Consider the following 144179-nt stretch of genomic DNA (forward strand, 5'->3'; position numbering starts at 1 on the left):
GCTGGATATCTTTTTGACTATATCCAGCAGGTTTTGAAGAATAAAAGACTTCATACTAAATAGTGATTGTTGTAAAGCAATTTAAATGCCCAAAATTAATTATTTTTATCTTGTTTAACATATATTTTTAAATATGACATTAATACATTGAATTTCACTTTTGTCCACTACTTTACCTGCCCAAGACACATTTTTTAGCCAAAGATGATAAACAGTCACCAAATCTGGCAACACTAATGGTGATATCTGAAGATTCATGACAGCAGGGGGAGCTGGAGAGCATTTATGGCTTAATTGACAGAGCACATAATTTGCATGTTCTCTGTCCCTGACTCTGGCCTTTTCTGATTGGTTAAATGGATAAGGCTCATTCCAAAACTTTTAGAAGGGAATATTTCTGCACTGCTGACTGACTGTTTAATAAGACTTGAGCATGAATTCTTTAACATTTCTCCTACATTGTAACATGAATTTTTTTTGTGTGATATTTTAGATACTTAAAAAATTATTAATTAACATTTTTAAAAAAGTTGCCTATTGTATCTTTAAACTACACACTTTGAATGATTTGCAAGTATTTCAGATTCACATTTACAAAAATAAAATGTTCAAATAATTATTAAGAGTGTTTGTTTCTTTTTGTTTAGTGTAAAAAGTATACTGTACATAACCTGGTCTTATTTTTATGATAGTGATTGATAAGGAGGTTCATATTCAGTAACCTTATTATACATAACTTAAATATTTTTATTTTATTTTATGGTTGCTCAAGGTCACACTCAAGGTGGTGTACTGGATATCAGCTGTGATTCGGTCATACAGTAGGCACAAGGGTGGAGTACTGAAAAGTACCATGCTAAAATTCAGTGCAACAAAACGACTTTATGTGTGATATTGCTTTTATGCAACAGTTATTTCCACTTATTCCGCTTTAGAAAATTTGTTTCGTTAACTTTTGGAGTTCCAGGGTTAAATCCCAATGAGGGTTAAATAGGAAGCTAGTGCGTTATGTACACACCACCACACCAAGTTGTGCCTTTGATTAGGGCTTAAAGAAGGATTTGTGCTTCAGACTTGTGTTAGACCTTTTTCAGATTTTGGTTATAAAAATCAGTCTAGCCTTCTGGGCTATTTCAAGAAAAAAAATCAAGTTCGATACTCGAATAAATACTAACCCAGAATAAAGAGTTCACAAAACGGCCCAATTTACTTCTTCACTGTCAATTCGGCGACTGTGGGTTTGTTTAATAAATCACATTATTGCATCTCAGTGAAGGTAAATTGCTGGCTCAACTTTATTTTTTTTGTTTATTCAGTCTGTGTCTCCCAACATTTTCAAGGACACAATATTTACCTGTTGTCTCAACAAATACCATTGTAAGAAATTGGGCCAACAATACATTATTAATTAATTTAACATTGGGCTAGTTGGAGGTTTTACAGTGTACAGTAGGTCTTGCTAAATATATATAGTTGTGTTTAAAATAATAGCAGTGTGTTGAAAAAAGTGAGTAACGCTCCATATGCATATAATAAATTTTAATTTAAGTCACACAAATGCATTGGACACCCTGCACGTTCTATTCTCATACAAGATCATATTATGGACAAAGGCTTGGATTTTATGTGCATAATGGAAACATGCCATCAGCCAGAGGTGTTTTTAGCACTAAATGAAGCTTGCCCCCGGTTATAGCTACCTGGAGAAAGCCCGCAGTACTGGACATGGTGGTGGCTTAGCTGTATTAATGTATACCGACAGCAACTGGATCTGTCTCCCCTCACTGTGCCTACACTGTCTTCATTTAAATGCCTTGCATTTAAGTGTAAAACCCCTTTTCCCATGACGATGCTGCTTATTTATCGACCCCCTAAACCAAACTCAGTGTTTATCTCTGAGATGCATGATTTTCTTACATCCCTTTGTACCACTTCTGCCAACAATACCAGAAGCAACTTTTCTCTTCTATTAATCACCTATTGAAACCACAATTTTAATTTCACTTAAAACACCATCCGCTCATCCCTATCAAGTTCCTCTGCACTATCTGTCCTGATGGATGACCCACAGCAAGGGAATCTGCAACCTTTCAGCTGTTTCTCTGATTTTACGCAGCAAGAGGTTGAGGTCATTGTTTAGAAAGATAAAACCATCAAATTGTGCTTTGGACCCTTTTCTTACAGTTTTGGTTAAATCCAACCTTTGTGCTTTAAGTTCCCTGATTACCAGGATAATAAATCACTCTCTCCAGACTGGATACATTCCCGCTACATTGAAATCTGCTGTCATTAGACCACTTTTTTTTTTAAATCCACCTTTGATCCAGAAGTACTTGCAAACTACAGGCCCATTTCTTACATCCCATTTCTTTCAAAAGTGCTGGAAAAAGTAATTGCTTCACAGCTTCATTCTCATCTAAAACAAAATAATTTGTTTAAGAAATTCCAGTCTGGTTTCCGCCCCTGCCACAGCATGGAAACAGCTCTGGTTAGAGTCACGAATGACCTGCTGATGTCAGCTGATGCTGGTTTTCCATCAATTTTTATTCTGTTGGACTTGTCTTCGGCCTTTGATACTGTTGATCAAAACATTCTTCTTCACAGATTACATCACACTGTTGGACTCTCTGACTCTGTTTACAACTGGTTCTCATCTTACAGTATCTTACTGAAAGAACGGAGCATGTTGCCCTGGGAGAGGCTAAATCCGCTACACACAATGTCACCTGTGGTGTTCGTCAGGGCTCTGTACTCTGTCCCATTTTGTTTATTTTGTATTTGCTTCCCCTGGGTTGTATCATCAGCCCGCACGGTATTCTATTTCATTGCTATGCTGACGATACATAGCTCTACCTCAAGATAAATTCAACCCCCTTGTCTACTCTGCCATCATCCACTTTGACCATCTGTTTGGAGGAGATAAAGTCATGGATGAAGCAAACCGTCCTGCAGCTGAACAGTTATTTTAGTAGGCACCCCTCACCAGGTTAGGACATCTAATATTACCAGTATTACCTTTTCTGGTCAGGACATACCATTGTCAACAACTGTTATTAACCATGGGATTAAAATGGACTCTCATTTGACGTATGAGGCTCACATCAAACATCTGTGTAAGATGTCTAATTTCCACTTCAGAAATATTTCTGAACTGCGTCCAGCACTCACTTTTGCAGATGCAGAAAAGTTAGTCTATGCGTTTGTCTTCTCCAGGCTGGACTTCTGCAATGCACTTCTCATTGGGACTACTGGAAAAATCCTTCAAAAGCTGCAGTATATTCAGAAGAGTGCTGCTAGGATCCTGATGAAAGGGCATAAATACGACCATATTACGCCCATTCTTAAATCTCTTCACTGGCTTCCTGTTTCATTCAGAATTGATTACAAGGTTGCCCTTCTTACCCACCAGTGTATTTATGGGGATGCCCCTCCCTACCTCAAAGAACTTATTACCTCACATACGTCCACACGCAACCTTCGCTCTGCATCAGTACATCTTTTGAGACCTCCTAAGACCAAACTTCATACTATGAGATCGAGCTTTTTGTTCAGCTGCACCTAGACTGTGGAATGCTCTCCCTGAGTATCTGAGGACGCCACTGACTGTTGATGCTTTTAAATCTGGTCTTAAAATGTATTTTGTTATTAGCTTTTGGGTTGAATTAATTTGTAGCACTTTGAAATTCGCTTCAAATATAAAGCACATTATAAATAAAATGTATTATTATTATAATTATTATTCTGAATCACAACATGAAGAAAAATGTGCTAAATGGATTATTAGTTTACAAAAAGTGAAGAAAAACAAATATTAGTCTGTTCAAAAAAATAGCAGTGTCATCATTCATCTTTACAAAATAATGAATTTACCATTTAAACAAAAGTTTAATCGTTCTTGTGCATCTCTGAACTAATAATCAGTTGTATAACCATGCTTTCTGAGAACTGCTTCACATCTGTGACAATTGTACTACACGCCACAGTTCCTCTGCATTTCTTGGTTTTGCCTCAGAAACAGCATTTTTATTGTCAGGCCACTACTTTTTTATTGGATTAGGGTCTGGGGTTTGGGCTGGACACTCCATAACGTCAATCTTGTGAACCAAGATGCTGCTCGCTTACTGGTGTGTTTGGGGTCGTTGTCTTGTTGAAACACCCATTTCAAGAACATTTCCTCTTCAGCATAAGGCAACATGACCTCTTTAAGTATTCTGATCTCAAATTGTTCCAAGATCCCTGAAATGTGATAAAAAGGCCCAACACCATAGTACAAGAAGCATCCCCGTATCATGATGCTTGTGCCTTCATGCTTCACTGTCTTCACAACGTACTGTGGCTTGAATTCAGTGTTTGTGAGTCGCCTGACAAACTGTCTGCGGCCTCTAGACCCAAAAAGGACAATCTTGCCCTTATCAGTCCACAAAATATTGCACCATTTCTCTTTTTTGGCGAACTGTAACCTCTTCAGCACGTGTATTTTTTTTTAACAATGGGACTTCTTGCTGCTAGCTTGGCTTCACATAACCGTCTTCTAATAGTAACAGCACTCACAGGTAACTTTAGGTGTTCTTTGACCATGCTGGAACTGATCATTAGCTGAGTCTTTGCCAATTTTATTATTCTTCGATCCATTCAAATGGTAGTTTTCCGTTTTCTTCCACATCTTTCTGGTTTTGATCTTAATTTTAAAGTATTTGAGATCATTTTAGCAGAGCAGCCTATCATTTTCTGCACTTCTTTGTATGTTTCTTTCCATCTTTAATCAACTTTTGAATCAAAGTACGCTGTTGTTTTGAACAATGTCTTAAACGACCCGTCTTACTCTGATTTTTGGAGAGAAATGCACAGGACAACGTTTTCTGCATTTATCCTTAAAAAAGGGGAACTTGCTTGACACCTGTTTTTCACAGAATAATTTACCTCTAATTGAACTCCACACTGTAATTATTTTGAACACGCCCCATTTAATTAATGATTAAATTACATAGAATCAGGTGCATCCATGACTGTTGGGTCTGTTGGTTTTCTATTACTCCACTACACCTACAAGTAAAATATTTACTATGAAGAAATATAATTTCGCCCAAAAACAATCACTGATCTGGTTACTGAGGTTGGACTGCTATCATTATTTTATTTTAGTCTTAGGCACATATTATATGCTGTACCAATTTTGTTACTGTATATATGTTAGTCATATCTGCATAATCATGTATAAGTATGTTCTGGTAATTTTGTCACACTCGCTCCTGTTTATTTTTATGCAAATCCCATAATTATGTCTAAAGAGAAACGTGGAAGTAAGGTTCGCAAAACTGCATCGTTTCAGCAGAAACATCCCATACCCAGTGTCAAGCACGGCAGTGGAGTGGTGATGATTTGGGCTTGTTTTGCAGCCACAGGACCCAGGCAGCTTGCAGTCATTCAGTCGACCATGAACCCCCCTGTATTCCAGGGTATTTTAGAGAAAATATAATCTGTCTGACAGTTAAAGCTTGCGTGAAGTTTGGTCATGCAACAGGACAATATTTCGAAGCACACTAGTAAATCTTTAGATCCAGGGAGGAGGAAAAAACCTGATTAAAGTAATAATAAGCAAAGAATAATTCTCACTTCGTGTTTTTAAATTATTTATTTTTTTGTTTTTCTTAAAACAAGAAAAAAAAATGTGGCAACTTTCCAGTTTCCATAAACAAGTCTGTGACATACTGCACCATCTAATGTGGTAATATTTTTTCTTTTTTTTTATTACAATAATAAAATAAAATATTCTCGCAACCTTACTAGTCAACGTCTGTTAAATATAAAATTACTTTAACATTCATTTGAACAACTTGGCCAGGTCTCCCTTGCAAAAGTGTGTTTTTTGTTTGTTTCCCTGGGAGCCACCTGGTTATTAAAGAAAAAAATTAAGCACAGAAGAAAATGCTAAACAAAACAAAAAAGCTTGATAAGGTGGAGCATCTGAGAGCTGAGCTTCAGATTCACATGCACTAATTAATAACTCTTACACTGATCATTTTATAATCATTTTTTTTATATATAACATGCTCAAATGTTTGAGGGAGTCCTAATACTTTTGGCATGCCTGATCTTGAGAAATGAGGCAAGAAATAAAAGTCTGAGTCAAAAACTATAAAGTTTACTAAACCACAGTGCCTCCCAGTGGAAACAAATCAACATGGCAGCCTCTAAAGTTGGAGAGAAAGAAGAGAAAGGTCATTGGATTGAAAAGTATTTTTAAGGGGCTTTTACCATATTTTCCAGATGATAAGTTTTATTCTACTAAAATCTGCCTGGAGAAGAAAAAACAAACAAAAAAAAAAAAACTAACAAGTTCAGCATAAATGTTTGGATTTGGCCAAAAGTTGGTAAAATGTGTGATTTCAGTTTCTGAAACAGAAAAACAGCAGACAGCCTAATGCACAAATGATAGCACATACTGTAGCAACTACAAGGTAAAAACACCACGTCATGTAGTCTGGAAAATATGGTATATATCGTTTTCTGTTGGGAAATGGGTTTTATTTTTTCCAGGCCACACTGCTTGCTGATCTGCAACAAATACAGAAGTACAACGACAATCACATCTTAATCTTCATCGCAGTCACTCTTACTGTAAAGCATGCACTGGAGATTTTTTTTTCTCTTAATTGACTTAAATAAAAACCATTAAAAATGGCCGACCGGGCTCTTGTTTTTATCTTCTTCTTTTTTCTTTTTTTTTTTAGTAGCAGCCTTGAACAAAATAATTTTTTTTATCATTTGCATCCATGCAAAAATAATAATAAATAAAACTAAGAAAAAACAAAGCAACTTCTCATGACTTTAATACAGTACATCTCTGAAAACTGATTCAACCAGAGCTCGAGAGAGTTCTCCTTTAAGGTTTTTTTTCCAATCTTGTCGTTTATCAAAATTGTTGATCAAATAGTTAATCATTCTTTTAATCAGGTTTGAGTGAGGAAGTGCAGTAGGGCTTTGGAGATGTCATTCTCACTTTCTTTGCCCTTTTCCCCTCCTCTTGTTTGCCTGCTCATGGCTTTTTTGTGTGTGTCATGTTTTTTTTTTTTTTTCCCAAACTCTGGGTGGAGAAAACTGAGGTCTTTTTGCATATAAAACAAAACATCCAAATAAATGTCACTGCCACCATCATTCTCTTTAAATCAATTGAAATTGGCTTTATGTCCTTGGATTTGTCAATTTTAATGAATCTTATTCTTCCTATTATACTATTACAGTTGGTCCACATGGCTTTTTGTGCAATTTTTATTTATTTTTTTAATAAATCAACACTGAAATGAAACAGACCAGTTTTGTTTGTCGTCTTTCCTTCAAAAAAGGGCTTTTGTTTCTTTTTCTGGGTACGTTATCCTACTGTAACTGAGCTTCATTTGACTTCAGCATGCCTGTCAGACACCTCAGCACACGCTTGTTGAGAAGGTTTGGATAAGGATCCTCGTTTTCTCAGACCACCCTTGGTTGGTCCCCATGGCTTTTTGCAGGTGTCGTCTTTCTTGTTCTTCTTCAGACATCTTACTGTAAGCTCTGGATAAGTCACTGTTGTCCACTGGAAAAGGAAACAAATCAGCCAAAGGTTGGTGTCTTTCCATCCCGAAAAAGATGAAGCTCGACATTGTGTTATGTGTTATTTGTCTTGTTCTTTCCCACAACGAGTCAAGCTTCGGACCTCTGAGCTATCAGTCTGTCTCGAACCCAAACGCTCCGTTCCTGCGTCTCCCCATTTCCTCGTATTTCTCTTTTGGCAGCAGGAAGACGACGGTGCGTTCTGGCCTTCGGCTTTCCCACGGGACGCAGCGTGAAGCATGCAGGACATCTCGGCGCCATTATGAGCGGACATTTGATTTTTCCGTCGCTCCTCCATGAGCTTTACTGCTTAATGGAGCTAACGTGGGATCCACCAATGAGGTGGGGGGAAAGAGTTTGTACCAGCCGATCACCATGTTGGTGAGCTCTAAATCGTCCAACAGGATCTGAGCGGCGCCCATGAACGACTTGTGGTCCATGCGGCCGTAATCTCCCCACACGATGATCTGAAAAATACAGTACGCGGTTTAACTTTAACACAAAGATGTACAGTATGAACACTATGCACAGTGTGACTCAGAGTGCTAAGAAATGATCAGATAACTGCTGAGTAAAATGATGTCTTTACTGTGCTTTGATTGATGCAACAGAAGATTATCAGGATCCCACTGATATATAGACATACTGTACTTGTAGGTATTTCCACATGGTTTGGTTGATTTTACAAGGAGGATGCGTTTCTCCTTAGACGGCATTGGAGATGGGATTAAAGTACTATTTGCACGGGATTAGGATTATCTGGGAACCTCATGTGATTTAGAAATTATGTATAGTGCATTTTCATACAAATAAAGACCTATTTATGATTTTTTCTTTAATGCAGCCTCCACTATTTGCAGGAAGATGGATAAAAAGGCGCACAGGAAACTCCACCAAATCCTGGCCAAATCACAGACATGATGAATCACACAGGACTAATATCTATTATCACAGGAGCGAAATGTTTGGCGAAATATGGTAATTATTTGTGGAGAAATTTTTACTTTCCAAATTACAAACATGGCCGATTCGCACAGGATTAAGATCACAGACAACCTCCGCAAGTATTACAAATCACACGAGGTCCCCAGGTAATACTGATCCTGTGCAAATAGGACACAAATTAGAATCAGAAATACAACAGTAAAGAAACTACACTCAGCTATACACATTTTAATGTAAAATCTTTTGGGAGATTTCACTTCCTGAAAGTGATATACTGTATTAATCATAAAACGTCATCGTAAATCATTCTACAGCCAAAACAAAGCTAATGTTAGGCAAAGACTATTGGTAACAAAGTAATACAGTGGTGTGAAAAACTATTTGCCCCCTTCCTGATTTCTTATTCTTTTGCATGTTTGTCACACTTAAATGTTTCTGCTCATCAAAAACCGTTAACTATTAGTCAAAGATAACATAATTGAACACAAAATGCAGTTTTTAAATGAAGATTATGTTATTAAGGGAGAAAAAAAACTCCAAATCTACATGGCCCTGTGTGAAAAAGTAATTGCCCCCCCTTGTTAAAAAATAACTTAACTGTGGTTTATCACAGTTAAAAGTTCAATTTCTGTAGTCACCCCCAGGCCTGATTACTGCCACACCTGTTTCAATCAAAAAATCACTTAAATAGGAGCTACCTGACACAGAGAAGTAGACCAAAAGCACCTCAAAAGCTAGACATTATGCCAAGATCCAAAGAAATTCAGAAAAAAATGAGAACAAAAGTAATCGAGATCTATCAGGCTGGTAAAGGTTATAAAGCCATTTCCAAAGCCTTGGGACTCCAGCGAACCACAGTGAGAGCCATCATCCACAAATGGCAAAAACATGGAACAGTGGTGAACCTTCCCAGGAGTGGCCAGCCGACCAAAATTACCCCAAGAGCGCAGAGACAACTCATCCGAGAGGCCACAAAAGACCCCAGGACAACAACTAAAGAACTGCAGGCCTCACTTGCCTCAATTAAGGTCAGTGTTCATGACTCCACCAAAAGAAAGACACTGGGCAAAAACGGCCTGCATGGCAGATTTCCAAGGCGCAAACCACTTAAGCAAAAAGAACATCAAGGCTCATCTCAATTTTGCTAAAAAAACATCTCAATGATTGCCAAGACTTTTGGAAAAGTACTTTGTGGACCGACGAGACAAAAGTTGAACTTTTTGGAAGGTGCGTGTCCCGGTACATCTGGCGTAAAAGTAACACAGCATTTCAGAAAAAGAACACCATACCAACAGTAAAATATGGGGGTGGTAGTGTGATGGTCTGGGGTTGTTTTGCTGCTTCAGGACCTGGAAGGCTTGCTGTGATAGATGGAACCATGAATTCTACTGTCTACCAAAAAATCCTGAAGGAGAATGTCCGGCCATCTGTTCGTCATTGCAAGTTATCGCAAACACTTGATTGCAGTTATTGCTGCTAAGGGTGGCTCAACCAGTTATTAGGTTCAGGGGGCAATTACTTTTTCACACAGGGCCATGTAAGTTTGGATTTTTTTTCTCCCTAAATAATAAAAACCATCATTTAAAAAACTGCATTTTGTGTTTACTTGTGTTATCTTTGACTAATAGTTAAATGTGTTTGATGATCAGAAACATTTAAGTGTGACAAACATGCAAAAGAATAAGAAATCAGGAAGGGGCAAATAGTTTTTCACACCACTGTAATTCATTGGTACGTTTTAGCTGAACAGACTAAACTTGCCAAACTGGCTTTGTAACATTTAAAGCCTTTTTTTAAGGAAGAAGAAGCCATCAGTTTTGAGCAAATTGAAAAATAAGTAAAAAAAAAAAAAAAAAGTACACACATGGTTATCACAGTCAGTGGTCCACCTTTACCAAATGTGGGGTGTGTCTTCACAATATATTTCTAATGAACTACATCAAGTTTTATGAAAAACTACCAGCCAAAAGCATATTCTAGCATATCAGCTTTCTTTAAATCTTTCATATTAATATAAAATCACTGATATAGTGATAATAAACCACAACCATCCACCTTCTCTTTTTTGTGACACATGCTGTGTGTGACACTTGTTTACCTGTAACACCTTTCCCTCTGGACTCTCCTCAAACTGCAGCTGCTGCTGATACAGAGGGTCCAGCGTTTTCCTCGCCAGACGTGTCTTCTTCTTGTTTATACACTTCCCGTTGTCCAGTAAATAGACTTTGACGTAGGGGGCTACAAAAATGAAATATTAGAAACGATGATGTGAATACACTTACTGTATAAATCCAGTGCAAAATGAGGCAAATTGATGATGACAAATCATAGGATAAAAGCTGCATTGGCACCTGGTGTCTGTTTGTTACCCGGTTTGCCGACCAGACCTCGAGCACGAATCACCTCGACATCGAGACGTTCTTTCCTGTGCACCATGCCGATCTGAATATCGCCTGAATGGGGAAAAAACATCACAAATACTAATTTTATCTGTATACAGGGTCGCTGAGATCTGGAGCCTATCCCAGGAGACTTAGGGCACGAGGCAGTGTGCACCCTGGACAAGGTGCCAGTCCATCACAGGGCACACACACATACACACTATAGGCAATTTAAATATGCCAATTAGCCTAAACTGCATGACTTTGGACTTTGGGAGGAAACCGGAGTACCTGGAACATGCAAGTACATGCAAACTCCACACACAGATCGAACCCTCCACCCTCAAAATATATAAACTTTTGCACGTTGTTTTTCAAACACCAGGCTTTATAAAAGTACGCCAATAGAACTATAATATATATTGCTTTAATTACAGATTTAAAACAAGTTGTTTATGTCCACGCCAAACTTACCAAAAAAATAAGCAAGAAGTTAAATTAGCTAAGAGCCAGCTATTATGCCAGTTTGGTGTTTTTAGTCTTACCAAGAGTTTATTAGGGATGGGGAGTAAATCGATTCAGTTATTTATTGCAATTTTTTTGTGTGTATATACAGTATGTAATACAAATATCACCACACTGACTCCAAAAATTGAATCGATTAATCAAGTAATCAGATAAAATGAACTTTTGATTAATTTAAAAGCAATGTAAAATTTATAAGAGAAACAAAGATTAATTGATTTTCTTTTTAGAAAAATCAACTTTTATTTTGTTAAATGCATACAGCATTCTATGAAAAAAAAAAACATTGTCATTATTTACAATACAAGGAATAGCTTAAAGTTGACTGAGATGAATTAAGTGTATTACAGTGTCATACATTCTTATTATAAAGCCTTTTCTCAGATGCAAAAACTAAAAAAGGTATTTCAAATGACTTTAAGTATCAAAAAAACAAGGCACACATTAAAATAAATAATTATACAAAAACACAAAGAACTAAAAGTTCTCTTCTTTGGCTTACTGATAATTTTATCTCTTCCTTTCATTTTGCATCCCGCAACAGAACACTCCCTCAAATCAATACACAGCTAACTGTTTGCGTCTTCTTCCGCTTTGTGGGTGACGTACCGTAAGTGCTTTTTCTTCGTCTGTGTTTACTGGCGCCAAACAAATACTTGCGCAAAAACATAACGAATTAATTCAAAGAAGCTTCGAGGCGGAAGATTTTGCCTCGATAATTTTTTGTAATCGAATTACTTGAGGAATCGTTTCAGCCCTATTTAAATTATTTATTAATTTATATAAGTTTTTTTTTTGGCAGCATGTTGGTGTAGTGGTCAGCTCTATCCTCTTGCACCTCCTGATCCAGGGATTGATTCCCGCCTCAGTGTCTTTGTACTGTACGTGGAGTTTGCATGTCCTCCCCGTGCTCAATGGGTTTCCTCCGGGTTCTCCAGTTTCCTCCAACAGTGCAAAGACATGAAGTTTAGGCTAACTGGCGTTCCAAAATTGCCCATAGTGTGTGAATTTTGACCATTCTGAGGTCCACCACGGTTGTGCAAAGATGGGAATAAATACAGCGGTCACCATAGTTGAAATACAGAGGTTCCTAGATGAATGGGATGGGGTACTGTATGTTTGCATTTGAGGTGGTAAAATGTTAGCGCTCCTCTAAAATTATTCACTATTCACACATTGGGAGACCTGAGTGGTAGGAGCAAAATGTTTTTCAAAGTTTGTTCAGAATTTCAATGTTATATATGTTATATATATGTAATGTATATAATATATAACATTGAATAAACACACAAGCAGAAAGCCATTACTTACCCATTGGGGGCGTGGCCAGTGTCTGTCTCCCAGCGAGTTGGGCCGGGCCGAGACCATCTAAGAACTCTGTGAACTGGCTGTCTGTTGAAATTTTTACGCCGGGGAAAATCAGACTGCGGAGAAATCGGAGGGACAAACCACTGTTAGTGTAATAGTGCAGTAAGTGTAAGGAGGGAGTGTGTATACTTTAAGACAGTCCATTAATACACATTCTGTGTTAAGATATATTAATGACGTACAGTACTTTAAATAAAACTAGTTGGTTTTAAACTAAAGATGATCAATAATGATGAATATGATAAAGTGATGTAAGTACACCTTCTCCATTCATCCTGTATTCAAAATGTACAGTTTCTCCCTAACAGCTGTGTAAGGAAATGATTTTTTGCGTACTTTCCCTGTTTGGGTTTGTCGCCTTCCTCAGCTGTCTCTCTGCTTGGCTGCCGTGTCATCCTGCTCTTCATCTCGACGGCCAGACCCGTCTCTACACTCCTCTGAATGGCCAAACGCACAGGCTTCTTCTTCTTTCCATCCTCTGTGTGTGAGAGACATAAAGAAAGAGAGAGAAAGAGAGAGAGACATTGTTCAGTATTTCCTTCCAGGGTGTGGTAGTGTATCTCTGGTGGTGGGTCATGGTAGTTTCAAAACATTTTTTAAATAAATATAAAAATATTCTTAGTCTTAATTAGTGCATCCTCAACCATCAGTAAGAGAAAAGGCCAAAAAAAAAACTTGCCAGGTGTCAGCTGTCGATTGATATTTGTGTTAACACTAGCCCTACCTAGATTAAATGATGAAACATTTAAATGTTTGGAAAAGTTTGTTTAATGAAATCAAAGTAAAGTAAAAAGCAAATTAAACTAGTTTTAGCCAGCAGAGGGCACTGCTGCAGACTGTTTGTGTGAGTATATCATCCCCTGAAAGGGAACAGCCGAAAGACAAAGAAGAAGAAGAAGATCATCATCATCATCATTATTCCACAAATTCTAATCAAGAATTTAATATATATATATATTAATATAAGTACATCATCAACTAAAACAAAACAAAGAGTTAAAAATTACAAAATTGGTTTTCAAAAATTTAGACTTGTTTGTAGTGTTAATTCTTCATGCAACTTTACTTTTCAGCTCTTATGTGTAAACAACTATTTACTTCAATGAAGAAAAAAAAATTATAATATAAATTATTATATAATTATATATATATATATTTTTTTTTTCCCTTTTTGTGTGTATGTAGCCTGATCTATACTCCCACCTCCACACTTTGGAAGTGAGACACTAAAATAAGCAGGGCTTTTTAAAATAATTCTCACATGTCACGTTATATCACAGTATTTTATTATTCCTTATAATATTTCTTATTAAGTGTTTGTAGTTGTTAGCTCCTTACATATTCTCATTCCTACTTGTTGCATTTTAATTTTGCACTACTTAGTTCTACAGTACTTTGAGATACTAAGGTTTCAGTAAGCTACTAAAAGGTTTATTATTTAAGTATTTAATGCATGATTAAATACGATTTAATGTTTTAAAAAATCACATAGCTATTATTTTGAGACATTTTGCGATTGTGATTTAAACTGCGATTTGTGACCATTAAATGTACTGTTTTCTATTGAAACAATTATCAAGGCTAACAGCAAATAATTCAACAAAGGATCTCATAGAGAGGATGTTCACGAATATTTATTAAATCGAAATGATTAAAAATAAAGAAATATGTTTACACACTGTACATAAATTTCTGGATTTTTCTATATAACCTGTAATAAATTTCAGCCTTTGCAATTAAATAATTGCACAGGTCTGTATTGTGACCCAGTTTGTTTATGTGATAAATCATGCAGCACTATTAGCAGCAGGAGTTATAGATATATTGCGCATGCATTTAATAAACAGGTCGTGGTGACAGACAGTAAACACTTTCCTACCTGTGTTGTTCCCATTAAACAAGCTCAGGCAGGTGAAATACACTGCAAGAGCCTCGAATGAAGTCGAGAGACTAATATTTCTCTGTGAATGCTGCACGCTGTCCTGCCCCAGCCTGCCCATCCTGATACACCACTAACACACTTACAACACTGTTGACAACCTATCGTAGAGCTGAGAATGTCTGGGAGTATTAAGTGTGTGTGTGTGTGTGTATCAGTTCTTTTGTATACTACAGAAAGGAAAGTAGGAGGAGATCAAATTAATTAGCCAATCAGAAGCGAAGAGGAAAAATAAAAAAAAAGTACACATACACAATATGCCTTTTTTCTTTTCTTTCTTTTTTTTTTTTTACAGAAGATCTAATATCTACATGCACATTTATTCTGACAGTTCTTCACTTCAGCTCATTATTATTATTATTTTTATTTGGTCCTGGAAATATGATTTTCTAACAAGTGTAGTTATATTTCCCAAAATATAAACACACTAGTAGCCTAATTTAAACCAGCTAAATCCTGACAAGGCAGTTACTGTACTAAAAAAAGGACCAATAGACACTGTAAATGCACCACAAAGTGCAAAATAATAATAATCAAAGGATTTATTTAACTGAGACTAAGACGGTTAAACCCTTTCTTTGATCTGTTGCTGTTTGTCAACAACTTCATAAAGGATACATTTCATGGTCTTTCCTGATTTTTAATTTTTTTCTACACTGTAAAAGGCGTTTATCCAAAATATACTCAGCAAAAAAAAAAACGTCCCTTTTTTCAGGACTGTGTATTTTAACAATAATGTTGTAAAAATCCAAATAACTTTACAGATCTTCATTGTAAAGGGTTTAAACAATGTTTTCCATGCATGTTCAATTAACCATAATCAATTAATTAACATGCACCTGTGGAATGGTCGTTAAGACCTTAACAGCTTACAGAAAGTAGGCATTTAAGGTCACAGTTCTAAAAACGCAGGACACTAAAGAGACTTGTCTACCGACTGTGAAAAACACCCAAAGAAAGATGCCCAGGGTCCCTGCTCATCTGCGTGAACGTGCATTAGGCATGCTGCAGGGAGGCATGAGGACTGCTGATGTGGCTGGGGCGATAAATCGCCATGTCCGCATTGTGAGACGTCTAAGACAGCGCTACAGGGAGACAGGAAGGACAGCTGATCATCCTCGCAGTGGAAGACCACGTGTAACAACACCTGCACAGGATCGGTACATCCGAATATCACACCTGCGTAACAGGTACAGGAACACACAATGCCTCCATCAGTGCTCAGACTGTCCGCAATAGGCAGTCCATGAGGAGGAGATGCACTGCAGTATTTCAAGCAGCTGGTGGCCACACCAGATACTGACTGGTACTTTTCATTTTGAGCCTCCCTTCATTTAGGGACACATTGTGAAACATTTCTAGTTTATGTCTTATTGTGTTGACTCTTTTAGTGTTCATACAAATATTTACACATTAAGTTTACTGAAAGTAAAAACAGTTGAAAGTCAGAGGACTATACTGTATACTGTATATAAATATATATACTGTAGGAGTATACTGTATATAATAATCTCCTTTGAACAGTTGATATTAAGATGTACAGTATCTGCTACGTTTGCTCTAGAAATCCTTTATAATGGCTCTAATCTGAGGTGCTGGTTGTTAATTGGTGATTTCTGAGGCTGGTAACCTAAATCAACTTCTCCTCTGCTTGCTTTCCTGGTAAGGTCTTCATGAGTTACAACATGGCACTTAATAGATTTTGCAAATGCACTTAACACAATACTGTTCTTGCAAGAACTATTCCAGAACAGCTGACCTTGGTGTCTTGAAAACAGAAGAAAATGTTGTTGATGTTACTTAATTACATAATGTCATATGGTATTTCATAATAAAAAAAAAATCTAGTATTGTTATAGAATGTAGAAAATTACTAAACAAAAAAAAGGCATTGTGTGGTTTATATAATATCTCTAAACTAAGCACAAAAACATTTCGCTAAAAATGTCTTAATATGCCCTATGTATGGGGACTTTGGGGACATTCAAACAAAGTAGTTTTACTGGCTTTAAACCCATGACTTAATTACGTCAACACTGAGATCCTCTCAAACCAAACTGGATATGTGTTTATCTCTTACACGCTTTATAGAGCTATTTAAAGCCTGACTCATCCATATATTGTACCAGAGGACAAAACTTGTGTTTAGATAAGGGCAGGGTTAATCTGAAGGCTTTTTGTTTAGTTACTGGAAAGAGGTAGATAAAACATCATTGTATCCTTTGTATAAACTTATTTGGTCTTCCTCAGTCTGGCTGCTGTGCAACAGTGTGTGTATGTTGAGTAAAATAGAATGGACCCAACTTTTTCTCTTACACCTGGATCGATATATATAGATAGACAGATAGATAGATAGACAGATAGATAGATAGATAGATAGATAGATAGATAGATAGATAGATAGATAGATAGATAGATAGATAAATACATAGATAGATAGATAGATAGATAGATAGATAGATACAGTGTTGTGAAAAACTTTTTGCCCCCTTCCTGATTTCTTATTCTTTTGCATGTTTGTCACACTTAAATGTTTCTGCTCATCAAAAACTGTTAAATATTAGTCAAAGATAACAGAATTGAACACAAAATGCAGTTTTTAAAAGGTTTATGTTATTAAGGGAGAAAAAAAACTCCAAATCTACATGGCCCTGTGTAAAAAAGTGATTGCCCCCCTTGTTAAAAAATAACTTAGCTGTGGTTTAGCACACCTGAGTTCAATTTCTGTAGTCACCCCCAGGCCTGATTACTGCCACACCTGTTTCAATCAAGAAATCACTTAAATAGGAGCTACCTGACACAGAGAAGTAGACCAAAAGCACCTCAAAAGCTAGACATCATGCCAAAATCCAAAGAAATTCAGGAACAAATGAGAACTAAAGTAATTGAGATCTATCAGTCTGGTAAAGGTTATAAAGCCATTTCTAAAGCTTTGGGACTCCAGCGAACCACAGTGAGAGCCATTATCCACAAATGGCAAAAACATGGAACAGTGGTGAACCTTCCCAGGAGTGGCCGGCCGACTAAAATTACCCCAAGAGCGCAGAGACAACTCATCCGAGAGGCCACAAAAGACCCCAGGACAACATCTAAAGAACTGCAGGCCTCACTTGCCTCAATTAAGGTCAGTATTCACGACTCCACCATAAGAAAGAAACTGGGCAAAAACGGCCTGCATGGCAGATTTCCAAGGCGCAAACCACTTTTAAGCAAAAAGAACATTAAGGCTTGTCTCAATTTTGCTAAAAAACATCTCAATGATTGCCAAGACTTTTGGAAAAATACCTTGAGGACCGACGAAACAAAAGTTGAACTTTTTGGAAGGTGCGTGTCCCTTTACATCTGGCGTAAAAGTAACACAGCATTTCAGAAAAAGAACATCATACCAACAGTAAAATATGGTGGTGGTAGTGTGATGGTCTGGGGTTGTTTTGCTGCTTCAGGACCTGGAAGGCTTGCTGTGATAGATGGAACCATAAATTCTACTGTCTACCAAAAAATCCTGAAGGAGAATGTCCGGCTATCTGTTCGTCAACTCAAGCTGAAGTGATCTTGGGTGCTGCAGCAGGACAATGACCCAAAACACACCAGCAAATCCACCTCTGAATGGCTGAAGAAAAACAAAATGAAGACTTTGGAGTGGCCCAGTCAAAGTCCTGACCTGAATCCTATTAAGATGTTGTGGCATGACCTTAAAAAGGCGGTTCATGCTAGAAAACCCTCAAATAAAGCTAAATTACAACAATTCTGCAAAGATGAGTGGGCCAAAATTCCTCCAGAGCGCTGTAAAAGACTCGTTGCAAGTTATCGCAAACGCTTGATTGCAGTTATTGCTGCTAAGGGTGGCCCAACCAGTTATAAGGTTCAGGGGGCAATTACTTTTTCACACAGGGCCATGTAGGTTTGGATTTTTTTAGGCGGCGTCAGCTGTGGCCAAGATGGCAACAGCAGAGCTCTCACAGCTGAACTTAAAAACGCTCTTTGGGTACTCTTTGGGTAATGTCACCAAGGGTTTTCCGGTTCTTTTTATACACTCTATGAAATAAACGAGAGCGACGTCAGGTTTGCAGGTCAGGTTGGGTTACTGGCAACACCAAAATACTTTTAACCTTGTTCCACTTTTCTCTGGAATTCAATTCAATTCAATTTTACTTATATAGCACTTTTAACAATGGTCATTGTCTCAAAGCGGCTTTACAAAAATGAAAAGAAAATTTGAAAAGAAAATGTATGGAAGTGTGTATGTGTAAGAAAAATGTGTTTAGATAATAATGAGATTGTCCCTGATGAGCAAGCCAAGGGTGACGGCGACAGTGGCAAGGAAAAACTCCCTGAGATGGCAATACGAAGAAACCTTAAGAGGAACCAGACTCAACAGGGAACCCATCCTCCTCATTTGGGTGATAATGGGTAAAAAATATATAACATCCATTCCGCTGGAGCTAGTCCTTCTCTGGATGCCTCAGGATCCTTGCAGGGTTGGCCTTTGTCTACTGAAGCTGGCACAATCTCCAGATGCCTCGGGATGGGCTGTGTAGCCTCTGGATTTTGCAAATATTTGAAGAATCTTATATTCACACATGAATATCACAAAACAGTTTGCTCATTGTTCTAGCCAACATCCATGCTAAATGTATTAGGTTTGGCCAGGTTTAAGACCTTGCCCCCCTGATGCACAGCATACTGTACCAAATCCTTTTGTGAGCTGCACATTAATATTTATTTACTAGCATTAGTACTCGTTGTTGACAGGAAAAGAGTTTGTAGAAATAGTTAAAAAGTTTAAGCTAAATTAAGCTAATTTGCTTTAATGTAATCATTCTTAAAACTGTGGGAGGAAACCAGAGTACCCAGAGGAAACCCACCAAGCACAGGGAGAACATGAAAACTCATAAAGATACTGTATCATTAAAAGAGCGAGTGCTGACCGATGTTGCTCTAGGTTCTTCGCTTCTTATTACATTCTAAACTTTATTTACTTTATTTAATCCTAAACCAACAGAAACAACACACACACATGCACAAAGCTCTAGACCTACATTCTGGTTTCTTCACAAATACATGGCTGGACGTTTCAGTGTTTCACATACGACACAAACACATACACACACCACAGCCAGTGAACCCCGAGCTTACTTACCAGTACCAAAAAACAGCCCCCCAAAAAAACAGATCATTAACCCAGCACAGGTGTTATAAATTGCTATAATTATTAGAGAACCACGCTCAATGGCATCAATACGTGAGTTTCTGGGATTAGCCTCACACCATCCTGTTAGTGCCTTTTTAAATACCCCTATTTCCCCTCAGCAGGCATCAGCGGGATGTCTCAGTTTAAATGAACAAGAAGCTTTAAGCTAGATGTTTCGTAACAATTTCTCAGTAAGGCCTTTTTATTTCTCTATTTATCTCTCATTTATCTGAGCGGGACACTGACATTGAGGGAGATCTTTTTTCTTGAAAACCAGCAGAGAGCAAAAAACATGCAGGAGATCACAAAGGGAAGAAAATGAAGGTGATGTCAGATGAATATTCCTGAAAAATAATAATTTCTAAAAACCATTACCTTGTGCATGTGTTATCATTAAGAGGAAGAAGAGTGCATGCTTTCAGAACAGGTGAGTGCCCATGGTTACTGTCCCTCCTGTAGGGTCAGTGTTGCCGTTTCGTGGTTTATAGTTTGGTTCTGTCCTTTTTTTTGTCACTATAATTAGTTTCTTTGTCTTGTTAAATTGTATCGTCCATTCTCTTTAAAATTGATTATTTAAAACAACTCAAGCAATAATACCTCTAATTTACCTTTAAGACCTCTCAGAACATTAGAACTTCCACTCAAATCATTTCAGAACATTAGAACTTCCACTCAAAACCTCTCAGATCATTAGAACTACCGTTCAATCCTCTAAGAACATTAGAATTTCCATTCAAAACCTCTCGAACTTTAGAAGTAACACTCAAACCTCTCAGAACTACCACTATAAACCTCTCAGAACTTCGGAACTCAAACTCAAACCTCTAAGAACATTAGAACTACCATTCAAAACCACTCAGAACATCAAATCTAACACTCAAACCTCAAAAAAACTAGTGTACCATTTAAAACCTCTCTGAACTTCAGAACCATCACTCAAAATTCTCAGAACTACTGTACCACTCAAACCTCTCAGAATTACCACTCTAAACCACTCAGAACATCCGTACTACCACTCAAACCTCTCAGAAGATTAGAACTACTGTACCATTCAAAACCTCTCTGAACTTCAGAAACTTCGCTCTAAACCTCTCAGAACATCTAAAATACCACTCTCAAATACCCTCTAAGAACAATAGAACTGCAATTCAAAATCTTTTAGGTCTTTGGAACTACCACTCAAACCTCTCAGAACTTCAGAATTATCACTTTAAACCATAGGTCGGCAATTAGCGGCCCCCGGGCCACATGTGGCCCGCAAGCAAAAACATCTGGCCCGTAAGATAGTTTAAACTAGAGAATGAAAATAAATAAATGATTTTTTTTTTTTTATCGGACTGACAGTCTCAAAAAAGCTCTTTGTTTGGAAACCTAATTTTTCAGAACAGAAATATTTCAATCGATCTAAATTCTTATTTGTTATATCTGGATACGAGGGTGAATAAGCGCATCAGCGAGGTGCAGAGCGAACGCTCAACATGCAAAAACACATGACGTCTTGTTGTGCTTTGCGAGCACCCAGGGGTCCGTTCTTCGTCTGTCTCTAACTCAGTTAGCTGGATTTGATTGTTGTGAATTTGTCCTGATCTTGGATTGTTTCGTTCTTCGATGCGCTTCTCGCATTTGCTGTCATAGCAACATATCCGTAAGCTTGAACCTGCTCGGAAGCAGGTTTATTTCATGTAAACAGGATTTAGCCTGCGCTCCTGGTGGGTTATGATTGGTTAAAATGGCGAGGTCACATCTGATTGGTTAAAGAGCACGACTGACATGGACTGACTCACGTGGGAAAAGAAAAGGATCTTGCATATATCCTTGCATCTTGCACATTTATTTTTCAGGGGTTTGTCATGAATATGCAAATAAATAATTATATATAATAAAAATAAATATTTTATAATGATAAATTATATAAACGAAACTAATTTTATAACAAACAATATAAAAGTATACATGTATTTCAAAAATATTAATATTTCTATTTTTTCATATACAACATATTTTTTTTCATATTGCTTATTTTATTTTATTGTCTCATGTAATTTGTAAAGCATTAACCTCTAAATTTATGTTCTAATATAATATTTAATATTATGTGGGGGGGCAATCCATGGCAGGGGGGCATTTCTGCGCATAACACGTGTTACAAAAAAAAATAGAGCCGCTCTTTTTCCATTTCGTCAACCAATCGCAGGGCTTGTGATCAGTGAGTAGACAACTCAATCCAGCCATACTAATCATCAACAACAGGTGTGCTCGAAGAACCAACCTAGCCGGATCGTAATTAGCACAATGATCTCATCTTAGATGTGTCAGTTTATCTCGGATCTCGGTTCTGTCATTTTACGAGCGCCTACCATTCATCCTCCCCTATTAATTCAATAAATTAGCCAATGTTTTGGTTGTGGCCCGCCATGTAATGGCTTGGAAAAAATCTGGCCCGAGGCCAAACTTAATTGCCGACCCCTGCTTTAAAACTTGCATACCACATAAAACAACTCAAACCTTTCTAGCTACCACTTAAAACCGCTTAAAACCTTGGAACTTCCAAATCAAAACATCTTAGAATGTCAGACTTATGACTCAAGACTTCTCAGAACATAAGAACTTCAACCCGTGACCTCTCTGAACTTCAGAACTTTCACTTCAAACCTCTCCGAACAAAAAGCAAAAAGAGGAAAAAAATGTTTGACTTTACCTTCTGGACCCAGCTGCGACGTGCTCTGGCTCTTCTTCCCCAGACCCACCATAGCGGCCATTTTTGCCCCAAAACTCGAGCGCCTCTTTTTGTCATCCTCATCATCGTCAGTCCTGCCAAGGGAGCACATTTCTCCTCCTACGCTGGAGCTCTTGGTAATGTTGGAGCCGGGAGTCGCTGTCTGAGCCCTGTTTTTCATTTTGGATGTAAACCCACTGTCAGCAACGCAGGAGTACGAACAATGGGGGAGGAATAAAAGGATAAAGAATAGAGGGAGGACAGGACAGAGAGAGAGAAAGAAAAAGGAAAGGACAGGGTTCAGCTACAGGATCAGGACAAGGTCAGAGGTGAAGGGTCAGTGCTGAAGAGGAGAGGCGTGCTTAGAATCATTTTATTTCATCAGATATCACACAGCATAGCTTGGCTAACTCTTGTTTTATGATCTTAAATACAATTGATTTTTTTTCAGAATAATTTTCTTGTCTGATGAAATTAAAATCATTCTTAGTAGCAAATTCAGGCAAGCTACAAAATGTAATCAATAGTTATTCATCATTTATTATTTTTAAGAAAAACCTTTACAAAATAAATCAACAACAAAAAAGCAAAAAAAAAAACGTATTTATGCAAAGATGTAGGAGATAGGGAGGAGAAGGAAAGCTAATTGAAAGCTAATAAAAGTTTCATATTCAGAGAACTAGCCGAAGGAATTTTAGAAAATATTAAATTCTAGCTAGAGCAAGTATAATCAGAGGTTACACGGTGCTTTCCATTCCAAATACACTGACTGCACTACACTGACCTTCCTCTAGTGGTAGATATGAGTGAGTAAGAAATGTGTATATGTTCTCTCTAGTGCTTATCTGGTATGGGGTGGCCTATCTTTGGACTGTGGGAAGAAACCGGAGTACTCAAACTCTCAAATCTGAGGCATGACTCGAACCCTCAGCCCTGGAGGTGCGAATCAACAGTCCTAACCACTACACCACCATGCCACTTTATATAACAAAACTGCACTACATTAATAAAAGTCAGCTGTTTGCCAAGAAAAAAGAAAAAAAAAAACATTTTATTTAGATTTGATCTTATAGAACATGAGTTTTAAAAAAGAAAAAACTCAACATAAGCACAGGGGGAACATACTATCCACACTCTACGTCCTCACTACGCCTGTTTGTGCTCTAATATATGTCTACATGCTTTTATTTATTAAGAATAACCAAGTATGATTTTTATTTGGTTGTCAAAACGTTGTAGCTACATTGAATTGGCAGCATTACTGATACAAGGCACACTGTTAGTATCAAGTTGTTTTTAAAAAGTCAGAATTACAGCACGTTGATCAAATGACTACATAATGTCGGGATAATGTTGAACGTTGAACTAAATGTTGCTCTAAAGACCACAACATTGTACATGGGTTTGCACTTCGGGGTAACATTTTTAAGAAAATGTATAGACATATGCACATGAGTACTTTGTGCACAAGTGGAATGAGATACACATGCTGTGTGTGGGAAGCTGTTACCTGATGCAACACATCCCAAACAGGTCCACTTACGCAGCGTCACCTGATCAGGATGTCTAAACTAGTGAATAGATAGTTGTCTGACTACTACAATGTACTACACTGGTGGACAATATTGTAATCTATTTGCGTAAATAGTACATTGCCGCACATAATGCAGCCTTCTGTTAGAACCGAAAGCTTTTGTATAAGCTGAACCTGACTCAGAAAATCAACATTACCCCAAGATTATAAAGGCCCTAAAACTTTTAGCACTTTCAGATAAATGACTAGACGCACACGATTCTAACCTGTCAGGCTCCTCCTCCTCCGCTACTCCATTTTCCTGTTCTGCTTCCCCTTCTTTCTTTCCTCCCTCTACAGTTCCCTCTCCCTCCATCAGACACTCCTCCCCCTGAGACTGACTCTGCAGGACAGCCTCACCACGACTATACACACACACACAACACACACACAAACACATACATGCACAGTGATGCAGGAAAACACACACAAATATACACACACACACACACATATATATATATATATATATATATATATATATATATATATATATATATATATATACAGAACACAAATACATATATAATTTATACATTGTGACGTACACAGAAACATACAGTCACAGACCAAATGGAAGCATGCAAGACAGAATATATGGAAAACTGTGAGCATGCAGAATAAACCATAATAGGGATTTTTATTAATAACAGATAAAGATGAAAGATCAGGGATGAAAGGTAAAAAAAATAAAATAAAATTCACTCCACCTAATTTTGCGAGCGGCCCGCGCTCTCTCAGACTGGACAGACATGTAGCTTGCGCTGCTAAGCCGTGACGCGCTGGACATGGCGGATACGTCGCTAACGTCGCTGTCGGAGGACTTCATAGACAGGCTGTCCATTCTCCGCTGTACAGGACACCAGAAACAGTAAAAAATTCAACATGTAAGGAATAAAATGGTTTGAGGCATGCAGTTACAATTAAATAATCATTGCTAAGGACAGAGTGACTGATTTCCATCACACCATCCACTTGTTAATTTATTTCCCATGACTGCATGTGCACTAGTGTAGCAATTGTCTTAAAACCAGAAAAATAAAATAAACGAAAAATCTCACATCATGCTTGAAAACCTGAAAACTGACTGATACTGACACTGGAGACTCCTTCCTACATATCATTACCTGAATCCTGTACATTCCACCTTAAATCATACTGTAGCAATGATTACATGTTTTACAATACCATAATATGTCATGACACTGTCATCATGCTGTACACTATGCATTCTTTTCTATTCCTGTTCAGAAATATTGTTTGGAAAACAGACTTACGTTTCTTTTGCATGCAGTTAGGCAAATAAGAAAAGAAACCACAATTATTGTGAAGCGTACAGTACATACCCTGGATGGATCCTTTAGGGAACCTGGAGGGGGAGACATTAAAATGTTTATCATGTGTGACTTTCTAGACTATACAGTAACTACAGAATAGAACTATTAGGATTTTTGCTTCGGATCTGTGGGTTCTCCTACTAACACGACAGATTTAAAGCTCATGGATAGGCGACACAGGGATAGATGATGTAGACCGCGGTCGAGCAGAACCAGGTCTGAGGTCAGAGCTGCACCAGAAGCGCGACAGTCTCAGGTTCCAGCTCCTGCGCTACAGTATATAGTGTAGAGTTGACCTTCGCATTATGCCTGCTATTATTTCAACCAAGCATTTAATAACACATTTGAAGAAGTATTACATTTCCTCAACAAACCAGACAGATATTTGTGGCCATGTCTGTGTGTTTGCGTGCGAACCGTACCCGAGTACACATGAACCACGCTCGAGACGGCCTTTTTAACCGGACCTGTTTGGGATGTGTTGCATTCCGATCTGGGCACTACAAGTCCCTACTGTTAAAGTTTCCTTGTACACAGCCAATTTTTACACAATTTGTTTTTTTAATACAGATGTACTGTATACAGTATACAAGTCATCATATAAATGTACGCAAATGTAACACAGAACTAAAACAGGCTAAGGTAAATAGATAGACAGGCAGAAAAGCAGACATACACACAGAAAACCAGACAGACAGACAGTCAGACAGACAGAACAGAAGACAAAAAAAACAGACACGCAGATAAACAAACAGAAAGGAAGACAGACAGAAAAGCAAACAAAGACACATAAAAAGGAATGCAGACAGACAGAAAGACCAACAGACAGAAAGATAGACAGAGATAAAGGCTGATAGAAAACCAGACAGGCAAAAAGCCAGACAGAAACAGAGAAGGCAGACAGACAAACAGACACATAGAACAGACAGACAAACAGACAGAAAGATAGACAGACTGACAGACAAGCTGAAAGGCAGACAGACAAACAGATCTGAATGATACGGAGAAAAACACGAGTACACACTTTCATCCAAAGTCACACTTTTATCCAGATGTTTTGCGACACCAACACGTAAGTTCTTCTAACAACCGCTGTTCTGGTAAATTTCCTAAAGCAAGCGAGCCGTAGTCAACCGTCAACCAAAAGAGCTTCAGAGTCGTGAACCCGGGTCATTTACCTGCATCTCCGTTCTCTGTGACTGTGTCGACTGACCCCAGCGTGAGGCCGATGGAGTGGATGAGATGCAAAATGGAGGCAAAATGATCACATATTTAAAACACACACACACACACACACACACACACACACACACACAGCCACAAACAGGTCATGCATGTGTTAATCACAGTAAGGCATGTGCTGGTATTTCATCGTGCTAATCATCATCTATCTTACTCAGCAGCTGTGATCTTACAGGAGAGAATAAACTGCAGATTACACGTCTAAAAGTCACCACTTTACAGCGGGAAAATAAGCTAAATAAGCTAAATTAGACACTACTGTCTTTGTGTTCCGAGATATTCTTCCACAAAAATCCTGCATGTGCTTGCTAAATAACACTAACACTATCATTAATGCTAATGCTAGGATACATGTGAGCCACATGTCCATGAACAAGCAGATAATAAGAGCTAATGATCCAGAAGTCAATACAGCATGATGTAGTGTGTAAACAATCCTCAGCACATGTCTTACTGTGACTGTGACAGAGAAAAATGCAAAATATAAGCATAACACACACACACACACACACACACACACACACACACACACAAACCTCAACCATAAGCACTACATTCTAGCTATCATTCTAGCTTTCTAAATCTAATAACCAATAAAACACACTGCTGGTGTTCACTAACGCTGCTCAGCAGAGAGTTTGTGTTTCTGCATGGTCTACTACTGTGTGTGTGTGTGTGTACTTGAACAGGAAGTGAGTGAGAGCCAGACAGAGAAATCGACAGGGAGATAAAAGATAAGGCAGAGAGACAGAGTGAGAGAGCAGATAAGCAGGGAGATAGAGAGGGAGAAAGAATGTAAAGAAGCAGTAGACAGAGATGGATGGATGGATGGATGGATGGAAGGAAGGAAGGAAGAAAAAAAGTTTAACATGAAAGGAGAACAGAGAAAGAAAGAAAAAGAAAGAAAAAAAATAAAGCACAAAGAAAATATAAAGAAAGTTTAACATAAAAGGAGAACAGAGAATGAAAGAAAGACATTTTTAATATATATATATATATATATATATATATATATATTTTTTTTTTTTTTTTTTTTTTTAAAGAATTAAAGTACTTTTAAAAGAAAGAATAAAAAAAGTAAGAAAAAAGAGAAAGATTTTTAAAAAGAAATAAAGTGTAGAGAAACAAAGAAAGTATAAAAAGAAAGAAAAAGAAAGAAGTAAAGAAAGGCATTTTTAAAAGACAAATTAAAAAATTAAACAAAAGAAAGAAAAGACACTTTAAAAAGAGTTAAAGAATTTAAAGAAAGAATTAAAGAAATAAGCAAGAAAAAAAATCAGAAAAAATAAAGAGATAGAGAGAGAGAGAGAGAGAGAGAGAGAGAACTATAAAAATATAACAAATCCGTCACAGTTATTTCTGTGTGTGTGTGTGTGTGTGTGTGTGTGTGTGTGTGCGTGCGTGATTAGATTTGATTAGATCTGCGAGTATGTCCCACAGAGCTGGCGGTCTCAGTAAAAAGCAGAAACACAGCACTACACACACTAAAGCCGGCTAATAATGACCCTTATTATTCACGCTATAGGGCCTAATGCACTTCATACCAGTTACTTTCTTCTGCTGGTCCTCCCATGTCACCTCTAAGGTCACGGCACAGAAACATGGAAGAAACACACGACTTTAGTGCTGATGGAGTGCTCCAAGGAACTAACACTGTGGCGTTATCGCTGATGAAGGCGTTTTCATTTTTTATTTATTTGTTTATTTATTCATTTATTGGACACACAGTATAATAAGGTCAGGATTTTGAGAGAGACAGCAGTTAAGATGCTGCACTACGGATTGAAGGTCATGAGTTCAAACCCCAGCTCTATCACTGTTGAGCTCCGTTCAGTTCTACAAATTACATAACCGTACTGTAAGTCTCTGCTATATTCCAGAAATAATACAGCAAAGTTACAGCATGAGCAGTTAAAGCTGTTATATGATCTTCTACAGTTCTGTACATGGATTTTTGCTAGTCTATATCGCACACACACACACACACACACACACACACACACACACACACACACACACAGTGTGCACTTGCCTTTCCGCCCGTTGACAGGTGGGGGAGCCACAGTCTTTTCCTCAATTTCTTAACATGACAAGAACACACATTACACACACACACACACACACACACACATCAGTTTTTAAAGAAATAAACGGAATAGCAAAGACACCACAGCAAACACACAACACAGAAAACACACACTTATGCATACACACACCTCTTCAACCAAATATATAAAAAACAATAAAAGTGTAAGATTACACACACACACACACACACACACACACACACACATACAGTACAGACTGATATACACACTTGTGTAAGCTCCTACAGAACTAAACAGTATGTCACTAAGACATCACAGCACACCTGCATGAGCTCCAACAATCCGTTCCATCACGTTTTATCTCGTGTCCTGTTTAAAGTTTCGATTTTCAACTGTCTTCTAAAAACAGCTGGAATAAACGAGTGGAACAAGCAGATTGAAACCACACACACATGCACTAGTAACACACCTGACACAGGGGGAGGCGGATCTGATTCAGATGAAAGTGAAATGACAGGTTCAACTGACAATGAAGGGGCGGGGTCTGGTTCAGAGGCGGAGTCTGGTGCAGTGTGAGGTGCTGGGGCTGGAAGCTCCGCCCCCATGAGTGCTTTGGTGATGAGAATGATGGAAGAATATTGAAAAACAATAACAAATTAATAAAACTAGTAAGAAAACTAAAATAACAAAATGATGGCAGATTTACTCACAAGATGAAAATGCATTAATTTACAAAATCCCTTTTTTTTATTTGGGGAGTCTCTGGGTGTTTGTTCATTTGTTTGCTTTTTTGTTAGTAAAGTCTAGTTGATGTAATAAAAGTCTAAAAAAACTATAGTAAAATGTAAAAATGTTGTTTGTTTGTAAAGACTAATTTATAAAAAATACTTATGTTAACTTGTTCAAATTTGTGAGAACTTTTCTGCTTGTTTTTGTTGTTGTTGTTGTTTTCTTGTTTTTTTCCAAAGTCCACTTGATATACTAAAGTTTCTAGTGACATACATTTCTTGTTGTTTGTTTGTTTGTTTTACTATTTATGAATACCTTCTGTAAATTCCCAGTTAAATCTAGTTTGCAATTTTTTTCATTAACATTTTTTGTAACCCCCCCCATAAAAAAAACTTGTACTGTACTTGTTTATAATAAATTAGTCACTGTTAAAGCATTAAATAGTTCATATGTAATAATTACGGATTTACAAATTAATGACTATTGTGACTTTTTTAGGCTCAAAAATCATACAAATGTATGTTGTGTTTTTTTGTAGTTTTATAGTTTAATAAGAAAAAATTATTTGTAATACAATATCACAGTTCTATAATCTACCCTGTCACATCTAATTAAACACACACTAGGCTGGAGTGTTTCCACCTGCACTACAGGATGATTACGATACTGTGCAGTAAATCTAAAGAAGTTTTTTTTTTTTTTTTAAATAATTACAATTATAATAAAAATATATTTTTTGTGAAATTACAGGACAAAGGTCGTTACCAGCTGTGGTGTGTGTGAAGGATGAAGGCACTTCACACATTAATGAGAGCACAGGATGAGGATGAAGGATGAAAAAAACAGAAAGGAAAAGAGATGGTACAGTGAGATCGGTGAAGGTGACAGGACTGAGAAAAACTATTTAAATGAATAGAAGTCATTGTCTATGCATTGGACTAGCGTGTGCTTTAGGGGGCGCTTTCTATTAGCCTATACACAAGCTTGACATACTAAGCATTATTGATTACATGCCCTATGGCCCTAAACTACACCAATGTTCAAAAATCATTAACAAACACAATAAACCAGCTGTCTACTGCAATAATTTCTGTAAAGAATTACCAGGCGTTGTTTGTGTTATTGGGGGTGAAACAGGGGGCGGAGTCACAGATACTGCTTCGCACCAACCGCAAAAAAAAAAAAAAAACAGATCAGAAAATGGGAATGTCAAAATCCGCAAAACTGCGAGCAAAACGCACACATGCAAACACATGCATGCACACACTCACTTACAATTTTTTACAGATAGAATAAAAAATAATAATAATAATCCACCACCTTTGTGATGTCACTTTCATTTCCTCTTTCTTCATTTGTTTTTTAGTCCTTATCACTGTCTGAAATTTTATTAATCATTCCCTTCTATCTTGTTTCTTTCTTTAGTTCTCCAACCTTTTCACTTTTTTTAATCATCCTTTTATCCTTCTTTCTTTGTTTCTTTCTTTTCTCTTTCCTTTTTTGTACCTTCATCCATTCTTTTTTCCCCTTATTCCTTTTTCCTTACTTTCTTCCTTTTTCTTTCCTTTTCTCTTTTCTTTCTTTTTGAACAAAAAACAAAAAAACAACATCCAGCACATAAAATCCCATCCTCCAGTAAGACAAGGGGGGAGTGACAGGGTAAGACGTACATCTTAAAATAGACTTTAAAGAAGCAAAAAGAAAGGAGTTCCACTAAAACAACAACAACAACAACAACAGCTCACACACACAGTATTGGGACGCAGCTCTAGAGGTATATAAAATCTGCAGGAGAGGACAGTGACACGCAGACGTACTGTACACACTACACACCTTCGCCAGGCTCTGCCACGCCCTCTCCACCATCTGGGAAAAGACGGGGTGAAAAACAAAAACACTGACTGCAGTAACACATCAGCTGTGTAACTCCGGATAAACAAACCATCATTACTGCGCTTGTGGGTTTTTGTACATGTGACTAATCAAATTCAAATTTCATTGATCATATACACGACCATACACAGTATGATCACGGCTTAGTGAAATCACGGCTCAGATTCACCAGACTGTCATGAGACAAGGTTCACTAATGTAGACAGAAACGTGCGCAAGATTATCTGTATTTTACTTACTTCTGTCGACGGAGCCCTTCAGAGGGACCTGCGGTAACTGACGGCCTCGCCGAGCAGACGCCGGTGTGCTCGAGGGACTCGTTTGGACCGACCCAGACCGGGGATTTGCCCTGAAGCACAAACAAGAGTTTTTATAACGTTATCGAGAAGTGTTACAGAAGAGACGAGATCAGAGTTCACGCAAATCTCAGCACAGCAGCGACGAGGCGGAGAAGAAAACTATATATAAATAAATGTAATAAGAAATCAGAGTAAAGAAGAAAAAAAGAGAGAAAATTAAGACATTTTTCAGCTCATATAGAAAAACGTGTTTACACTTTATTACAAATAGAACTTTTATATCATTACTGTTTTATAATTTTGGCACAGATTTATTTATTAAATATTATTTATTCTTTAGTAAAGATTTTGTTCATAGATTAACTTAAATTAGCACACTCGGAAAAAAATAAATAAAAAAACTTAGCAAGTTCACACACCTTAAATAGAGGCAAAGTCGTCTAATATTTCTTATTATTAGTTCAAATACAATTACTATTTTTATTATTAGCAGTAGTAGCAGTAGTATTAGTAAAACTAAAAAATTTAAAAAAATTAGGAATATCTCACTTAAAATTAACCGAACCTTTTACATATCGATCAATTACAGTAATAATAATTACTTCGAAAATAATAAGAAGAAATATTTGAGAGCTTTCTCTACATTTAAGATGTTTAACCTGCTAAGTCCTCACTTACTGCAGTGCAGATGAAGTTGAATAAGGGAAAGGTTAATTGGGAAAAGGGTTAGTTATTTGGCAAAATCATACCGTTTAATATTAAAACAACTTGTAATAAAATAAAATAAACATTAACATTGAGATAAATAGCACAATCGACTTCACAGTTCTAGACTCCGCATATTTGACCATACCGGTGCATGCAGGTTCAGCGGTAAATATGTCGCAGTCCAGTGCATTTTAGCTTTAGACCATAGGTTACGAGCTAAAAAATGCACGTTAAAGAAACAATAAATGATCTTCATAGCACCTTCTGAGCATCAGCTTGCATTTCATGTTAATTAAATAATCTTAAATTAATCAAACTAATTTATAATAATAATAATAGCAATAATGCATGGCTCTAATAAGATACATGGAGGTTTAAAACACCTCAGAAGGAGTTATGATGTCGGAAAAACAGGAGCAATATCAATAAAAAAAAAGCACCACAGCTCAGGAAATGGCTGCAAGGAGGAAAGTAAGAAGCCGTGGACATCCTTTAGCAAGGTTAGCGCAGCCGATGGGCCGTACAAACGAAAACAGGATGCTGTTCAACAACAAATGAGAATGTTAGTCCGTTCAAATTAACTTAACATAGGAGGGAAAAAAAGCAAAAGACAGGATGCCAGGGTCACACCATTATATCCCGTAAGAATATAAGTAGTGTGTCTTAAAAAACAAACAGAACAACAACAACCAAAAAAAAAACTACGTTAGTTCCAAAAAACAACCACCGTCACATCTCTACTCTACAGATCAACACAAAGCAAAGACGGCACTGGGAACAAGTAAAAACGGGGGCATGGGCGGGGCTTGGATTAGATTGGTTAGTCGCCGTGATTGGTCAGGATCACCTCGTTAAGGCAGGAGAGGGAGGGGCGGATCTCCTGGAGGGTAAAGACGGCATGGACCTCATGTAGGACGGTTCAGGACGCTCGGACGAGCGCGAGCGAGTGTAGAACTGTCTCTCCATCATCGGGCGCTGGTCAGCCGACCTCGACCTGTAATGTCTGTCCACCGTGGCATGCGCGTACCTGCGGAAACGTTAATCAAACAGCGCTGCTTATGGCACGAAAAAAACCCAGAGGGAAATTCTGGAACTTTTCGCAACCCATGCTCCTGTGAAAATAACATCTGCAGGAAGTACATGCTGCGAAAGCTGCTTCTCTGTGATGAGAAAAAAAATTTACAGGCAAACACAGAAAAACAGAAATGAAGGAAAAGGAGTTAGCAAACCAAACGCAGAGCACCTCTACGATGGGGTGGGGGGCTTTTAACCATTTAAAGAAAATAACAAGTTACTTTTGGGGCTACTAAAGGGCTTGTTCTACTGTACTGCAATGCTAGTCCTAATGTACCTCACCACAGTATTACCTCAAATCCTCCTCAAATGGTTCGTGGCTAACTGGGAACTCTGGTATATGATCCTCTCTGGAGCAAAATATAAAAACACTCCTGTTAATGAACCTTAACTCATGTCCTCATATTCCTGCTAATCTTTACTGATTCCATTAAAGAGGTCACAGACACGGTAAGTGGAAACACATCTGGTGAAATGCTAGAAGATACGGTAGCTGATACCTTTCTGCATCTGTGGAAGGCTCGATTTCGATCTTGGGGCAGTTCCTGATGTAAAGACCAAGCTGGGTGTTAACATCTCAGAAAATGGTGGAAAGATGGATTAAAAGTGTGGAAGTGTAACAAAAAGGTACAGTACACAGGTAAAGCAGAGGTGTCAAACATTCGGCCCTGTTCGGGTTCTAACCTGGAACTTAGATACCATGTGCTGAATTATAGTTACCATATGGGTCATTAAGATTCTCCCTCACCAAAAACAAAGCAAGAAAAAAACTCCCCAAATTCTGAAATTGAAGTTTATGAAAAAAAAATACACTTTTGGCAACTAGAGGGCGGTATAAACGCAGATAACCATGACAGTTTCCAAATAATAATAATAATAATAATTTTAAACTTGAAAAAATTATAATACATGAAAATTTTAATATTATGACATTTTTAGGAAATAATTTTATGAAATAAATAAAATCAATATTAATTATATAAATACTGTATATTTACATTTAGGCATTTGGTAGATGCTCTTATCCAGAGTGACTTTGTAGTTTCCATCATTAGATAGATCCCACTGGGTTTAGCCCAAGTACTAAAGAAACACATCTGGCACAGGTTTTACACCAGATGCCTTTTCTATCACAGGCCTCGCATTTCCTAACCAGGCTTGGGACCAGCACTTCACACATGGGTGGTGGGTATGGTGTGAAGGGTTAAGGGTCTTGCCTGATGACCCAACAATGGCGACCTGGTGGTGCTGGGGATCGAACCCCTGACCCTCCACTCTGCAAGCCAGATCATCAACCACCTGAGCCAACAAATAGGTTAATCTCCCGTTTTATTTTAATCATAAAATAGAAAATGCAAGATCAATTAGACTATATTTAAACATATATTTACTTATTGGGTTGGCTGTTTTGCAGTAATTGTTTCAATATAACTTAATTTATTTTTATGATGTAAATCCAAATTAAGTATTAGGCGGCACTCTATTAAATACTAAAAAATTAGATTTTTTTTAAATATACAAAATACAACTGGGTCCAAACGCCTGTAATGACAAGGCGAGGTTTACAATTTTTAAATATTAATAACTATGCGTTAAATATATGTTAAATATGTTCCCGCCTCACTGTTTAAATGTCAGATATAAACTGTTAAGGTACAAAATACAGAAGTTTCCTCATGTCTAATCTCTTTTACTGTGTGCAGTCAGACAACACTCTAATCTAAACTAACACAGTGGGTATGATTTAAAATTAAATGCAAACACAAGCTTGAGGAGTCCATACCAACCTGTCATTAGGTTTGTAAAAAAGTAAACTTTTTACTGTAAAAACATTAATGTTCATGCAAATATTTTTCATTCATTCATTTTCTATACCACTTATCCTAAACAGAGTTGTGGGGTACACTCTGGGTGGGGTGACAATCCATCACAGGGCACACACACAACACACATACCTGGCAATTTGGGAACGACAATTAATCTAATCTGCATGTTTTTAGATTGTGGAAGGAAACCGGAGTACACGGAGGAAACCCACCAAGCATAAGAAGAACATGCAAACTTTACGCACTAGGTGCCGCCTGTAAACATTTTAAAATATTCTATTTTCACTAATATAATTTTCATTAATATAATTTGTAAGAAATTTATTTTATCTGAAAAAAAAAGCAAATTGAAGTACTTTTGAACTCGTGTGCATGTGTATAAACCCAGAATCCATTAACCATTAAGGGTTGAAGTGTGTGGAGGTGATATGAGTATTTTTTATTTGTGTACTATCAAAATATATTCAATTTAATTCAGAGGTATTTGTATAGTGCTTTTAACAAAAGGTATTGTGACAAAGCAGCTTTATAAAAATTTTAATTCCGGGTATGAATAAAAAAAAAAATAAATAAAATTATAGATTTATACATGTATAGCTTTATCAGTGTGTCCCTGATGAGTGAGTTCGGGGCAACAGGTCTCAAAAGGAAATGCATTCTCATTCGATAATGCAAATTTTTAAAAAATCCCTTTCATACTGTATTCTTAGATCTTTTAGATAAAAGACACGACATATTTTAAAAATGAGTTTGACACCTCTGGCGTAAAGTGACAGAACTGATGGTTTAGGAGGAGGCAATAAAAAAGATTGGCGGTGCAGATTACAGTACATTTCTCTGCACTCTTACCTGTAATCATCAGAGGAGCCATTCATGTCGTGATTGGGCCATGGTGAGGGAATATGATTGGGACCGTTGTAATGTCTTTACGTGGAGAAGGAAGAGAGCAGAATGAGATGAAAGTTGGAAATGAAGATGTCGATGACTAGACTACAGATTATTCATGTTTCCCCTCATCATACACATGTTTAATAACCAAATACAGTACATAATCTATTATTCTTATTGTGGACATAATTTTGAAAAAGAAGCTGATGAGCTACCTATTAATGGGGAAGTGCCATAAATGGTAGAAAGAAAAAAAGCAACACTACATTTTTCTTTAGGGAGTTCTACTCTTTTACCTCTCAGGAGGTTCATACGAGTCGCTGTAGACTGAGAGCCGCCTATCCCTCCTCATCCTCCTGACCATAAAACAACACACACAGTGAGACAAACCTACAACTACAACTATGACTGCTGCTACTACTACTGTAGACCAAAGTGACACCGTATAACTGCATGTTAATGAGCTTTAACCTTTTTAAGGCAAGTTTTCCATTAACCATCAGTACACGACAAATACACTGGACACACAGCTGAACCATAACACTGGATGAGCGTTGTAATATATTTGTAAAGATGTTGAGAGTCCGTCTGTTTTTGAAGGTTAGAATGACATGTTTTGAGGTTGCGAACACAACCTCAAAACAACAAAATTGTAACCCTCATTTGTGACGACTAGCATCCATTCACACAACATCCGAGCACTGGTCCCTTTAGTTGAGGAACCGGTCCCTTTAGTTTAAGGGTTTAAAATTCCTATCAGAGATTTGCACAGACCCAACAGCTTCCCACACACAGTGTGTGTATCTCATGTCACGCATGACTGTTGTAACGTTACCTCTTTTCGTTCAGAAATTTTACAGTGAGCTAAGTCTTGGCTCACAAATGACTCTCCTGTAATGTGGTGTTTGCACAGCGTCCAAACTGGGCATAGAACAGATCTTAAAGAGTTAAGTGGGATTCTATTTTTTACCCTCTTGGCTGCTTTCAAATTTTATATTTTGGAAAATTGCTGTTGTTGTAACTGCGCTAGTTGTTATACAGTATATGGTCATTTAGTATAATCAACAGCATGCCCCCTGGTGGTCCAGTAATAAGCACACAGTGATCACGCCGCAGTGACCAGGGTTCGAGTCCTGTTCAGGTCATCTGGTTTAATACTGTTTTGAAGTTGTTTTTGCATCATTGTGTTAGAGGCATTCGTTCAATGTTATGCTTCGTCATGTAGTCAACATTGTTCTGACACCATTTCTGACAACAAATCATAACAATTTTCAGAAACTACCCAATGCCAAATTGTCACCACAATGCTTGGACAACAACTATTCCTGTTGGCCGTTAGCAGGAAATCTCAGCAAATACAAAGTTTTATTTCTCAAAGTGAAAGCAACACAAAACCCGGAGTAATTTAAAACCAACACTGTGAGGCTGAAGGCACTAAGGGTGGCACTAAACAGATCGTCTAATCTAACCAACTCTGGTGCAGGAGTCAGCAGTCAGGAGGATTAAGTGCAGGTTTGAGACAGGGACAACAACCACAAAACAACAACAGTTACAACTCAATTAGTGTTACTGAGTGAAGAAATAAAGCCATGGTCAATTGTATATGTTTAAAAGATCAGTCAGAGAGTGTTGATCAGTGTTATTAACTGATATTGTTTTGACTGTGATGATCTTTGATGACACAAATTTGCTGTTGCTGGAGTTGAGGCTTTTGGTTTATCCAACAGTGCTGTTTGAATTTGAGGTTTTGATTAATTGTCTGTAACAGCAGCTCTGACAGTAGTGCAGGTTTATGTGAATGCATGTGCGTTTTAATACAGTATGTTATTGTTTCTATCGTAACAGCTTTTACTATGTAAGTTTACATACATATATGTATACTGTATGTATATGTATGGAAGGAGTCTCCAGTGTCAGAGGTTAGTAACAGGAGGAAATTAAGACAAGCTGTGATTTTTGAAATACAGTATGTAACTACAAAATGCTGCTGTAATGAGTGTTTAAAGCTGCTGTTTTGTTAATTATTTATTAGACATAGGCAGGGGAAATCAATTCAGTTTCATTTACATAAACCTGCGCTACTGTCAGAGCTGCTGTTACTCTTTTGTGGCTGAATGCGTACTGTATGTTTTAATATCTAATTTCCAGAGTCATGTAAATCCAGCATTTTTCTAAATTTTTATTTTATATATGTTTGCATTTGAGGAGGTAAAATGTTGCTGTTTCTCAAAAACCCTCCAGATGGTGCAATCTAATATACTCTTGCATTAGCAGGCATCAGTGCATCCTCTATGGTATGAGTACATTATTTGCTATTTTTGTTTAAAACTTTGTTTAAATTGTAACAAAATCTAAAAACACAAATGAAACAGAATACAGATATTTATAAAATCATTATCCTTACAGAATCGCAATACAAAACGAATCGAACCTTGAGTATCGTGATAATATCGTATCAGATGCTCCCTGGTGATTGCCAACACTATTATTTCATATTATATATCATACAGTAGTTTACCATACAGAAGTCTAAAGTTGGAGAAACACTTAAAAAAAGCATTAAAAAAGCCTTTCACTCCTTAACTACATTGCATGTTACTTTGTTTTAAAAGGTTTAATCAGGTTGAATTAAAGAAAAAAAAAATTAAACTTGCCGGATGTTTAGGCATGGTCATTTTCCTCACCCAGTAAAACGGATAACCCCTAGTGTAAACTCTCCAAACAGACCAACAGAAGCTAGCCTAATCGCCACGACTATCCAGAAACACAAACACACGCAAATACCATGGTTTAGCTACCTCTCCAAACTACCATAAGCCCTGCGCGAGTAGCTTCTGGCCGTCTTAGCTGAGCGCAACAGCTTCAGAGCATCTTCATGATAGATAGGGTGCGTGAGACTGCAAGGGTCATGTAGACAAACACACACATACACAGAGACCAAACAGCGTTAGCTTTCTCTAATTATGCATTAATTATGTAATTTATGCAGAAGAAAGAGAAAAACCATTGGCTTAGTTGTGATCATGTGACGCTCGAAAGACAAAGCACATGCATACTACTCGTATGTCAGGACCCTGCTCGTTTATCAAGTTAAAATTTAAGAAAAAAGTTCTTGCAAACTGTCACAGACCAAGTTACTCGCAATCCAAGGTTCCACTGTATAAATGTTTGAATTTGAGGTGGTAAAATATTGCAATCCTTTTATGATCCTGCCGGTGGTGCCGTCTAAACTATTTACACATCGGCAGGCAGCACAGCGTCCCATGTGCTAGGCGCAAATTATTTGATAGATTTGCTTAGAATTGTTTATATATTGTTTATACAGAGAGAAGCCAGATGCTTGTTGTCCTATCAAATCCTAGATCTCTCCTTTCGATTCTTAACACCAGAACTTTCTTGCCCAGTAAAACCAACTCAGAGGCACTTCCACAAACTGTCAAACATCAAGAGCAAGTAGGAGAGATGGAAAAAAAATAGGGAGATGTTGCTATCCATCCTGTGAGCGTAAAAATCTCAGCTCAAATGTACCTGTGGTCCTGGAAAGGCGTATCGATGGTGTGATATCTGGTTCGCACTCGGTGAGGATGAGTGATTGAGTTTCTATGGTCACAGGGGGAAAAAAAGAGAACAGATAACCAGAGTAAAGGAAAAATTTAGGACAGAGAGTTGATGAGAAATGACAGATTAATGAATGAATGAAATGAACCAGGAAGAAAAAGATGAATCTGAGATGTTACATGACCCAGACTAAGATTCGTAAGTGTTTTAGTATAGATGAACATTTATGAGTATTGTATACTGCAGCATTATCTCTTTGTGGGTACATTTCTGTTCCCTACAAACGAAGGTAATTTATACCATCGCTGTTATAAACCATAAGGTTAAAGTAAAAGATTACCTCATTTAGAGTTCAGCTACCTAGTTATTTTATTTTTTCATATTCTTCATCTAAACTCATTCTCCCATCCTTAGCTAATGAAGGTATATTCTTTCTTTGTTTCTAATGAGAGTTTAGATTAGGGGTGGATGTTGGGATCTGTTAACCTACAGTAGATTACCTTATTAGCTTTAGGTTACTTTATTTTACCGTATTAACGTATAATCAATAAACATGTGACCTGTTACTATCACAGTGACAAAATTACTTCACTACATTCTTTTTCATTTCCTGTTTTTATAATGTAAAGAAGGTAGAAAAATAATGCAATATACACTGTCTGGGCAAAAGTAAGTGCACCTTTGACAATGACAACCCTATGTAGGTCTTTCATCACAAAATTAAAACTTACAGAATGACTCTGTGTCACAGATTTATCTTCAGCAGAAATAAGCCGTTATCCTGTCCATACTTATTGGCGTTCCAAACAAGCCAGCACCATGAAGACAGAGTGTGTGGGAGTGAAAGAACTGGAGTGCCCTGCACCGAGCCCTGACTGAACTTAACCCCGCTGAACCATCAGCCTTTGGATGAACTGGAATTGGAGCCTCTTCAACTGATCTCAATATCAGTGCCTGAGCTCATTAACACTCTTGTAGAAAGTGTGAATTAACACAAATCCCCACAGAAATGCTCGAGCATCTAAAAGGAAAGCCTTCCACATCATCTTTTAAAATGGCTTCTGGTGATATGTTGGACCTTCGTGAAGTTGAAAATTTTCCCATTCTTTGAGCAATGAAGAACGTGGGGACCCAGCCTGCATTCAGAGATCCAGAGCTTGCTTTAAAGATGTGTAAATCTACTAATTTTTCATTTTTCACTACATCCTGAGTGTACATCATATCATCAAACCAATCTGGATTAAGTTCATCAGTGCTGTATGTTTGGAGTCATTTTTATAACATGCTATGGAAACAGGATCAGTAAAGCTGGTTTGCACTGTTGGCTCTTGGCCTGGAGAATCAAACACTAGGACTAAAACATTCCACACGGTGGCGCCCAAACCATCGTGGAAAAAAAAAAAGAATAAAATAGAATTTGACTTACTCCAACCAGTCCAGGAACTAGTTTTTATTTTAATCATTTTTACCTTTGTTAAGCTCATGGCATTGTTTAAGTTTTTCAATTCTGTGTTTAACAGTTGTGCAGGACTGTGTGGGCCAGAATGAGTGGAATGTGTGAAAACGTCCCGGGTTACTGTGCTTTAACCCTGTTCCCTGAAAAGGCAAGAACGAGATGCTGCGTGAAAACGCCATGGGAAACATCTTGTCATGTTGCCGGTTGTGCATGTGTGTATCAAACACGCCAAATTTTTGGCCCTATATAACCTTGGACAGGTGACGTCATCTAAAAAAAAACGCAGCCGCACTGTGTCTGGACTCCAAGGTTGTGTAGCGTGTGCGCACAAAGCCTAGAAGGTCTCAGAACTATTTCTGGGTAGCTGCCTCGAGGACCCGTGAGCCCGGAGTAGCATGAACATCCAGACTATAAATGTAACAAATGTGTGCGGAGAGGACAACCCTCCGCGTCACACACTTGCTGCAGGGGAATACCTCTTGCTAGTGCAATAGATGAGGCGATCCCCCTGGTTGAATGAGCCCTGATTCCTAGAGGCGAAGTGAGCCCACGCGCCTCATAGGAGAGAGCAATAGCCCAGTGTAGTGGCGGCCGCCCCCCCGGTTGCGGCCACAGAACATGTAAAAGCTGCTCTGACTTATGCCACTAGCTGATGCGGTGGACATAAATCTGAAGAGCATGACTGGACACCGTAAGTGAAGTCTCTCCTGCTCCGAAGCTGTCAAGGCAGAGGACAGAAGGCCTAAAAAACAATAGGGTGCATGTTGGCAAATGTGTGCGGAGAGGACCAACCCTGGGGGTCACACACTTGCTGCAGGGGACTTCCTCTTGCTAGTGCAATAGATGAGGCGATCCCCCTGGTTGAATGAGCCCTGATTCCTAGAGGCGAAATGAGCCCACGCGCCTCATAGGAGAGGGCAATAGCATTTCTCACGCAGCTTGCGGCCCCAAAACATGTAAAAGTTGCTCTGACTTACGCCACTGGCTAATGCGGTGGACGTAAATCTGAAGAGCACATACTGGACACAGTAAGTGAAGTCTCTCCTGCTACGAAGCTGTAAAGGCGGAGGACAGAAGGCTTCAAAACAATAGGATGCATATTGGCAAATGTGTGCGGAGAGGACCAACCCTCCGCGTCACACACTTGCTGCAGGGGACTACCTCTTGCTAGTGCAATAGATGAGGCGATCACCCTGATTGAATAAGCCCTGATTCCTAGAGGCGAAGTGAGCCCACGCGCCTCATAGGAGAGGGCAACAGCATCTCTCACGCAGCTTGCAGCCACAAAACATGTAAAAGCTGCTCTGACTTACACCACTGGCTGATGCGGTGGACGTAAATCTGAAGAGCACGTACTGGACGCAGTGAGTGAAAACTTTCCGGCTCCGAATCTGTAAAGGCGGAGGACAGAAGGCTTCAAAAACAATAGGGTGCATGTTGGGAATGGAACTTTCGGAAGATAGTTCAGTGAAGATGCAAAATGGCCCTGACTAGCCCAGGGGCAAAGTCTAGGCAGGATGGGGAGACTGACAGATCTCCGATCCTCTTAGAGAGGTAACGGCCATTTAGAAAAAAACATCTTGAGGGTCAGAAACCTGAGGCCCTGACTCTGGTGGTTCAACAAGGGGGCTCAAGCCAGAGAACAACTTTTCCTGCAGAAACTCCAGCACTGAAACAATTCGGCAGTGGACTGCGTCATGCACTAACTTTCAAATACATTCCATTTGAGGGCATTAGCTCTTCTAGGGGAGGCAGCCCTAGCACTTAGAATAGTCTGAAATATGCTGGCTGGAAGACCAGCTTGACTTAGTTGGTCCCGTTCAGGGACGCCAAGGCGTCCAGACCCAGGGGCTGGAAGAGTCAGAGAGTAGTAAATGAAACATTTGCTGATCCTGTCGCCCTGAGGGACAGGAACCTGGTGCGCTAGCTATTTTTTGTTACTTTCCTAATAAACAAAGATAAGCTAGGACGACATGCTGATGTTGAAGTGCTAGCTACTGAGACTGGGCCAGCCAGTCATGTAATTCAAATACGGATGCTCTGGAGTCGTAAGAGCCAGAACTATATCCATGTATTTTGTGTACAGTATGTGCGGGTGAGAGAGCTAGACCAAATAGAAGGACCTGATACTGGTAAGCTTCGCCCCCAAAAGCGAACCTCAGGAACCTCCTGTGTTGTGGCAATATTTCTGTTGATTTATTTTTAGATAGCGGTAAAGCCCGCAAAATCTAAAAATTAGATGCAGCCCCCCGTTCCTCTTGGGAACCAAGAAATACTGACTGTAGTAGTCTGACTCTCTGTCTGGTAGGAGAACATGTTACATGGCCCCATTTCCCAGCAACTTCTGTCAGCCGATGCGCACTTTCCGGTTTCATGGAAGTGGAGACCACGCCATTGAAATGCGGAGGCTGATGTAAAAACTGAATCCTTGGCAGTAGCTTCCACGCTGCCAGTTTCTCAGAAAGGGGCAAAGTCTCGGCATCCTAAAACATGGCAGGAAAAAAACGAAGAACTAACATTTTATTGGAGACTGGTGTTGCCCGAAACACCAGTGGTGGCGGAGCAAGAACACCGATCTTCTGGGGGTGCCAGGGAGAAGACTTTATTCCTTGAAAGGAATTCTAAGTGCCTCTCCCCATTGGGGGGCCACCCCCCACAGTCCTGGGCACATGAACCTCAGGGCTTCTTTGTGAAGAAGACAATATGCCAGTCTGACCTCTTTTGATAACTTCACCTCATGAACCTAGTGGCGACCAAGTTAACGACATCGCCAAGTAGGCCGGAAGGCGAGATGGGGGCATCAAGGAGGAATGCACAATCCTTCTCCTTGATGCCCCTGAGATTTTACCACAAGTGCCTCTCCGCGGAAACCATCGCAGCCATAAAACGGCCGAAAGCACGAGCCGTCTGCTTTGTTGCACGAAGAGACAAGTCTGTGGCCCGGCGTAATTCCAATACGCCCTACCTTGAAGAGCCCACCAGTACTCAAGTCTCTCAGCAGGTCAGCCTGGTAGGCGTGCAAAACCGCCATGGTGTGCAATGGAGCACCAACCTGACCTGCTGCCTGAAAAGCTTTTCCCTCCAGAGAAAATAAAAGTCTACACAGCTTGAAAGAAAGTAATAGCTTTTCAGGAAGGATGATGTCCCAGGAAAGAGATAGCCTGGAAGCATCTCTTCTATCTGGGTGTCATCATATAACCACGCGCTTCCACCTCAACTAGGTTTAAATAAATAAATAAGTTGATGGCAGGAAACACAGGATGAATACAGCTTACTCCATGAAAGAGTTAACTCATATGTAGATTGCTAAGAAAAGGGGAGAGAGCGTCGTTGAGCAGGTGCATCTTATCAGATGACGTCACCCGACCGAGGTTATATAAGCCAAAGATTTGGCGTGTTTGATACACACATGCTTCACAACCGGCAACATGACAAGATGTTTCCCATAGCGTTTTCACGCAGCATCGAGTGTAGCCTTTGAAAGGAAACATTATCTCAAATTAAGGTCAAGAAGCAGGCGACGGCAACAAGAAGGCCAGGATTTAATTCAAAGAGTAATCCGATAAACACGGCAGGGGTCCTGGGTAATAAGACAATAAGGCAATCAGAATGAAACAATGGCTCTGACCCAACATGTTTACAAGAAATGGCAAGACTTTGCATTTAGCTTATTAACTTAAAAAAAGTTTGGCTGAGGCAGTGCTTAAACTCTCGCCCCCTGCTGACAGGGAAAGGAACAGCTCTGAGATTTCGATCCTTCCTGTTTGAGGCAGTGCTAAAACTCTCGCCCCCTGCTGACAGGGAAAGGAACAGCTCTGAGATTTCGATCCTTCCTGTTTGACCTGACTTTTAAGACTCTTTCTCTTAAATCATTAAATCATTTCCAGTTTTCACAACCAGCATAAAGTGACTCAAATCCGATCACTCTAATGTGACTCAGATATGATTTTTAGGGCTTTCTGAGCACACAAATCTGATGTTTTTCAGATCGGATCCGAGTTACTTTCGTATGTGGTCCTGGATCGGATACGGATCCAATACGTACAGTATTCATGCGTCTTAGATGCAAACCCTCAGATCAAAATTTATGTGACGTTGTGCCTTTGCGCATGCGTAGGGTTCTCTCTGATGTCATCAGTCAGCACTGGTAGTGCACGGATTTCATAACAGCTCCTAAAACAGCTAAAGCAAGCAATCTGGCTTTCTTTCTCCTTCTGGATTTAAATAAATACAACCACTTGTCTAACACATTTATGGTTTGAAATAAATAAGCAGTTGCACAAATATGACTGGTCTAAACTCAGACGGCGCAAGCAGAGACACATCGACATGCGCATGCATGCCGTTTCCGAGGACAGACGCGTCCACATTAGCATGAGATAAATGTCACTGTGAACCCTCATGACATGCAAATCCGATCTAACCAACAAAAAAATCAGAATTGAGCGACACGGCTTATAATGTAGTATATAGCAAGGGTTGATTGGATTTAATAAATTATTCTAAGAGGTTATATGTTGTTCTTTTTTTTCCACGCCTCCTTTTTTCTGTAGTGTTTCTGTAATTTTGTCCATCTTCTGTGGTGTTTCTTAGCAAACAGAAGTTCATAGGGAAATAAAACAAAATGATTTCTTAAAACTTCCTAAAAACATACCTATCAGGAGAGTATCGGTCGTCTGAGAGTCGATGTCGAGGCCCGTAATGTGCCGGTCCTCTCACGCCGTGATCTAAACTCCGACTGAAGAGGACAGAAGGACGCAGGAGGACAGAAAAGAGACAAAAGACACAAGATATAGCTGGATGCATGTGACTTTATTATTATTTTACTTTTTTGTTTTGTTTCAGGATGAGCTGTCTACCTGTGTGGAGGAGGGACGCTGGGAGAACGAGAGCGATTACGCATCACGTCCGATCGAGAGCGATGATTGGACGACATGACCTGCTCAGGAACGGACAGAGTGGAGCTCTGGAACTCTCTGCCATTGTGCCGGTAATCTAAAGAAGTTATTTGTGGATAAACATGGGCACGACTTAATTTAAATCAGCCAAATCCCAAAGTGAGCTCACAAGATGGAACAACTTGGAGAAACCAGGATGTAAAGGAACATGCTGTGTTTCAAATGCATGCTAAGAACAAGAATATTTAATCAATTATTAATTCATTCATCCTTCAATAAATGTCACATGACACTCGACAGCCACAGATGGCAGCAGTTTAAAGGCAAAATTAGGAAAGACAAACAGAGAGATGGAAAGATGAAAGATGAAGAGATGGGAAGAAAGTGAGAGAAAGACTTGGTACCTGATACGACGCCAACCCCGTCCTCGCAGTCGTAATCGGAAAACTCACTGTCGCTGATACGCTGTGATCCTACCAGCCAAGAGGGAGAGAGAGAGAGAAATAGATAGAAAATGAGAGTGGGGTGAAAAGTCATGCAGGGCTGAAAGAACAGATGTACTGTATGTTCAGTATCCTAAATATATCTGATCTCAATGTTACAAGCTGAATACTCTGCACGCACACACACACACACACACACTCACTCGCATACACACAAACACATTTATACATTTTTACACTATGGTGGATTCAAGAGTCAAACCTGTCTATAGTTTTCATAAAACAATACTCAAAATTTGTAAGATGGTGAAATAAATCATGCTCTGCACATGATTAGCGCCCACTAGTGGTCAAAACTGGATAACGCTAAAAAAAATTATTTTTAATAACATTTTCAATTGTTTATTTTCGAAAATGGTTATTTAAACACACACACACACACACACACACACACACACACACACACCCCTGCTACTACATTCGCATCAATTTCACCAATAGCAGTAAGTCAGCAAAATTGGTTACTGCTGGTTTATAAAATCAATAAGAAAATCCAATATAATGTATAATGTACAATTAATATATTTGTCAGGCTTTAAAAATGATCATACACAGCAAATAACATCCGCAAGCAGCATCATGGACTGTGTGCCAGGCCTGTGAAGGATTTGCCAAGAAACACACACACACACACACACACACACACACACACACACACACACACACACCTGGTTAAGCAGAGTGACATTATAAGCCTTATGAGGGAGGAGCAGCTCTACTTTACAAAGCCTGTGTTAGTATTAACACACACACACACACACACACACACACTGCAAGCCTGCAGTAAACCAGAGCAAGCTGCTGGTGAAGATGGTGGTTGACAGAGAGTGAAGAAAAGAGTGAAAGAGTGAAAGTTCAAAAGAAAGAAAAAAGAAAGAAAGAATGCTAAAAGAAGGATCACATGCGAGCTGAACTCAGTAACAGTGTTGCGTTACCTGGGCCGTGATAATATGAGCCTTTATCTGCAGTTGAGTCAGTGTGTTAATAAAGAAAGGTTTAAAGGAAATAAAACACAAAAACATGCATTAGAAAAATAAATCAACAACAACAAACACCACTGGAGAGAGCGACAAAGAAATCAGAACGGCGTTAAAACAATCGTCACATAATGCTAGATCACGTCAGTGGAGTGTGTTAAGTGTTTATATAGTGTGTGTACGTCTAGGTGAGTATGTTTATGTGTGTGTGTGTTGGGGTGGCGTGCGTGCATACTCTGGAGTCTCCGGGTCGGACTCTCTCCCTGTATAAAGCGTCTCTGCATGTACGGTGACGGGTTCGGCAGTGGCATGGAGGAAACGTCATGTGTTTGGAGTTTATACCAGTGAGGCAGATCATCCAGCAGGGCTGTCTCCAGCTCAATTAAAATCTACACACACAACAATTTAGATGTTTCAATCTCTTATCACACACTCCTTTAACACACTCCTTCATATTACAGATACCCCCTTAGATACCCTTATACAGTACACATATTGTCTAGGGTATTAACCATATTTACCTCCCCAAGGAACTCGCTCTCCTCCTCTCGCACCCGTGCCTGGTCCCAAAGCGTGATCTCCAGCATTCGCTCCCTGAACTCACGCCTATGCACGGGCGAGTACATGAATGTCTGGGTCCATTTCGGTTCTAGCGACTTCTTCACTGTCTTCGTTCTTCTCTTGCTTTTATCACTGAACAAGGAAATCAAATAACCATAAAGTTTAACATCATAATGGACAGAACATGATAGCCATGGTTTCATTTTTAAATTTCCAGTTTCAGGGATTTAAAAGCCGTATATTTGTCTTGTTTAAAATTGAGTCGTCTTGAGGTGAAGTGAAGATCTAATTGGTATTTTTGAATAAATGTTACACTTCTTATGCTACAAATTCCTGCTACAGAAAAGGTGCACCTTCTGTCAGGTAGGAAGTAAATTTTGACGTAGGGGTTCCTGGGACGACCATCCTCCCGAGCAGGCAGGTCCTTGGCACCCAAAATGGTGACGATGAGCTGGTGTCCCACTTTGTCGTACCACAGCTTAACCTTAAAAAGAACAGAGGTGAATTAGCATGTCTTCGGCTCGAGGCAGGACTTGCTCAGCTCCCAGGTAAGGCACCGCATGCATACCGTGGCTTTTAAAAAAAAGTTGCAAATCCTAAATATTAAGCTATTTTACTACAGTTTTATCGCCGTATATTTTCCTATAAATGTATTCATCCTAATACTACCTAAAGGTACTAAGACTTTTTTTACTTGAAATCTTTGAACTAAAAAAGTTCTAATGCCTAATGTCAGCAAGTTTACAGCAGATAGCAATTTAATGCCTGAACATTTCACAAGGAAATTTCTCCATTTACTCCTGCTTTCCCTAATGATGTTCCTTGAGTCACTTCAAACTGCACATTCTACTATTTTTTTCTGTTGAAATGAAAATAGATGCATTAGAACAGAAAAATACTAAAACACCCCCAAACTGAAGACTTCAGCAATTTCTTTAGCCTGTAATGAAAAAAACAAACAATAAAAATATCTGTTCAGCAGAGAAGCTTCTGTCCTTGTGGCATCCCCAGATACAGGATGAGTCATGTATTCTTCTGGTTCAGCACTGCTATAGCTTCTCATTACGTACGAAGGGATACGTATGTCATATCTCTCCTTTCCTGTTTTTATTGCACTATATTGCACCATATGCACATGTGCAGTAGTTCCAGTGGTGGCTTAAAAGGTTAAAGCTCCAAATTCCTGACCAAAACATCAGGGGTCCAAGAATCAGCGCTGCCAAGCTGCCACTCACTGTTGGGCCCTCAAGTAAGGCCGTTAACCCTCTGAGCTCCAGGGGGCCCTGTACCATGGCTGACCCTGCACTTTGGCAGCAAATTACCAACAAGTTGGGATATGTGAAGAAAAGAATTTCATTATGCTTCAACGTATATGTGATAATAAAAATTAGAGGAAAATTTTTTATTTGACTTTTAATTTTGATTTTATTTTAACAATGACTCTTGAGGTTGTAAAACTATATAATCCTGCAGTTGGTGCAATCTAAACTATTTACACATTTCCAAGGCTTCTTCTTCTTTTAGCTATTCCGCCCATAGTGGAATAACCTACATCTAAATCTAGCTCTTGCAAACGCGGATTCCTTATTCTTTTGGTACACTGAATTACAACTCTAATTTTCCCCTGTAATCTGGGTTTGGAGGCAATGCTTAAATTTTCTTTCAAGTCTTAAAGGTAACTTCAGGTCACTTCAATAATAAGCTGACATGATTCACAAAAAAAATAGTAAAGCGTGCAGTACATGGAGACTCAAGGCACATAACTTGAAATTATTGTGGTAAGCTAGCAATAAATCCCAGCGATGTACAGGTTGTCCCTTACTTACGAATGAGTTTTGTTTCATTAGCGTGTTTGTAAGTCAGATTTGTTCGTAAGTTGGACAAAGTTAGACTTTCAAAGTTTTCCCCTTTTTAACTTAGACACGGAAAATATTGTACCTAATTGTAAATATTGGAATCTGATGCACTGCAGTGTCTATTTTTTGTATAATACACATGAGCTACTTCCATGATTTGTTCGCATCTACGAATGTTAAAAGCCAACTGCGTTCCGTTCGTATCTGTGAAAATTTGTAACTCAAATGCTTGTAAGTCGGGACTCCCTGTATTTTATAAATCACCTAATATGGAGACCTGAACTCAGACTAACACCTAGAGCCACTTAGAAAGTCTGACAACAATTCAACTGAAAGGCATAAAAACAAGGCTGCTAAAATGAAAATCTCAAAATAAAGAGCAAATTTGAAAAAAAATTACAAAGTGCTTCGATAGAGTGCAGGTCAAATCTTATTTTTGGGAACTGACATTTGGAAAGAGCTTTGAAAGTCTTAATAATCAACTCATGCATCTATGCTCAATATAAGTAAACTACAGGCTTGTATCTAAAGAAAGAAATCATTTTAAAGAAAGGGCAAAAACCAGAAGACCTGTACAAGGTTTCTGAGGTTGAGCAAACATCTGTGAGGTGGTCTGATTCCTAAAAGGGTAAGACTTCGCAGAATTTGCCCATCCTTTGTAACAAATCGCTAAAGCTAAAAGAAAACACAACTCTATATAAATCTATAAAGCTCAAAACGCTGGTCTAAAAATAGTCCAGAACTAATGCATGCAGCAAAGCAAGATAATGCATTCTGTATAAACTAGAGCAATCCAGGCTGCTTCAAACATGAAAAAAGGGGAGGAAATTCAGTGCAAACAAATTGTACCATTTGATTTCTATACTGATGACCACTCAATCAAATCAAACCGAATTGTCCTTCCAGGTCAACAACTCCTGACAATAACATTGAGAAATTCACAGCCTCCACTTAATAAAATCAATGCAGTCATTTGGAGAAGCAAGCTGCCGTCGTGTGTGCATGTAGGACTCTGAAAATTGTGATTTTTAATACAATTATGATGTAAAATATGTTTCATTTCTGTTGGTACAATTTGTTTATTTTATCTTTGGGTTCTGGTGCTATAGCCAGATCTTCATTGGAAAATGCAATTTCATGTTGAAAAATGGGACTTTACAGCAATCTTCTCATTGCAACATGGAAAATGGAGTTTTCTCTATTATTAGAATAGCATGCTATTTCAGAAATTTAACATGCAATGTTTTCTGGACTATGAGTCTCACTGCAGTCAATGATAAACATTTATAATTTCATTTTTGACATGCAAGGCATCAATGCTCCACCTTAACTGTTATTGAAGTGTATGAAAGTTGGCATGAATTTTCATATTGGTGAACTATAAAATTATATAATGGGAACAAAGCAGAAAGAATTGTATGCATGCTACTTCAATTCTATTTTATTTCATAATTTATACATATTGTACATTTTACAGCTAAAGTTGTTTATATTTGTGTAATTTTTTCTTATTTTGTATTTTATTTTTATTTGAATAATATAAAAAAATATTTTCTTTTGTTAAGTTTCAGGTCACGGGCAGTCATATAAGCATTTCACTGCATATCATACTATGTATGGCTGTTTATGTGACAGACATAATTATAATTTTTATTTTAATTTTGAATTTGCAATTTTATGTCACAACAATGCCTCTTAAAAACATGATAGTATCCTATAGTGATAAAAAATAAAGTCAAAATTTATAGTTCTGAGAATGCGGAAGTAACCTGTAGTCCAGTGAGTAAGGTAGTATCTTATAGTCCAGAGAATAAGACAATAGTTTATAGTCCAGAGAATAAGGTAGTATCATATTCCAGAGAATAAGGTATAAAATATTTTATAGTCCACAGAATAAAGCAATATACAGTAGTATAGTCTTGAGGATAAGGGAGTGGCTTATAGACCTGAAAATAAAGTAATATTATATAGCCCCGAGGATAAGATGGTATTGTATATTGCCAAAAATAAAATAAATGTAGTGCGCTAAAGTAAGCTAGTATGTTACAGTCCTCATAATAAGGTACCACCATATAGTCCAGAAAATATGGCAATATTTTATATAACCAGAAAATATTGAAGTATCTTACAGACCTGCAAATGTGGTATGTTTTTCTGGTTTAAAATCAGAGCACGGGGGGAAAAAATCCTGTTTCCATTTGCAAGGAAAAGAAAAGTTTATGTCCCATGGCAATTTGTAATTAATTATACCATTTAAAGAGACTTTAAATAGATAGTAAAAAAAAAATAAACATCCTAAACAATGAACATTACAGTCAGAAAAAAAAGTCAATATTTGTCTCTTTAAACTCCTCAGTGCAGGTCAGTAAATCATGCAGACTTCTTCAGACCCTTAGCAAGATGGGGTTTAATATGTTAAACGATGATAATATTAGGTATGGAAAACCAAACAAAACAAAAAATATCTATGGGTATGAGCTAGCAGTAACAAAAATCCGGACAAAAGGCAAATGGAGATCAGAGATTTGAAATGCTGCCATTTTCCTGCTATGCATTTTCCAAATATCGTAGAGAGGAAGAGAAAGGAGTCAGAGAAAAAAAGTGTGTATCAGTCAGACCGGTGCTGTTACCTGGACCCTAGGGACAAAAGGCGTGGTTCTTCTATTAAGGCATGGACTCTGGGTAAGCAAAATTAACAAAGAAAAAGTAATAAAAATGCCATAAAACTAAATCAAATGCTTATAAATTAAAGTCACACAGCTGAGAAGAGATTAAGCCTCAATTTCAATCAATTTGAGCTTGATTCGTCCCCGAGACATCACAGGACCAACATTTTCCGCAGTGGTGGAAGATTTGTGAACATTTCAGTTGAGTTTTCCGTAACAAGGTAACTTACTTTTCTTGTTAGATACTTTAACTCTGTACTCGCAATGCTAAGCTAGCTCTGTACTTCCTGTTTAAATGGCAGAACACAAAACGACGATTAGCTAGGGTTTTTGTTTTTGATGAAAATTTTGAAAGCACTTTACTTTATAATGCTACAAATAATCCTTCATTTAAAATACTATTCTTATATTATTAATGATCATAGGATTTGTATTATGATATAAAAGTCTACTGTACAGCATAATACCTTTATTAATGATAATATTCTATTTTTCCTTTCACCCCTATTCTTTTATGTAAAATAAACTATTTTTTTAAATAAATCTCCATCATTTTAATTTAAAACAATGATTAAATAAATCCACGAGGAAGCACAGCAGAGCAGAGACACAGAAGCTCTAATCTGTAACATAAACACTAATTTCCAGGATAAATCTGCAGATATTTAGCAACAGATTAAATTTAAATCACATATTATAATCTGACAGTTTATGTATTTTTAATCTCAGCTACGTATAAAATATAATATAAAGTCTGGCTCCAGGATTTAACAATTACATGAATTTCTATAAGATTCAACATTAATAAATAGCTACATGCTTATTTTACTGATATAAAGAACAAAGTTAAATATGTTCTGGATTATTACTGTAACTACATTTCTGGTTAGCGTCTGGTTACAGTTCAGTTCGGGTCGGTTTAAACCTATTTAATATTAGTAATGTACAAAATAAAGGAATATAAAAATTCCTTTTTCATTAAGTAATAATAAAGACAAACTTAATAAATTAAAATCCTAATCATGACAAATTGCACTTACAGTTTAATTGACATTTGGTTTAATTTGGCATGATGGGAACTCACTGAAAGTTGTCCGGACAGATACTGTGGAGCATCGCGAAGGACGCCGGGACTCATGGGAGACGTGACGGAAATAGATGGACCCATCTTCTGCGATTCAAATGAGCTTGAACCTTTTTTGGGAGGGTGAAAATGTGTGACGTTAACATCAGCGCTACTACTTTACACTTCCTATCGTATTATTACAAGATTCCTGTAATGTACAGTAAACACATATACTGTATGTCACAATAATACTTACTGGATTCAAGCTGTCCATGTGTGCTCTCTGATATTCTGGGTATGTCACTGCGAAGGACAAGTATAAAAAATTGAAAATATTACACTACAGGTTTTTATAGTTACTTATTATTATTATAATACATTGGTCTGTTTATAAGTAATTGTGTATAAGTAGTTGTTAGAATAATAACTTGGGGTATTGTAATATTGCAAGAGTATATATTTATAACACACAGATATTTATTTATAATGCAAGGGCTTATCATTATATTTACAGCACTATACAGTATATTTACAGTACCAAAGTATGTTTTTATAACACAGGAGTATTGCATATGTTTAAAATACAGGCCGATATTAGTATAATACAGAAGAATATTGATAAGGATAAATACCCATATAATGTTATTGCATGACTATCTTATAACAGTGAAGTACATAAGTGTAATACAGGAGTATATTCTAAGATCCAAGATGTTTTAATATAATGCAGGAGTACTGTATATGATGACCAAGTATTTGAATGCATTAATGCAAGTACATTAATAATGAATGAGTCAGCACTCACCCGATGGGCCGCGAGACCAGAAGCTCGACCTGCGGCTCAGGTTTGGACTCTAGAATAATATTATAAACTTCCTTAAATGTGGCTCCCTGTAGAACTCTCCCGTTCCACTCAAGAACCTGATCACCTGCAGACACATTGAGAAAGAGAGAGAGAGAAAGAGAGAGAGAGAGAAAGATGGAGAGAGTGATGTGCCAGGACAAAAGTCAGTTTATTAATAGGTGAACTTCCTGTAAAGTCCTCTCACTTTAAATTTGTTCGGGGGGTACAAATTATATACCTGGTCGGAGATGGCCAACTGTATCTGCTAAGCTTCCTCTTTTTACTTTAGTAATAAAAGCACAAAGCTGACCAGATTCAGTCATTTTCCCTCCAACCACCTAAAAATAAATAAATAAATAAATACATAAGGGGTGTAAAATAATGATCAATCATATACACATCCAGCACAGAGGTGTAATATATTGATCGATTATATGCACAGAAGCACACAATGGTGATGGCACACTGGTTATATAACAGCCTGGTTGATTTAAGGTTTAAGGTGTAACACAGTTCTGTAAATTATATTACATTATTTTACAGCATAATATGTAGCTAACATGTAGCTAATCTCCTAGCAAGCTGATTCGCTACAATTAAAATAATGCAGGAATAAATCATGACCTCAGTCTACCAACGTTTTTAAAACACTGATGAGTGACTGTGATCATTGCAGGTCGTAATCACAGGTTAGGAAACGGTCGCAATATAAAAGTCTGGTGTTACCTTGAGGCCCAGCAGCGCGCCCGTGTCTCGTGGCACCGTGCCATCCTTCATCCGCTTGTTCAGTAAAATCCGCCCGATTAACCGATCTCCATCTTTGGAAGGTTGCCACGTCACGGGGTGCTGCAGAGTTCCAGCCAAAACTCAACTTGCATAGTTTTAATCTCACATACATCTTGCAGTATTTTTAAATAAAATAATTTATATTAAGGCTCTTTTTAATAATAATAGAAACTTAAAAATGTGATACTGTCATATTGAATATAAAACCAGCACATAGCTTATTGATGGACATTGACAAAAATTACACAAAATCACAAAAGAAAAAAATAAACGTGAAAAGAAAAAAAAAGGAACATGACAACGGAACTGAACTGGTACAAACATGAGAGAGAAAACAGAGAAAAAGATTGACGCTGACAGATGACGGACGATGATGTCATATGTGTCATGTAAGCTTGCATAAGCAGGCGACACAATTAAATAGCCAGTGCACATTTACAGTAATAAACATTGACTGTACAAGCCAGTTCTCCATGACACTACATTCATTAGTTATACATGAACTGTAGAATATAGCGATCACACCCTGCACTGCTTATGAGTAGCGAGAGAGATAATCAGGGCAGCATCATGGGCAAACTACTTCTACTAAACACACATTCAGCTGTAGTCTACCAACAAAATGTAATGGTATTACATAAAAAAATAATAATAATTTATTAGTAAAAATTAAATAGCCAGTGCACATCTACGATCGAATTTGCACATCGGAGTTTAAAGGGTAAAAGGGAAGTCTGGGGTCAGGGGTCGCTCCAGGGTTAAGGCATTGTTCTCCCAGCACACCTGATCTTACTAATCATCCGCCTTTTTAGAATTAACATGAGAAGGGAAGAAAAACCTCTGCTATAGGGGTGAGAACCACTACAACAGGAGGTTCCCCAGTAGAACAAACTCATGTATACCTTATATATGTCTTACTGTTAAAGCATAAAAGAGAAAAGATAGAACCGGAGAAGAAGAAATGAAAACTTGCACAGTGTTGAATAAGATTAACGACGTGACGTGAGGAGACAGATGATTGGACGTCTCACCATAGACATTGGCAAAGACTCATTATGCCATGACGCATAATCCCACCAGTGGCCGTCCATATCTCCTGCAGAAAAGAAGCACACACCGGGAAGTTAAGACACATACAGTATGATTCAGAATTTCTTTGTTTCTCAATCATCTAATGCATATTTTATTTTCATAAAAATAAAACAGTCGATCAGCCAGAAAGTCTGATGCTTACAAGTATATCTCCCAGTTTAGCATGATGCAGTTTTAACAAAACTTCTCCACATACGTACTGTATAAGTCCTGTTTTTGGTGTATTTACTGGTCAAGGAACAGCCTCGCCAAATAAAAAGCAGTCAGAGCTCCATCTGGAAGCAGAATCACTCCACACCTACTGTATATCAGACTCACCTAGAGGGCGTGGCCTAAAGTCTGAACATCGCGTTTGAACATTTGACATTATTCAATAATAATATTTAATATCTATTAATTATTGTCCTACTGTACTTTATAACTAAGCTAGAAGATTGGCAATCTCTTTTTGTTTTTTTTTGTTTTTTTCTCCCAGCACGTCTATTCTCTCTTTTTAGCGTTGCTCTTGTAATCTAATCTACTTTTAATCTAATCTGTCTATGAATTGGAGCTGTTTTATTTTTTATTTTTATGCAACGTTTTCATTTGCATTTAATTCGCTAAAAGCATCCCACTCACTTTATTTTGCGTGCAGATTCTAAAACACAGTTTTGGACTTTTAGTGTAAAGATAAATCAGTTTTTAAAACATTCTGGTTTCACGTTTCCCTGGTGTTATTGTTAGCTACGTCTTTATCTGAAGCCACTGTAGCTTGACCCACATTTCAGCTTTTACATTGCATCCTGGTTGATTTATATTATTTAGTTTGATTTCTTTTTTCACTTTATCGATGCCCCTGAGTGAGCGGTGCCCAGCTGTCTGTACTCTGTGAGCATCTTCCCTATCCAGTCAAGAACAGATGCCAGTAAACACACAATGCAGCAACACACTCAGAGAAGAGCAGTTCTGAGAGCTTAATGGTGTAACATCTCTGTGTTGAGGAAGAAAGTTGTGAAAGCTTATAACAATGGACAATGGAGTTTAGCTTTCTGTGTTTATTATACACAACCCAGGAGTATGACTCTCGTGATCATTCGTATTGGCTTTACTTAGGTTTTACCTGCCAGACTTTATGCAACTCGTCATTCAGGATTGTTCTGTTATTCTGCCCCTGTTCACCATTCCAGCTTTACTCTGTCTGTTGATTCCGTCTCTATATCTCTAATCTATAATTCCATCCTGGCCTTTAAAAATTGTCTGTTTTTTACCTTTTTCCTTTTCAGGAAGTTCCTGTCCTTAAACTTGACCTCACAGAAACTACGTGCTGTTACTGTTGTAATCAAGCACAGTTACCATCCTGAATTGATTATTTTCCTAAGCCTAAGTGGTTAAATGTTTTACTCCTTATAGACTACATCAATTTACCCATAATTACACTTCCATAATAAAAATGTTGTACAACATGTTCAAGCCAAACCGGGACTTGTGCTGAGTTAAAGCGGTCGACATTTACAGACGACTTCAAACACAGTACAGTGATGAGACCCTTATCCGCAGTAAAAGAAATTTAATTGCAAAATGTTTTAACTGTGAATAAAGACCCAGGCCAAGGTGGCTCTGAGCTCTTTGCATTTGTTCCTGTAAACGTTCAGTGAGTGGAACATCTGATCCTTGAAAATCTACAGTACGGATAACTTGTTGCCAACTTGCATAAGGGAGGCATCTGTCTGTGGAAACTGTACTGTACATATTTGGGCCATTAAAGGAGTTCCAGGGAGGCCAGCGCTTCCAATGTGAAGCGGGCAGTCTGATCATGGCTCTGGCGTACTGAGAAAACTTTCTACCTTAATGGTATTTAAGCGATATAGTAATGCTGGAATAAGTGCATTAGTGTAGCAGGAGATCATATAGAGAAATATAGGAAGATTTTACTCTTAGAACTGTGCTCTGTTATTCTGCACAATTAAAGTCCTGCTTTGATCTGAATGCCGCTCATACTTATTCATTTATAATTAATGTTTAAATTGTCTCACTTATGTTATAGCAGCAATAAACACTTAATAAACACTCGTTCCCTTACCAGATACTCACAAAACTGCAGCTTGTTACTGAAAAACAAAGAAGCGTAAACTCCTCTGTCATGATGTCACTGAATGAGCTAACGTTAAGACAACGTCACCAAATCGAACGTCACCGAATCAAATATTTGTCCATTGGTGTAACTTACATCATGATAATTATGTGACTGCAAATGGTCTGTAAGCTGGTTTACAAAAAAAAAAAATAGTTGTTATAACTTACTACAGAGACCTTTTTATTTAAAAAAAATATACATAACTTTCTGCCTAAACACCAAACATTTTATAGACAATCTTTCATCAGTAATGTCACTCCATCTGTTTCATCTGTTTAAAACGTTTCGTTCAGCACATTTAATGTAATGGTACGATTTTTGATAGAAAATACATTGTGTGATTTTTTTATACACCGTTCTATATCATTGTTAGCAAACTGCTGTGGAATAAGAGGAATAAAACACTTCAGGGTAACTTTCTTATTCTGCAATAAGAAAGTGAATAAACTGTACAAATGTGCAATAATCATTGCAATGATACACAAACACTGTGCACTACTCTCACTTTTACACCTGAAAGTAAACTTTCCAACAATTAAATGAACCACTAATGATTTAATAACACAGGAAATGCAGCCTTACGTTTCCTCTCATCACTCAGACAAGAGCCAGCTCCATTCCTCACATGTCCAATCCATCACTTTAACACTCTTTCAGTTTTTTTTTTTTTTTCGGGACCTTCTGATCCAAACAAATTGTCAGTAATCCGTCTTTGCCTTCTGTCTCCCCGGCTCTTTTCAAACCCCGGCGGAATTTCACTAAATCCGATTTGCTTCGGAGTCAAGATCAGGATACACATTACAGACACATTTTTGTTCCCACGCTCAGAATTACAAGTCCAATCTGACCCCTAACCTGATTTCTTTTTTTTTTTTTTTTTTTTATGAGGCCCTGCTGTGTTTTTAACTTTCTCTGGTTTTCTCTGCAGCTCTGTTCGTCGCTCCTCCTCCTTCGTGCATTAGAATAATGGGATTATACTTTATTCTTGGAGGCTCAAATACTCTGTTCTACATGATGCAAACGTCACTAGCCAACACACATATATATACACACAAAAACAAACAGCATTTCCACAAGATTCTGGGGCCATTCCTGGCAAAACACATCCACTTGATGCAATAATTTCATCCATCTTTTCAAATTATAAAAATAAATAATTATTTTACAAAAGTGTTAATTGCAGCTATGTGTGCATGTTTAATTATTTATTTCATAATTTTATTTATTTATTTATTTATTTATTTGTGTGACTTTAAACGAAACAACGTCTGCTAATCAATAATTGATTGTCAGTCTCTTTGGATCAGCTCATCAGAGATTTCCCACCTTCCTGTTCAGCATGACAAGGAAACAACCCGATGTTAAGTGAAAGGGGATGCAGTTACTTTGTTTAATATTTAGATTCTGGGGAAGGGCATCACTTTTTTCAGTAATGTATTTTTTTGTATTTTATATCCCACTGCTGTATTATTATTGCAAATTATTATCTTTACTAAATAATTATACTAGATATAGATGCTCCCAGTACATTACACCTCCTAACCAGCAGGGGTCCCTCTTCTAAACCAACTTTTCATTACCCATAAAAAACTAAATACAGTATAAAGCCAGTTTACCTGGCAATACAGAGCCAGTGAGTGTTTAGTTAGTGCAAGGTCTTGGCAATTTTATTACTTTTAAAATGTGATATGATCAACTATATTTTGTAATATGATCAACTATATTTTGTATCTGAATTTAGTTTGTTTGTGAACTTTAATCATTTAATGATTGCATTGCATAATTGCATTATTGTTATTATTATTTGTATTATTATTATCATTATTATTATAGTAGTAGTAATGGTGGTAGAAATTGTGAAGGTTGTGGTGTTGGTTGTGGTGACTGAGGTGGTAGTTGTGGGGTGATGGAGGAGGAGGATGTAGCCCTGCTGGATGTAATGGTCGCTGTGGTAGTGGTGTGGGGGCGGTTGTAGTGGTTTTGGTGGTGGTTGTGGTTGTGATAGTGGTGGTTGTGGTGATGCTTATGATTGTGGTGGTAATAGTGGTGGTGTTGGTTATGGTGGTTTTTGCGATTGCGGTGGTAATTGTGGTGGTAATGGTGGTGGTGAAGGTGATTGTAGTGCTGATTATGGTGGTGGTGGTAGTGCTTGTGGTGGTGCTTGTGGTTTCGCTTTTGATTGTGGTGGTGTTTTTGGTGACCATGGTGGTGATAAATTCTAATAAACACAAAATAATAAAATTTTAATAAAACCTATGTATTATGATTTTGCTCTTATCTTTTGTACATTTATAATGACATGCTCTGACCCAATACTGCATCCTGAGACAATGGGTTAGAATCACAGCACTGATCACATACACGAAGCCAGCACTCGGCGGATTCTCAAGCATGCTGCTGTAAGGCGTGTGAAGTCTCACTTTGCAAAAAAAGCGCTCAGTTACTGTCAGGATGCCGGGATGGGATCAGTGTCAGGTTTCGGCCATAATTTTAAGCAGAGCTCGTGGAAGATGATGGCATGCTGTAACGACCTGCACAGCTTTTAGAGTCCTCTCTGCGGTACTGGGCTTTAATTACAGAGCATGAAATATTTAGCAGTGATGTCATACATACTAAACACAACACACGCAACTGACGTCTACTTGGGGTCAGCGAACAGCAAGTCGTCACTTCTACACCATGTAACAGAAACCTGCATGATATTGCTGTTGCATTCTGAGTCGTGATTGGTCAAAAGTTTTTGATTGAGTAATGATGCAACAAATCACAGGTTTAGATAAATTTGCTCATTCTAATATGTTACAGTTCCTATGTTGTTCAATAAGTGTAATCATTGATACGATTAAAAGTTTACTGTCAGGAGAAGTTTATTCAACATTGATCATTCTGTCTATAAATCTAAAACACACCTATTAGGTAAAGAAGCAGAAATTTTGAGTACTGTATTTGACTAAACAATAAAATCCCACCTAACAACAGAAAGTGCATTTTTTTTTTACATATGCTCACCTTTCTCACCAAAGGATTCGCACTCAAGCTCCACATCCTCACAGCTCGTGTACTCCGGCGTGGTGTTGATCTCCTCCTCTGAACTGCTGAAGCTTCCCGCCGCCCTGAACCGCCCTGTTCTCCGGCTCCTCGCAGGCCTCATCGACTCTGACTGATCCGAACTAAGAGAGTCAGTCCTCATCACACCATCCATCATGCCAGGGTCCAGATGGTGCATTTTACTGAACGTCCTAAAAGCCGGAGAGCTTCTGTCCATCGAATACGAGCGCTTTGATGCTGGGCGTCGGCCGTCAAAACCGTTGTGAGCCTCGTCAAGCTCGGTAAAAGCCAAAGAAACGTCGCTGTGGCGCCGCTCGTGCCGTGCTCTAGAAACCTGAGCATGGATTCTCATCTGCTCCTCGTAGGGCTGCGGTTTAACAGGGTACCGGGCGAGGTTGGGGTCACTGCGGTACCGAGACCGATACTCCTCCTCGCGCTGGCGCTGGAGCTCGCGATCGTCTATGTGAATGTCCAGGTGGCGGTCCTGATAACGCCAGCGGTTTGATTCAGACGGAGACCGAGGTATGATGCCTTCCCCATGCTGAGTTCGTCCTATGACGTCCCCTTTGTGTGACCTGGTTGCTGATGGACTTCTTCTCCTGTAGATCAAAACCAAAATGAATGTTAAGTCCAAATAAATACCCAGCATTTAGCTGCGCATTCAACCACAATTACAGCTACCTGTACATGGGTCACATGTGCAATGAATACTGAGATAAAGTCTCCAATAACCAGCAAAAAAACGCTAAAAAGATACTGAAAACCCAAATGCTTTGCCATACATCAGATAACAACAAGGAACAGATTTTACAATAGTATTTTGAGTCAAATTAATTCAATTAGATATATATTTTTTCTTTTTAGCATTCGACACTTTGCTAAAAAAAAAAAAAAAAAAAAAACCTGCATGCCGACAGATAAGCTGACAAACATTTCATTATAGCATTAGCAGTGGAGATGATAAATATTCATGAATTATGTAAAATCATTTAGAAATAAAGACTCAAAATTCTGTCAGAACTGTCAGGAAACCTCACATTAGCCAGACAGCATTAATAGTCTGAATTATGAATGTTTAAAATAACAATCCTGTCAGAATGCCAGTCAGGCTAGCTCATTTTAGCAAGTTAGCTAATGTTAGCAGTGACGGCTGTTAATGTTTATGAATACGATTTTAAAATACCTTCCAACTTAGCTAAGCCTAAATTAGCTAATTATAATTAACAACAAAATGTACGGACATTAAAATAAGGTAAAAAGCTTTGATTGAAATCTTGTCCGGTTCCTTTATGTTAGAAGGCATAGTAGCATAAGATGTAAAATTAAAAATATTTATAAATATTAAATAATACCATAATATAATATACTGTAGATTATCATTTGGAATAACTCAATTTAGTCAACTAGCTAGAAATTACAATAATGTTTAGGGATTTTTACAACAATAAGACTACAAATCCTGTGAGAAATCCAGTCAGGTTACCCTGTGTTAGCCAACTAGCCGGTCTTAGTAAGGACAATTATAAACATTTATGAACATGATTTAAAATCTTTTCAGGGTAGCTTATGCTAGCTATTTGGAATTAGCAATAAAGATTATGCACATTTATTAATATGGAATTACATTTTTTCAGAAATCATGTCAACTGTTGGTTTAGTAATATAAATCCTGTCAGGTTAGTTTATGAAGACTAGCCAGTTAGCATTGGAGGTATAAATTTGTATTTATTCTTATATTTAAAAAATATATACATATTGTATTGTGTTAGCAATAAATATTTGATATTAGCATGAATTAAGTTTTATTAGCTAACTACAGTACCATTATCTGGTTCAATTTTGAACATTTCATATTTGAACAAATGCTAAAAATCTTTCCAGAAATCAGTTCATTCAGGTAATGCCCTCATTCACATACACACACTTTGAGTGGTTACTCAGCACTATCACACTAGGCTAGCTTTTTCCCCTTCCTCAGACACACACCCACACACTAATACACCCAACACACACACACACACTATTAGGTCTCATGCCAGCTCAGGACACAAATATTTGTGTATATACACGCAGCCAGAAAGCTGACCACTGCTTCTAGAAGCCGAGGATGGCCGGGAACTGCCGAGCTGCAAAGCATTGTGGGAGCTGAGCTAATGCCTTTAGCGAGTGCTGTATTTAGCTGTAGGTCAAATAAGACTTGCTAAGGAGGATTAAAGCTACTTAGCTGATTACGGGCCAAACGTAGGTCCTGTCAGACGTTTATTATTTCAACTAACTCAGCACATTTCAGTGTGTGTGTGTGTGTGTGTGTGTGTTAGTACAGAGAACTCATATTTGGTGCATGATTTAGTTTCGATCTACAAGGTCTGCCCAGGACAGTGTGTGTGTGTGTGTGTCTGCCTATCTCTGGATGGCTTGAAATGTCGCTACTGTAACTCAGAATGATGAGGTGAATTTTTTTACAATATCAAGAATTCTCCATCAGCCAAAGTTAGCATTATTTTTTATCCACAATTTAGACGCATCATAATGCCCCTTATCCACCCCAATGGCACTTCACCTCCAACACCATAACTTCACCACCACCTTTAGTTTTGTCATCTACTACTCTGGTTACAGTGGACAGGTGTGTGTGAGGGCAAAGGCGGAAAAACCTCCAACAAGCTCTTGTATTTAGTTCCTTTTTATTTAGCTTACTAGCTAAGCTATGGTCGAGTGTAGCTTGATGCATCTCCAATGCTATTAGCTGTTATGTGACAATGAGTATATATTAGACGTACTGTATAGACATTGACGATCATGTTTAAATTATGAAAAAGAGAAATAGGATTGTTAAGAATTGTACCTATTAAAATGTACTATATTAACCAACAATGTTTTGCATAACGTTTCTCTGTATCTTAAATGTCTTTGCACAGTTTGAGACATTGTATTTTTTAGCAGCATCGTTTTGTTGAACAAGGACAGATTGATGAGAGAAGTATTTTTGGCAGCATGAATTTCTGCTTTGTTCATTTAATTAATCAACTACTGATTGTTAACTTGCTCAACTGTCACAACATATTTTCAAATACTGGTAAAACGTGTGTTTTCAAAAAAAAATGTTAGCTCATTTTTATACGGGACACGTCCAGGACAAGTCTTAAAAAAAAAAAAAAATTTATTAAAAAGGGGGAAAAAGCCTAGTCAAGATGGACCAATCCGTGCTGAGCCAGAGCCAGAGCCGGCCACGCCCTGTTTTACATCCAGTACATCAAAGTGAGTATGTTTTGAGTCATCGCTGCTGTAGAGAAGGAATAATCAGCGTTGGCACTGCGGCGCTGTTTCCGTGCCGTGCGTGTATCGATCCATTTAGACTGGCATTAGGAGATTTTAAGGTACACACACACACACACACTCACACACACGCACACCCACACGCACACACACACACACGCACACACATACAGAGCCCAGACTGGTTTTAAGAAAAAAGAAAAGAAAAGCACAGCAGAAACAGAAGCAGTTACAGTAAGAGATCAGTGCTAGAGCACGAAGGACAGAAAAATGTAGAGAATAACACACACACACACACACAAACAGAGAGAGAGAAAGCAAGAGAAAGAGAGAGAGAGAGCGCTTTATAGATAATATATGCAAGACAAAAAGAAAATGTGATTCTCTGACTCAATTATTACACAGTATAATCATTTCCCTTTAGCACAAATTCAGTTTTATGCTCTCGCTTTCTCTCTCACACACACACACACATCACACACTAGCATGCTTGGAGTTTAACTAAAGAGAAGGAAAAGCACTGGGAATAAATGATCTAACGCTGATGAATTATTCACATCTAACGCTTATTTTGCATAATTACAAAACAAACCTTCAGCTGAACAGAGATTAAAGATATGGCCAGAAATAAACGGGTTGCTGAGGTTTGTTAAAGTTAATTAGAAAATTTAGCATGATATTGATATGAGATTAATTTTTAATTTATCACTGCAATACAAAGCATTACACTAAATGTTTAAAATCAGTTACGATTCCTAATTAAGTACAGCAACATGAAATGTACACTTTTAAAATATGCCACACACACAGACACACAATGAAGAACAAAAACAGGTCCCAAGAACACATTTGTCGTTGGGTATCATGTGGTAGTTCTTTGTTGTGATATAAACATATTGATTTGTGGTCTGAGTCTCAGACGAGAAACAAGCAAAAGACACAAGAAACTGATACAGCTGCTTAGCAACGCTCGGTCCCATGTGTCTTTAGGTTTGAAATCCTCAGGTTATCTTCTCTACGTACATTAAGACAATCCCAGTGTCCCAAGTTCCTTGAGCTTTAACTTGTTCAGTAATTTCAATGATTTCTGCTAGAATCTTTAAAAATTTTAAGTAAGTAGGAGGTTTTTAAAGAGTAAAATGTTATTTAGCTATCAGACACATAGAGACAGCTCAAGCAGACTCGCCACAAAAACATTAACTCTGTGCAAAAATCTCAAGGCTTCTACAAGCAAATTGTAAAACACAAACGAGAAAAGTCTCTGCCAGAACACTGACGCTACAAGCACACCAGCAAGGCACACAAAGCGTTTCACATTATACATAAACGCACGACATGAAGAAGTGATTTTAGACACATTTCTTTTTTCAGATAGGAATTTTCTTACACGAGGTATGACATTATAAAATGACAAATCCAAACCACTGAATGCTTCTTAGAGCACGTTTATTATTAGGTATGATTGCTATGTACGGTGTATGAGTACAGCTGCCCCATTCTCCACTCCGTCACTGCTCAGCTTTCACATTAGTAATGTTGCTCCATACCCGAGTACACTCATATATCATGCACACTCCTGAACAGTAGGTGGCGGTATGACCTAGCTGGTTTGTGATTCACCAATAACCACAAGTAAGGAGTACACCGTGGTACACCTGGGTCATCAAACTACATGAGTGTGGAATAGACAAAGTCATCTATAAAGTGATCAGTAGATAAAGTGATCTACTGTATTATTATTATCCCTTCACTGCCATGTTTAAAAGGTGACACTTGGCTAGTTTTAACGTCACATTCTAAAATACCGGTTCACGTACTGTACATGTTTTGGTACAGTTGCTTCACACCTGATGCAAACCGTAGCCAAGTTCATCAGTCAGTTCACTCTAATTAAAAAACTGACTTTGCGTTTAAATACTCAGAACCAAGCCCTGGTTCCTGATATGAAAGCCCTATAGCACGTGTGGTCCAATGTTTCTTCAGTTCCCTGCTCACAACTTCACCTCCCCAGGGCAATTCATTCCCACATACTGTCTGGTAGAAAAAGGTATGACTGTGGATTTATCTTATTCTGTTAGATGGCTATAGAAACATTATGAAGCTTAAAATGAAAATAAAAAGGTGGGGTCTTTGGTGACGGTACGTAATCAGTACAGTTAGCTAGTGCAAAGCCAAGGATAAACCTGATTTTTTTAGTTTGTGCTCGACTTTGCAAGCAGTTCCTACTGTCGCTCCGACGATTTCTCAGCACGATTCTTTCTTTAAAATATGGCAGGGCCACACCCACAAGCAACAAACCCCAAGAGATACGAGTGTCTTGTCACCTGACTGCTAGGGGAAAAAGAAGGAAAAATACAACCATAACAATTATGTATGCCAAAGTGTAAAGTGTACATAAAAACAGCTAAATGCAAGGCTTGGGATCACTCTGTTGCCGAGGTTGTTGGATTGCGTAAGCTTATTGAGTCTACACACGTTAGATTTCCATTTGAAAAGAAAAAGTTTTGGTTCTGGAGTCTTGTGTCTGACGCACAGAAACTATATTAACATTAGCCAAAATGTTTCTAAAAGCATTGGGATTATAAAAGGTAGCATTCGCAGCTGTGACTAGTTGCCAGTACGAGACGTTATTTATGATACATTACGCAAGCGTGACGTGTCGAAAATGTATTGGCCAAATTCCAAATACGCACATCAAAGGGTATAAAATATAGGTAAGAATAAAGATCTTCTACTTATATAGTGCACTATGGACAGTATGTCCACTACTGAGAGATTTAATATCCTCCTCATTTTCAGTTTTTAAAATATAAGAGTTTGCGGTTCCTCTACCAGATCAGTCACAGAGCCAAACACCTATGAAGACAAGTACACGTGTGTGTGTGTGTGTGTGTGTGTGTGTGTGTGTGTGTGTGTGTACGTGAGCATCACTCACCCGCCATTCGTTACCAGCTCTCCCTGCGAGACATTCCTAGGCGTGGACGCATTAAAACGGGACAAAACCGAGCTGCAAAAGTGTCGCAACGTCTCAAATTGCATTTTCATCTCATCTTCTTCCTCCTCCTCCTTCTCCTGCTCTCTCCTCTAATGTTCCTTTTCCTCAGGAGAAAGAAACCACCCACAACACGTCCATCACACTGCCTCCTCGCGCTGCATTTAAGCACCGCTGCTGCTGCTGCTGCTGCTGAGTGTATCAGATGTATCGCCGAGAGCCCAAACACTCTCTCCCTCTCCCTCTCCCTCTCTCTTTCTCTCTCTCTCTCAGATACACTCTGTACAAGACTGTTTGTCACACTCAAACACACTCTGGCTGCGTTCCAGTCTGTACTTCTGTTCCAGCCACAGAGCTTTCACTCAGGCTTAGAAATCAGATCAACATTCCAACGGTATTTATTTATTTTCAGCACCATTATCATCATCACCACATCAGTACTGTCACCACAAACACCACCACCATCACCATCATTTCTATCTTTACTGTCATCACCACCACCACCATCATCATCATCACTATCATCATCATCATCATATTAATACTGTCAACACAAACACCATCATTACTCTTATCACCATCATCAGCATATTATTATTATTATTACTGTCACCACAAACACCATCACTAATCATCATTTTCATTACTCTCACTAAAAAACCACCACCACCACCGTTATCATAATCATCATCTTTGTTGTCACCACCATCATCTTCATTACATCATCGACATGGTCACATTATCAGTTCTTAAATGGGAAGAAAAGAGAAGCAGATCTGCACTCACCTGTCACCTGGAACACCCGAGTAGCATTTCACTGCTAATCCAGATGGGTCGAGATGACCTTTGACCTCGTGTCCAAACCTTCGGCCCTCAGCACCTCCATAGAACCAGGCGCCTGACTTGGTGAGGATTTCTTGTTGTTTTCGGCACAAGTTGCACACCCACATTACCTGCAAAAGAAGGGCCAGATGGTGCATTAATTAGCGAACGTTCCTGGAGGTTTTCGAAGAAAATACCATGCATGATGGAAATAATTGCATATTTAAAAACATTATTTATATTAAACATGAAAATAAATCTATCAATGCAATCACAAAGTACATTTATCACACAGTAAGGTTGAGACCTATTGACACTATCTGTATTAGGATTTACACCTGAGGTGAGCGGTGCTAACATCTTTTTCTTCCCGGAGTTGTGAGTGTGAGTTCCGGAGAATTCCTCAACATCACTCCAGTCCATAATTAAACAAGCTACTGAACTAATTAATTTAAACCGCTGTACTCCTGACCATACAGGTACAATACAGTACTAAAGATGAATAAATAAACACTACAGATGCATCACACAATCATATTAACGTTCAAGTTAAAGTAAATAAATAAAAATTTTAGTAAAAAGTAGTTTTCCCTCCTGTAAGATTTCATTCCTAATGTTCAGCTCAAATCTAATATTGATGCCCTGTGGAAGATTTTTTTTTAAATATTCTAAGAAATAAAATGAGAAATAAAATAAAATATAAGAAATTAAACATGCCGCATCTAAATAACGTATTCATATTCGTTACATCCTTAAGTGACTCACTGTATGCTAATAATCATGGACTGTAAAAAACTCTATCACTCTGACTGTCTCGCTGGCCGTCTCTCTGCCTGTCTGTCTCCCACCAGAAACCCAAATGTTATAAGATGTTTGCATTTAGTTGTAATAATGTTGCATTAATACATAAAACCAATTTTGTTTGTGAAAGTTAGAATGATTTTAATAAAATGGTGTTGAATCAACATTCAATTAATCACCACAAAACAACACTGCAAATACATTACAGAAAATTAACCTTCATTTATACGAACATCCAAACTGCATAAGGTCGAGTACAGATCTTAGACATTAAGTGGTGCAGACGTATATACAGTATCTGGTACAAGCTCATACTGCCCATGCTATATTTCACCTTCCTGACTTTATGGTTTGTTAAAATGCAATTGGTTGGACATTTTTGACTCAGAGGAGTTCTTTTGCAGCACTTCTTGCTTGATACAGCAATAACCAGGCATTTACTAGCCCTCAGCAAGGTTACCTGGTGAAGCAGTAGTTAGCATTGAGCACCAGAGCCACCAGGGCGAAGGTCTGATCAGGAAACCGACAAAGTACTTTCACACTGCATAACTTTTGAATAAATATTCAATTATTTGTTAAATGTACCTTACAGCACAAAAAAAAGATTTTTTCCCACATATCCCAGTTAGGGAGCTGGGGTCGGAGCACAGGATCAGCCAATGCCCCTGGAGCACAGAGGGTTGAGGACCTTGCTCATGGGCTCAATAGTGGCAACTTGGCAGTACTGGGGCTTGAACCCTTGAACTTCTGATCAGTAACCCAATAACCCATAGCCTTACCCGTTTGAGTCACCACTGCCCTGCTATCCAGAATTTCCATTGGTAATATAGTTCCGTACCTGAGTACACTTTGCATGTTTACCCTCTCCGATACAGCAGGTGGCAGAACTATCCACATAGTTGTTTTGTACCGTTTTTGGTTGTTAGCCGCCTCAAGTTCAGCGTAGGCTGCGCGTATACTGAGATTTTAAATGAGACAGACATCATTAATGACCCTGAGCTCTAAACCGCACCCCAGTACGATTGACTTTTATGTTTGTTGCAAACCGTGCTTAAGTGCCCCACACCCTGCTCATATTTTGTTCTTATTATGAAATCATACTTCAGGACTGGACTTTAGGATGAAACCATTTTAAGAAGTTTTAAGAAAAAAATAATAAACACTAGCATCAGAAGTATAATCATTTGAATGATCTAGCATTTAAGTCAAGAAATATAAAAATCATGTCATATTTGCAATAATGTGTAATAGTTTTTAGTGTTATCCCAACATTGTGTTATCAACGTCGATCCAACCTTTTATCAAAGTAATTCTAAGTTTAAAAAACAACTCAATGGCAATAGTGCTTCAAGAAACAGTGTCAACTGACAACCAGACAATTCCTTCTAGTCTGTCTGTCTGCCTGTCTACTATATAACACCTGATAATGGATTATTTTAAAGGATGTAAAATTTAGAATGAAAGCCTGACATAAGATTAAATGTTTAAAAATAATAATAATGTTAATTTTGGATTATTAAAATTTTTACATGTTAAATTCTGAATCCTGACTATAAATTTCTCAACATTGATTTTGTATAATTAATAGCTTTTAGACTGATTTTTAATAGTTGAAGAACAGATTTTAGATTACTAAAAGTTTTAAAGCCTCTTAAAGATAAAAAAAAAAAAAAGGTTTTGTAAAGTTTACAGTAAAGACCGAGCAGGACAGAAGAGTCTGAACAGATGCTGTATAATTAGTGACGTGTAGCTGATAAAGAAAATACAGTATTGATGACACGATGTTACAATGTTCATACCCATGGTGTCGGCGCGAGTCATTCTGCAGGTCAGTGAATCGTTAGCGCTCGTGATTAAAGAGTAAAATCCGTCCTCGGAAAAGGATCCTCCAGTCGGGAAGCCAAACGCTAAAGTGTCAGTCTTTCTCAAGTTCATCAAAAGCAAGAGAAATCCAGGCATTTCCCACAGAAGGCAGGAGGAGAGTGTCTCCAACGAGCACAAATATGAAAAACAAGGTCACACTGCCGTCCTGCTGCTCAATGTCACTTAAAGTGAAGTGTGTAGCGCTGAGCTACTTGTTATTCCTACATTATTCATCAATCTAGACGGTGTCAAGCAGCTAAAGTTTGACTCCTGCTCATCATCGTGGCTCATCAGACACCGAGCACAACGCCGCAAAGATCTAATAAGGTAGGAACGTGAAATTATTTTTTGTATCAGTTATAGATTTAAATCAAATCAAAAACTTATTCTTTTATTTAGTTTAAAAAAATGCACTTTGTGGTTTAAATGAACTTGGTGTCTGCTCTCCTCTTTGTTTAAGCAAATACACAAATGAGTGTAAGTGTGTATAAAGGGCGCAAATGTGTGTCGTGTGAATATGTGCTAGGACCAGGCCAGGGTAAGAGCACCTTGACGTCATATAGTCTGGAATGTAAAAGAATCTGGTCACCCGGCACTTTACTGCAACCCGATCAGGTCGCTCACCTCCACACAGAACACACGACTCCGACAAGCGATTCCATCTGGGGCTGAAAATCTGTGATTTTACATCAGAATACAGGTGCGTGTGTGTGGGTGTGTATGTGTTTGTGTCTGTGTGTGTGTGTGTGTATGCGTGTGTTTGTGTCTGTGTGTGTGCGTGGGAGGTTTTGAGCTCAGCATGTTATAACATCTTAAAAACATTTTTCCACCCAAACGTCTGTATCCATTAATAAAATGGTGGGAAAACTCACCAAAGATTTGTAAGAGCGACTTACATTTTTGTCTCATTACACATCTGAGCAGTTGAGGATTAAAGGCCTTGCTCAAAGGGCCCAACAGTGGCAACTTGGTGGTTGTGGGGTTTGAACCTGGGATCTTCTGAACCTTTACTAAAAAATATGAATAAAAAAATAGACTTCTTTACTAATCCCACCCCATACTAATCAGACCCCCTAACACCACCCCTATACTAAACCCACCCCACCCTAATACCACCCCAAACTTAATACACCTCACCCTAACCCCACCAACATCTATACTATACCAACACACCCTAATGCCACCCCTATACTAACCATCAATACTAACCCCACCCAACCCTTACTCCACCATGCTAACCTCACCCTATCCTAAATCAATCCCTTTACTAACCTCACACCATCCAAACTCCACCCCTATACTTACACTTTACCCCTATACCCACCTCGCCCTTACTCCAACCCAAACTAATCCCACATCTCATCCTAATCTAATCCCACATCTCATCCTAACTTCACCCTTATAAACTTGCTCCTCGCTTTAACTCCACCCTAACCTTATCTAACCCACGCCTATACTAACCACACCCATACCCCATACCCACCATAACCCCTCCCCATAATAAGCCTGTCCTCTACCGTAACTCCACCTCTATACCAACCCCTCCTCTCAACTCTAACCCTCACTCTTACTCCACCTCATACTAACCCCCCGACCCCCCCACCCACCCCCATATTAACCCTACCCAAACCCTAACATTAACTGTCATGAGTATTTAGCATGGGCCCGGACATGTGCACATGTTGTTTGATCATGTGTACTGATGTAACTGTGTTCATCATAAACTCTCTTCTGATCTAGAATACAGAGAAAACAAAATGCTGTAAAACTGTTTATTTGCTGAACTGTAACTTTCTGTCTCTAGCACCTCAGAAAGTGTGTTAGTGGTTATTTACAGCCTTGTTGTGTGCGTGTGTGTGTGTGTGCGCGTGTGTGTGCATGTGTGAATGATGATCCACCTAACGCGAGGCATTGTGCACACACTGCAATATTCAGCAGGCTGAATAAGCAATTTATCACTGATTAACACCTGACTGAGAGGACCGTTAGCATGGAACGCTGCTAAAATTGTGTGTGTTAATGAGTGTGACTTCAGGAAGCTGTCTTTTTTGCCCTGCTGTGGATTTTTTTTGTAGATACTCTCTTGTTCAGTCTCATGATGTCACCAACATTACTGTACGTTTCACCTCGTTCATTTCTTCATCCTAATGCCTTGAATGTGATTCATCAATTAATGCTTCATCATAGAAAAATGCTTTTTAAACACAGTTACACACAGACTAGTCATTAGTCATTAAACTCAAAAGAATGTCCTTCCTATCATTTATAATTTATATACTAGACAAGCGTCTTTGGACAAATAGATACCCTCAGGGCCATAAGAAAGGTAATAGATTGTATTGTTGACACTTTCTAAACCTTTATAGAGTACTTTCAAAGATTCATCCATAACCCAATTACTCTATGTACAGTGCCTTGAAAAAGTATTCACACCCCTTGAACGTTTCACATTTTGTCACGTTGCAACCACAAACATAAATTTATTTTTAGAGGTGATTTTACTGTATGTGATAGACCAACACAAAGTGGCACATAATTGATATTATTGAAAATGATAAATAGTTTATTTTATTTTTATTTTTTTTTACTAATAACTGTTTAAAAAAGTGTGGCGTGCATTTGTCTTCAGCCTCCGATTCATTACTTTGTAGAACGACCTTTTCACTGCGACTACAGCTACAAGTCTTTTAGCGTATGTCTCTACCAGCTTTGCACATCTAGACAATTTAAAAACTTTTGCCCATTCTACTCTGCACAGATGCTCAAGCTCAGTCTGATTGGATGACGAACTGTGCATTGTGAACAGCAATATTCAAGTCTTGCCACAGATTCTCAATTAGATTTAGGTCTGAAATTTAACACATGAATATGTCTCTCTAGACTTTTGCAGACTCTAACAGGTTTTCTTTTCCTGACCAGCTTCCCTGTCCCTGCTGAAGTAAAGCATTTCAACAACATGATGCTGCCACCACCATGCTCAGTGTTGGTTTGCCGCCACACTTACTGTTTTACATTTAGGCCAAAAAGTTACATTTTGGTCTAATCTGACCAGAGCACCTTTTTCTACATGTTTGCTGTGCCCCCCACATGTCTTGTTGCAAACTGCAAACTGGACTTCTTATGACTTTCTTTCAACAATGGCTTTCTGCTTGCCACTTTTCTATAAAGGCCAGATTTATGGCGTACACGACTAATAGTTAATAATAGATTCTCTCACCTAAGTTGTTTCTATTTTCGGCTGATGGATTGAACAGTGCTCCCCAAGATGTTCAAAGCTTTTTATACCCAGCCTTGTGCCCTAAGTCTCCTAGGATAGGGCCAGGGGTAGCTCAGTGGTTAAGACATTGGACTACGGTTCGAGGGATCCCGGGTTCAAACCCCACAACCATTAAGTTTCCACTGTAGGGCCCTTAAGCAAGGCCCTCAACTGCTCAGATGTACTGTATAATGAGATAAAATGTAAGTCGCTCTGGATAAGAGTGTCTGCTGAATACAGGACAAAGTGCTATAGACAGTGCTGTGAGTGATGGATGTTTTAGGGTGGTGTTTTTTTATTTGTTCTATTTATTTGCTTTCTATTTCTATTTTTTATTTATTGTATGAGTGTACTTGTATAAATTCTCCTCTTACTGACTATTTTTCTTTATTAGAAAGATACATCACTTCGAGTTACTGCCTGAGAGAAGCCAGTAAGAAAAAGAAAGGGGAAATTCTGCCCCCTAGTGTAAAACGTGCGAAGGAACACTCTAAAGTGTTTCTCAAAACTCTAACTGATGTCCCATTCATTTCTCGATCCTATATCCTCTGGTCTGTAACACCGTAAATCGATCACAAGTCCAGAGTGTCCAAAGCATGCACAAATCATGAAATAGAGGAGGAATCAAAGAGATAGGAAAGAGGAGGGTTCTGAAGCGAGGACACACCGAGGCTTCTTATGTACAAGTCTACATCATAAACCCTGCACCTGTCCTTAAAACACATCAGAAATATATACAAATAGAAAATGAGCCTAATAATCTTTGCATGTATTTTGTAGTAATCAATTAAACGACATGTGCAAATTAAATCCTTGCCTAAAATCCAAGAAATAGATTTAAAGAGGCATTTGGCTCATATCTTACCTCAATCACAGTGTTGGGTGTAACGCGTTACAAAGTAACGTTAGTTTGTACTTTTTTGATGTAACGAGTAACCCGCCCCCCTCTCTTATTCCTGCTGTTACACCCCTATCTCATATACCCCATGCGGTTTGACTACGCATGGACCAATGCACGGAAAGATGGAAACCTAATCACAGCGGCAAAACCCGAATCATGATGAACCGCACTTACGGCCACCGCGTGAAACCACGGTGAGATAGGGGTATTAGTAGTTAACAGATTATGGGTCTAGCGCTGAGTGATGATGGTAGAATAATTATAAAGGTCTTAACTAAAACAACATGCATGAGGAATCACAAAGGAGTTTTTATTTCTTGCAATGGAAAAGTACTCGAACAAATTTGTATAATGCCAAATCCCCTATTTTTTTAATATCCATATTTTTCATGAACGTTTCAGAAAGCAACAGTCACATGACTAGGGCCATTATAATATTTAAATATTTAGTCATGTGACTGGGTCCATTATAATATTTAAATATTTAGTCATGTGACTGGGGCCTATTATAATATTTATGTACTTAGTCATGTGACCAGGGTTTATTATTATATTTAAGTACTTAGTTGTGTAATTAGAGCCTATTATAATATTTAGATACTCAGTCATGTGACTAGGGCCAATTATAATATTTAAATATTTAGTCATGTGTCTAGGACCCATTATGATATTAAAATACTTAGCCATGTGACTAGGGCCTGTTCGAATATGTCAGTAGTTAGTCATGTGACTAAGGCAGAGCTGAAAAGAAAGGGATGACCAGTAACAGATTATGCAGGTATAGAAACAAAAATATATTAAACAAAACAAAGCTCGCATAGAACAGCTTCATGAAAGATTTTTGTGATCACATAATTTTTACACACAAATTTGCATAATCTATGGCAATATTTCACACTTGCTGTAGGGATTGTGAGCAATACAGGTTGTTTCTCATATAAAGGAAGATTTATTCATTAAAAAACAAAAGCACACCACAGAGATTTAGACCAGTCACAGCACCATAATGTTTTTCTTCAGACTCCACAGAGTCTGCTATGAGCTTCAGGGTGGAGATTACTCACACAAACCCAAACCCAGTCTGCATTAACAACTATATCCATGAAGACAAACATAAAGACTGAGGTGTGTTCGTTACCTTGTTGGAGCGCAGAGACACTCGGCCCCCACAGCGAGCGCAGAACTTGGTTTGGCAATAAGAACAGACGTGGCCGCAGCCGTCGGCAAATTTGGTTTTGTGGCAAATTCCGCAGATTGGAGAGTCGCTCTTCTGCTCCGGATTCTTCTGAGCCTCGTCACCGAGCTTCTTCACTTGATCCTTATACATCTCAAACTGCTGATGCAGCCTTCTGCTCCAAGGAGAGAGGAGAGTGGCAAGCCAAACATCCCAATCAGAATCCGATCACACAATCAGAATTTACCCAGTATCAGATTAGAATCAAAATCAGAGAGTTAAAAAAAAAGCAAAAGATCTGAATCAGAATCAAATTACAGTCAGATTTAAATTGGAAGTAAAGTCACATTTCAACTAGAATCAGAATGAAATCAGAATTATATAACATTTAGAATAAAATCAGAATTTGAATCAAAATAAGAATCAAATTAGAATCAAAATTAAACCAAAAATCATATTTAAAAAATACAACCAAACTCCTAAATCAGAATCAACATCAGTTTCAGATTCAAAATTCAATTGTGAATTTCAGCTACACCTATAATCATAAGCAAAGGAAGATTTTAAATGACAGCATTATGTTTAACCGAAGACAGAAGTTACTGTATAAAATTTAATTTAATTTTTAATTTAATCAAAGTTAGATCCACACTTTTGTGTAATCAGAGACAAAATTAACATTTCAATCAGAAGATTGCATTATTTTATATATATATATATATATATATATATATATATATATATATATATATATATATATTACAGAGAGCACAGTAAAAAATAGCTCAATAGTTCAGAACTACTTTGAATTAGAATCATTCAGAATTACAATCAGAATAATATGTAACATTACAGTTACAGTAGAACTATAATAAGAACATGTTTTAGAAGCAGAATAGGTATAATTTAATTCTGGTCAGGATAATAATCCAAATTGGATGGATTACATACATTTTTTTCTGAACTGTAAAGAGACTGAGAACTGGAAGTCTGAATTATATATATATTTTTTTTATTGTGTCAATTGAAATCAAAGGCAAGATCCTAAATAAAAATAGTAATTGGAATCAGAATTACAGTGAGAGCAGAAGATGAGATTTATAATGAAATTTACAACAAAAAAAGAAAAAGAAAAAAGGAAATTCATAAAATAGATGAATTTAAATTATAATTGTGGTATATAATAAAGGTAAGAATAAGAAAAAAAATAGAATCACCGCAGATTTCCAATCTAAAAAAAGAAATAAAATGATAAGAGTGAGAATTGGAATAAGAATATGAAGAAGAATCATAATTTGCATCCTAAAGTAAATATGCATGTCATAATAAAGTTAAAAAAAAATTTGATTATAATTTAATAGTGAATCTGATTATAACTAACTTGGCTGAAGCATCTGAACACTCACCTACATAAAACCCACTTAATTCTTCATTCTGCTCACACATACAAACACATACATACAAACACACACTATGAAAAAAAAGAGGGCGTGTCTGAGCACGAAGAGTACCGAGGTTTTTGTGTACTTACTGAGAAAGCTGCAACATTGGCCCTTTGATGGGGGACATCCTAGAAAGATATTTTTATAGAGCTCAGCATGCACAAAAAAAACAACAAAATGATGGAGAAAATGAAAATGCAGAAAAATATAATAATAATAATAATAATAATAATAATAATAATAATAATAATAAATGACACAAATGATAAAAAGAAACATATAGGTCATGAGAACTTATGAAAAAACATAAAACCAGCATAAACCAGTAATCATAAATAAAATTAGATGATAAAAAAAAAACATGACTGAGCTGTTGATCTTGCTGATATTAAATGGGGAATTCAAGTCAAAGGGGGACGTTTGATTGAGCAGAATGACAGAACAGTTCTGAGAGAAAAACTTAAATTATTTCTCTATATAATACTCTGATACACTTATACACTTATCCCAGAGTTTCGTAATCAGACTGCCTACTTCACGTTTAAAACACTGGCCTTGCAAGAACTCTTTAATGGTCCAAACATGTGATCAGGACTGTATGGGGAATGTCAAAATAACTCACAGCTGAGTTCCTGTAATGTGCAAATTGTGTTGGTAAATGATTTTGTAAAACTGCTGTACAGCGATACAAATATCCGTGAGCCAAGAGGAGAACAAACCAGCAGGAGAAAATGACAAAAAATTGTCAGTAAAGGCTTACTGTATGTTATGCCTGAGCTGTAGATTTTGAAAATTTTGGTTCTGAAAGTTTAGTTGCACCCCGTAGTGTTTTTGTATAATTATTTATTTTAATGTGTGTTATGCGCTTAAAGAAAAAATAAAAGTAGATTTTTCTTAAAAGAAAACCATTTAATCTTTTTTTCTCTTATATATTTTACATTGCTGTTTCATTAAGCAAAACAAATTTTATTTGATTACTCGATTAATCTATTAAATTTTGGGTGGAATACTTGATTGCTAAAATATTCGATAGCTACAGCCCTATACTGTATCAATCGCTTTTATGTCTTCATAATAAATACATACATAAATTTATATAGAACTACAGAAAAATACAGCCTGAATAGATGTAGCTGAGATCGTTGATGCCTCTGATGTGTGTAGACAGCTAGTACAGCTAGCTCGCTACACCAGGCTAAGCTGAGAATAAAGATACAGTAGAACAAAGTAGAGGACGTAAAAGTAAATCGTGTGTAGATTTTATATAAAGCTGTAGATTATATATAAAGCTTGTGGGCATGGCCATGACAGGCCATGCCCACAAAAGGCAAACTACAAATGAGATGAAAGACGCATATCCTAATATTTCTAATGTACAATAAGGTATTGCACACGTGAGAACTGCTTAATAAATAGTCAAGTCTTAAGCAGGCCTTTCTCCCGATCTCTGTAGGAGTAATCTGACACAGAAAACCCCAAATGTAAAAATCTATCTCAGAACAAGCATCGTTACCAAACAGCAGGGATACGCTACGACAGCCAAGCTTTCGGCACCATCAGATCTTCTGATCTCATGCTGCAGATTAGCGCTCGGCTAATTCCATCAGGCTAATAGGATCCTGAAAGGAATAATTAGGCCTCAACAAAATGCCGTCCACGGCGTAGTCCATACAGCCGCGTGGATCAAGAGGAGCAACGGAATCTCCCGGGAAAGCACAGCTTATCACTCAGTCGTAATAATCACAATAATAAAGTTCAGATGCTGTGTGAGCTTGTTTCCCAGAATGCTTTGCACAACGTCCTTCTTTACTACAAATCCATTGACTTTACTAGACTGTAACCTAATCAGCACTGGACTAGAACATTAGCTTATATCACATTAATTACAGCATATGTGTAAAGAATTAAATGCTTTCAAATTTCAAACATACAGTACTGTAGAACATTGTGAATGGTCAAGTGAAAATGCTTCAGGATTGATCACTTGCAGAAATAGATTTTACTCTTTTTTCTTCTCCCTCATTGTTAATGAGAGCAGCTCTGACTCTCTCACACACACACACTGTGTACTCTTGATCCGTGAACCTGTTGAACCTCCTGTTTCTGTTCCAAACAACCTGTGATGTGTGTGTGAGCGTGTGAAAGTGTGTGATTGTGTGAGTGTGTGTGGTTTCAGGCTAGACTGAGTGATTGCCAGGTATGTTGTGACAGAAACGCTGGATTGTGTCCAGAATCTGCAGCCGCAGCTTTGTGTCTCTGTCTTTAACGAGGTTAGCATCAAGACGTTGTTTCGGTTTCACTCTGTGCTAGTGTGAACATGAAAAATAACATCACGGAAAGGAATTAATGGGCTTACAGAGATTTACTATCTATCTTCTTGCAAACAGGTGCAAACTGAATGAAGGCCCAGGAGATCAATCGCTTAGTTTTCAAAATGTATGTGGACACTATTTTGGCCTTATAGTGTATAGAAATTGTTTAGTGCACAGGGTCGGAGTGGCATTGGTAGTTCAGTGGTAGGGTTCTCGTCTGCCATGTAGAAGTCATAAAAAAAATCAAATAGTCCAATTAAGTGCCCAGAACAGAATATGATGACATTATAAGTATTAGCATCTACAACTGTGTAAGGTTTTTACTGTACAGCATTCATTCATTCATTCATTCATCGTTAGTATCTGTCTGGGCAGGGTCATGTTGGTTAAATTAGAGCTAGACTCACAAAACATAGCTCTCTGGTTGATTGCTAACCTTTGTAAATTGCTCTTTAGTTGAGCCTAAACTAAAATAATGTAGCTGATGTTGAGGAACTGTCTGAACTCACAGGGCCCAAGGAGTAAGAAGTCCCCTTCTGCAGACAGGGTATTAAGCTCTTCTATAATAATAAAAAAAAAAAACTTTTGGTATTCCTTTGGTAATCACCTACAACTCCACTACCAAGTGTGCCAAACCCATGCTGAACCATAACAATCTTATTTAGAAGTTTAGTGTGGATTTAGTATCTATTAGAGCATACTATTAAGTAGATTAGTACACACAGTGAGATTTACCATGGTTTTAGTGTCTATAAGAGCATACTATTTAGTAGTTTATTGTGCAGGGTGGCATTTAGCCATGGGTTTAATATCTATTAGAGCGTACTATTCAGTAGTTTAGTGCACAGGGTGGGATTTAGTCATGAATTTTTATTCTATCTATTAGCATGCACTAGTAGTTTAGTTTAGTAGTTTACTGCAAAGGATCGGAGGGGCATTGGTGGTTCGGTGGTAGGGTTCTCGCCTGCCATGTGGAAGGCCCAGGTTCAAGCCCCACCCAATGCCCAAACCCCAGCCACTGCATGCAGCACCGGTCCCAAACATCAGGAAAGACATTCAGACTAAAAACGGTCCCGAGTGTGTGGACCGGATGGTCGGCTGTGGCAACCCCTTAATGGAAGCAACCGAAAGAATAACAGTCTGCAGGGTGGGATTTAGTCATGGATTTAGTATCTTTTAAAGCATACTATTTAGTAGTTTATTGCCCAGGGTGGGGTTTAGTGGATTTTTCGACTGCTCGAGTAGTAAAACATGAAGCGATCCATGTCAACACTAAACAAGGGGATTCTTTATGATTCATTATGAAGAGGCAAGAAATGTGTGAAGAACAGCAAATCACTACAATCCACCTTCAACTTGAGAAATGCTACAATGTTGCATTTTTATTCAGCAACTATATTACAAATTTTCAATCATGGATTAATTATTTATTGATTAATTGATTGATTGATAGCTATGATTTCTTCCAAATCCGTGACGAACCGTACCGAACTCGTTATTTTCTACATTCCGTCATTGGTGACTCAGCTCCATGCTGCCTATAGAAATGCATCACGTTTCATATGTCACGATGTTCCTCTACACTCTACATAGTGCCCTAAACATACAATAGGAAGCTGTTTGGGACAGAGCCCATTCTGAGCGGACAGCGCCGTGGTGCTGAAAATGAAAACCACACATACACACACGGAAGAGCCACGCCGGCACATAGACCACTAAAACCAGGAACTCAGACCGCAAATGCGTGTAATAAATGACTGAATGGGGTGATGAGAAAGATGAAAGAAAAGATGGCGCTCAGAGCCGAAGTGAGCAAAGATCAAACGCTCAGCCCTCAGACCTGATCTAACCTGCCGTGCAACCAGCTCCAGACTGACAGCATGCAATAACCTGCATGCAGGAGATGCATTGATGAGGAAGCAAAGAGACAGAGAGATGCATCCAGCTGCAGTGTGCATGTGCTCTGCATGTTTACACCGAGCTACATTTCCTCTCTCAGCACCGGCAAGCTGCGGTGTTGGATTTCCCAGCTCTAAAAATAACGTTGTAAAGAGACAACACACACACACACACACACACACACAAATATGATCGATCGGCTTGCTCACTTCAACATGGACTGCTCCTTCTCTTCTTCTTTCTTCTGCCGATCCATGACCGAGAGGATGATCTTCCTCTCCTCCTCGGTCAGGTGGCTCAGATCCGGCATCTCTGGAGCTGACATCTTTCACACACACACACACACACACACACACGGCAATGGAACATGTCAGAGACACAGATAGAACATCATCATTCCTTTAGAGAGGTGTGTGTGTGTGTGTGTGTGTGTGTGTGTGTGTGTGTGTGTGTGTGTGTGATGAAAGCCTGAGGCTCTGCAGAGAAATGCAGTGCAGCACATGGAAATCATCATCATCATCATCCTCACGTGCACATTTATCTTTACACGCTGAATGTAGCAACATTATGGCAACATTGTAACACCTATACTGCATTGCCTTTTAAGTGTGCGCGCGCGCGTGTGTGTGTGTGTGTGTGTACGCATGCATGTGGTGAGTAACAACACGGTCATCAATACAAACACAAATCAACCTCTTACCTTTTTAAATTTTTTAGCTCCACATCATGATTAATCCCAGTCTAACCCATTTCTGCAGCTGTCCTGTGCAAACCCCCGTCTCACCTTCATCCAGAGAAAATAAAAATAAAAACATATAAAATCTACAAATCGTGCGGCCTTTTTGATTTCCTTTATTATTTATTTTTTGCGCCCTCCTCCCCGTTTTCCTTCCTACTTCCCTCTTTCTTCTCTCCCCCTTCTAACCTGCACCTCCTCTCCTCTCCTCTCCTCTCCTCTGGGGTGCTGCCTGTTTTCTCCCCCAGATTTCCTAAATGCGGGAAAAAAACGGATGCAAAAAGAGGAAATGGAATAAAATGAAGCGGAATAAAGCGGGTGGGCGGGGTCAGGCGTGCTGACGTCACCAGCTTCCCGTGCGGCAGGTTTGTTATGGAAGGCCTGCGGGGACAAAACGCGGGATGAAGCCTGTCTGTAGATCGCGTGCGCTTCCTAGTGAACACACAGCACACTCGCGCACAGGGTGATAAACCTCACCAGTCCGTCATTACACCTTATAGGGCGCCTAAGTAGGCAGCATCAGTAGTGTTGCATCCCTAATCGTTTCCTATTAAATATATAGAAGATAATATATATATATATATATATATAGTGAGGATTTAACAATAATTATAGCACTTAAGTCCAATTCAATCCAAGTCAATCTGAGGTATTTAGAAGCCTGACCTAACTGCAGACTAACAGTAACTTTAATTATTGTAATGTAACATGTAATTATTTAACATAATAATTATTTAGTTTAATAATTAAAATAAAGTCATTTGTTCATAATATTTTGCTGTATTTCGTAATATAATTTATTCACAATTTAAAAATTTTCATTTGTCATTTTCAAAGTTCGGGGCGCCGGACGAACGCGTGTCTATGTAGGCGCGTGAATGTTTTGAAAGGCATGTGTTTTAAAGCTGAGCTTTAATTGGGTTTTTTTCAAATCATCCTTGGGGCGGAGTTCTGTGCGCCTCGGACCCGCCCACTTTTATTCTTAACGAATCAATATTGTTTTTAAATATTTGGGCTCATGTGATTGGACCATTCCCAACGAGTTTTATTAACGGTCAGCAGATTGTTATTTAATGTATTGAATGGTGATTGACGTAGAAACCAGATAAATATGAGAGAAAATTCTGTAATTTCTTTGCTAAAAGGCGATCGGGTGAAGAAAGAAAAAGTTAAAGAGCTTGGACCAGATCGACCTGATCTTATAATTAAGCAGCAGTCAAGTGATCACGGCCGAGCTTACACTCCGTGCTTTTACAGAACTTCTTATGGCTATTTATAGACGATTATTAAAAGTTAAATTGTAATTTTGTTTACAATTAATTAAATTGTAATACTGTAATTGATATGTGCAAAGAACACTCACTCATTCCCACTCATCGTCTATACTGCTTTCTCCACCTAAACCTTAGAGGGTCAGTAAATTTCAACAAAGCAATCTGAAAACATCTTTAATTTACCACTAATTATCATTATTCAAAACTAGGATAGACTATTTTAATATCTAAGATCTATGATTTATTACTAAACATGAACGTAATAAGTAAATATGAGAAAATAACTATAAATAAATACATTTAAACCTTATGTTCACTGACAGTTTAACATTCATATATCATATAAAAATAAAAATAAAATGAAAGGGGTTACAAAACTCGATCTTAAATACGCATAGAATTAATCATGATTAATATTTAATAATTAAAAAGAGTAAACCTTTGGCAAGCCGTAAATAAATGTAGTGTATATTAAAACTTACAAGCCTAGTAAAGAAATGCAGCAGCTTTTAAAATCACGTTTTTGACAGTGAACGTGGTGCGGCAGCGCCCTCTACTGGACACACGGCAGAATACACACAATGTACAATCTGATGGTTCATCAGCTACATGGTGCATTTATTATACTGTACTGCATATCGAATAAGGAGGATCAGGGTAAGTTTACTGTTTGTTTGTTTGTTTGTTTGTTTGTTTGTTTTGCATTTTGATTTCTCAGGGAGTAATAAGGCAGACGTGTGCTTATAGAGAAGCAAAATACAGTAAGAGATGGAGAGAATGTGATGGCACTAATTTGATGATTTTTTACTTTAATCAAAAACTTAATCAATATTTTAGTGTTATATTTATCATTTACATTGCATCATATCTCAAATGATGCTAACATTCATTCATTATGTATTAGTATTGATTTGCTGGCTTTTACTTAAACATTTTACAACTTTAAAACTAAGTTTACCATGGACATTTAATTCTTCTTCTATTGAGATTTTTGCTTTTTTGTACAATCTCCCTATTCTCTTTGTCAACATTTGTATAAATAATCTCATCGTGCTTATCAATTCTGCTATTCATCAATTAAACATTCATGAGACCTGCTCAATACCTCGTTGATGCTGATAAAATAAACTTTCCTCACTTTATCCTAAGGGGATGCTAACTTCTGCACAACCTTCAGCCCCTGACTATGAATTTATCATTAATATACAGTTTGACATAATGGTGATCATCTTTAACACCTGACGAAACATGAAAAGCACAGTGAAAACTCCTGCAGTGTTTACAAGCTTAACTTTGGTTAGGCCCAAAAAACAATGAGTTGTGCTCATCTAAAAATAACACAAAAATGAGAGAGAAAGAGAGAGAGAGAGAGAGAGAGAGAAGCAGAAAGGGTAATTAAGATCATTTAAACATTCCTTTCTGTAACTCCACCTCATTCTTCATCCTCCACAATTACAGCTGAGCTTCAGAGCAGACGAGGACGACTGAAAGCTGTGATGGAGTAAAAGAGTTCTGTTATGTTTAGTTATTGGATAGTGAATCACAGTTAGTTCAGAATTTTTAAACCTAAACTTGGAGTAGAGAAGCCAAATAAACACAAGGTCAATGTCGTCATGTTAAACAATCATTTTTTATCTTTCTCCTGTATTTTTGCCTTCTTTACCTTTATTCCTTGTTTAAGGTCATGTCTTGAGGATGCTTAACCTGAACACACATACACAAACGCACACATATGACACTGACATATGATATTATCATAACTGCACCTATAATTAACTTTTGGCTATACCTAACCGTGTTCTCAGTGACCAATGAAAAGAATTTTATCTCTGTTGGTTTCCAAAAGTACAAAAAAAAAAAAAGGTCATGGCCATGGGGACTAGCCAAATGTCTCTTCAAGGTCAAAACGAGGTCGAGTACTCCAAACCGACATGCTAGAACAACAAATGTGAGAAAGAAAGTAAGCGCAGGGTCTCTCTCGTACACACACTCAGGCCACAAGGTGACCACTGTGGCTCAAACCTCAGACTTCAAACTCCCATATAATCTTTCTATAGCTTTAACACACAAACACATTATAAAACCATTTCTTCATACATAAGTAATAAAGACAGTGTGTGTTGGTGTTACAGTAAAACACTAAACGCTGGCTTGCTGTGATGAATCAGTCACAGTTAAGACCCTGAAGTTGATTTATTTTCTTTTAAGAGAATGTCTCCGAGTGGTTTATTCCTCTTACACAAAAAGCAGTTTTCTGTTTATTTTTATTTATAACACATACGAGGTTGAATTTTAAATTTTATTCATTTAATATTATATAAATTATATAATTATATAAATATTATAATATAAAAATTTATCCGAACGCTGGCTGTACAAAGACAAATCATCATTTTTTTAATGTAATCTCTTTGCTTTTCAATACACACTTCACTCATTAAAAAAGACAAACGCACTGTTGCCTTCACTTCACCTCTGACATCAGAATTGAATCTTCGTGCTCGTAGGGCTGCTTTCAGGGGACCAAAGAGGTGAGAGACTGATGGTGCGAGATCAGAACCATAGGGAGGATACTTTAACACCTTAAAACAAAAACAAAAAAAAAAGGTTTTTGCAGAGGTTCGACGGTGTAGGCAAAAGTGTGTACATTGTCATGCAAGATCATGACGCTCTTGGATAGCAGTCCTCTGCGTTTAATCCGAAGTTCAGGCTCCAGCTCTTCATTAAGTGTCTCACTATAATGTTGAATGTTGAGTACTGTTAAATGTTCAACCTTTTTTCTAATAATGTTCCAATACTGGTCCAAGAAAACTGTATCATTGGTGAATTTTCCAGTTAATTGTTGACTTTTGCACTTTTCTGTGATTGGCGATTGAGGATGTTTCCGTTCCATACCCTTCCGTTTACTCTCAGGCTCGTCACCAGTAATGATTCTCTTTAAGAAACGGTGCGAATTTGGTTTGCAGATATCCAAAAACTTTTGTTTACACTCTTCCATGAGTTGTTTCGGCACCGGGTACACCCTCAGACCACAGACAAACTCGAATCACTGCACGCTGCTCTTCTTTTGTAGGGCATCCATTTTAGCCCGCACCACTGTTACAAATGGACTGATGTAACACCTGCGAAGCCGTGCCCGGAGACACAGCAGTCTTCAACGTCTCCCCTCACCAGCGCCTCACTTTATTCTCCCTCTTCAGGTTAATAAGACAAAAGCCCTGCAGCTTGTTACGCCGTGTTAAAGTTACAGCTTTACCTATGACGGTAACAAAGCACTGACACTGGAGACTCCTTCCATACATCATACACAAGCACATTTCTCCTTAAAAGAAAACATCACCGTGTCAACGATCACAGGTTCATTCATGCGTACTTCACTGCACACATCCTTGTGAATGAGCAGTTGCTATGGAAACATATAATAATGTATGGTAGTTAATTAGAGTGCATTAATCAACGCCTTCTGACCAATCACACACCATGTCTGTGAGCACAGCAGCTGTACTGAGTTTATTACTGCAGCTGTACACTGATACTAGTAATAGGAGCTGCAGTCCATCTCAGCGCATGCGTGTGTGTCTGTGGCTCTGCAAAGCGTCTGTATAAGCATGCACGCGCACCCACACACACACACACACACACACAGGGTCAGACATTCCCAGCATTACTCTCTCTTTTTAACACACACACACTTGGTCAGACATTCCCAGCATTACTCATTCACACACACACACACACACACACACACTGGTTCAGACGTTCCCAGTATTACTCATTCACACACGCACGCACATACATTTGCGTGTCTGTCTGTTCCATGTTTTACAATGCGGTCGCTGACTGAGCTCTGCTTCATCAGCACAAAGGACACACACACACACACACACTTAAAAAAAGGTCTCATTTATTTCACTGAAAATATAAGCTAACATGTTTAACATACAAACCAGACACAGTGGAAGTGAATCATGCTTTGAACACTGGCAGGGTGTGTGTGTGTGTGTGTGTGTGTGTGTGTGTGTGTGTGTGTGTGTAAGGGGGGAGGTGGAAGGATTTGAGTTCACATCTGGAAGTCTTCAAATAGGACAAAGAAGTTGGATCGTACGCAGAAAAGTCCAGTGGGCGTGTCTTCCCACTTAAGACACGCCCACCAGTATAACAGAGACACACCCTGCTCTTAAAAGGTTTAAACATTTTCAGGTTGAACATATTTTTCTGATTATAACTCTTTCTGGACTATTATTTTTATATACTGTGCATAGCGGTGCTTCCTCTAGAGCTGTGTGTGTGTGTGTGTGTGTGTGTGTGCGTGTGTGTGTGTGTGGTGTTCCACAAGTGTGTGAAGAAACATTAACTAACCTAAGAAATCTATATACTGCAGATACATCACTGCCCTGAACCTGACCCGTCATCTTGTAACTAGCTAAGGCTGGAGAGGATTCCTGTAGAACACCGACCAGTGGAGAGGAATACATGTGGGAGGATGTTTGCTAACTGTGTGTTTTTCGGGATGAGAGAAGCTATTATTTAGGAAGCTCTTCGATGATCATCCTGGATACGGAGTTCCAGCCCGTGGAGGCGTCTCCGCGCGGGTAATCGGAGCAGGTCCCGACCCAAATCGCAACGTCCACCAGACCAGCGCTGATGCCTTCACACAGACCCTCCACTGCATGACAACACATACACAGGTTTAAACTTCAGTACAGATTATTTACACATGCTGCAGATCCACCATGTCTGTACAGATACACAGAAAGGCCAGAAGTAAATACACCCCAGAGGCGCTACCTGTGGACGTGCGGTGCATGTTGATGGTGGAGTTGAACTCCGGACTGCCCTGGTCCAGGTAGATAATGGACTCGATGGGTAACGGCCCCGTGCACTCGGCACCGTTAAAGGTGAAGTACCAGCGACTGCAGCAGGCCGTCTTACACTTCAGCCGGAGCGAGCCGCTAAACAGCACACGCAGGGCGCTATCCGAACGCAGCTTAGTGAACGTGCAGTCCTGCAGGGACAGAGGACACACACATACACACGGATACACGCTGCACAAACTTAAAAAAGAACACACACTCATTAATCACTACAACACATGTTTGTTGACGTCCTAAAAAAGTCCTAAAATGTTTGTTCTGATTGGCTGAGAAAAAAAAAAAGAAAATATTGTTTTTAAATATTTTCTTATTTAAAAAATAAAGACTGATTTAAAAAAGAAAAAACATGATGTTTTAAAAGAACAAAAATTAAGAATAAGCTGCCAATTAAAATATTTAAGAAAAGAAAAAATGTGGAATAAAAAAAGACAAGAGAAGTGGGAAAAAAAGCAAAGAAAATTAAACCTCTCCAAAATAATAACTAGCTTAAAATATACAAATACTAGCTTATTAATACAAATAAAAAAAAAAGAAAGACCAGAAAATTAAGAAAATTTAAAAATGTAAAAATTAGCTTTATATTTGCGAATTGTATTTAGGTATTAATTAGTGACTGAGTGGAAGTTTTGTTTATTATTGTGTAAGAGCTGTAAGTGTCGAGTGAGAGTGCCGTAGTAGAAGCAGGTGAAACGTTACAGCGATCTTGCCGAGGTCGATGCCGTAGTTCAGCGCGCTCCACGCACACTGCTTGTAGTTCGGCTTCCACGACTCCTCAAATCTCTCCATCACACACTCGCCCTTCTCCCCCTTTAGCCCATCACGGCCGGGGATGCCCGGGGTCCCGGGAATGCCGTTTACACCCGGATTACCATCTCGCCCCTGGACTCCAGGAGGCCCCTGAGCACACACGCTGTACTGCAGAGTGTGGAGAGAGAGAGAAAGAAAAGGAAAACAAGACAATTGAGTCAAATTTAAGAACCGTGACGAAGCTGAACTGGATGAACTAGAGAGAAGAATGCGTAGAAAATTAAAAAAAACACAAGTAAAATAAATAAAAAGTAAATAAATGACATAACATCACTAAAACACAAACAGAAAACAACTGCATATAATTACTTATTTTCGTACAATAAAACACGCACACACACAGACACACACCGGTTACGGCGACACACTTTTCCCAAACACACCCTGAGTTCCTGTGGGATATTAGCTAATGGAAACCAAACCTTGGTGGGCAGCACGACACAAAATCGCCTTATACACACGCACACACACACACACACACACACACTCACATACACTCCTAACCCCGCAGAGCCCACACACTCCAGGGTGTGTTTGTACGTCTCCCAGGAGCTGAAGAAGCAAATTCTTCAAAGCCCAAAAAGAAAAAGTGCTGACAGTGCTGAATGGAAATGACTCGATCCCGAGTGCCAATGTGAGCTGCACGCAGAGGCACAGGGCAGTTTTCTCACGCTGCATTCTGGGGGCTGAAAATTTCCACAGGTCAAAGGTCAAGCACAGAACATACTCATGACACGTAAATTAAGATAAAACCAAAGCCATAACAATGCTGTCATGAACTCGTAGGTATATAATCACACACCCCTGTACCCAAAACATCCTATCTGCAAATATCAAACTGCATTACGGGTATTATGGAGCATCTAGGGTCAATAATAAACACTAAACCTAAGTCTAAAAACTTCCCCCAAATAGAAGTGCATGTCCGATTATAGCAGAGAGATCATACAGACCATTTATTCACTTCATGTATCCAATAATCCTGAGAATTAACTACAGTGCAGCTTCTGCATGTGTGCTGTGTGTGTTTTAGAGGTGGGGGGTCAGAGGGTCAGGAAGTTTGAATGCAAATATCTCCTTCTTCACATGAGTCTCCTTAAAGGACGTACTGTTCTCTCCACAGCAGAGACGCCTGAAAGCACAGCATGACTTCTCTCTCTCTCTGCGGCTCTGGATCTGTTTAAAACCTCAGGAGAATGTGTGATCACATCCCAACACAATGGTCATTAGAACTGTAGAATATCAGGCCACGCCCACTGTCACATTTGAACAAACTTTTGGTGATATTATATAAAAATTGAAGTTGAATGAGGAGGATTTAGTATAACCTTAGGAGAAAACCTCATTCAGGGACACTTAACTGTTTCCTGAATTACCCACAATGCCATTCAAGTACATTCTGACAGCGGTGCAGCTTCACCTGAATGTAAGTGCAGCGATGCGGAGGAGCTTTAGTCCTTCAATCTGCTTAGATCTCGCACCTTCACATCTGTACACTCAAACATCCAAAAAATCAATTCAATCTTTTAAATCAATTTTCACTGCCATCAGTGCATTGTATTATGGGATTTGTTCTAAATCCCATATTACCTGGGACTCACTCCAACACTCCCATTTAGCACTGCACAATTAATCGCATAAAAATTTACATTGAGATATGGACCTGAATTTATTACTGATATTACACGTACACTCAGGAATTTATGTAGGGTGTGTCAATAATTTCAATGTTTCTTTAAAAATATTTTTTTAATCAAAAGAATTAACAATAAATTATAATTTGTTCAATCTTCTTTTTTTTACCATGTTTGGCATTCAGTAAGTTGCTTTAACGCCACCTTATGGTCTTGATCTCCCTTAACTTCCTTTCAATTTTAATCTTCCTATTAAACACCTTCTTCCTTGTCTTCTTTCTTCATTTTCTAAAAGACTTTTCACACTGCGCTCAACCTTTCCAAATTCTCGTTGCTCCTCCCCTGAGCCAGAGAGAGCTCCTCTTTGTCCCACTTCCTCGGTGTTCCTTCCTTCTCTCCCTCTCTTTATACACTCACTCTTTTTACTCAGTACAAACAAAAAAGTTCCCTTCTATTTAACAGCAATAGCAATAACAATAACATTCCTCTGTGACATCACAGAGGCACACAAACTAACTTTTCATAGAAATAATGTAAATACGACACCGACCCATACATTAGCATCAGACTCACTAAACACACCACAGACATCTCAGTCTGAACAGATGGAATGTGCATCAGGGTAAAGTTTGACTTCTAATCTAAGACAATATGTGAGAAGGAATTAGATTTATTGGTGTGAATAAAAGACTAGTAGAACAGTTAGGAAGATCTGATTATGTAAATAAAAAAAAGATAAAACACTTTGCTTGTGTTAGAAAGCAAATGCATGGACTGGATGGAGTTTTAGGAGACACAGAGTGAATGCTGAAGGATTTTTTTTTTAACTCACCTTGTCCACGAATTCGGTGTCCCTCTCACCCACAGTCTTTCTGTCTTTAGCTTTCTGAGTCTCACAGAGCGGGAAAACGAGCCAGAAGCAGAGGACAAGCGGAGACAGAGACAGAAACAGAGACACAGCTCCCATCTTCACACAGTACCACACACTAACTCTGTGCGCGTTCTCGATTCGGAGCGCGAGCGTAGACGCGCGCTCCAGGTTAGATCTTTGGGGGCGTATTTATAAGCCGTTGTGTCCGAGCGTGATTGACAGGTTAGCAACCAATCACATCGCTCCCCGCTTGCAGCGCGGTAAACACAGCCGGCTTTCGAAGAAATGTGATCTGCGCGTCTCTGCGCCTTGGAATTAGGAAGGGATTTTTAATTTTTTTTTTTCTTACATTTTTACTTAATTTTTTCTCAGTTTCTATTGATCATGTTGTGTAGAAAGGACACAATTTAACTTAAATGTTAAACGTTATTTATGTAGTAAGTGTGTGTATTCTTTAATAATCAGTTTCTCAATTAATCATTGGGCATACTTAAATTCCACTATATGCTTTATAATTGTGACAAGCAGAGATAAAAAAAAATAGGATTAAAAAAAGACAAGCAATATAATTCACTCACTTACTCATCATTACCGCTTAATCCTGTATTCAGGGTCGCAGAGGGGCCTAGAGCCTATTCCAGGAGACTTAGGGCACAAGGTGGGGTACATCCTGGACTGGGTGCCAATCCATCGCAGGGCACACACACTCATACATACACTCACACACTAAGCATTATAGTTAAGAAGTAAAAATATAAATCAAACAGAATGAAAATAACTAAGCTCCCCTTCTTCTAAACAATGCACACGTTTCTTTTAAAAGTTGTAAAAAAAAATAGAAGCTAAAAAGATACAAAAAATTACTTGTTTATATACACATAAATGTGTATAGATAAAAAAAAAAGGTTTTTTGATGAAGCACAAAAAGTGAAAAAAAAATAATAATACTAAAAAAGAAGGAACAGAAAATAATGGGACAATGTATAACTGAACAATTAAAAAATATAGGGAATTAAAAAAACAGAGAATAAAAGGTTGTGCATAAAATTATATAAATTTATTTATAACATTTTTATTAAATTGTTTAATTCATTTATTGTGCTAGGAAGTACACTGGATAAACAAATGTATTGTATGGGGAAAAATAAATCAAGGCGGTTTGGCAGTTACACAACTACAAAGCTCAGTAAGCTCATTAATGGAGGAATTCTTTATTAACCTTTAAGAGACACCATGGGGTATAACAAACCAAACAGATCACATGGAACACATTTTGAAAGACATCACATGGCAATTTCCATGGTAATGTTAAAGTTAAAAGCTCTAGGTGATATACAGTATATTGCCAAATGTATGTGCCAGAAGGTAAGGTAGGTAAACACCGATGTTGGGCGAGACAAGTCGCTTGCAGTCCCCGTTCCAATTCATCCCAAATGTGTTCTCTCTGGTTGAGGCCAGTCAAGTTTTTTCACACCAAACTCGATTATCCATGTCTTTATGGACCTTGCTTTGTGCACTGGTGCGCAGTCATGTTGGAACAGGAAGGGGTCGTCCCCAAACTGTTTCCACAAAGTTGGGAGCATAAAATCGTCCAAAATGTCTTGGTGTGCTAAAGCATTAAGAGTTCCTTTTACTGGGAGTAAGGCACCAAGCCAAACTCCTGAAAAACAACCCCACATCATAAATCCCCCTCCACCAAACTTTACATTTGGTACAATGCAGTCAGACAAGTACTGTTCTCCTGGCAAACGCCAAACCAAACTTATGACTCATCCAACATGGCCTACCACTTTGTGGCTCAGTTGCTGTCATTCTCAATCACTTCCACCTTGCTATAATACCACTACAGTTGACTATGTATTATTTAGTAGCGAGGAAATTTCATGACTGGACTCATTGCACAGGAGCATTTTATCACAATACAACACTGGAATTTACCAAGCTCCTGAGAAAGAGCATTTTTTCACAAATGCTTATAGAAGCAGCCTGCACGCCTAGGTGCTTAATTTTATACACCTGTAACCATGCAATATAAGAGCACCTGAATTTAATTATTTGGATGGGTAAGTGAATACTTTGGCAATAGGCTGTATGTTCAGGATTTTGTTAAAGAAATGAATATATTATTTAATAAATATTATTAAATATATCATGAGATGGTATTAAATAATTATAATTAATAAATAGGATCAAACTTACTTTCAGTAATAAAAAAAAATTGCTAGTTCTGTTATATGTACAACTTAGACACAGACCTTGGGAATTATGGGAATTATGTCATGACTTATGGAATTATGGGACATGGGAATTATGTCATGGGTACACAAATTCACAGATTGTCACATGACTGCACCAGTGTTCATTAGATGTCACTTTGCGGGGCTTCATGAAATAAAGTAAAGGATAAAGCTGAATAAGGAACTTTCTAGAACATTTAAACGGGATGTGGTTTCTTATGGGTTTCCGAATACATAACTGCAGGGTCACACACACACACACACACACACACACACACACAGTGAATTGAGTTTTTACTTCCCCATCTAGCAGAACAGTGTAAAGGGTTAATGCCACACAATATGATCACAAGACAATAAGAAAAAAGAAAAAAGAAAGATGTACTTGAATAGGATAAATTTCTAGAATACCTGTTGTGGTTACAGAGCGGCAAGCAAGGAATGAGGTTATTGACTGTTGACCTGTCAGTCTACAAAGGGACATGATGCTGTCCTTTACACTTCTCCAACAGTTGCTGAATGTTCCTCAAAAATGCCACATTTAACAATTATCATTATTGTCAACAATTTTAAAATAACATGAATGATTAAATTTGTAAAGTAAATAATCAAGTAGTCTTGATAGTTGCTTATTTTAACCCCTTCAAAAAAAACTTTTTTTCTCTACTCAGCTGTTCTTTAAAGAAACTAAATATTAAGTGATATAAATTATATCCGTGAGCTCAAGTGAATCAATGCACTGGATAGATGAGAATACAGATTTATTGCAATCAAAGCTAAATACAGGACAAGAATCAAAGTTACATACAAGAACTACAGTACACAATGTGAACAACATAACTTAGGATATATGAAATGTCATATTTATGTTTTTAATGGCGAACCCATTGTACCTTCATCATTATACAATCTTTCATCACTTGGTAAATTTCTCTTTTCTCCTTCCATATATGTGACCAACAAGTCATTCCCAAACCTCAAAATAACCACTTTGAATCATTTCTAATAAACAGTGCTAATATACTGTGTACATTAAGCCTGACTTTATTATTCTGTGTGAAGCTTTACCTCATCATCTTACAATCACAACCTGAACAAATGAGAACAGACTGGCCAGGAAAACATGTTGGCTTTCGCACAGGCATGAACAAATAACACTTCTCAATCAAAAGAATCATCTTGGTGCTCATCAGCACCTTGATGAAGCAGCATTCTCAAATGAGTAATCCTTGCAACCTACACATCATCTCTCATTACCTGCACCTCTGGCAGGCTCGTTTTTTTATACATCATAATCACATTTTTCTCATCTGCATTCTGTTGAGTCGCTTGTGCAGCCAGGCCAAACATTCTTGACTTCATGTCTTGGATCCAACATGCTAAGCAGCAGGACACAGCTATCAATATCGCTGCTACTAACACAATCCCGAGACTTATCAGGATTGTGCTTTCACTTGATGAGAACAGAGATGAGAACCAATTCTGTTGCGCTTCATAAGTATTTCTAACATGTTCATCTCTAAGGTTCTTTAGCTTTTTTAATAGCTTGGTAAAGTCTCCATCTGGCCCAGTGTGCAGTGGGATAAAGTTGTCTCCAGGCCAAGCCATGGTACAGACACCGGGGCACGTGTATCAGGCGTAACTCGGGTGTACTGACACAGATAAAAATGGGTACTTGATCCTGCAGAACACAATGAGAGAAACACGTAAACTAAACAGATTCTGGTTTGTTCTGCACAGTAAGTTTCTCTAAAATATGCATACACATTTTAGTTGCACTTTAAAACATGTTTATAGTTCTAAAATGATTATTAATACAAACTGAAGTACTCATTGTTGTCAGGAAAAGAATTTGTAGAAATAGTTAAAAATATATTAGTATATAATATAAATACTTGTTTCACTTCCTGTTCACTACCCCACTTTATTGCTGTTACATTAGCGAAAATATTAACTAATCTCAGTACAAATATACAGTTTAGCTTTTCCAATCAATATAATTAATATCTTTTGGTGTGGGTGTTTGTTAGAATTGAGCAAGTAGCTTGTTTTAAAGTAGATTATAAAATCCGGCATATAACTGTCCATAACATTGCTTTTTCTCAACATTTTGATTTCACTTATGGTGCAGGTTAAATTTCAGACAGATATACAAGTCCTGCTTCAATTAATTTTGTCCAACCAGGTTAGCTCTAACGTATAAAACAAACATATAATTGAAAGAGCGAGTTCTGACCAATAAAAAGACAAAACCTCTCTTTTATTTATATAGATAATAACGTCAAGTTTACTGCAAAAGCTTTAACAATTCACAGGGATTTTTTTTTAGGAAAAACTTAATATCCTCTTAAAACAAATGTAACCATTAAAAACTATATACAAAAAGTAAAATCAGAGTCACGTGATGTGGAAGTGCAACGGTGCGAGCAAATGGAAAGAAAAAATAAAACAGGATATAACACACACCTGTGGGCGACAACACGAGAAGCACTTTAATTGTCTTCAGGTCTTCTGCAACACCTGACCACTATTTATTCACACACAAACAAAAAAAAGGTTTATTATAGAGAGAGAGAGAGAGAGTGAGAGAGAGAGAGAGCTACTTTAAACGGGCATTATTATCTGGTCACGTGACAAACTGCGGCCCACCATCTTAAGTGGCGCGTGAAATGAAAACATCTACAAAACTTTTATTTGTGGTCAAAATCACGCAAAAACAGGTTAAATATCGTGAAGTTATTGACAGTAACCATAGACATTTTGACATGGAGTATGAACTTACCTGAAGTTGAGAAGCAGCACAGTGAGGCGCAGGGGCAGGTCGGGGGGGAACCACAGCATAATAATGAGTCGCTCGCGAACGAGTCGGATCTATGATTCGGCTCTTTTCCGTGAACGATGAGAGACTTTTTTTCTTTCTTTCCAATTATGTTGACTAATATAAATTATGTATACGCACATATCCTAATCACTGGTCAAACCAATGCTAAATGTTGCTGAATTATAAAAGACTAAGTAGTAACAAGTGAAGAGCTGTTTAAGAGCCAAAGAGTCGATTCTTTTTGCTGAGCGGACCCAAATGATCTGACTCTCATCACTACTGCTGAAACTCCACTTTTTGGCGGGTGGCAATGAGAATTAGGTGCATTACTGCCACCTGCTGGATCAGAGTGTAGTACAGTACAGTAGTTGACTGGTAAAGAAAAAAAATGTCAGATTTATATAAATATACAATGGAACCTTGGATTGCGAGTAACTTGGTCCGCGAGCAAAAAAAGATTTAATAAATTAAATCTTAATTAACTAGTTAGGTCTTGATATACGAGTAGTAAGCATGCTCTTTGTCTACTGAGTGTCACGTGATCACAACTAAGCCGAAGATACTTCTCTTGTGCGCGCTATGGAATTATGGGTAATTGTCTTCCATGCTCAGACTCAGTGTGCATGCTAGTGATGAAAAGTTTAAATAATTTTAGTGATTTGGTTCCTTGAATCTCACAAATCTTTTTTTACGCCATTTAGTTCATTTCGTTGTTTTCATCATAAATAAATTAAAATGTTACATTTCAATAAACAGACCCCAATATGTCTACATACACTAATTTTGGCTATAGTTCCAATAATGAAAATATTATAATGCAGCTAAGGACATATTATAATTAACAGAATGAGTAGTCCTATCGGAGTCACGATGCATAGCGTCTATGGGAGTCACGTGACAAAAGAATGAACAACTCGGGACTTGAAGACTCGCTGAGAACCATTTAATTCTGTTTCCTGTGTGCCGCACTGCATAGCGTCTATGGGAGTTACGTGACAAAAGAACGAACAATTTAGACTAGACGATTTATTGAAAAAGAATTGCTCAGTTCTGTTTCCTGTGTACTACACTGCATAGCGTCTATGTGAGTCACGTGACAAAAGAACGAACGACTCGGGACTTAAAGACACGTTGAGAACCGTTCAATTCTGTTTCCTGTGTACTGCGACAGAGCAATGTTTCCATTACAGTGTGCGTGCACAAACACACACACATGTGCGTCTGTGCGCACAAACACATCTGCTTGACCAACCTACAGGGCATTAGCCTAAGGAGATTTTGCACATGATGTCACATCTCACCATGTTGGTGGGTAAAGAAAATGAGTAGTGATTTTAATGTCTGACTCCTGTTTGGGGGTTGGTTGAAGATACAGGGATGACATAGGCTTCCTGACAGACAGGAAATAATTGTGATTAGCAGCGACAAATCTATTAGGAGTTCTATCAATTATTTTTATTCTTATATATTGTAATAAGCAGCATACTTACATTTACCATATTTAGCTGTTATTTTGTATTATGACTATTGCCACAGATCATATTCACCTTTTAATAGCTTTAAAAGTATTTACAGTAAGAGACAGTGTAAAAAGTAAGTGGTAAGAATGTACACAACTGAGAGGGGTTTGTAATAATCCAGCATCTTAAAATCAAATAAATTTTTTATACTGTAATATTGGCTTATTTTTATAAAATTATATATATATAATCATTTTTACATAACTTCTGTTGTCAGAAGATGAATGCCGCACCCCTACGTCCTTTTTCAGGGTCTTTTGTACAGTCTGTTACAATGTATGACTTTCTTATATCTATTTATTTTATGTGGTTTTGTACAAATGCTTATACTGGAAGAAGTTCAACTGTCTTTGTTTTACCTGTACAGACCTACAGTTTACCTACAGTATGGATGTTATAATAAACTGCCTGTGAGGTTGAGGCAAATACAGAGGCAGTAGGGCTGATCTTTAATTTACATAAGCCTACAAAAGAATACATGTATTCTTTGTTTTAATATTGCTGCATATTCAGCTTAGTGCACAATGACTCTGTAACGACCTTAAACTGTGCCCACTTCAACCTGCACAGAAGACAATGGGGAAGTGTTTAAAGCAGCACAACAGACTCTGTTGACTCAGATTTGACTCTGCAGACGTGTAAAAAATATCTATAACCAAGGCATGATAAGGTTATAAGGTTCAATTCAATTCAATTCAATACAATTTTATTTAGATAGCGCTTTTAACAATGGCCGTTGTCTCAAAGCAGCTTCACAAAAATGAAAGAATTGTTTTGTTTTTTTTAAAGAAAATATTTGGAAGTGTGTATCTGTGAGAAAAATGTGTCTAGATAAGAATGAGATGAATGAATGAATGACGAATGAAATGTCTCTGATGAGCGAGCCAAGGGTGATGGCGACAGAGGCAAGGAAAAACTCCCTGAGGTGACAATAGGAAGAAACCTTGAGAGGAACCAGACTCAACAGGGAACCCATCCTCATTTGGATGACAACAGATAGAAATTATATAACATCATGTGTGTTATGCAGGTGAAACTACAATATAACAAAAGTTATTTGAATTAACATGAAGTCCAGTTCAGCACAGGGAGTCAGTAGGTGCAGATGGGGTCTGGATCACTGAGAGCACAGGGGCAGGATGTGTAACTCCAACCATCATAAAGCAGAATCCAGCTGGAGCTGGTCCTTCTCTGGATGCCTCAGGATCCTCACAGGGTTGGCCTTTGTCTACTGAAGCTGGTACAATCTCCAGATGCCTCGGCATGGGTAGAAAAATAGAGAACAGAAGGAGAGAATTATTGTAGTTGCCATTCAGGATAGATGTACTGAAGTATGAAGTTATGGGATGAGTATGCCAGATTAAAGAGATGCGTCTTTAGTCTACTTTTAAACTGGGAAACTGTGTCTGAGCCCCGAACACTGTCTGGAAGGCTATTCCAAAGCTTTGGAGCCAAATATGAAAAAGCCCTACCCCCTTTTGTAGATTATGAAATTCTGGGAATTACCAGAAGTCCGGAGTTTTGTGATCTTAAGGAACAAGGTGGATTGTAGCGTTTCAGAAGACTGGTTAGGTATGTGGGAGCTAAACCATTTAAAGCCTTGTATGTAAGTAATACTATTTTGTAATTAATTCTAAACTGAACAGGTAGCCAGTGCAGGGATAATAATATTGGGGTTATATGATCGTATTTTCTGGATCTAGTGAGAACCCTGGCGGCTGCATTTTGGACTAACTGTAGCTTGTTTATTGAGGATGCAGGACAACCACCTAGTAATGCATTACAATAGTCCAGTCTGGAGGTCATGAATGCATGAACTAGCTTTTCTGCATCAGATGCGGTTAAGATGCTTCTAAGTTTGGTAATATTTCTAAGATGGAAAAAGCCTGTTTTTGTGATATTGGAAATATGATTTTCAAAGGACGTTACTGTCTAATAATACACCCAGGTCTTTTACTGTTGAGCTAGTAGTAACAGTACATCCTTCTAAACGCAGGCTGAATTCTGAAAGCTGTTGTGTGCTGGTTTTTTGGCCGATGAGTAATATCTCTGGCCTATCTGAATTTAGTAAAAGAAAGTTATTGGTCATCCAATCTTTTATGTCCTGGACACACTCAGTTAGTCTAGACAACTTAGTTATTTCGTCTGGTTTTGTTGAGATATAGCCTATAATTGGGTATCATCAGCATAACAATGGAAACTAATCCCATGTCTTCTAATGATGTTACCCAAGGGAAGCATGTATATTGAGAACAGCAGAGATCCTAAAACTGACCCTTGTGGGACCCCATATTTCACTGGCATTACAGCAGACGGTTCTCCGTTTAGATCTACAAAATAGTATCAATCGGACAGATATGATCTAGACCATTTTAATGCCTGTCCCTAAATACCTATGTGATTTTGTAAGCGATCTATGAGAATATTATAATCTATAGTCTTGAATGCATCACTAAGATCAAGTAAGACTAGTATTGAGATGCAGCCTTGGTCCGAAGCTAAAAACAAGTCATTTGCAATCTTAACTAATGCAGTTACTGTACTATGATGGGGCTTGAAACCTGATTGAAATTCTTCAAGAGTGTTGTTTTCCTGCAAGAATGTGCATATTTGAGCTGATACTACTTTTTCTAATATTTTTGATATAAAGGGGAGGTTTGAAATCGGTCTGTAATTTGTTATTTCCTTCGCGTCCAAATTAGGTTTTTTAAGAAGAGGCTTAATAACTGCCAACTTGAAAGGTTTAGGGACGTGACCTAGATATAATGAGGAATTATAAATGTTTAAAAGTGGCTCTCCAACCATATGCATCACGTCTTTTAAAAATCTGATTGGGATTGGGTCTAACAGGCACGTTGTTGATTTAGCCGAGGTGATAAGTTTATATAGCTCTTCCTGTCCTATACCTGTAAAGGTATGCGAAGCTTTAGGCTTCATACGTTCACATCACAACAGTACAACATTACTCCTTATACTGCCTATACTTTTAGGTAAGGATTTTAAAGAGGACCAGTTTGTAAGGGTTAGCCCCTAAAAGGCGCCAAAACGCCTATTGATTATGTTTGTTTTGTTTCAGTTGAGTTTCATTCGGACTTAATTTCCCATAGGGCGCCTCGGTCAGGTGACAAGAGTCAGTCAGGCGTCTAGCTTTAGTCGTTGTTAAACTTATGAGTTGAGTGCTGTTTGTTTTTCTAGCGAAAAGTACTAAAGTTTCAAGGTGCTCTAATAAAAGAGCTTTTGTTTTGTTTTTAATAAAAGACTATATTGAACCGACATCTAGCCTCCTGCAGTTATGCCACCCTCACACAAACGACAGCGGAGAATTTGTGACACTGTTGTACAAAATTCTCTTTTAAGTAATGTTTATACATTTAGAAGTTTAAAGTTACCTTCCATAAAATAGTTTTTGTTGGGTCAATGTAATTATGGAATTCTTCTTATTGAGGATGTAGCTTTAAAGGAGGCTGAAAAGCTTTTGAAACAGTTACTGTTAAAAATAAACAAATTTGTAAAAGAAAGTTATATTAAAGATTGTTTATGAATGTTAACGATGGAATTTGCGTGTATTCAAAAACAGTGTGATTAAGGGTTTAAAGCTCTTAAAGTTGTTATATTTTTCTGGACAAAAGGAATAATTGAAATAAATAAGAAAAAAAATATTGGTATCGGCCAAATTATTATTTGAAACATCTGTATTGGAATCAATTGTGAATTTTGCAATCAGTGCGTCCCTAGAATTTTTGTAATATGTGAGTTAATTATTAAGAATATTTCATGGTTGTGAGATTGCGACAAATTCCATCCAGTTCATTGTTTTTCATACCCTGCCCCTTGGGTATGACTCTTCCTACAAATACCTTAGCATAAGACTCCTATAAATACTGGTTATTTTTTCACACGTGTTTAGACTATAAAGCACTCAGGTCATCTTTTTTGTGCACACAATAAACCATCTCTCTCAGCAGTACCCTGTCTCTCAGCCTCCTGACTTCTGATCATCTAATCCTCTGGTCAGATTTAATATTTTGAGGTTCAGAATATGGTGTCTGGTGTCTGATGTCTGTCCTAGTGTTCCTATGTTTGACAGCATGGCTGAGTTCCATCCTGACAGAATAACTTATTATAATAGCTATATGTAGTAATCACCGTAATAGATTGTAATTGCAGTGCTTTGAAGCAGCACATGTTCATAAAACTAACAGTATTAAAAGTCTTAATTAGTAGCTACTTCCTGAGCTGCCGACAGACAGATAGATCCTTTAATGATGCCTGAACATGACTGCATGTTTGATGCAGGATGCTGGTGACTCATTACATCCAGGCAGTTATTTCTCAGCTGAGTTGGATATTAACGCTAGCAGTTTTGTGCCATTGCTACAGTATGTGATATTCAAGCTACATATTGATACATATTCATTATTGCCTTTGCTCTGGTTGTATTAACACAACATCTCACTGTACTTACTGTTCTCACACTGTTCTTTCTCACGAGTTGTCCTCAGCTGGTGTGTTGCACAGAGATGGAGAAACTGGCTCAGTGCTCTCACAGCACCTAGCTTTATCCTGAAAAGATCCAATCCCTCACCCCTAGTGCATCCCTTACGCTTCCTCGTGTTTTTATTGCTCTTCTCATCGTCTCATCCTCTGCTGTACTACCTTCTTCTGACTTCTCATTCTTTATTGATTAAGCTTTCAGCCTGCAACCACTCTTCATAAGTGCAATACACTTCCAACCTTGGATATATTCCTCCCCTAATCCGCTCTAAGCTAGCATCTCCTGGACGTGAGGGTAATTCTGGTTTTGGTTCCAAAGATTCCAGAACTTTGATTTTTTTTCTGTCTTCCATCGCTTTCGCTCTCCTGCATACTTTTTCTCTTTCCCTGCTGTATTTTCTCTTTTGTTCAAACCACCCTAATAGTGCCAGTCTTTTTACTTTTTTTCCCTTTGTCTTGTTCCTATCCCTCGTTCCATCTCACCCTGTCACGCTACTTTTTTCCCCCCATGAATTTTTATTGTGTTTGTGTTCACCCTGTGTCGGTTAATTTTTCTATTTTTTTATGCTTTATTTCTGTCACACTCTGATCACTTCTTCTACCAGGATCGTAGTTCTCGATCTGTGTTTGTGTGCATTACTGTCTTGCAAGAATGCACTGGATTTTTTTTTATCCTTCGAGAAAGAGAGATTATAAAAAATGGTCTCTGTAATATAAATCACCCCATAAACAGCAGAACAATTATTCCAAATGTATTCCCATCACTACAGTATGTGTGAGCCTATGACGAGATTCGTCTGCTAGTAAATGACTCATATACTGCAAGATTGGTTATATATTTGACCTGTCACATCAAATTAGGTACTATCTTTAGATAAGCTCTACTTTGATACTAAGTATAAGATGTATAAAGTATAAAAAGATAAAGATGTCGCTCTGGATAAGGGCGTCTGCCAAATGCCTGAATGTACAGTAAATTAATGTAAATGAAAATGATTGCTGCATCATGCTCGAGTCCTGAGATATGACCAGTGTGGATTTGTTTACTAGGAGCACCTCCAAAACCTCAGTCGAAATCCTATTTTAAGAATATTTGAATGAGTATTCAGTGATGTGGTAAGAAACAGGGAACCTCCAGCCTTTAGCCTCATTTTGACACCAGGATTTCCCTGCTAACCCTAAAAAATTCATAGCAAAGACAAAAAAAAATCCTGTTTTTGTATCACAACAGGAGTAACCAGCTTGCATAGGAGTGATTAAAGTGTTTTAAAAAAATTTAGGATTAAAACTTTCTTAATTCTCAGATTTTTGCTCAAATTGAAAATGTAATATGTTCCTCCCCTCTTTGATACTGTCCTCTATTGTCCATAGCACAAAACTAACCTGTGCCACTTTATACCTGACTCTATATGACAGGTCACAGATCTCTTATCTCTCAAGTTTTATGCGTATAATAAATGTAAATTAATTCCTACTGTCAGGTGTCAAGGTTAAAATGAACTTTGAAACAGACATAAAGATGAAGCATTAGCATTTCAATAATATATGTAATTGAATCATTACAAATAATACACATAAAACAAAGAATCATTCCCGGTCACACCACATGAAGATGACACTTTACCTTATAATATAATGATTAATGAATATCATTTTTCATAAATCATACATTATAGGTTATAAAAATAAAACAAATTCTAGTTTTCTCTCAGTTCTGGTACCTGAGCACAATAACCCCCTAAATATTTGCTGTACAAGTATTTTGTACAAAGTGTTTGGATGCAGTGAAGAAATCAGACACCAAGTGGCAGAAGAGCTCTCTTACAAAACAGAGTCGGAATTGGCTCGCATGTGAGCGGCAACCCTGGACAGGAAACATCACTGTGAACGAGGTGCATCTTTCTAATCACCACATGTTCTTTAACAGCAGCCAAGATTTAATTCACTACAAAATTAAGAGTTTAAACTTTATGGCCGGTTTCCGGTTGAATCTTTTACGCACAATGCTCTTCAGCTACATGCTGAGACTGACGCTGAGACAGAGTGAATGCAGTGGCACTTTAGTCTCCTTTGTTATGGCCAGCTCTCTCACCTTCTCATCTGTGTACTCTCCTTAAACAGATGAGCTTCCACTACCATCTTTAGCTTCATAGCAACAACTCGGTCAATTCCACCCAGCTCACTATCTTACAGATTCCTAACCAGCCACAACATATTGACATCTTCAGTGTGGCTGAATATATCAAGTAATGCTCAGTATGAAAGACTAGGGCTTAAGATTAAAAATATGATATAAATATATACCTGTTTAATAAGAGAAAAATTGTGTAGAGATGTATGCCTATAGTTTTTGATCATCGGAGCTCTGTCTCAGCAGTTCCAGACTTGCATTGCATTCTGGGATATTATTTTTGGTCCAATGTTTCCACCTCATCTCCGCTGGATTCCTAATTAATATTTAAGTGAGAAAAAAGGTCCCTGGTTTCTTGTTTTTAGGAGATAAAAGCGAACCGTTGAGATATTTCCTCCATCACGACTGCATCAGGAATAACAGTGTCCTCCTGTGACAGCAGCATGAGGCACAAATTCTGACAAATAAAAAAAAATACAACCTTAAAAAAGAAATTTTCCATATAAACATGATGTTTGATGTGCTTCAGTATAGCATAAAGATTTCTCTTTATTGTGCAGTTTTTCTTTAAACACCCTCATGAGCCAACACCGAAGTAAGAGCAGTTTTCTGTGTATGCTATTTAATTTCACAGCCTGCACACACATAAAAGACTGTTCTTCTATTTGACGTGGAGTTGCTCAATGTTGCAGATCAATGTTGTGGTTGCATGGTGTAATTTGCAGAAAAAAAAACTGGATGTTTCAGACAAGTTCTTTTTCAGCTCTTTTATTATCACAGACACAGACTTGAAATCATTCTGTCCTACTATGCAATTTCAGTCAGCTTTTCTTCTCTGCTGTCCGGCTCTCTGCTCTTTCCTCATCACGTTGGTGTTCCTGCTCTGGTCAGGTGGCTCACTTCCTGTTTGCTTGCTTGCTAGATTGCTATCATTATTTTCCCCTTATTTTTTCCACTTGTCTGGTGCTCTTGTTTCTTACTTGTGTGCTAGCTTTCCCTCACTGCCTACTGTATGTACTGCACTAGTAAAAGCCTACACATTAGGTTAGAGTGTTGGGAAGTTAGTTTATCCTGCTGTGGTTAGTTAGCTTTTCTGCAAGACCTGTAACTGTATTAAACCTGCATTTATATTCCATCCTCACATCCATTACACACTCACCACCATCACCATATTTACCACCTCACTACCATCCCCAAATCACCACCATCACTATGATCATTAGCATCATCACTATCACTACTATCACCATCATCACTATGATCATCACCATCACTACCATAAACAAATCACTACCATCACCACCATCACTACTATCACCACCAATCACTTCCATCACCACCACTTCCATCATCACCACTAACATTACTATTACTACCATCAAATCATCACCACCATCACTACAATCATCACTATGACTACCAGCACTACTATCTCTACCCTCACCACCATCACTACAATCATCACCATCAATAACATCTCTACCCTCACCACCAGCACTACAATCATCACCATCAGTAACATCTCTACCCTCACCACCAGCACTACAATCGGCACCACCATCACCACCATCACTACAATCATCACTATGACTACGAGCACTACCATCTCTACCGTCACCACCATCACTATAATCATCACTATGACTACCAGCACTACTATCTCTACCCTCACCACCATCACTACAATCATCACCATCAATAACATCTCTACCCTCACCATCATCACTACAATCATCACCATCAATAACATCTCTACCCTCACCACCAGCACTACAATCATCACCATCAATAACATCTCTACCCTCACCACCAGCACTACAATCGGCACCACCATCACCACCATCACTACAATCATCACTATGACTACGAGCACTACCATCTCTACCGTCACCACCATCACTATAATCATCACTATGACTACCAGCACTACTATATATTTCCTCACCACCATCACTACAATCATCACCATCAATAACATCTCTACCCTCACCATCATCACTAAAATCATCACCATCAATAACATAATAACTCTACCCTCACCACCAGCACTACAATCATCACCCTCAATAACATCTCTACCCTCACCACCAGTACTACAATCATCACCCTCAATAACATCTCTACCCTCACTACCAGCACTACAATCGGCACCACCATTATGACCATCACTACAGGCATTACCATCACTACCATCATCACTATCACTACTATTACTGCCGTCATGACAATCACTACCATAACCACATCACTACCATCACCACCATCACCACCATCACTACACACATTACAATCAACATCATAACAATCTTCTATTATCACTATTACAGTGTATAATAAAAAAATAGCACATTTAATTACAAAAAACACATACTATTCTGGCACCACACCTCAGCTGGCAAACACAGACCTTCAACACTAAGCAAGAGGTCCAAAAAACAAACAACACACACACAGTCGTCTTTCATCCCTGATGATCCTTACACACACAGAATGTAAAATCTGACCCCGCACAGCTCCTTAATTATACAGCGAACCCACACAATGGCACAGTACGGTCAGCTCAGGAAGATTTATAATCCTTTGCAAAAAGAACAGAAGCCAAAGAGAGGGTAATTAAGGAGAGAATTCACACACACACACATACACAGAGAAAGAGAGAGAGAGAGAGAGAGAGAGAGAGAGAGAGAGAGAGAAAGAGAGAGAGAGAAAGATGCACTTTGTTAAAAACTTTTTCAACCAGAACTTTAGATATGGTAATTTAAAGGCCACCTATTATGCAAAATTTACTGTAAAGTCACATGTAAGCATTCAAACAGGTCAAAATTTCCCCACTAATGTGACCTCATATAAGAAAAGCCTTCCCCCCTGGCTTGTTGCTAGAGGTCTCTGGAGGGGAGGGAAGGGGGAATCGGCAGTAGCTCATTTCATTGATTCTGAAACACTGTGAGAGTTTAAAATATGAGTATAAAAAATGCATTATCTGAGGGGGATTTTAGCTGGGGCATTAACATTGGGTTATCTTGTTAAGAAAATAGTAAAGTATGGGCCCTTTGGTGCTTGTGACCCTGCCGTTAATTACTTAGGAGTTACATAATTGCAACTATCATCATATTAGTACAGTACCCTTTTTTCATTATTTTACTTGCATTTGTAGGTGATGGTGTAGACATCCAGCTTGGACTCCTCAGATTTAGATTTTTTTTCTATTTATTTCTATTACAGTGGAACCTTGAATTACGAGCATAATTTGTTCAGGAAGCAGGCTTGTATTTCAAAACACTTGTAAATCAAATAAAATTTTGCCATGAGAAATAATGGAAACCAAATTATTCGTTCCACAGCCCAAAAAATAAATACATAAAAATAATTAATACAAAATATAAAGTAAAAATAAAACAAATTAACCTGCACTTTACCTTTAAAAAATAAATTAATTAATCCTGACAGATAAGTGTTTCCGTTTGTGCGCGCAGGTGTGTGTGTGTTTGTGTGTGTCTGTGTGTCTCTGTGTGTGTGTGTGTGTGTGGGTGTGTGTGTGTGTGTGTGTGTGTGTATGTGAAGGGGTATCCAATGATTCACGCTAACAAAGTGCATGCTAATAACGAGAGGGAGAGAGAAAATGGATCTTTAACCTCTCTAATGAGATATTCTTTGGCTTTACACACACGCACACATGGGTTATAAGTAACAGTACACGCACGCTGTACACACACGCAAACAGACACAAAATAAAAGATGTTTTACGCGCACACACATGGGCACATTTTTATAGTAAACAGTACACGCGCGCACAGATGTTGATTAAACCAGTAAGAGACACACACTAAGACCGAGCTAGGGAGACGATTACCCACAATTCTGCAGTGCAAGAGAGAGAAAAACTATTGGCTCAGTTGTGATCATGTGACGCTTGGCGCCAAACAAGAAGCGCATACGTGATATATGATACTTGGTTCTCGTAAACCAAGACATGTTAGTTTTCCAAATCAAAATTTATTACAAATCGTTGCTTAGCTCGCAGAAGACTCGCAAACCGCATTACTCGCAATCCGAGGTTTCACTGTACTTTCATTTTCTAACTAATAAACAATATACAGTGTGATTTTATGTGATATAACCAGCTTAACTTTACTCTGCGTAACACACACTAAATGCTTTTTCTCAAATATGCACCTTACTTTTACTATTATGCTTTATGTTTCTATTATTATTATTATTATTATTAATATTAATATGATTATTAATTACCCTCCCCGAGAGTGCTGAGTGTTAGAGCCTGAGCTCTGGTTTCTCCATGATCAAGGCCTTTCTCTGCAGTGATGAATCATTTCTCTATAGTCTTCTGGTCTGTTATTGTTCTCCTGTTGGTTATTGCTGCATTGTGGAATACATTTACTCAGATCTTTGTTTTTACATCAAGTGGCTTTTACAAGGTTGCTTGCTCTTTCCTTTTATTGGGGAAGTTATTTTCTTCGCCATTGTAATCACTTTAAGTCTGGTGAAAAGAGAACGAATTGTAAAGGAACAGTTTATCTAAAATAAAAATGTACACTGTGTTCAAGAACGATACGACTCCTAAGCGCAGTAAAACACGTGAACAGTGCAAACATTTTAAACAAGGCCAGACGTTTATTTCCACCTGGGGCATTAAAGGAGTCCCTGGGAGGCCAGCGTTTCACATTTGAAGCAAGTAGTCCAATCATGACTTCTGCATACTGAGACAACTTTCTACCTTGATGGTATCGACGCACTAGTAAAACAATGGAATAGGCATATTAAGGTAGCAGGGGATTATATAGATAAATATATTTTTTTTATTCTCAGAAGTGTGTTCTGTTATACTGCACACTCATTCTCATCTGATCTTTTTCTTTCTTTACAGAAAACTGGTGTAAGATCTTTTATCCACACCCCATCCCCCATCCCCACCCCCCACTGGGTGTGGCCACAGAAAGGATTCTAATGCGATTGCAACAAACATGGGCTGTCACTCACCCAGTAACCGCAGATGCAATCCCGACTAGGGAAGGGGCCCCTAACGTCGTATGCAGGTGACTTTTTCTCTTCAGCGGCTGTATTGCGAAGGAGTGCTCTCAGTGCTCAGTCCTTTAATGGCTGTCTTTGATGCTGCATTCAAACAGCAGTGCTCAGTTCACCCACCATTAAAGTCCTTGGGGCGCATGACATCACCCGCTCGCATGCCACTCTCTAGTTTAACAATCACCACACATTCATCTCACTCTCGAAACTCTGATCTTAGATTCTGGGCTCTGGGACTTTAGAGACCTCAAGCTACTCTTCCCGCCTCGCTTTTATAGCACAGGGAAAGCCCAAGATCTATTAACAATTATCATCCACCAGCCATGTTTGAACTAGTGGCCCCAACCCTTTACTACCTGCAGAAGAGAAGGCTGCCTACATATTAAGCATTCGGAGTGAGAAGAGAAGTAAGAAAAAATTTGGGTGTGCACCACTTGTGCATGCCTGACACTGTCCTTCCCTCAGCTCTGACCTCACAGTTGCTGCTGGCACTTCCTGTCTGTGATTAAGACTTCAGTCTTGTTAGGGACTCGACCCAAGGTCTTTGCCCGGTGCCCCCATGCCTGCCTTTTCCCCACCAGTGTACAGCGTTTGGGTAAGGAAATAAGTGTTCTTTTATTTATAAAACATACATAAAAAATTTGCAGTGGTTTGGGAAATCCCTCATGGAGAAGACACCAAGGCTGAAGCATAGTCCCCATCCCAGCAGGCTGTCCCAGGTAGAAGGCTTGGTTCTGTTTGGTTTTGTTTCATCCTTTTTCTGACACCAGGATGGTAGGTGCTGGTCTACTTTCAGCCACAGTGAGTTGAGGTGCCCTGTGTGAGAGGTGGAGCTGACCTTGGTGCTGAATACACGCTGAGTTGTTCTCTGTTTGGTTGCGTGTGATGGTGGAAGATAGTAAGATGTACTGGCTCTAGGCCCACTGTCTGGCCTAATATAAGTGCATAGTGTCTAATGACTGGCTCTTTGACACATGACATGAGATTAGGGGGCTAAGCAAAACAGAGATGACATGAGGAATAAACCGCGAGAGGAAACACCATCAGAAAGAACCCATTAGTCTCATAAGTCTGATGCTGTGAATTTGCCCGACCTTCCTGTAGAAGACTATATGACTATATGAAACAATCTACAGTACACACACACACACACACACACACACACACACACACACACACACACACACAGACATATATATATACAGTATATATATGCAATGAACACACTGATGCAATGAACACACTGATACAACATGACACACACATATATGTGTGTGTGTGTGTGTGTGTGTGTGTGTGTGTGTGTGTGTGTGTGTGTGTGTGTGTGTGCGTGTGTGTGTGTGTCATGTTGTATCAGTGTGGTCATTGCAACTAAAACCAGACAATGTAAAGGTCAAGGAAGCAGGATATTTGCCTTTTAAAAACTCCACAGTGAATTTAACCAGTCACAGAGCAAAAAGTTTTGCGCCGAATTTATTAAAATTAAACAAAAATCTTTTTTTCAAGTTAAACTCCATTATGTTAAACTTTAAACTTGTCTCAAAATGTCTCATGTAGGAGGAGCAGTTGTTTCTGTTCTACACGTCTAATACCTGATATTGACTCAGGCATAGATTTGTGTCCCTGCTGCTTTCAGTCAATAACACAACCTTGTTTTAGTCTCCTAACACCAAACAAACCCCCATCGGATTCCTCTCCAACGCAATTACGCAACATTTTCTTTCACGTGCATTGGCTGAACTAGGCTGTTTGGAAGGATGGCTGTAGAGGACAGGATATAAAATGTAATATGGAGAACTCTGTTTTGTTCTGACTCTATTTGTTCATTTCTCTCTCTCTATCTCTCGCTCTCTCTCTGTGATTACTGTGTTGGGTAAATATTACAGCTCCTGCTGTGAAGGATAGCATTCAGACACATTCAGAGACATACTGTAAACATGCACACTGTCTCTTGAAGTAAATATTTAGTTTCACAGGATTTATTCTCTAGTTTACACCTCGAGTGTAATGGTGTTTTATCACTAAGGTGAATTTCTGTCTTTGGTGTTCGGACCAGTGTCTTTTTTTACCACACCCAATAGGTTGAACAATGTAGAATGATGCTTGATGGTGAGCATTATGACTGTTTTTGCTTACGACTTATAACAACTTAAGAATTTCTATGTTTTATATATATATATATATATATATATATATAAAAATCTAAAGTACTAAAGTAAACACAGCTTGTTATGTAATGTTAGTGAGAAAATGCAAACAATCGTAAACTTCACCGTCTTGCTAACGGAAAACAAAAAATTACAGCTTTACCTCTGATTGTTACAAAGCACTGGAGCCTTCTTTCATGAACATCCTCCAAAATCATGATTATTTTTTCTTACAGAAAACTTTATGGAACATGTTTTGTAATCTGTTCATTATGAGTGGAGCATTTGCTGTGCACGTCCCTCTGAACAAGCTGTTGCTATGGACACGATAATGGATGATAATTAGAACAAGCGCATTAATATAAGCCTGCGCTATAGTCAAACGTTAGCTGCTGTTATAGAAAACTAATCAACACTTTCTGACCGAGTACATTTTGTGTTTCGTAAACATTCAGTGGTTCCTGCCTGTCTGTCAGTTTAGACTCCAGCTGTGTCTCAGACACAAAGAGCTTGTTCCTCACCGTGCCATCCCATGCTTGTAGCTTTTCTTATTTAAACTAGGTGATAAAGCATTCAAGCCTGAAATTGTTTTTGGGTATATGGTCCTTTCCCTCACTTCAGATAAGTATCCGTCTCGTATGATCGAGCACAATATTAAATCCTTTTTGTTCCCAGCAGGAGCTGCAAGTGATGCAGTCAGAAGTGTTTCCTCTGAAACCACTCAACTTCACATTGACCGTATCTCTGAGCAGAACATTATCTCTTTACTTAGGGTCATGTAATGAAAAGGAAATAACATCTTAGTAAATCTACGTTCCTCTTTTAATGCCTGGCCAAAAAAAAGGTCACACGCACTAATAATTAATTCAAGCGCCTTTAGCTTTGATTATGGCTTTGAATATGGCCATGGCATCAGGAAGGAAAAACTCTATAGAATTGACAACTATGCGTGATGGGTTCATCGCTTTATCCGCTTCCCTTTTTACCCTGATGCGACAGTAGAATAGGCTCAATTTGAACTTACCAGACCACATGACCTTTTTCCATAGTTCCAATTGTAATCTTTTGCTCTCTAGTAAAGTGAAGCATTTTTTAATGAGTCTCACTCAGGTGGATATGCAACGATTTAGTCCCAGTCCTGTGAGTTCTCATCACACTCTGTGTATGGAAATACTCTTACTTCCACTATTTAGCATAGCTCTGGCTTTTACAGCACTTTTTTATTTATTTGTTTGTTTGTTTGTTTTTGATGCAACTTCACAGAGCATTTAAGTGATCTCTGATGACACTTATTCATGATGTGTTTTTCACATTACACGAGGGTTCAGAGCCACCCTTCTCAGGTTTAATAAAGTGTTGGACAGTTCTTAACACAGTTCCAGTAATTTCAGCTTTATCTCCTTAGTTGTTGTCTTTGCTAAATACAGGAAAATAAATCAGCCCTTTTAAAACACTTTTATTCCTATATATATTTTTGATTTTAGTTTTCTATAAATCATGCTTCCTTGGTTTTTTCCCTACAAGATCCCATGCTTCATTCCTGATTTTTTTTCTATTCACTTCTCCAAATCAGGCATTTCTAGATCTATTTATAGTTTTTACCTCCCTCAGCTTAATTATTCTCTTATTGAATTATTTGTCTTTTTAGCTCATGATCTGGAAACTGTCTGTTTGTGCTGCCTTATGTTTGTTTCAGTTGCTTGCTTTCATTTGCCATTCCCTTATATTTTCTACCCCAGTGATTTTCGGATCTCTCGCTCTTCCTTGCTTCTTTTTTTCCCTCTATTGTTTCATAGTTCCCTGGTTCGGTCTCTTGGGGACACTACGTTGTTGTCGTTTGTTTGTTTTTCGACTATATTTTATTTCCCAAAGCTTCCTCTGATCTAACTCTAGCTCCATTTAAATGTTAATTTTGTTTCATTTAAACTCCAGGAAAGATTCCCTGGATGCCTGATCCATGTAACAGGGTGAGACACTCAGTGAGACACTCGGTACACTCCGCTAACATAATTTGACAAAATTGTGTTTGTGTTCTTGTTAGTGTGCTCAGACTTCTAGAGTCGATTCCGTCAGATGTGAAGACAGGAGGTAATTGCAGTTCTCCCACAGCGTCGTGGCTTCTGCTTCCTTACACCGTGATTGAAATTCTCACAGGAGGCTGTTATCTGAAGTCAGAAAGGTATTACCCCAGATTTCCCTCCATCCGCTTTTCATCAACAACATAGCCAGGTTGAGGCCGACAGGTTGCGTCATGCTGGGTCTTACTGAAGTGAGGAATCTGACATAGCGCCATACCAGGGCAAAATTTGATAAAAACACATTTAGAAGCTGAAGCTGTTAATAAGCTTCAGCTTAAACCTAACTGTTAGCATTTATTTGTAAGGTCAATGTCAATGCCATGGCAAACATATGACAAGTCTTGAGAAAATGGTTGCTAGGCTACTATATGAAATTATGAAAGCCTGTTTTTACCACCTCGATAAAAAAGTGTAATTTCTCAGAATTCTCAGAAACTTTTTCTTGCAGTTCTGCCTTTTGTTCTCATAAATCATACTTTTTTTTCACATTTGTGACTTTATTTCCCATAATTCTAACTTTCTTTTCGCAAGCAACCCCAGACAATTTCTAACAATTTTGACTTTTTATAATTAGACACGCGGTGTCACCTCTTCTGCAGTATGTCACTCAGAAAGCCTGACATATTAAAAATATAAATCATAATAAGGCAATTTTTTAAATACTGTATGCTTTCTCAAACTGTGAGAGCAGTGGAAAATGTTCTGTGGTCTGACAAGTCCAGATTTATCCTGTTCAATCTACCTCATGCCCTACTTTTTACTTCTTAGAACACTATCTAGACCTTAAACATGCCTAAAATTTTCTACGACATCTTTAATGAGTAAAATGATCTACTCCAACAACTAAGGGCATCAAAAATTGTTCTCATAAGCACTTCTTTAAAGAAAAAGAAATTCTTCACATTTATCCCTTTCCTTCATACTGGGACAAGACGCCAAACCTGCTGTGTAAAGTGATTAGATGATGATCTTTTTTGCTCTTTTATTTCTCTCCCAGAAAAAAAAAATCAACATTTTACCATCCATTTGTTTCAGTGTTATTGGTTTATTTATCAGCATGATGATTGTGTATACAGCACAGTATTTACACACAACCATGTAACAAAACACCATAATGACTTTACAATGGCACTTGAACACGGGCTCTCTCCCGAATTATGGAGAAGGCTTCAGCTTGTTCTTACTAGAATGCTACTCAATACTGCAATACATTTTAATCAGATTTCTTTTCCTGACCGCTAAGAGAAAGGAATATATGAGGTGTATTGTGAAAATATCTTCAAGTATCATGCTGTTATAGTTGTATAGTTGTAAAAATGACTGCAAGCAGGAAGCTTACAAATGTCACATTGAAATGTTTGCATAACGACGTCAAGCCTACGTTTTCTAGTTGCTAGACTTGCAGAGCTAGCGTAATAATGACATATATATAGTCTTCCTAGCATCTCAGCATGCTGTTTATAGCAAGCTAGAGCACTGGTTAGCTAGATACTACAGTACATAACATATAATAGTGTAGGGTTAGGTTAGGGTTCGGGTTGAAGGGTAGGGATGGGTTAGGGTTAGGGGTTACAGTTGGGTTAGGGTTAGGGGTTAAATACCACTTCTAATAAGAACTTTCACAATCAGTCATGATCTTTTCCAGAAAAAGTGTGGTGTTCATGAGAATTTAACATCCAGTTAAATAGTCAGACCTTTATAAAAAGATACATTCATGATATCTAGATTTTCTTTGTTATAAAATATAAACTCTAACATGTTGGCTAAGTTTTGTGTATCACCTGAAACTCAAACAATTTAGTGTAAACATTAGAGACTTGAAGCATCGACAGCAATGCAGGGTGGATTCCTGTACTAAAATCATAACATTAAACAAATACATCATCATGACATAACAATAAATAAATCAATAAATCCTGTCTAATTTTTATGCTGCTGGAAAAATTGTATGTAAAAAAAGCAATGACAGTTTTTTTGTCAAAAATTTGTCAAAACTGCCCGAAAAACAGTTATTAGTAATCGGCATTGTTAATATGCTAATAAGTGTTGATGGTGCATTTTGGCTTATTATTAAATATAAAAACACACATGCTTGGTAAATATTAACTATACAGATGCAATAAATCCGAAACATGTCAAATTTGTAGAAAAACATTGATATTTGTTCTCTGTGCAGCCGTCCATGCATCAAGTTTCCACTGTTAAATGTGTCTTAAGAAAACATGATAAAGGGGGAAAAAAATCAAAGAAATATTAAATCACCTGATATTATATCATATACAACATGCAGGTCTTTTCACTGTTCAAGGCGGGAAAAGTTCTCCTTCATCAGCCATGCAGCTGTGCAGAACACTTCCAAAGATGTAGGAGGAGGTACAGCAGTCGGAGTCAGTGTCAGTGTATGCATGTTTAAATCGCAGTTTAATCTCCCTGACAGCTCATTGTGTACCATGAACTGAAATGTGATCAGCTCCTACAGCTTCTTCTTCTTCTTTGTCTTTCGGCTGTTCCCTTTCAGGGGTCGCCACAGCAAATCATCTGCCTCCATCTAACCCTATCCTCTGCATCCGCTTCTCTCACACCAACTTCATGTCTTCTCTCTCTACATCCATAAATCTCCTCTTTGGTCTTCCTCTAGACCTCCTGCCTGGCAGTTCCAACCTCAACATCCTTCTACCGATATATTCACCATCTTTCCTCTGAACATGTCCAAACCACCTCAATCTGGCCTCTCTGACTTTATCTCCAAAACATCTAACGTGGGTTGTCTCTCTGATGAACTCATTCTTGATCCTATCCATCCTTGTCACTCCCAAAGAGAACCTCAACATCTTTCAGCTCTGCTATCTCTAGCTCAGCTTCCTGTCTTTTCTTCAGTGCCACTGTCTCTAAGCCGTAGAGCATCGCTGGTCTCACCACTGTCCTGTACACCTTTAATTTCATTCTCGCTATCAGCTCCTACAGCACTTCTGTGAATCATCTGTTTCATTAAATTTCTTTGAGTACTAGTGATTTTCTGAGCTTATATTAATGAAGTGGCCTGCAGTTCCTCAGGGGATATATTAATATTTTAAAAGATGGGAAAACATTTCTAAGAAGTTTCACATGTGTCAATGTGTCAAGCATTAAAAGATTTAGTGGCAAGACATCACAGATTTCTTCATTTTGTTATAACAATACATCCTCCATGCTTCAATGATGAAGTTGATTGAATCATGTTTCATTTTGACTCACCGTACAGAGTGGAATCTATGAACAATTAATGATTTTGGAATAATAGTAAAAAACAGTAAAATAGGCCACTTATACAATTTCACAATCTATTGTGGCTACTAATAAAACCTTAGATTTATTCATTTCTGTAAATCAAATTGCCTCATTAATTTATTTATTACAGATGTATTACAACAGAATAATAACTTTACTCACCATAAACAGAGGCCACTCCATAATGTGTATGTTTACAGTTACGTGTGTAGAATCCGGGTCAATTAATTTCCATAAATTACATAGCAAAACATAAAACTCCATAGTATGAGGCGCCGTATAGGGCTTAAATCAAACTTTACTCACGCACACACATATGAAACACTTGCATACACATATATGAAACACTCACACATACATATATACTACTAACTGCTCAAACAACTACATATGAAACACTTGCATACACATATATGAAACACTCACACATACATATATACTACTAACTGCTCAAACAACTACATATGAAATGCGCGCGCACATACATACATACTTTCCGCGTATATACATACATACTTTTCACGCACATACATACATACTTTTCACGCACATACATACATACTTTCCGCGCACATACATACATACTTTCCGCGCACATACATACATACTTTCCGCGCATATACATACATACTTTCCGCGCATATACATACATACTTTCCGCGCACATACATACATACTTTCCGCGCATATACATATATACTTTCCGCGCACACGCACGCACACACACACATACATACTTTCTGTGCACGCGCACAAAGCCAACTGTAGCGGTGTAGGGAACGAGTGAACAACGGATCTTTAGTTTAGCGGAAAAGGGAATGGATAATTTCCTATAAGTCATTACATATCGCTGGAGTGTGAAAAATTTTTACTCGAAAAAGAATTTATATTTTTATTATAATTATTATCGAGGCGAGGACATCATATAAATAGGACACAATAATTTACATTTTGATTTAATAAAGAAACCATTCGTATTATATAGGCTAGTAATCTGTAAAAATAAATAAATAAATGATACGTTTTATATTTTTTATGGTATCAGTTTTTGTTTCAATAAATAATCTATATTTAATGTCCGTAGCGTGAAATTTCCACAGCAGCAGGTATCCGAGGTGCTTGTGTTACCATGGTAACGCAAGGAGGAAGTGACGTTGCATGGTGTTCTGAATGGTGGAATTTTGTAGAGTGAAGTTCCCTTTTCAGACATTTCCTGCGCAGGGAGTAGGGTGTAGGGTGTAGGGAGTAGTCATTTCAATGTATATGAACTTCATTCTCCCTGATTAGTAGTAGCGTTTCTTAAATAGACCGTTAATGGACAGTTTAGAAGACAACGAGTGATTTATTTATCACCACAAAAGTGGGTGATATGGGGGGTCGGAACAATGTTTGTCCCGTGGGATTCCGATGAGTTGTTGTTCATATTAGCGAAGGCGAGGAAACACATTTCACAAAACAGTATTTCTTTCTGTTGTAGGATCCGACATATTAGCCACAGATTCCGTGCTTTAATTTTCTTTTTGCAAATCATCACCTGCGTTTTCTGCCGCTGAAATATTCAGACATTATGTGGATAGTTCTGAATACGCCATGTGATTGAGCAGTGATGATACAAACCAGTAGCCTACTACCATTCAGGGAGAAAGAAGCGACAAGTCCGTCTACACTGAAATGCCTTCCTTTTACACTGAAATGCCTTCCGGTTACACTGAAATGCCTTCCGGTTACACTCAAATGCCTTCCGGTTACACTGAGAATCTCATAGGTGAATGTGCGAGAAGAGTTTGTATGTGTGTGCGCGGAAAGTATGTATGTGTGTGCGCGGAAAGTATGTATGTATGTGCGTGCGTGAAAAGTATGTATGTATGTGCGCGGAAAGTATGTATGTATGTGCGTGAAAAGTATGTATGTATGTGCGTGAAAAGTATGTATGTATATGCGTGAAAAGTATGTATGTATGTGCGCGCGCATTTCATATGTAGTTGTTTGAGCAGTTAGTAGTATATATGTATGTGTGAGTGTTTCATATATGTGTATGCAAGTGTTTCATATGTAGTTGTTTGAGCAGTTAGTAGTATATATGTATGTGTGAGTGTTTCATATATGTGTATGCAAGTGTTTCATATGTGTGTGCGTGAGTAAAGTTTGATTTAAGCCCTATGCGGCGCCTCATACCATAGCTTAGACCTGCACCAAAAAAAAACTGGCATGTTTGCTTAGAAGCAAAAATTACCCAGTGTATTGGCAACACTTGTTTTCCAGTTTGTTTACAGGAGATAGCTAATTGTTAGCAAGCTAGAATGCTTGCTGGCTACATCTGTCACATTGTGCATACATGGTTAGAACATACTAGCGAGCATAATATAATTATTCTTAATTCTATTTTATATACATGTTATACATATTGTATACTAATCAGCCGTAACATTAAACCTACCTGGTCAACACCGTGAACCACTTTCAATGTTGGACATGGGTCAGCATGGGCACTCTGATTAATCAGTTACGCAGCCCCATGTGCAGTAACCTTTGAACACATTGTGCGTCCGACGCCATTCAATCAGAATTCACTTTTACAGCAGTTTGCACTACAGAAGCTTTTGTAGGATTGGACCAGACAGATTAGCCTTCACTTTCCATGTGCATCAGTGAGTCTTGGCTGCCCATGATCCAGTAGCTGGTGGACCACTTTTGGTACCTACCCACCACACACTGGGACCATCCCACTCGACCTGCTGTTTTGTTTTGGCCATCTAGACATCACAGTTTGGCTTGTCAAAGGCTCTGACTGTTCACTTATTGTCTCCTTTATCCCATGTATCCTATTTATGAGATAATCAGTGTTAATCACTACACTTGACAGTGGGTTCAATGTTATGGCTGAATGGTGTGTACAGTGAGGAAAATAATTATTTGATCCCCTGCAGATTTTGTCATTTTGCCCACTTACAAATAAATTAAGTGTCTATAATTTTAGGGACCTTTCAATTTATGGCGGTAAATTTTGTTACCAATGGTTTCTTTAGGGGCATGGAGGCTTAGTGGTTAGCACAATCTATCTCTTTTAATGATGGTTGCATGTTCTCTCCGTGCTTGGTGGGTTTTCTCCAAGTTATCTGGTTTCCTCGCCTAGTCCAAAGACATGCAGGTTAGGATAATTGGGGTTGGCAAATTCTACTCACCAAGCTTCTACATGATGGTCTTGTAGCCCATTCCAGTCTTGTGCAGGTCTACAGTATTGTCCCTGACATTCTTTGACAGCTCTTAGGTCTTGCCCATGGTAGTGATATTTGAATGGAAGATTAAGTGGACAGGTAGCTTTTATACACATAATGAGTGGTTGTTAGGAGCAGCTTCTTAAATTAATCTGTGTACCGCATGAGCACATAATGAATCTGTAGAAGCCAGAATTATGGTGGGTTGGTACAGGATCAAATATCTGTTTTCCTTATTAAAATGCAAATCAATTTATAACATTTGTATGATGTGTTTTTTCAGGATTTTTGGATGATATTCTCCATATTTTGATGGTGATTTAATATTTCTCTATCCTTTAAAATAAACCTAAAAATTATAGACCATTTATTTTTTTTGAAAGTGGGCAAACTTACAAAATCTACAGAGGATTAAATAATTATTTTACCCCTGTGTATAATAAATTGTAACATAGTTTGAATTCAGCTTATTATTCTTTGTCTAAAATATTCCGGTTTTGTCAGATGAAAAAATAACAAAATAACCAGTGATAATCAAGAAAAATATTTCTACATTTTTACATGCAGATAGGGTACACCAGCAGAACACTTAGGCTTTTTGGTGTTTTCTGAACGAATATGAATATGTTTTTCCCTTCACTTAACAGCATGACTACTTAGATGTTTAACTTGCTAGACAACTAGCTAAAATCACATAAACCAACATAAACACAAAATACACATTAGTTGATATGGAGTTAATTAGACCATCTTATGACATTTCTCAGGCTGTAGCAGCAGATGATCTCCTTGAGCGTCTTGCGCATCTCTTGGCTCCTGAAGGCGTAGATAAGTGGGTCAATGACAGAGTTGCACATGATCAGGATGAGGTACATGTTAAAGTGGGACATGAAACACATGCAGTACAGGTTCCTTGGGCAGGAGATCATGAGGATGAGGTGGAGGAAGAAAGGCGCCCAGCACACAATGAAGATCCCCAGCAAGATGGTGAGCGTGACTGCTGCTTTCATGTTAGTCCTCTGGTGAATGGAGTTGTATCCAGGCAGAGCAGCAATGCGCTTGACGTGTGAGCGAGCCAACATGAACATGTGGGTGTAGAGTGAGGCCATGAGCGCAAGCATGATGAAAAACATGGACACTAGGCATATGATGACGAGAGTGCTGTCGGAGTAGATGATGAAGACAATGCCACATCCCGTGCAAAAGGTCCAGATACCGGAAATGATAAGTGATGCACGCTTTATGGTCATGATGTTGTGGTAGCGCAGTGCATAAAATGTGGTGACGTAACGATCCACAGCGATGGCCAGGAGGCTGCACATTGATGCCACCACAGAGATGCAGATCATGGAGTCAAAGACATTGTCTATCTGTCTGATGATGTGATCTTCCGCCACCAGCTGTTGTTTGCTAAGCAGGTAGATGACAATGGTCTCCCAGGCATTTGACACGCTCACCAGCATGTCCGCCACTGCCAGACTACACACAAAGAAGTACATGGGCGAGTGCAGGTTCTTGTTTTTCACTATGGCGCAGATTACCAGGATGTTCTCCAACAAGCTGATGATGCCCAGAATGAGAAAGACCTCAGGGGTGATATTGAGCTGCTCGCACACTTTGGATTTTGTCCGAGACGGAGGAGCTTCGGTGATGTTCATGGAGTAGACGTCTTGACTGGAATTACCTATAAAGCTCCAGACAGAATTACTGACAGTAGTGGTCATGGAGAAGTTCATCTTGGTGACGCGATTGAGGGTAAAGTTCCTGAAGCTTTTTGGGAGTTAGTGGCTTGGGGTATATGGCATCATTGCCCTGTGTAGGAGAAGGTTGTAAATTAGTCACGTCATCTTAAAAACAAATGGAGTCCAATACATCTTTTTTGGTTTGACTGTTATAGAAAATGAATTAACACCATCTGTAATTTGGTGTAAGAACAATTTCTGCTCCTTCCGTCATAATTTTCACAACCAATCAGAATGTGTTTTTTTCCCTGCATACTTTTTGTGTTTTTAGCATTTTCAGGCTGATATATTGACTATGGTGGTGGTCATATGTTAGACATGTCCTCCAGCCAAGGCTTCAGTCAAAGCTTTGTAGACATGTGAGGGCTGAGAATTTTACACTGTGGCCTGACTCAGTTTTTCACACTGATATACGAAGCTTTGTGAGATCTACCTAACTGTGCTTACATGCCCTTTCTAAAAGGAATAATTCATCAGGATGGCGTGGGTGCCGACATGCACTGAGGGCTTCTTTCATAGACATGTTCCTCTCTTCAGATCTTTATGGTTTGATAGAAGCTGGTTATAAGGAGGAATTTAGAATTCAGGAAAATTAATGGAAAAACTGGTCAGACAGAAAGACTCTCGTAAAAAGGGTGCAGGGGGGCTGGCGCCTAATCCATGGAAACTCAAGCGAGGTACACCCTGCATAAGGTGCCAAACATTACAGGGCACAACACATACTGGCAATTAGGCAATGCCAATCAAGCTACAAAAGATGTGCTCAGGAAGAAAATCCGCTATGCATGAGAAGAACACGCAAACTTCATACTGTATACACTGACCAACGCTGGGATTTAAACCCCATCCCTGTGATTGCGTGTGTGAGGTGACAGTGCTAACCAGTGAGTCACCATGCCACCACAGTACAACAACGTGACTGCGCTCCTGAGTTCTGAATCAGGTGTTGATTCATATTTTATAACTGAAACTTTTTAACAGGAGCTGACTTTGGCCTGAACATGGAGAATCAGAATGTTGAAATAAATCACAGAAAGAAGGAAATTACAGCTTGTCTTTATCACACTTTTAAATCAGGAGCTTATAATTAACCGCAGCCATGTCCCAGTGATTCTGCTTGTTACTCTACTCATTAGCCTGAAGCACAGGGACGACGAATTTGAATAAACAGACCTTTAGCTTTATGTACAGAGATTTAGCAATAACACTTTGCTCTGAAAATTGTCAATTACACAATTTTACACATAAACCTTACAGCGCTTAATTGCAGTCCGACCTGACGTACACCTGCAGCGCATTACAGGCATTTACAGGCACCTTTTAGACACTTTCACTCGACGGCTCTCGCTGATTTTTCCATCACTCTGTAATAATGCTGAGTTTTCATCGCTTTCTCCCGCTATTAAAATGTAATATACCCCAAAGACAGCTGGATAGAAATAGGAACAACTAGACTGAACATATGTAAGGAGGAGAAGAATCTTCAATGTGACACACATCCTCTTTTATTAGATATCATGTCAAATTTAAACACAAAAACAATAAAATATTTAAAGCAGAATGGCTGCATGTTCCTCATCTTACTGTATCTCCCTATTTAATCCTGGCATTACAGATGGAGGGATGTTGTTTTGTAGTATAATCGTTCCTGCTGTTTATATACAGATTAAAGATTATATCTAGTTATAATCTGATGATTCAAAACTTGAAAAGCTTAAAATTGCTCATTATATACAGTGTATCCATCCATTTATCTGGAAACCTCTGTAGTCCAACTAGGGACCATTGTATTTATTCCCATTTGTATAACCAGGGTAAAATTTTTATCACTGCTTCTAAAATAGTTTCAAATTTTTTACCACAGCATTTTAAAGCAGAAATACCTGCAGACAATAATCCCATGCCGTGACGATCATCAGTACGGTCACGACTGCCCCATTTAGAAAGTGTGTTTGTAGCTGAAGTGTTATTTTAGTGTTTTATAGCTGAAACGTCATTTTGATCCTGTTTCATGTGTATAGCAGATCTCCTCACAAAGCAGTCTCCCAGAAACCCAGATGGAGCTTTAGAACCTGAATGAGAAGCAGGCGGGTGAACAACCAGAGACAAAGTAATAAAACACGCACAGTTTTTGAGCTAAAATTAGCAATCCTGGCCACGTTTCTCAGCCTGTAGCAGCAGATGATCTGCCTGGGGGGTTGAACATCTCCTGGCTGTGTCATGAATGCTAAAATATTTATGTCACCTTAGGTTTCCTGGCATCCTGGTCAGGCTGGGTATCATCATGCTTCAGCACAGTTTGCAACATTACAACACAATCCATTATTTTAATACAGAAACCCTAAGAAATTCTCTACTATCTTTTTTTACTCTGAAAACAGAGCCAAAAATAGTAAGTGGCGTCATGTAGGACTCGTCAGGGATGAGAGACAAGTGTGTGTTTGTGTGTGTGTTTGTAAAAGCCTCAGCAGGCTTAAGGTCCTCAGCCCTTTCCTCCCACCGCTCTTTCTGTCTTTCTGTCTCTCTCTCTCTCATTCTAATGCAATCGGTCCATCAATCAGAAACCTAAACATGAGTGTTCTCACCTGTCTACCCTCCACGGGTTTGTCCTCGGGCTTCTATTCTAACTTCTCTCCCTCTCTCTCTCTCTCTCTCTGAATGAGACATACCAATGCAGGAGATGTCCCACCTGTCTGCTCTTTATTGTGTTTGACTGTTCAACGTTTTGTGTGTGTGGGGGGTAGGTGGGTGGGTGTGTGGGTATTCTGTGTACGTCCTCTGACTGGGTATCTTGCTGCTAGCTTATCTTTTCATTATTATGTTCCTCAGTAAAAGCAGTTTGATAAGAAAAGCTGCATTAGTAAAATACTATGATAATATTTGTCTATAGATGCTTCCTGAGCTTTCTAAGTAAATTTTTAAAAATCCTTTTACAGGTTTATAAAGGAATAAAATATTAAAAGCAAGCCAAATATTATTCAATCATCGATAAATAGATATGGATAGTAACTAAGTACATGTATTTTGTGGATGGTAACTAAGTACATGTATTTTGGTCTGAGCTTATGGATATCTGTACTTTCTGCTTCACTACATTTTGAATGGTGTTGCGTTACATAATAGCAGTGGTGTGTAGCATTTGTAGCCACCTGCTGAACATCATACAAAATTGCGTTATTTGCCTTCCCCCAAAATGAAGATGGAGATGGTTGTTGATAACAACAAAACAGCATGTTTACAGTGAGAAAACCAAGAGAGAGAGAGACAGAGAGAGAGAGAGAGAAAAAGAGAGACAGAGAGGCAGTGGGTGGGAATTGAACCTGGGCCAATAACATGGCAGGTGAGAAACCTTCCACTGCTTCACTAATTCCCTAAGCTTAGTGCTTTGAGTTTAAGTACATGCGAAGAAAAGTATTTTTGTATTTGTACTCCAGTATAAATATAAATATAGGACCTTTACTTGAGTAATATTTTACCTTTACTTTTACTAGTGGTACAGAATTTTTACTTTTACTCAAGTACAGGATTTTTGCACTTTGCCCACCATTGCCAACGAGCAATTTTAAATCTTGCTGCAAATCATAAGATTTAACAATAATATATTAAAAACATGAACATCAATTGCATTCCAGTTGGAAAACTGCTCAACAGTGTGCCTGAAATGGAACCTTGTGGGATGCCAGATTGCTATTTTTGTAGATATTTTTTGGAACATGGAACCCCCCCAAAAAATTTTAGGTTTAGAGCTACTGTACACTAATTTTACTTTGCATGGTGAAAAAGCATCCTTGCATCATCATTATCATGAGAACTATTGCCTTTACGTAGCAATCACACTAGATGCGTACCTAAACCTAACGCAAGCACACTAAACACCAATCACCAGTGTTGGCAGACGTTACTTTTTAAAGTAACTAATTACATTACAAAACTACTGTTATTAAAAACTAATCAATTACATTAAATTACTATCATCACTCAAGTTTGGCCCATAATCTGTTAACCACTAACCCCTATCTCACCTACGCGGTTTTGAGTGGTGGCCATAAGTACAGTTCAACATGATTCACTGCAATTCGGTGAATTGATTAGTAATTATGTTTTCTTTTCATGTGTCAGTCATCGCAGACCTTGAAAAACTTCGTGGAATGTTGGGCAGTCACTCGCGACGACTCACGTTGTCTTACCCCGCTTCATACTGCAAGTCAAACCACAAAGGTGAGAGGGGTATAACAGCAGGAATAACAGGGGCGGGGCTTGTAGGACGACTTTCACACACACACAAAATAACGAAATGCTGTCTGGCTCACAGATTACATAAATTGTCTAAGTAACAGATTACATTTCTGAAGTTGAATGCACTAGACAAATCCCATTAAGCACCATAATGAAACTGTTTTTTATGAAAACCATCCCAGGAAAGACAGACCAAAACTTAGGACAAGTTCATTTAGAGTTAACAGCCTCAGAAATCACCAATTAACAAACAGCACCTCAGATTAGAGCCGTTATGAAGGTTTTAGGTAGCAGACACATCTCAGTGGTCAAAGAAGATTACTACATATTTCGAGTGCCTTCAGAATTGTTTTACAATGTAAAAAGAAATAAAAATCAGGAAAGACCATGGAATTAGAAGGTGTGTCCAAACCTTTGACTGGTAGGGCATGAAGCAACTGTAATGCATAGACGTAGGAAGTGGGGGTTCGGGGAGTGTGGGATCAACATCCCTTTACTGCACTAACTTTTTTTCTTTTAATAATTAATGTTAATATTGACGGACTTTAACATTCATATTTACTTGGTGTTTAAAGACACCAGACTGTGTATTTTTGTTTGTGAATTCTTCAATCTTCTTCTCGGCTCAAAAAAAAAAAAAAACAGTTCGTACAGGTTTAGAGTTAAACGTTGCCAAGCAACGAACACTTTCTTCACTTCCTATCAAAGTTAACTCAAAGGCTGTTTGCTCATTAATTTGTAGACTTAAGTAAACACAATGTTTCAATTTAAGTCTTACATTCCTGCTAATTTATTTGATGGATCGACAATTGTCAAATGTAACATTTCAACATTGCTGCCTGTAGTCCAACTAGCTCGCACTGATTGAATGGAATAGTTCTGTTGTCTCTGCTAGAATGTGTTATAAAAAAGCTCTACGAAATATAACTGTCCCTTATCCCTGTATGTTTACTTTTGTATAATTATTAGGGAAGGATTCATGAGGCACCAGCTGATATGATTTGATGTTTATTGCGTTTCTGTATCACGATATTACAAATATCCTCATTCAATATAATTTTTCCCAAGAATTTGTTACAATTTTAAACAAAAACAGGAAATAATTTGCTCCTACCAAGGGTGCCTGCCAATGTGTGAATGTGTGGTGTTAGAGCACACCACCTAAAGGATTATGGAGGAACTGCAACATTTTACCAACTTAAATTGAAAAGATATACTTCTCTCCAAAAAAAAAATCACGTGTCTCAGCTGCATGATAACTAAATATAATTTATATAGCCTTTTAACTTGTAATATAGATCTGGTAATATAGAGGACGTTCAGATATACAGAGAACCAAATGTTCAGACATACAGGAAACCAATCAAATGTGGAAGCAAAATAGTATCATTAATAATTCACACAAAAGACACGATGCACACATGCGTATCCCAATGCACATGCGTGGAACCCAAATCACGTGCACAAAAAAAAAATATATACTCACAAAAAAACAACTCATGTGCACAAATTAAATATATATATATATATATACATAATATACGTATCACAAATGCAATGTTCTTTGCTGGCAGCAATGTGGGTCACTTGTACCAATCTTTATCCAATCAGATGCGATCTCACCATTCAACCAATCACAGCCCTCCAGGACTACAGCACTCAAGTAGTTCAGCTTTGCACACCTTTCGCGCAATCTGAGTTAATTACAACGGAAATAAAGTTTTACCTACCCAAACCAAGAACAGGAGGCACGTGTAAGGTATTACTTTTATTTCATAATGTTTAATTAAGGCATAGTAAAAATAGCATATTTTTAGCATAGTAAAAATAACATGTGACTGACTATTGTCTCTACAATTTGAGTGGTGAATTAATCATTTATTATGACTTTTTAATCTGGTGTTTGGTCTGTTTAAACTTATAGTACATTAAATTACTTACAGCAATAAATACATATAGCATGTTGTACTTTATGTAGCAACTATGTTGAAAAAATGTGGTTTGAACAAGATATGCAGCATGATTTTAAACAGTATAACTTACTGTCTGTACATTGAAATCCACAATTTCTTTTTTTTAATAATTTAGGAATCTCTCCAGCAGTACATTCTTCAATGACTTTATGATCGTTTGGTTCATATCTTGGAGAGACAGCCACTGAACATTGACTACCTATAGTTCATTTGTATACAGGAGCTAGTGGTTATTAGTGCCCTGGACGAAATCATACATATTCCAGAAGATGTCATGACAGCCCTTTCAAATCCAAGCAACCTCATACAGCATCAGTGGATTAGACAAATATAAATATAAAAAAGGCTACAGCAAAATGCTATACTCTGACAAGTTTTGCCCGCTGTCATATAAAGTTGGTGTTATTTTATTTTATCAATTACCAATTGTCACCTGTTAAAACTGTCTTTTATAATTTGATAAATTGAAAGTTATGATTTTTGATTCTTTACAATAAACATAATTCTCTTGAATGAATGAATGAATGAATGAATGAATGATTGAAGTACATTTTTAGCAACCACTTTTCGCCACTTCTTCTTCTTTATCTTTCAGCTATTCCCTTTCTGGGGTCGCCACAGCGAATCATTTGCCTCCATCTAACCCTATCCTCTGTATCCTCTTCTCTCACATCAACTAACTTCATGTCTTCTCTCACTGCATCCATAAATCTCCTCTTTGGTCTTCCTCTAGACCTCCTGCCTGGCAGTTCCAACCTCAGCATCCTTCTACCGATATACTCACAATCTCTCCTCTAAACATGTCCAAACCACCTCAATCTGGCCTCTCTGACTTTATCTCCAAAACCTCTAACGTGGGTTGTTTCTCTGATGATGGGTCTGCCACCTCCTGATATAATTGATACGACCTTTATTTAAAGCTAAAGTTACTTTCAAAATGTTTCAAATTTTCAAAAACTTTATTTTGGTTTGTATTGTAGACATTAGTGTTTATATTAAAAAACCTTTATCCTAGTACCACTGATAATTAGAATTATTGTAAGGAAATCATATCATAAGAAATAATGGTGACTAAGGAGACCTCGAATCACAAGTAACGCAGTTTGCAAGTGTTTCGCAAGATGAGCAAAGATTTTTAATACATTTTGACTTGAAAAACGAGCATTGTCTTGGTTTACGCATGCACTTTCTGTTTTGACACCGAGCATCACGTGATCACAACTGAGCCAATGGTTTTTCTCTCTCTTGTGCTGTGGTATTGTAGGTAATCGTCTTCCCTTCTGGGTCTTAGTGCTTGTCTCACTGGTATAATCAACATCTGTGCATGTGTGTGGGTAAAACATATTTTATTTTGTGTTTGTAAGCGTGTGTGTACAGCGCGCATGTATTGTTTATTAAAACACACACATGTGTGCGCATGTATAAAGCAAAAGAAAAGTCTTGGGTGAAGATAAAGAAACTCTGCACCAATTCTTTTTAAAGGTAAAGTGCCGTTTCATTTGTTTGTTTGTTTTTTACTTTCCAGCAGTGATTCCGTTAGTTTGCGCTTATGCGAGTGTGATTAGCGATGTTCCAATAAAGCAGTCTCTCAGTTAATGTGTGTGTGTGTGTGCACGCACATTACACACACACACACACACACACACACACACAGAGCGCCTGCGCACATAAACGGAAACACTTATCTGTTGGTATTTTATTTTTACTTTTTTAAAAGGTAAAGTGCAGGTTAATTTGTTTTATTTTTACTTTATATTTTTTATTCGTTATTTTTATGCATTTATTTTTTGGGGCTGTAAAACGAATAATTTGAGTTCCCATTATTTTTTATGGGAAAATTAAATTTGGTTAGGAATACGAGCCTGCTTCCGGAACTAATTATGCTCATAATCCAAGGTTCCACTGTACCTATAAATGACAACCGCTCTCTGGCTCAGTGACGGTACCAAAGCAAATTTGAAATCGTTCAGCTTTAATGCATTATGTTATACACATTTGAGCTGTTAATTAAATCAAAGCAAATCTGGTGACCTTCAGATATATCAGAATACCCTGTGACCAACAGAAACATCTATTTTCCAAATTAAAAACTCTAACTTTGACTGTCTTGTTTGATAAACATGTAATTAGGATAAAGTGTTTATAAAGATGATAAAGTGGTTAGCTGTGTTTTTTTCGGCGAAGTTTATTAATAAAACATTATGAAATAAAGTAATAATTTACATGTGCATCCTGTTCTTGGTTTGAGGAGATAAAACTTAATTTCCATTGTAATTAACACAGATTGCGCAAAAGGTGTGCAAAGCTGAGCTACTTGAGTGCTGCGTTTCTGGAGGGCTGTGATTGGTTGAATGGTGAGGTCACATCTAATTGGCTAAAGAGTACGAGTGACCTACGTTAGTTCCAGCAAAGTACACACAAATCCAGGGCGATTCACCCACGAAAGACAATTTTCACATTCATGTCCATGATACACTCGTGAATTTCAAACATTCAAAAATTTTGTACGCAGTTATACATCTGTGAATTGTGTTTTGCATTTGTGAAAAGTATATTAAGAATATATATATTTATTTTGTGCACATGGGTTGTTTTTTTGTGAATATATTTTTTTTCATACATGTGAATTGGGATACGCATGTGTGCATTGTGTCTTTTGTGTGCATTATTAATGAGACTGTTTTGCTTTCACATTTGATTGGTTTCCTGTATGTCTGAACGTTGGGTTCTCTGTATATCTGAACGTCCTTTATATTACCAGATCTATATTACAAGTTCAAAGGCTATATAAATTATATTTAGTTATCATGCAGCTGAGACATGTGATTTTTTTTTGTTGAGAGAAGTATATCTTTTAAATTTGAGGAAGTTTTGCTTCCATATTTGATTGGTTCCCTCTATATCGGAATGTTTGGTTCTCTGTATATCTGAATGTCTGGTTCCCTGTATATCTGAACGTCCTCAATAGTACCAGATCCATATTACAAGTTAAAAGGCTATATAAATTATATTAAGTTATCATGCAGCTGAGACATGTGATCTCCTCCTTAACAGGGAAGAATAGCACAGAGGCTTTTTGGTGTGTAAGTAAGTAGGAAATTAAGCCTCACCGTGCAACGTTGACTCAGATCTGACATTTTTAAATCCCTCAATGATCATACACAATAAGATGATAAATAACACTGCAAAATGCTAAGACGCTGACTCACACAATCATCTTATTTAATGATTTTATTCTTGCTTAATGAAGCCCCGGGGGTTGCGGTTTTATTAATTAATTTAACTGGACAGATAAAGCAGACAAACCGTAGCTGAACTCATTAATTAGTGTACAGTTACCAAGCATGTTAACACGACAGCTGGTTTACTTTCTGTCACGCCCACAAAACTATATAACTAGTATAATTTGAGTTCTTCTTTTATGGGAAAATTCCAAACTCTTTTTGGTTTTCATGAACACCACAATGCTTGTGTAAATAATTTAGCATTGCTGTGTTTATTGTTCGAAAAAAAAAAAAAGGTCCAGATGTTTCCAGATGTGTAGGATTAGGTAGAAACCTCACACCATCTCGGGCAGCTTTTCAGCGCACGTCTCTCAGGTCTATTTAAAATACGTCTATTGAATTTCTCCTCCTCTGCTTTTCTTTTTATCTTCACATCAATTTGCAGAACTTGCTAAAAGGGTCGCACTTGTTATGCTGTGAGTCAGAATTCTTTTCTTTTAGATAATATTCTTACACGGATGACCTGAAAAAATCCACTGTGGTTTTCTCTAATTATCTCAGATTTTTTTTTCTTTCTGAAAAGCATTAATATAAACCTTCACTACTGTTATGGCTGCTGTTACAGAAAATTAATCAACTCCTTCTGACCAATCAGGATCCAGAACTCGACAGCACTGTGGTAGAAATAAGGTTCATGCAGAAATGTTTCTTCATGAAGAGCTCCCCTTACCTTCACATATTTTTTTTTTATAAATAAGGAACAAACGTAAATCCGAACAGACTTGCACCTTTCTTTCTCTTAGCCTGTCAGGGTTCTTATTCTATAGTTAACAAGGATTGGTGACGTCTGACGCCAAGGCCAAGTTCAAAGTCGCGGGAACAAATTAACGGCCGCCCACACAGGGGATTTAACACGGCGTGTGGCAGTGAGTCAGACATGGCCGGCTGAACGCATGGTCTTCAGATAAACCCACACAGTAGTGCAGAGCCGCTCACACAGACTGCTTTTCCTCGTACTGTAAGTCTCAAGCTTTTCCTCAAGGTCTTGATGCCTGTTTATTCCTCTGCAGCCTGTTTGTTAGCTGTTGTTAAACAATAAATCATCCGTTTGTGATCCTCATTAGCCACATCACACAGAGACTGCTCAGGAAGTTTGCTGTCAGAAGCTGGCTTGTTTTCTAATTAACCTAAAGGTGAGCAGAAAATCCTTCATGTTAATTTAGGTTGCTTTTAATCTTATTTTAAGGGGAAATCACTTGCTGGAACAGGTTTTGTGCTGATATGGAGTTCTCTTACTAGTTCTAATCAGGTTCTAACTAGTTCTAACAAATTTGTTGCTAGATTGGTGTCCCAACAACCAATCACTGATCACCACTGCACACCAACAACCAATCACTGGTCCCCCTGTGTCCCAACAACCAATCACTGATCACCACTGCACACCAACAACCAATCACTGGCCCCCCTGTGTCCCAACAACCAATCACTGATCACCACTGCATACCAACAACCAATCACTGGCCCCCCTGTGTCCCAACAACCAATCACTGGTACCCCTGTGTCCCTACAACCAATCACTGATCACCACTGCATACCAACAACCAATCACTGGTCCCCCTGTGTCCCAACAACCAATCACTGATCACCACTGCACACCAACAACCAATCACTGATCCCCCTGTGTCCCAACAACCAATCACTGGTCCCCCTGTGTCCCAACAACCAATCACTGCACACCAACAACCAATCACTGATCCCCCTGTGTCCCAACAACCAATCACTGATTACCACTGCACACCAACAACCAATCACTGATCCTCCTGTGTCCCAACAACCAATCACTGATCACCACTGCATACCAACAACCAATCACTGATCACCACTGCACACCAACAACCAATCACTGATCCTCCTGTGTCCCAACAACCAATCACTGATCACCACTGCACACCAACAACCAATCACTGGTCCCCCTGTGTCCCAACAACCAATCACTGGTACCCCTGTGTCCCTACAACCAATCACTGATCACCACTGCATACCAACAACCAATCACTGGTCCCCCTGTGTCCCAACAACCAATCACTGGTCCCCCTGTGTCCCAACAACCAATCACTGATCACCACTGCACACCAACAACCAATCACTGATCCCCCTGTGTCCCAACAACCAATCACTGGTCCCCCTGTGTCCCAACAACCAATCACTAATCACCACTGCACACCAATAACTAATCACTGGTCCCCCTGTGTCCCAACAACCAATCACTGATCCCCCTGTGTCCCAACAACCAATCACTGATCACCACTGCACACCAACAACCAATCATCGATTGCCATTGTGTGTCAACAAGCAATCACTGATCACCAGTGTGTATCAACATGCAGTTACAGATCACCTCTGTGAATCAACGCCACAAACATTTGTAACACCTAGTTACTGATCAACATTGTGTCTCAATAACCAATCACTGATCACCACTCTTTTAACAACCAATCACTAATTATTATTATTTATCAACACTCAGTTAGTGATCACCACTATGTCTCAATAACCAATCACTGATCACCACTGTGTCCCAACACCCAATAAATGATCAGCACTGTGTCTCAATAGACAATCACTGATCACCACTGTGTCTCAATGACCAATCACTGATTACCATTGTTCCCCGGCAACCAATCATGGATCACCACCATGTCTTAAAACCCAATCACTAATTATCACTGTGTCCCAACACCCAATAACTGATCACTACTGTGTCTCAACACCAAATAACTGATCACTACTGTGTCTCAACACCCAATAACTGATCACTACTGTGTCTCAACACCCAATAACTGATCACCACTGTGTCTCAACACCCAATAACTGATCACCACTGTGTCTCAACACCCAATAACTGATCACCACTGTGTCTCAACACCCAATAACTGATCACTACTGTGTCCCAACACCCAATAACTGATCACTACAATGTCTCTATGCCCACATATTAATCACCATTGTGCCCCAACACCCGATTGTTGCTCATCAGTCAGTGAGAATGATAACTAAAGGTTCCTGACACTAAGCAGCATGACATAAAATTGGAAACTTTTTTATGGAATGGAGCGAATTCATTTTCTTACGTCTCAGAGACTCTAAACTAATCTATATTTACCTTCTTCTGTTTGTTTAATTACCCAGAAGGGTTAACACATCCCTCTGACTTTTAAAGCAGACTCACTCTTGCTCTCTTACTTCATCCTTTCTTTCCTGTGAGACTGTGTACCAGCACTAAGTGCTTTACTGACACCCACCCACACTGTGTGTGTCCGTGTGTGTGTGTGTGAGAGAGAGAGAGAGAGAGAGAGAGAGAGAGAGCAGCCCATGCTTTCATACCTGTGAGAATGTCATCTTGCCATTAAACACAGAGCTTTTTCATTTATTTGTATTTCGAATCCTTCTCTTTCTTTCAACTCAATATGTTCTGTTATCTTTTTATATTTTATTTCTATTTCATCGTCCTATTTTACCTATACAATCATTTCTTACTTTCTTACCTACTTTCTTCTTTTTCATTTCAATACTTTTTTTCTTATTTCTTTGTTAAACTGTCAGCCTCTTCCCTCCTTCCCTTTACTAAAACTGAAAGTCAGATCGTTTTTATTTAAGTTTCATTATTCAGGATTTCCCCCTTCCTTATAGCCGCTCTCCATCTATCAGCATCATAAGTGTCATAGTGTGATAACTCCTTATTTTTTTTATTTGAAAAGTTGTTTTTAAAAAAAATTTTTAAGAATAACGAACAGTTTAAAGAAGTTATGTAGAATTTTACAAAGCTACCTTCCTTCCTCTTAGCATCATCGTTTATAGCCTGGTTCATGATTTGCTTATTTCAAAAGTATTTTCATCTTACAAATGTTTGTGGTGTCGATATATATATATATATATATTAGGGTTAGGGCTAACCCTTACCCTAACCCTAGGTTTTATATAAAACCTGTAAATATAATTTCTAAAATTAAATTGAATCTTTAAAATATTACCAGCAGTGAATAAAACATTACTAACAGGCTAAACAACTTTATTTAATTAGCCGGCTCTGTTATTATGTAACACAAAAGAGGATTTTTTTTTTTTATGTTCAGTACAACTAAATTTAAACAAAAACACAAAAATAGGGTATTAAGAAGTCTTAAAGTATGCTGTTCATTAATGTTTAATGTCTCCTCTCATGGTCCATTGTGTTAATTGTTTAATAGTTAAACTTCCAAGTGAATTAATTAGTATTTATTAGTTCTGTCATGACACTTAAAAGCTGTCATTTTCAAAAGCAGAGTTAGTACCCTAGCTTAATTGCACACTATTTTTAGACACTATCTAGTACAGAAGTATGCAGTTGAGAGGGTTGCCAAGGCGACGCGTCAGCACCCAACCGAAAGCTATGTTCTATTTAAGCACACTGTTCAGTAGAGAAGTATGCAGAAGTATGAAACTCTCCCACTCACCTGAACTGCAGTGGGCTTCCAGAGTGCAGGAATTATTATTATTATTATTTTCTTTTCCAAAAATTATTTTCATTCAATAATAATCGTGTTTGGGCACGACAGGAAACTGAGAGTGTGAGATCGCAGACTGGAGATGGGTTGCATTTATAGATTCAGGAGAGGAGAGAGGAGGGAGAGAGCTCCACCTCCCACATACACACACATAGACACACACACACAGACACACGCACACACACACATATACACACACTCATTCATTCATTCACCTCCTACAGGTCTCCGTAGGACCTTTTTACAGCTGGTGTGTGTGTGTGTGTGTGTGTGTGTGTGTGTGTTCTTACAAACTAGTTTTTATTTATTTGTTGATATATATATATATATATATATATATATATATATATATATATATATATATATATATATATATATATATATATATACTTCAGGGATATGTATGTGTGTATTTTTATTTGTCTTGAATCAATCAAACCCAGTTTGTCTGTTTTTCCTAATCCTAACCAGGAGAATGTCCTCCGGCAGCACTTTTTCAAAATCTCATTAAACAGTTCAGATTATGTCCATCTTAACACGCATTAACCTTCTTGGATAATGTTGTTCTGTTGGAGGTCCTGGAGCTTGTAAACATAATAATCAGGCACCTCAGTGTGGACTGTTTTAGGCTGGACACTGCTTAGATAGATCAGTTGTTTTATTGCATTTTGAAAAAGTGCTTCCTCTCTGGGCCAAAAATAACCTAGGAGAAAACATTATTTATCTTCTGTGTACAATAAATATTCATGGATAACTTATCATTACCAGTCTAGAAAACAATTTTTTACATGACAGCATTTATTCTTACAACAGTATCCTCTTTATAGTGGATAACCTTACATCATTATCATGCATACAATTCCATGCATTGTCCAGGGTTAAGTTACATCATAATTATTATTATTATTATTATTAGTAGTAGTAGTAGTAGTAGTAGTAATAGTATTATCCAGGGTTGTTAAATTATTGTCCAGGGTTAAATTATTATTATTATTATTATTATTATTATTATTATTATTATTATATCTGAAACTGTTACATGTTTGTCCAGGGTTATGTTACATTATTATGCAGGGTCAATTTACATTATTGTTCAGTGTAAAGTTATATTATTATCCAGAGAAAAGCATTTATTCTTACATCATATCCTTATTATCCTGGATAACCTTACATCATTATCATGCATACAGTATCATGCATTGTCCAGGGTTAAGTTACATCATAATTATTATTATTATTAGTAGTAGTAGTAGTAGTAGTAGTATCCAGGGTTGTTACATTATTGTCCTCGGTTAACTTACATTAAGTTACATCATTGTCCAGGGTTAAGATACATCATTGTCCAGGATTAAGTTACATGATTGTCCAAGGTTAAATTACATTATTGTCTATGGTAAAATTACATGATTGTCCAGGGTTAGTTACATTTTTGTCCAGGGCTAAGAGATAGTATTGTCCAGTGTTAAGTTACATTATGATCAAGGATTAAGTTATATAATTGTCCAGGACTAGTTGCTTTATTGTTCAGGTTTAGTTAAATTTAAATTATTATGCTGAATAAAGTTACACTGTTTATTGTAATCTAAAACCATTGAAATCTTTATTTTATAACTAGTATTTTGCAAACATAATGAGATCTGAAATCTGAAACATTATTGGTATATTCTTGTTATGCTGCAAAACCTAAATGTAACATTCTTATAATATTACAGAATCATTACCTGTTTATGGGCCTTATATTTTGTCATGGATAATTCTGCACAACCTTTCCTGGGTAATCTTATTACATAAATCTGCATAACATTAAATCAATATGCTAAGTTTTCTTATATTTTTCTTATATCTTAGTTATATATTTCTGTCTTCTATAGATTTATCATTCTTATCTAAATTTATTTTCTATTGTATTTCTTTTTTATTCATATTTATTTCCTATTTATAATATTTTATTTTTAAAGTCATGGGCGGTCATATAAGCATTTCTCTGCACGTCGTATTGTGTATGACTGTGTATGTGACAACTAAAAATTTAATTTGAATTTAAATAACATTATATATATATATATATATATATATATATATATATATATATATATATATATATGTATGTATATATATATATATATATATATATATATATATATATATATAGAGAGAGAGAGAGAGAGAGATAGATAGATAGATAGATAGATAGATAGATAGATAGATAGATATCATCAGGAAGACAAAACCTGTAAGTGTGCTTAGAGTGCAGTGAGTACTGGATAGAGCGAGTGGGAGTGATTGCACATGATAACACTCATGAACAGCATCCTCCGCTCCAGCACTATCTTAACATTCTGGAACCCATAACTCATCCGGGTGTTTTATTAGCCAGGTTATGTCTGTTGGTGTCCTATGTTGTCTACTGACATCACTTTTCTGGATAGCATTATATTTCATCCTGGGAAACATAACATTACTATCATGGATAATATTTGAAATAGACTGAAGTCTTTATCCATGGCCACCACAGGGAGAACAGGTGTGTGTTCAGTCAGGTATTAAAACTGGCTCAAAAGTTTTGCTGGTACGTAGCTAGTTTAAGCTGTCAGAAGGCTAAACGCTAAGGGCTGACTCATCCGTTTGGATCAGTACCCGCTGAGCTCAGAGATTTGAATTCCCTGAACATCTGAGAAGCTTTTTAGTCCTCGGCTGTAAGTGATTTATGAATGAGTCTCAGCATCTTCATCGCTCAGCTCTGCGCTCTCAGCTTTGCAATAAAATAACATTGGGACTCTGCAGACTGCACAGTGGTGTGGTAGTTAGTACTGTCGCCTTGCACCTCCATGCTCCGGGTTTGACTCCCGGTCAGGTTCGATTCCTGTCTCTGTGTGCATGGACTTTGCATGTTCTCTACGTGCTTGGTGCGTTTCCTCCAAGTACTCCAGTTTCCTCCCACAGTCTAAAGATATGCAGGTTAGGCTAATTGGCATTCCCAAAATTGCCCGTAGTGTGTGAGTGTGTGTATGCCTTGCGATGGATTGGCACCCTGTCCAGGGTATACCCTGCCTTGTGCTCTAAGTCTCCTGGGATAGGCTCCAGGTCCCTGAGACCCTGAATACAGGATGAAGCGGTATAGCTAATGAGTGAGTGAGTGAGACTCTGCATGTAAACCTTTTCAACTTAATCGTCCACATGACTTAGAGCTTTCAGGAACAATTCCATCTTAGACCCTGAGAGGTGGGAGCTAAGGGGGTGTAATAAGAGATACTAACCTATTCAGAGGGGAAAAAAGTCACTTTGTTTGTCCAGTATGGCTGCATGAACAGGGCAGTGTAAAATGATGTAAAAGTCACAATCTGTCAAAATCACATTGGCATGTCTGAGTAACCGCTGAAAAAGTAAATCTAGTTTGAGAGAGATTTTTTACAGAAATAGGTCTTGGGTGAGGCTGACATCATTTACTTTATAATAACACCATCCTCAGAGCTACAGTGGAAAACTAAAAATGGATGCATACCATTCTTAGACAGGATTCAAGTTGCTGTTGTTTTTTTTATTTATTTGCTGGGTTTAGCTTCTTGGGTCAGGTTGTCCAGTTCAGAGTGCTGGGTCAAAACTGGAAGTAGGAAGAAAACAGACACACTGGAATATTCCACTTTGCCTATTGAGCCAGATATACAACTATATAAATGTCTGAACTAAAAGAAATCAGCTACAACTAGTAAAAAAAAATTTTGTTCAGATTTATTTGCATTTACAATATGACATTCAAAATCACATTTTTCTAATAACTATATAAGCAATTAATTAAAAATCATTAATGTGTAGATTGCCTACTGAAAAAAGTACTCTAGGGTCAAGAGATTTGAGGGCCAAGATGTATGAAGCCAGTTACTTGTAATAAACATAATAAATTCGTATTTTTGTAAGAGATTTTTAGATCAGATTCAATTTTCAGACATTTACTGCTAAAAGTAGTCAACTCATTTCAACCTACAATTTACGTTAACAACATCACTGCAGTACTTCACTCAGATGAAAATGAATTCATGGAGATGTTTGCTATTTTGTGATTATACCAACATTAACACCACCACCAGGTGAATGGAATAACATTGATTATCAATTAGAAATCAGTAAACTGATGACAGCATCATGGGCAGCCAAGGCGATCCCACAGCAAAGGCAATATAGAATGAAAAAAAGTCTATGATAGAAAAGTCTATGATAAAAAAGCACCAGAACTCCCAGTACATCACAGGCAGGCATGTATGGAGCTTACAGTAGCAGGCAGAGTTCATGGTTGTTGATCCAGCCTCTAAATTTCTCAGATCCCAATCTAATTGAGCGCACATTGGATGTTCTAGGTGGCTTTTAGACAGAGATCTGGATTTTATGAAAGAGTTTGCCTTGAGCCTTGACAGTCTTGAGTCTTTTTTCCTTTTAATAATTCTCTGCTTAAAAGTCATTAAAAAGGGTTTGTACAGGTCAAGGATGCAATATGAGAGCAGACTTGAAGTATATCTAAGTGTTGAGTGCTTATTGTGTTGATTTAACCTAGTTTGTGCATGTAGAAACTAAACACGATAGGTCAAAGAATTGAGCCCTGAGGGACTCCATATGTCAGACTCAAGCACTTTCATAGTCTTTAAAGTATGTTATAGGCATTATCATACAAGACTTTAATTAAAAGTCCTCATAGTGTAGTTTACCCATTGATGTAGTGTATTATATTATGAACACTATACTGTATACTGTTTCTCTCTGTCTCTCTATACATATATTATAGAGAGACAGAGAGAGAGAGAGATTAGCTGTTTACAACCAATAGTTCACCAGTATTTTTTTCTGATTTCTTTGTGAGTGTCTCTCTCTCAAAGTGGAATTAAACTGAATAGGCAGAGAATATGAACCCTGAGGGACTTCACATGTCAGTGTGATTTGATCGGTCCATAGTTACCATCAGTAACAAAGCTCCTGTCTTCTGAATCTGATATGAGACAGGTAAGAACCATCCCACAGACTCCTACTCAGGTTCCTGTGTCTCATTATTTCATAATAAAACACACAATGAGGCCTGTTTTTCAAATGCAAAATGTATTGGTATGGCATTGATGGTGGTATTTATTTTATGAGTCTTTTACATATTTTAGGGACAATTATGTGGCCTTATCATCACCTTTATACAGTGTGCACACATAGTTTATGAAAGCAGGTGAAGTTGAGTAAAAGAGAGTGAAAGCTTTTCTATATAAAATACTAAAAGACCATAGGAATAAGAGTTTGCTATTTTTTACCATTATTTTATACTCTCAGGAACTAAAGGCAAGCTTGACAAATTATAAGTCATACATTACAGAACTCAACAGAAGATGACTTCCCTGTTCCTTATTTATGTCTTAGATAATTGCCAAACGGACAACAACACACTTACACACACACACACACACACACACACACACACACACACACACACAGTTAAATGTTATTTACTGTAAAATCAGAAGGCTAATTATGCCCTGAGTAAAAGCACGTTTTCAACCAATGAGTCTTAAGCTACTTTTTCCCCATTACTGCTTATTTCCCACATGCACATCATTTAAATCAAAACTCATACACATACTGTATAAAAATAAGATACAAAGTTTTTAGTCAGACTGGGGTCATGATTTAAGTACACCGTCAACTAGTTTCAAGTAAAAAAAGTGAGATTTTTAATTAAGCAATTTGTGTCCTGGGTTGCAAATACACTTTCGCCCTTTTCATAATTAGAAAGCTGTAACTGTGCTCGGCTTTTTAAGTAAAGTTTACACAACCACATCAAACTATTTTTTTTAATAACAATAATAATAATGCCTGGAAAAGCTATGATAATTTTTTGTGATTTTAGTCATTATTGTGCTATATGACACTGGAGACTCCTTTCATGATCAGTCAAATACGCCTCTTTTTTAGACAGTATATGAGGCGTACAACAACTTACTACTTAGTTTGCAGTGTTAACCTGTAACTTGCAGCTCCACTGTCAGAGGCAAACACCTTCTAACCAATTAGAATCCAGAATTCAGCAGCATCGTGGCGTATCTGGCGTAAGTCAGAAAGGGTGGCTCAGTGGTTAAGGCATTGGACTACGGTTCGGAAGATCCCAGGTTCAAACCACCAAGTTGCCACTGTTGGGCCCTTGAGCAAGGCCCTTAACCCTTAACCCTCAACTGCTCAGATGTGTAATGAGATAAAAATGTAAGTCGCTCTGGATAAGAGCGTCTGCCAAATGCCTAAATGTAAATGTAAATGTAAGTCCAGCTTATGACCCAAGTATGGACTGATATTCAGTCATGGCTACAGAGCTTAGTAGCTGCTTTTAAATTATAGCACTTTGAGCATCTCTCCATTATTTATCTTCAGCTTTTAACGAATTTTATACTGTATACGTAGTTCTAAATATGTCAAGTACACCATAACATTAAAAACCACCTAGGGGCATTAAAACCACCATAGGGCATGACTTCACAAAAAATCTGCGGTGGTGTCTGACACAGGACTTTAGCACCTGATCTTTTGGGTGCTATGGGTTGTAGGGTAGGGGCCCCCATGGTTTGGATTTGTTTGTCTAACACATCCCATGGGGCTTGATCAGACTGGGATTTGGGGAGTTTGGACGCAGGGTTGGTGGGCTTGGGCTTTTGGCCTGCTGGGCTCCATGTGTGGTGTGCTGTGGTGCACTGGGTAGTCTGGTGCCTTTCTATCATGGCTAGGATTAACTTTTTTCGGCACATTGTGCTGCGTTGGCTTTTTCATGGGACCGGACTTAATTGGCATGGATGAGCCTTGAGTGCCACAATCCTGTCACCAGGACAATTGATGATATCAATTTATCAATTGATTGATAAAACAATGG

At 38.1% G+C, this 144179-nt stretch overlaps 3 protein-coding genes and 1 long non-coding RNA gene across 13 annotated transcripts; all 4 read right to left on the reverse strand.

Moving 5' to 3' along the window:
- Positions 1–5676: 5676 nt before the first annotated feature.
- rims2b (regulating synaptic membrane exocytosis 2b) lies at positions 5677–82756 on the reverse strand. 10 transcript variants are annotated; one of them, XM_053491913.1, is made up of 34 exons: positions 82641–82756; positions 76743–76953; positions 68748–68914; positions 61655–62292; positions 56472–56536; positions 55381–55500; positions 54893–54992; positions 54616–54739; positions 54067–54113; positions 53829–53938; positions 52709–52756; positions 48576–48706; positions 48183–48354; positions 47897–48050; positions 47620–47646; positions 46586–46654; positions 46143–46278; positions 45938–46021; positions 39798–39869; positions 36231–36305; positions 34056–34100; positions 33849–33905; positions 33329–33508; positions 31714–31823; positions 31415–31447; positions 25572–25594; positions 24936–25075; positions 24453–24590; positions 22635–22822; positions 13143–13284; positions 12750–12862; positions 10884–10985; positions 10631–10770; positions 5677–8054 (listed from the first exon to the last, which is right to left on the reverse strand). In XM_053491913.1, exons 1-34 carry the CDS (start codon positions 82754–82756, stop codon positions 7848–7850), a joined length of 4284 nt encoding a protein of 1427 aa, XP_053347888.1. In that variant the 3' UTR covers positions 5677–7847. The 10 variants fall into 10 exon arrangements, with proteins under 10 accessions (XP_053347888.1, XP_053347885.1, XP_053347890.1 ...); XM_053491910.1 differs by having other exon boundaries at positions 22635–22849; XM_053491915.1 differs by lacking the exon at positions 52709–52756 and having other exon boundaries at positions 22635–22849.
- Positions 82757–88346: 5590 nt separating this feature from the next.
- cthrc1a (collagen triple helix repeat containing 1a) lies at positions 88347–92762 on the reverse strand. The gene is made up of 4 exons (XM_053492958.1): positions 92589–92762; positions 90012–90230; positions 89230–89446; positions 88347–89107 (listed from the first exon to the last, which is right to left on the reverse strand). The coding sequence occupies exons 1-4, from the start codon at positions 92721–92723 to the stop codon at positions 88965–88967; spliced, it is 714 nt and encodes a 237-aa protein (XP_053348933.1). The 5' UTR covers positions 92724–92762; the 3' UTR covers positions 88347–88964.
- Positions 92763–96054: 3292 nt separating this feature from the next.
- LOC128519626 (uncharacterized) lies at positions 96055–97728 on the reverse strand. The gene is made up of 3 exons (XR_008357865.1): positions 97647–97728; positions 97331–97391; positions 96055–96545 (listed from the first exon to the last, which is right to left on the reverse strand). It is a non-coding gene; the product is annotated as an uncharacterized LOC128519626 (long non-coding RNA).
- A 24393-nt stretch (positions 97729–122121) lies between these two features.
- On the reverse strand, positions 122122–123338 carry mc5ra (melanocortin 5a receptor). The gene has a single exon (XM_053492602.1). The coding sequence runs from the start codon at positions 123311–123313 to the stop codon at positions 122315–122317; it is 999 nt and encodes a 332-aa protein (XP_053348577.1). The 5' UTR covers positions 123314–123338; the 3' UTR covers positions 122122–122314.
- Between the last annotated feature and the right edge of the window lie 20841 nt (positions 123339–144179).

Source organism: Clarias gariepinus, chromosome 3 (assembly GCF_024256425.1).
Source record: "Clarias gariepinus isolate MV-2021 ecotype Netherlands chromosome 3, CGAR_prim_01v2, whole genome shotgun sequence".
Classification (NCBI taxonomy): domain Eukaryota; kingdom Metazoa; phylum Chordata; class Actinopteri; order Siluriformes; family Clariidae; genus Clarias; species Clarias gariepinus.

What these genes read in the sequence shown, in the direction of transcription:
- mc5ra (XM_053492602.1), bottom strand. Translation starts at nt 123,313, where the DNA reads ATGAACTTCTCCATGACCACTACTGTCAGTAATTCTGTCTGGAGCTTT.
- cthrc1a (XM_053492958.1), bottom strand. Translation starts at nt 92,723, where the DNA reads ATGGGAGCTGTGTCTCTGTTTCTGTCTCTGTCTCCGCTTGTCCTCTGC. An exon ending in ACACCGAATTCGTGGACAAG is followed by an intron (nt 90,231 to 92,588) that starts GTGAGTTAAAAA and finishes CACACTCTGCAG; the next exon opens with TACAGCGTGTGTGCTCAGGG. An exon ending in TCGACCTCGGCAAGATCGCT is followed by an intron (nt 89,447 to 90,011) that starts GTAACGTTTCAC and finishes CTGTCCCTGCAG; the next exon opens with GACTGCACGTTCACTAAGCT.
- rims2b (XM_053491910.1), bottom strand. Translation starts at nt 82,756, where the DNA reads ATGTCAGCTCCAGAGATGCCGGATCTGAGCCACCTGACCGAGGAGGAG. An exon ending in CTGGTCTCGCGGCCCATCGG is followed by an intron (nt 54,114 to 54,615) that starts GTGAGTGCTGAC and finishes TGTCCTTCGCAG; the next exon opens with TGACATACCCAGAATATCAG. An exon ending in AGCGTCCCTCCTCCACACAG is followed by an intron (nt 46,022 to 46,142) that starts GTAGACAGCTCA and finishes TGTCCTCTTCAG; the next exon opens with TCGGAGTTTAGATCACGGCG.